The sequence below is a fragment of the Hemiscyllium ocellatum genome, chromosome 14 (genome assembly GCF_020745735.1).
Source record: "Hemiscyllium ocellatum isolate sHemOce1 chromosome 14, sHemOce1.pat.X.cur, whole genome shotgun sequence".
Lineage (NCBI taxonomy): Eukaryota > Metazoa > Chordata > Chondrichthyes > Orectolobiformes > Hemiscylliidae > Hemiscyllium > Hemiscyllium ocellatum.
The window spans coordinates 73,476,103-73,620,281 of record NC_083414.1 but is presented as its reverse complement, the minus strand read 5'-3'; the positions used below and the strand labels follow the sequence as shown (position 1 = coordinate 73,620,281).

The window sequence follows — 144,179 nt, the reverse complement described above, 5'->3', positions numbered from 1 at the left end:
GTGTGGATTGTTGTGTGAGGATAGGGAGTGTACAGTGTAGATTGTTGTGTGAGGATGGGGTGTGTACAGTGTGGATTGTGTGAGGATGGGGAGTGTACAGTGTGGATTGTGTGAGGATGGGGAGTGTGCAGTGTGGATTGTGTGAGGATGGGGTGTGTACAGTGTGGATTATGTGAGGATGGGGAGTGTACAGTGTGGATTGTGTGAGGATGGGGAGTGTACAGTGTGGATTGTGTGAGGATGGGGAGTGTACAGTGTGGATTGTGTGAGGATGGGGAGTGTACAGTGTGGATTGTTGTGTGAGGATAGGGAGTGTACAGTGTGGATTGTGTGAGGATGGGGTGTGTACAGTGTAGATTGTTGTGTGAGGATGGGGAGTGTACAGTGTGGATTGTTGTGTGAGGATGGGGAGTGTACAGTGTGGATTGTGTGAGGATGGGGTGTGTACAGTGTGGATTGTTGTGTGAGGATGGGGTGTGTACAGTGTGGATTGTTGTGTGAGGATGGGGTGTGTACAGTGTGGATTGTTGTGTGAGGATGGGGAGTGTACAGTGTGGATTGTGTGAGGATGGGGAGTGTACAGTGTGGATTGTGTGAGGATGGGGTGTGTACAATGTGGATTGTTGTGTGAGGATGGGGTGTGTACAGTGTGGATTGTGTGAGGATGGGGAGTGTACAGTGTGGATTGTGTGAGGATGGGGTGTGTACAGTGTGGATTGTTGTGTGAGGATGGGGTGTGTACAGTGTGGATTGTTGTGTGAGGATGGGGTGTGTACAGTGTGGATTGTGTGAGGATGGGGAGTGTACAGTGTGGATTGTGTGAGGATGGGGTGTGTACAATGTGGATTGTTGTGTGAGGATGGGGAGTGTACAGTGTGGATTGTGTGAGGATGGGATGTGTACAGTGTGGATTGTTGTGTGAGGATGGGGTGTGTACAGTGTGAATTGTGTGAGGATGGGGAGTGTACAGTGTGGATTGTTGTGTGAGGATGGGGAGTGTACAGTGTGGATTGTGTGAGGATGGGGAGTATACAGTGTGGATTGTGTGAGGATGGGGTGTGTACAGTGTGGATTGTTGTGTGAGGATGGGGTGTATACAGTGTGGATTGTGTGAGGATGGGGAGTGTACAGTGTGTATTGTGTGAGGATGGGGAGTGTACAGTGTGGATTGTGTGAGGATGGGGAGTGTACAGTGTGGATTGTGTGAGGATGGGGTGTGTACAGTGTGGATTGTTGTGTGAGGATGGGGTGTATACAGTGTGGATTGTGTGAGGATGGGGAGTGTACAGTGTGTATTGTGTGAGGATGGGGAGTGTACAGTGTGGATTGTGTGAGGATGGGGAGTGTACAGTGTGGATTGCTGTGTGAGGAGCTTCCTTCAGTGTTAGTGACTGGTTGCGGAGTCAGAGCAGGGGACAATGAGCTGTTAACAATTCTTGGGTAAGCCTGTGTAGCTCTAAACCTGAGCTGAGCATTATCAGTGGATGGAAATCCTGGGCAGGGATATGGGCAAAAGCAGGATATTGGCACTAGATAATGATTGTTCGTTTTAAGAGCCAGAGCAAGCAGTATGGACTACATCGCCTCCTTCAGTGCTGTAACAAATCTATGATTCAATGCAGATGTTGGAAGATTTCAGTCAGTACCCACAACAATGCAGTAGCCCAACAGCACCACACTGGACTGTCACACCCTGTGGGCCTTGGACACACAACCTTTCAAGAGTTTAACACCTAATGTCATTAAAAGAAAGCATGTCCTCTCTTCACCTCCACTCCAGTTCCTATCCAACAAAGTGAGCTACTCCCTGCTGAGAGTGAAGTCAGATTTAGAGGCGGCACGGTGGCACAGTGGTTAGCACTGCTGCCTCACAGCGCCAGGGACCTGGGTTCAATTCCCGCCTCAGGCGACTGACTGTGTGGAGTTTGCACGTTCTCCCCGTGTCTGCGTGGGTTTCCTCCGGGTGCTCCGGTTTCCTCCCACAGTCCAACGATGTGCGGGTCAGGTGAATTGGCCATGCTAAATTGCACCTAGTGTTAGGTAAGGGGTATATGTAGGGGTATGGGTGGGTTGCGCTTCGGCGGGTCGGTGTGGACTTGTTGGGCCGAAGGGCCTGTTTCCACACTGTAAGTAATCTAATCTAAAAAAAAACTGTATGCAAGTGGTGGTATGCTCATGGTGAAGGTTTACTTTTAAGGAAGCAAAGCACAGTGTGGACAGCTGATGGAACGTTTGTGTTCACGTGATAGAGGAACTGGGCAATCACAACCTCAGTGACATCCAAACCGCCGCAAAAAGTACCTGATTGATTTGATGTCTGAAATCCAATATGTCACACAGTCGGAATTCCCACTAATCCATCATGTCAAGGTCATGGAGCTGCTCTCCATCACTTCACAGTGGGATCTGCCTGTGCAGAGGTCACGCATTGGTGGAAGCAGTTTGCCAATCTCTGACTGGTCTCTCTAAGCAGTCTCTCAGCCTCCCACTTCCCTCATTAATCCTCACTCACAGATACTGGCTCCAAACAAGTTCCATCACATCATTCCTGGCTTTAAGGACAACTTTGCAGCCGCACTGTTTAAACCACATGTACTCAGAAAGATTTAAATATTTGTACTGACCTGTTGATCAAACAATGGATGGCAGTGACTCTTTTTTTTCTGCACCGTAGCACACAGTAAGGGGGATAGGACAGTGTTCTCGTGAACACTCAAATTATCCTGGCAGTGGATGCTTTACGCTGAGGACCTGTTACCCCTGCTCCACAATAAAGGCTGGCTTCACTGCTGCTACTGTCAGGCGTGCACTAAACAAAAGGTATCAAAGGGTGCCGTTGGGAATGACTGTCACTGTCTCAACGTGGTTTGGAGGAAACATTTCTCCAGAGATGACACCAGTCATTAACCTGAATGTCCACTCCAGCAGCTCACTAAAACTCAGTGAGATAGGGGGTTGGCGAATGTTCTCTTTGATCACACGGGGTCACGGGTGATTAGAGAATCAGACAGCACGAAAACAGGCCATTCGGCCCACTTTGTCCATGCCGACCAGGTTTCCCAACCTAAACCAGTTCCATTTGCCTGTGTTTGGCCCATGTCCCTGTAAACCCTTCCTATGCATGTACCCATCCAAATATCCTTTGGATGTCGTCATTGTACCCACCTCCTCCACTTCCTCTGGCAGCTTGTTCCATACACACACCACCCTCTGCGTGAAAAAGGTCCCTTTTAAATCTTTCCCTTCTAACCTTAAACCTATGCCCTCTAGTTTTGGATTGCCCTACCTTGGGGAAAAGACCTTGGTTATTTACCTTATCCGTGCCCCTCATGATTTTATAAATCCCGATACGGTCACCCCTTAGCCTCCTACGCTCTATGGAAATAAAAGCCCCAGCATATCCAGCCTCACCTTATAAGACAAACTCTCCAGTCTTGATAATATCCTTGTAAACCTGTTTTGCACCCTTTCCAGTTTAATTACATCCTTTCTGTGCAGAATGACCAGGATTGTACTCAGTATTCCAAATGTGGCTTTACCAATGTGCGATACAGATGGAACATAACATCCCAACTCCTAGACTCAATGCTCTGATCGATGAAAGCAAGCATGCCAAACGCATTCCTCAACACTCTGTCTACCTGTGACCCAGTTTCAAGGAACTATGTACCTGCACCCAAGGTGCCTTTGTTCAACAAAACTCCCTAGTGCCCTACCATTATTTGTAAATCCTGCCTTGGTAATCAACAAAAAGCAGAGTTAAGATAAATGGGCCTTTTTTCTTGTTGGTAAAATGTAACGAGTGGGGCACCATAGGCCTCAGCCCTCAGCTCCCAACAATATGATTTGGAGAGCAGCACTCCAAAAGATAGTGCTTCCAATTAAACCTGGTGGACTATAAAGTTTGTGCGAAGATTTGTAGCTCGGGTGCTCGTCGTTGTGGTTCTGATCGCCGAGCTGGGAATTTGTGTTGCAGACGTTTTGTCCCCTGTCCAGGTGACATCCTCAGTGCTTGGGAGCCTCCTGTGAAGCGCTTCTGTGCCACTATAAACGCCGAAGGAAACATCACAGAAGCGCTTCACAGGAGGCTCCCAAGCACTGAGGATGTCACCTAGACAGGGGACGAAACGTCTGCAACACAAATTCCCAGCTCGGTGAACAGAACCACAACAACTGGTGGACTATAACCTGGCGTTGTGTGATTTTTAACACAACAATATGCAATGTGAGTAATGACTTGGTTGCAGAGATAGAAAGTACTATAGCCAGATATGCACTTGACACTAAAATAGATAAGTTGCAATTGAAGAAACAAGAAATTGATAAATGGATATGTTAGATTAGATTCCCTACTGTATGGAAACAGGCCCTTCAGCCCAACAAGTTCACACTGACCCTCTGAAGAGTAACCCACCCAGACCCACTCCCCCACCCTATATTTATGCCGTACTAATGTACCTATCACTACAGGCAGTTTAGCTTGGCTGACTCACCTGACCTGCACACCTCTGGATTGTGGGAGGAAACCCACGCAGACACGGGGAGAATGTGCAAACTCCACACAGACAGTCACCCAGGAATTGAACCTGGGTCCCTGGTGCTGTGAGGCAGCAGTGCTAACCACTGAGGCACCCTGTCGCCCCCTGAGCCACCATGTTGCCGTTAATAGGGGAATAGCCCAAAATTCAGCGGATGAAGATTAACACAGATAAGTGTGAGGTTATTTATTTTGATCAGAGGAGTAGAGAGGCAATTATTATCCAAATGGAGAGAATCTTCACAGTGCTTCAGTGTAGAAGGATTTGGGTTTACTCATGCATGAATCACAGAAAACTAATATGCAAGAACTGCAGATGATGAGGAGGGCGAATAGAGATTTGGCATTTTTTTTTGCTAAAGGAATGGAGTGTAATAGTAAGGAATTGTTCCTGCAATTGACTGAGGCATTAGTGAGACTGCACTGGAGTACTGTATAGAGTTTTGGTCCCCTTACATGAGGAGGGATGTAATTGTACTGGATGCAGTTTAGAGGAGGTTCACTAGTTGATCCCAGAGATGAGGGGTTTATTTTATGAAGAAAGATTGAGCAGTTTAAGAATGAGAGGAAATATAGTGGGTGGCACAGTGGTTAGCACTGCTGCCTCACAGCGCCAGAGACCCGGGTTCAATTCCCGCCTCTGGCGACTCTCTGTGTGGAGTTTGCACATTCTCCCTGTATCTGCAGGGGTTTCCTCCGGGTGCTCTGGTTTCCTCCCACAGTCCAAAAATGTGCAGGTCAGGCAAACTGACCGTGCTAAATTGCCCGTAGTGTTCGGTGAAGAGTTAAATGTAGGGGAATGGGTCTGGGTGTGGACTTGTTGGGCTGAAGGGCCTGTTTCCACACTAAGCAATCTAATCTTAAGAAAGATGCTAAAGGAGATTTTCAAAGCAGACATAGAGAGAATGCTTTTCCCACGAGTGAGCAGTCATAGTTTTAGAATGAGGGGAAGCAGATTTAAAACAGAGATGAGGAGAAATTACGTCTCTGAAAGGATTGAGATTCAATGGAATTCACGAGGCCAGAGTGCGATGGATGCTGGGACACTGAGTAAATTTATGGAGGAGACAGACAGTTTACTTCGTCATGGGTTGAAGGGTTGTGGAGCGCAGGCAGAAAAGGGGAGTTGAGGCCGAGATGAGATCAGCCTTGATCATATGAAGCAGTGGAGCAGGCTGAATGGCCTTTCCTGTTCCCAGCTCTTATGCTGTGACCTTCAGATCACACTTTGTTTCTGTTTACCCACCACCATCAGCGGGCTGACTCAGGCTCAGTGAAATGGGAGTCATTTTGCAGCCAAGCTTAGCATTGACAGTCTGCTGCAGAGAACGAGTGGTCACCACGGTTTTGAAATTCAAATGAAATTGCAACTGAACAGCCTGTTGAATGCTGCGGCAAATCCCAAAAGCAATTACCTGCAGTAGTCTGGATCATGTCCCCTCATGCTCTTATAACAGCAGAAATTAAATGTTTACATCTCTCTTTATTGCTTACATTCTATGGTCAGTTTTTGATGAACCCTTTCAAGTGCATTAATAGTCAATGTGTAGTATGCTACAGTACTGTACAAAACTGGCTTTTTCCAAAGTATAATCATCATCTGGGGTATATGCTCCTGAAGGCCAACAGCGAAAGCTCCAGCTTAGAAATAGTGTCATCATCATCGAGTCAAATAGCAGGAAAAGAGACTCATCAACCCAGTTTGCCCTTGCAGACCGGGTTTCCCAAACTGAACTAGTCCCATTTACCTGTGTTTCCTCTAAACCTTTCCTATCCATGTACTTATCCAAATGGCTTTTAAATGTTTTAATAGCACCCGCCATTACCACTTCCTTCGGCAGCTCGTTCCATGTATGCACGACCCTTTAAATAGAGAATCCCCACAGTGTGGAAACAGGCCATTCAGCGCAACAAGTCTACACCCACCCTCCGAACAGCATCTCACCCAGACCCATCCCCTTACCCTATCCCTGTAACCCTGCATTTCCCATGGCTAACATACCAATGCATCTCTGGACACTATGAGCAATTTAGTATGACCAATCCACCTCACTTGCACATTCTTGTGTGACAAAGTTGACCCTCAGGTCCCTTTTAAATCTTCCCCGTCTCACCTTAAACTGATGCCCTCTAAGTTTAGGATGCTCCTACCTTAGGGAAAGAAACGGGGCGGCACGGTGGCACAGTGGTTAGCACTGCTGCCTCACAGCGCCAGGGACCTGGGTTCAATTCCCACCTCAGGCGACTGACTGTGTGGAGTTTGCACGTTCTCCCCGTGTCTGCGTGGGTTTCCTCCGGGTGCTCCGGTTTCCTCCCACAGTCCAAAGATGTGCGGGTCAGGTGAATTGGCCATGCTAAATTGCCCATAGTGTTAGGTAAGGGGTATATGTAGGGGTAGGGGTATGGGTGGGTTGCGCTTCGGCGGGTCGGTGTGGACTTGTTGGGCCGAAGGGCCTGTTTCCACACTGTAAGTAATCTAATCTAATCTAAAACCTTGGTTATTCACCTTACCTACGCCCATTATGGGCAATTGTAAGCTTCTATATGTTTACCTCCCAGGCTCCTACGCTACAGGTAAAAACTTCCCAGTATATCCAGCCATTCTTTTTAACTCAAATCTTCCAGTACGGGTAACAAGTTTGTAAATCTGTTTTGCACCCTCTTCCAACTTAATAACATCTTTCTTATAGCAGGGCAACCAGAATTGTGTTGTACTCCAAAGTGGCCTTACCGATGTTTTATACAGCGATAACATGACATCCTAACTCCTGCACTCGATGCTCTGAGCAATGAAGGCAAACGTGCCAAATACCTTCTTCACTACCCTGTCTATCTATGATGCCACTTTCAAGGAACTCTGCACCTGCACCCTTAGGTCTCTCTGTTCAACAACACTCCCCAGGGCCCTACCATTAACTGTCTCAGTCCTGTCCTGGTTTGTCTTGCCAATGTACAATTTGGTCCTGTGTCACAGTGGACCTTTCTGACGTTCGGACTCTCAAAGGGCCTAGATTTTGGTGTCATTGATGCTGCAGTTAAATTAAATGGATTTATGTAATTAGGCATTTTTTTGGGCAGGATTTTGCTTCATTGAGCACTGGCAAATCAAAGCAGCTCAACAATGATTCAAACCGAAGCGACAAAATTAAAACCCTGACCAGCAACCAACGTCCAACCATTTGTGAAAGGGGAGACTGAGTAGGAATTCACAGAATCAGACAGAGTGAAGAGGCCCCTCAGCCTATTGGGACTGCACCACCAATTTCACATTAAATCTACATTAGTCCCACTTTCCCATACTAGCCTTGAATGTCAAGATTAGATTACTTCCAGTGTGGAAACAGGCCCGTCGGCCCAACAAGTCCACACCGACCCGCCGAAGTGCAACCCACCCATACCCTTACATTTACCCCATTACCTAACACTACGGGCAATTTAGCATGGCCAATTCTCCTGACCTGCACATCTTTGGACTGTGGGAGCACCCAGAGGAAACCCACGCAGACACGGGGAGAATGTGCAAACTCCACACAGTTAGTTGCCTGAGTCGGGAATTGATCTCGGGTCTCTGGTGCTGTGAGGCAGCAGTGCTAAGCACTGTGCCACCCTGCCACCCACAAGACACTTAAAGTGCTCATTCAAGTACTTCTTAAGGTTTGTGAGGTTTCCTGCCTCAACTGTCCTCCCAGGCAGTGTATCCCAGAGCCCCAGCATCCTTTGGAGAAAATGCTTTCCTCAAATCCCCTCTAAGCCCCCTGTCTTTCACTTTAAAACTACACCCACTTGTTACTGGCCCTTCAACTAAGGGAAACAGTTTCTTTCCACTCATTCTGTCCATGCCCCTCACAATCTTACACACCTCTAGCAAGGATCTACTCAAAGTAAACAACCTGATTCGTGGACGGCATGGTGGCACAGTGCTGCCTCGCCGTGCCAGAGACCCGGGTTCAATTCCCGCCTCAGGCAACTGACTGTATGGAGCTTGCACATTCTCCCCGTATCTGTGTGGGTTTCCTCTCACAGTCAAAGATGTGCGGGTTGGGTGAATTGGTTGTGTGGACTTGTTGGGCCGAAGGGCCTGTTTCCACACTGTAAGTAATCTAATCTAGTTTCTCTTTACAGCTGAACTGTTCCATCCCAGGCACATCCTGCTGAATTGCAGGAGCTTTGTTGTCACACGTACTCAAATGCTTACAATTCGCCACTTACAGCACCATCTTGTGTACAAGGTACCTTGGTACAAGTTCTTAGAAAATGAAATAGAAAAATAAAGAGATAAAAAGTCCAGCATTAAGGATCGTAGGAATAAATTAGAAAAGAGAGAAACAACAGTCCTTCCAACCTAGTCCATGTAGCAGCTAGCCTCCAGTCCGTGCCAGGCCTTGACTCCAGGCCACGCCAAGATTCACTGAGACTGGGAGATCACTCTGGAATCAGCTTGACCACCATGGGCCGCCAACTGGCCATCATGCTGGGCCAAGAAACCGCCATAGGCAGCCATGCTGGGTGGAGAGACTGCAATCCCATATGCCTTCTTACATGTAAATTACCTATCCAGTCACCTTCAGGGCTCAGTGGTTAGCACTGCTGCCTCACAGAGCCAGGGACCTGGGTTCGATTCCAGCCTCGAATGACTGTCCGTGTGGAGTTTGCACATTCTCCCCCCTGTCTATGTGGGCTTTCTCCGGCTGCTCCACTTTCCTCCCACAATCCAAAGATATGCAGTTTAGGTGAATTGGCCATGCTAAATTACTCATAGTGTCGGTTAGGTGCATTAGTCAGGGATAAATATAGCGTAAGGGAATGGGTCTGGGGAGGTTACTCTTCAGAGGGTCAGTGTGGATTCTATCCTATCCCTCTTATCAGGGAAGCCCATGACTGAGTAGCACAAAATGGCCGACAATTGCTAATGCAGGAGAACACAGATGACAGTAGTTAAGGAGCTTGAGAAAAATATTTGCTTAAAGTGGTCTTCACAAGTAGAACAATAGTAGCTCTGTACTCTCAAGGTTACTGGACTGAGATAAAATATGCAGTTGGAGTTATTTACGCATAAGACATAGCAAAGACATTTCACTAGTGAATCTCTCTTTAATTATTTAATTAATCTGTTACAATACTAATCGTAGGTTTGACTTAAGATTCTTCAGGCAATCATAGATATAGATTCTGAATTAGTTATAGATTCACCAATCACTAAAAGCATTAGAGAAAAATATTCAAATAAAATTGAGAGCTAACTGGTCTCAGACAGTCAAAGCAACCTCCATATCATTCCAAAGAGAAATGTATCCTAGGTACAGAAATTAGCAGACATTGGAATGTGTGGCAAATGAACACATTATAACATACCGAAGGATAAACAGAGAGGTGTCTAGTAAATACGGTAAGACACAACTTGTTAGGTAAAGAATTCTAACATTAGGTGTAACCACATAATGTTATTACAATCATTCGTAAATATCAATTTTATTTTGTATTTCCTGTAATGAGGTTAATAAGGAATTAAAAAGGTCCTGAAATGATAAGAAAGTATGTAAGTAATTGGCAGTTAACATGGTGCAGGTGGCAATGTCTGGGCAGGGCTGTACTTGGAGACAGTGTCCGTTGTGAAAAGCCTCAAGAGGGTAATAAGAGAGACTGGTAAACATCCTGAATGACCAGGGGTGGACCACAAGCAGGTCCATCTTTGTCATTCAGTGATATGATTAGCTTAGTTGGAAATACATTGAAATTACTGAGTGCAGCAGTACTTCCTTCAGGTCAAGGACTAAAAACAGTTAAACTGTGTACACGATAGCAAATAAATTGCTGAGACAAGCTTGAACTGTATAAGATGCTGTACCAGAGCCAATTACACAGGGATAACTTGGCACTGCAGACCAATAGTGAACGAAGGGGGTATCTGTGCTCTAAGTTTAAACTGTATAAGTTAAGACATTTAAAGCTTTTTGGGTGCCTTATTGCTCTGGTGAAATGAAGCTTTGCTGAAAATAAAGTTGCAATAAAGGTTATCTGAAACCACCCTGCGACTCAGACTCTCGTTGGAAAGTATGAGATTGAATCCCTTTGTTCCTCTGAGCTTCCCAGCATCCTGCCATTCATCAAGTGCTCCCTTGTCTTGTTCTTTCTTCCAAAGTGCATCACCTCACGTTTATCAGGTTTAAATTCCATCTGCCACTGAACTGCCCATCGAACCAATCCATTTATATCATCCTGGAACCTAAGACCTTCCTCCTCACTGACAACCCCCGATCAATCATTGTGTCATCCACAAACCTAATTATCATCCCGTCCACATTCTCTTGCCTATCATTTATGAATATCACAAACAGTAAGGGACTCGGCACCGATCGCTGTGGTACGCCATTGCACACTGGCTCCAGCCACACAAACAGCCTTCTATCATGACTCTCTGTCTCGTGTCACTGAGCCAGTTTTGGATATGACACCCCTCATTAACCTAGAGGTACTTGGTCCAGATACATGCACCACTTGTATTGGTCAGGTCAATAGAAAATGAATTCTCTTTGCAAGGTATCTGTGAGGGTGTCTCATGATCCTCATTGTAAATTCCCTCTCTTGCCTTTTTACCCTTTATTTTATTTTTTTGGTCGCCTTCACTTACCAAACTTTGAAAGGTATCTCTACAAAGACCATGGTCTATTTGAGGCGCAGAAATTGGATTGTACAGTTATAGGCAGAGCTAAATGGGTCATTCAAGCACAAATGCGAGGTGCTGCATTTTGGAAAGGTAAATCTTAGCAGGACTTACACACTTAATGGTAAGGTCCTAGGGAGTGTTACTGAACAAAGAGATCTTGGAGTGCAGGTTCATAGCTCCTTGAAAGTAGAGTCGCAGGTAGATAGGATAGTGAAGAAGGCGTTTGGTATGCTTTCCTTTATTGGTCAGAGTATTGCGTACAGGAGTTGGGAGGTCATGTTGCAGCTGTACAGGACATTGGTTAGGCCACTGTTCGAATACTGTGTGCAATTCTGGTCTCTCTCCTCTCAGAAGAATGTTGTCAAACTTGAAAGGATTCAGAAAAGATTTACAAGAATGTTGAGCTATAGGGAGAGGCTGAATAGGTTTCCCTGGAGCATCGGAGGCTGAGGGGTGACCTTATAGAGGTTTATAAGATCATGAGGGGTATGGATATGATAAATAGACAAGGTATTTCCCTGGGGTGGGAGAGTCCAGAACTAGAGGGCACAGGTTTAGGGTGAGAGGGAGAAAATTTAAAAGGGACCTAAAGGGCAAGTTTTTCATGCAGATGGTGGAAATGAGCTGCCAGAGGAAGTCGTAGAGGCTGGTACAATTACAACACTCAAAAGGCATCTGGATGGGTATATGGATAGGAAGGGTTTAGAGGGATATGGGCCAGGTGCTGGCAAATGGGACTAGATTAGGTTGGGATGTCTGGTCGGCATGGATGAGTTGGACCCAAGGGTCTGTTTCCATGCTTTACGTCTCTATGACTCTATGAGATGAGGTTTGCCTGAAACTGGTGCAGGCGCGATTTAGATCCGTTACAGTGATCAGCATGCGCTGTGGATTCAGATACAGAATATGCAGGGAATTTGACAGTCTCTAATTTATGCATTGAAAACTGTTCTGGAGAAACTCAGCAGGTCTGGCAGCAATTTATCAAGGCATGGAGACATACAACACATTGTGCCCAGGCTGGTCAAAACAAAGTTAATATTTCATGTTCAGAACTCTTGTAGAAAGGACTCCTGTCATATAGAGTATGGACACAATGGGTTGAATGGCCTCCTTCAATACAGAAATCAGCTTCTGCTATTCTGATGCAATATTGATGCCACAGTACAGAAAGACCAGCAAGTCCAGCTCATCACTGGCCTCACACACAGTGTACTCCTGATTGCTAATAACCAGCGCATATTTCTGTCTAGTGGGTTGTTAAATCTTCTTGAGGTAAAGTGGTGAGCTCAAGAATCGAGAGTTAATCTCTGAGATACTTGTCCAAGGCAGAGATATTACAGAGCCTTGAAAACCTTTTATTTTCCTTTAATTTGCTCTGTACAGTTTCACTGGTTAGTTGGACAGATTATTGGAGTTGGTGAAAAGGCTCTTTGGCTAGATGGGAGGCCCATTGTGAACCCACCAGGAGATAGACCACCCCCCCAACACCCCGAGCAGCATGGGCAATCGCAGAAAGTAACACAACGCTTTCGTGAACAAATTTGATTGTTCCTGAATACTGAACAAATCTGACTGAACAGTCCAAAACAGAGAGATTCGTCTCCAGAGGGAGCTTATACCCAAGTGACTCTGACAGGCAGTCCTCGCTCATTGTTTGGTACCTTTGCTATCGTGTCCATTCACTGACCCTGACTCTCACTATTTTATCATTGCCGAGTCCACAAACAACATCCGGGGCAGGGTTAACAATTTGTTCCACTCCTTGCTACAGATTGATTAGATTAGATTACTTACAGTGTGGAAACAGGCCCTTCGGCCCAACAAGGCCACACCGACCCGCCGAAGCGCAACCCACCCATACCCCTACATTTACCCCTTACCTACGGGCAATTTAGCATGGCCAATTCACCTGACCCGCACATCTTTGGACTGTGGGAGGAAACCGGAGCACCCGGAGGAAACCCACGCAGACACGGGGAGAACGTGCAAACTCCACACAGTCAGTCGCCTGAGTCGGGAATTGAACCCGGGTCTCTGGTGCTGTGAGACAGCAGTGCTAACCACTGTGCCACCGTGCCGCCCTAAATTGGTTGGAATTCTCACCAATAGACACACAAGAAGAATGGAAGCTCACAGTAAAGATACATTTGACGCTTTTTTAAAATGTTATAAGGCCAGGCATCACTTCACATTAAATCCTGGAAAGATATGACTGTATTCCACTGGGTTTGTAGGAGGAACTAATTGCAGAGTCCTCAATTAAACTGCACACAGTCTGACACAGTCAGACATACTGGGATTGGGGCAGTGCTTGCAAATCTACTAAACTAATACTGCTGTGATTCTGATATGCTTCACAGTGGTCTTTCAGCTTTTTGTGTGAACTTTCCGTCAATTGCGCACTGTTTGAGGTCAAGGCTGAGTTTCGCTTTGGGTAGTTCCCCCACTTCTGGGATTGGAAGAGAGAGCGGGACTTATGGGTTATCTGTAGAGTAGTTCAGGTTCACTTTGCTTACAATCCTGGGGGTCATGGGAAGAGAACAGACTGGTCTGGAGATACTCATCAGCACTGGAGCATCGTGCTAGACACTGTTTGCAAAAGGACTGGCTAGCACCAGGGAATTAAAACAGTTGATGAAGGAAGGACTGCAGCTTTAAATTTAAACTGACATCAATAAATCAGAATGACGCACATTAATTAAGGATTTTTACGATGAAGATATTTAACCAGCACAAAACACCACTCTGCATAAAGTCAAAAATGAGTGTGTGGCACGTTGATTTGACACTCCAGGAGCTTAGGAAAACAATGCAATCTTTCACCCTGACAGAAGCTAAGTGAGGCTTTCTTTCTCGACTCTGATATACTGCACAATTCTGATGGAGTTCTTTTGCCACTTTATGTTGCTTATAATATACAAACAGCAGTGCAGGGATATGCATCAATTTGCATTGATGGCAGAGGGAATGGTAGCAGCAATGAGCAGCTGAGCTAGGTTATGCTGCAGAGAGGACAGAGTCAGCATTAGGAATGGAAAAACTCCAATCCCCACAGGACATTGTGCACAGGCAAGAAAATAAAACATATCAACTTCACGTCACACTGTTTCATTTCAGTTCCTGGATCCAGAGCATCAAACCCCACCTTGGCAATCTGAAAGTTTAATTCGGCGACGGAACCTAATGGCATGGGCAAGTTGGACCATAGGGTCTGTTTCCGTGCTGTATGACTCGATGGCTATCTGGAATGGAACGCTGACTGTTGTTTGACTAGTCTGTGAAACAGAGCTGAAAATGTGTTGCTGGTTAAAGCGCAGCAGGTGAGGCAGCATCCAAGGAACAGGAAATTCAACATTTCGGGCCAAAGCCCTTCATCAGGAATATTCCTGTTCCTTGGATGCTGCCTGACCTGCTGTGCTTTAACCAGCAACACATTTTCAGCTCTGATCTCCAGCATCTGCAGACCTCACTTTTTACTAGTCTGTGAAACAGCCCTCCCAACTTCAGCCTTCCCAGGGGGTTGCCCTGGGAGTCCTCAACATTGAATCCAGAAACCACGAAGTCTAGTGGCATCAGGTTAAACATGGGCAAGGAAATGGTCCGCTGGTACCATCCTCCTTCGGCTGATGAATCAGTCATTCTCCATGTTGGAATTCTCATCAATTTGTTCTGACGATGGAGGGAATGGGAGCACTGAGGGTGGCAAGGCCTCAAGGGCTGGGTGGGGGATTTCAATGTTTTTTTGCTCACTCACTTAACCTGTTTGTTTCCCTGTACAGATTCTGTGTGTCATCCTCGCCATTTTACCTTCCCAACTATCTTTGTGTCATCCGCAAACCTGACCACGGTACACGGTGGCTCTGTGGTTAGCACTGCTGCCTGACAGCACCAGGGACCCGGGTTCGATTCCAGCCTCAGGTGACTGTCTGTGGAGTTTGCACGTTCTCCCCGTGTCTGCGTGGGTTTCCTCCCTCAATCCAAAGGTGTGCAGATTAGGTGAATTGGCCGTGCTAAATTGTCCACAGTGTTCAGGGATGTGTGAGTTAGGTACATTAGTCAAGGGTAAATGTAGGAAAATGGGTCTGAGTGCGTTACTCTTCAGAGGGTCAGTGTAGACTTGTTCGGCCAAATGGCCTGTTTCCACACTATGATTTACTCTGCACTTCCAATTTCTTAATATATATTGTAAATATTTGTAGCACTGATCCGTCTGGCACTCCACTGGTTCCAGGCTGCCATTCTGAAAAAGCTTCCTTATCCCACTTTCTGTTAGTTAACTAATCCTCAATCATTGCTCATATAATATCTCCAACACCATCTTATTAAGTAGCTATGAGAATGTGTATAGGGTATAAACAGGTAGTGAAAGAGTTAAGTTCTGAGTTTTGTGAAACAAGAGGTTCAGCTAAGCATGAGAGTAGTGATACTCCGAGAGTAGTAAGGGTATGGAATGCTTTGCCAGCAATGGTACTAGATTCGCCAAGTTTAAGTGCATTTAAGTCGTCATTGGACAGGCATATGGACGTACATGGACTAGTGTAGGTGGGATGGGCTTCAGATTAGTATGACAGGGCTGAAGGGCCTGTACTGTGCTGTAATGTTCTATGTTCTATGTTCTATGACTCAGATCAGATAAGCATTTACAGTTAATAATGGGGTGCTGGAGGTAAGGGTTAACAAGGTGGAAAAGCATTCATTATGTAAAGCCATTTAACAATAGTGGAAGCATTCAGTATGCAAGGTCAGCTAACAAGGGGAAAAGTACCCATTGTATGAATCCAATTAACAAGGTTAAGAACATTCATTGTATAATAGGAAAGGGCTTGGTCCCTGCTATTGATACTCATTGATTGTAACGGTCACTCATTGATTGGAACGGTTGCCTTATCTGGATGCTCCTCCCTGTACAATGACTACAAAATTCATTCAGAGACAGCTATTCCAGAGAAGACCATGAACTCATGTCTCTGTACACATGGGCGAACATTCTCTCTCCCTCCAGGGCCTGGAATAAAGATGAAGGAGGTAAAACTACACTATGTCTCTGAGCGTATTGCTTCAACTGAGGGGGGGAACGGGACAACAGCTGACTGTGTGACATCCAATCCTGGAAGGATTGGAAGGTTTTCCATTCCTCACCCTGAGTTATCCTCTCCTATCAAATACCTTCAGGAAATCCAAATATATTACACGTAATTTTTCCTCTTTATCTATCCTGCTTATTCCTTCTTTGAAAAAATCTAACAAATTGTTGGGCATGATCTGCCCTTCATGAAGCAATGCTATTCCAACATTCTGTCTTAGGTTCAAAGGTTATTGAAAGAAAGTGACGCAGTGGCTCAGTGATTAGCACTGCTGCCTCATAGCGCCAGGGACTCGGGTTCAATTCCCATCTCGGGCAACTGTCTGTGTAGAGTTTGCACATTCACCCCGTGTCTATATGGGTTTCCTCCGGGTGCTGCGGTTTCCTCCCAAAATCCAAAGATGTGAATTGGCCACGCTAAATTGCCCAGAGTGTTAGGTGAATTAGTCAGGGGTAAATATAGGGTAGGGGAATGGGTCTGGGTGGATTACTCTTCAGAGGGTTGGTGTGGACTTGTTGGGCCGAAGGGCCTGTTTCCATTTTGAACAGGAACTGGGGAATGTGTTGGATGAATTATCATGATCATATTGAACAGTGGAGCAGGCTAGGGCCGAATGGCCTACTCTGTTCCTAAGTAAACTTAGGAAAAAAAACATATGGGCGCACAAAGATGCACAGCAGGTCAGAAAATGGGACAGAATATAAACGATAGTAAATAGTGACTAAAAGATTGATAAAGAGGGGAATATTGCATTATGTGAGAATCTAGGAAAATAGGAACAGGAGTAGGCCATTCAGTCCCTTGAACGTGTTCCACCATTCAGTGAGATTATGGCTGACCTGTGGCCTAACTCCATTTACCTTTGACCCATATTCCTTAATATCTTTGCTGAACAAAAAGTTCTCTCTTTCTGATTTAAAATTAACAACTGATGATGCATCCATTGCCTTTTGTGGAAAAGAGTTCCAAACCTCTCCCATCTGTTGTGTTTCTAAGTGCTTCCTAATACTTCTCCTGAAAGGCTGGGCCTAGTTCTCAGACTATGCCTCCCATAGTTGTAGAGTCCACAACAGTCGAAATAGTTTATCTATACCTACCCCATCCTTTCCTATAACTACATTCAATACATGGCAGGTGATGGCCTATTCGTATGCTCGCTGGATGTTCTGGGGACCCTAGTTCAAACCCCATCACGGCAGATGGTGGAATTTGAATTCAATAAATATCTGGAATTAAGAATCTAATGATGGTCATTAATCCATTGTTGGACAAACCCATCTGGTTCACTAATGTCCTTTAGGGAAGGAAACTCATCCTTACCTGGTCTGGCCTACATGTGACTCCCAATTCACATTAACGTGGTTGACTCTTTACTGCCCCCTGGGCAATTAGGGATGGGCAATAAATGCTGCCTAGCCAGCGACACCCTCAACCCTTGAATGAATAAAGGAAAATGACTTTAATCTGGTCATTAGATTAGATTCCCCACAGTGTGGAAACAGGCCATTGGGCCCCACCAATCCTCCAAACAGTAACTCACCCAGATCCATTTACCCCTGACTAATGCACCTAACATTATGGGCAATTTAGCATGGCCAATTCACCTTACCTGCACATCTTTGTGACTGTGGGAGGAAACCAGAGCACCGGGAGGAAACCCACGCAGACACGGGGAGAATGTGCAAACTCCACACAGACAGTCACCCGAGGCTGGAATTGAACCCCGGTCCCTGGCGCTGTGAGACTGCAATGTACTGCGTCACTGAGCCGCCCCAGAAGGTCACCTTTAACTTTCTAAATTCTGGACAAAACAGGCCTAATTGTGTAATCTCTCCTCATAGCCTAACCCCTGAAATTCAGAGATATTTCTTGTAAACTTAAGTTGTGCGCTCTCTGAGGCCAACATATCCCTCCTAAGTTAAGGTACCCAGATCTGCTCATAGAATGCCAAGTGGAGTCTAACCAGGATTTTGTAAATCAGCATAATTCCTGCATATTTAATATTCCAATCCACAATAAAAGACCAACATTCCATGAACTCTTTTGACTATTTTATGCGCATGATCATGGCATTTTAAAGATCCATGCCTGAACCCCAAGTCTGTTTAGATATCCACTCCATTGACCATCATACCATGGAGTTGAAAAATGTGGTGCTGGAAAAACACAGCAGGCCAGGCAGCATCCGAGGAGCAGGAGAATCGACGTTTCGGGCATAAGCCCTTCTTCTTTCTCCTAGTTCATCATACCAAGGATAAAATAGATAACCTCACATTTGCTTACATTGAAATCCATCTGCCATAGTTTTTTTCCCATTCACTTAGTCTATCAATATCCCTCGATAATTTTACATTGTCATCTTCACTGTGTACAAGGCTGCCTTACTGTGTGTCATCAGCAAATTTGGATTTATGACTTTCTATGCCATTATCCAAATCATTAATAAATTATGTGAATAATTGAGGCCGTAACACAAATCCTCTTGAGACCCCACTCGTCACATCCTGCCAAATTGAGTATCTACCCTTTACCCCCCTCTTTCTGACAACTGTCACTCAACCATTTTCCCAGCCATGTCAGTAATTTGCCCTCAATTCTGTGGGCTCCTACCATAGTTATGTTTCTTACGTGCAACCTGGTCAAATACCTTCCGGAAGTCCATATAAACAACATCCTTAAACATTCCCATGTCCAGTTCCTTGATCACCTCTTCAAAAAATTCAATAAGCTTTGCCAGGCATGACTGACCTGTCATGAATCCCTGTCTCTCCCTGATTAACAACATTTCCAAGGTGTCCAACTCCCCCATCCATGATAATAGATTTCAACAAGCCCTCCCCCACAGATGGTACATTAACTGGCCTGAATTCCCTGGTTTTGCTGTTTCATCCATCTGAAAAAGCAGACTGCTATGTGCAATTTTCCAATCCAGATGAACAACTCCTGTAGCTAGGGATCTTTGAAGCATTATAGTTAGAGCATTTACAATCCGATCCGCAACTTCCTTTAACATCCTCAGATGGCAATGGGTCAGGTTCCAGGGACCTGTTGCTCTTTAATTCCATTCAATTCCTCATCCTTGATGTTGTTCTTATTTTAATTTTATTCAGTCCCTGTTCCCAATCCACTATGAATGGGACTTCTGGCAAACTCTCCTTCTTTCCTGTAAATATTGAGGTGAAGTAATTATTCAACATGCTTGGCATTTCCCCATCATAAAGTCATAGAGTTCTACAGCATAGAGACAGACTCTTTGACCCAAACTGGTCCATGCTGACCAAAATGGCCGCCCACGCTAACCCCATTTCCCTGCACTTGGCCCATATCCTTCTAAACCTTTCCTATTCATTTATTTGTCCAAACGCCTTTTAAATGCTGTTAATGTACCCGCCTCAACCACTTCCGCTGGCAGCTCATTCCATATCCGTACCACCTTTTGGCATAAAAAGGGTGTCCCTCAGGTTCCCTTTTATTCTTTCCCCTCTAACCTTAAACTGATGCCCTCTAGTCCTCAATTCCCCAACTCTGGGAAAAAGACTGAATGCACTCACCCTATCCATGTCTCTCTTGATCTTCTGCACTTCCATAAGGTGTGTGAGTGGCACGATGGCACAGTGGTTAGCACTGCTGCCTCACAGCGCCAGAGACCCGGGTTCAATTCCAACCTCAGGATTGTGTGGAGTTTGCATGTCTGCATGGGTTTCCTCCGGGTGCTCCGGTTTCCCCCCACAGTCCAAAAATGTGCAGGTTAGGTGAATTGGCCAATGCTAAATTGCCCGTAGTGTTAGGCAGGAGTTAATGTAGGGGAATGGGTCTGGGTGGGTTGTGCTTTGGCGGGTCGGTGTGGGCTTGTTGGGCTGAAGGGCCTGTTTCCACACTGTAAGTAATCTAATCTAATCTAGTCCACTCTCAGTCATCTACGCTCTAAAGAAAATGATCCTAGTTTGTCCAACCTCTCCTTATAGCTCAGGCCATTGAGTCCTGGCAACATCCCTGTAAATTTCTTCTGCATTCTTTCTAGTTTAATAACATTCTTCCTATAGTAAGATGACACAATACAGAGGAACCTCGATTAACCAAAGGACACGATTTGGTTAATCGAATTCCGGATAATCGAACGCCAAATAACATAGTTTAGTTGAGCACTGGGACATTGCGATCTTGCCGGATAATCTGATATTCGGATAATCAAATGCTGGATAATCAAAGTTCCTCTGTATATCGAGTGCGGTCTCACCAACACCCTGTATAACTTCCCGACTTCTATACTCAATGCCCTGACTGATGAAGGCCAGTGTGCCAAAACTCATTCTTCACTGCCCTGTCTACCTGTGACTCCACTTTCAGACAACTGTGAACCTGAACTCCAAGGTCCCTCTGTTCCACTGCACTCCTTAAGGATCTGCTATTCACCATGAAACTCCTACATTGATTTGACCTTCCAAAATGCAACACCTCACATTTATCTATATTAAACGCTATTTGCTATTTCTTGGCCCACTTCCCCAACTGATCGAGGTCCTGCTGCAATTTCTGTCCATGATACTGTCTATTTTAATGTCATCTGCAAACTTACTAATCATGACATTCTCATCCAAATCATTAATATAGATAACAAACAGTAATTGACCCAGCACTGACCCCTGAGGCACTCATGATGGCACTTCCTGCTGAAGGTGAAGGGCTCCTGTCCGATACATCGATTTTCCTGCTCCTCGGATGCCTCCTGACCTGCTGTGCTTTTCCAGCACTACTGTAATACTGACCCTGAAGCACTCTACTAGTCACAGGTCTCCAATCTGACAAGCGTCCTTCCACTATTACCCTCTGCTTCCTACCATTAAGCCAATTATGTATCCAATTCGTCAGCTCCCCTGGATTCCATGCAATCTAACCTTCCAGAGCAGCCTACCATGTGGAACCTTATCAAAGGCCTTACTGAAATCCTTGGCGATATGCCCACTTTAAGTCTTTAGAGATCCAGCATTGTTCCTGACCACCCAGTTTTCCTTTATGTAACTATAACATTTCTTCTTAATGATTTTGACGTCCCTTTTGTAAGTTTCCTTTTATAATCCCTTTCATTGTAGCTCTTGTAAGCTACAATGGTGGTCCTTGCATCTTCCTCAATCTGTGCTTTTATTTTGCATTTTCGTAAGCCTGTGCTTTTCAGTTTTCTGCTGTCCCTTCTCTCTTTAGTTGTCCATGGCTGTTTTTTGTTTTCTCACTGTGAAAGATAACTGAAAATCAAAACCCCACCAGGAGTTTCTATAGCTATTTAAAAAAGAAAAGAGCTCACAAGGTGGGTGTTGCTCCTGCAGACCTTCAGACTGGAGGACTAAGAATGTAACTAAGGGAAAGACAGATGGATTGACTTGAACAAATATTTTACGTCAGTCTTCACGGTAAACGATGCAAGTAACATCTCAGAAACAGAATGGCAGGACACGAAGGAGCTCAGAGGTGCAGAGGGATCTTGCGTGCTTGTGAACAGACCCTTGAAGGCAGTAGAACAGGTTGACAAGGTGATGAAAAGGGATATGGGACACTTGCCTCTATCAGCAAAGGTGTAGATTATAAGAGCAGGGATACCTTGTTGGAGCGGAACAGAACTTTTGTAAGGCCACAGCTGGAGTACAGTTCTGGTCACCACAGTAGAAGAAGAGATGTGCTTGCACTGCAGGGTCCACAAGGATATTGCTTGGGATGGAACAGTTCGGCAATGAAGAGAAGGCTTTTTTCTTTGGAGTAAAGAAGGCTAAGGGACAGAGGCATACAAGATTGTGACGAATGTGGGCAGGGTGCATAGAAAGCAGCTGTTCCCCTTAGTTGAAGGGTTAATAATAAGGAGGCGTAATTTTAAACTGAAAGGCAGAAGGTTTGAGGGCATTTGGGAAAATACCTTTTTCAACTAGAGGCTGGTGAGGGACTGGAATGCCCTGTCTGGGAGAGTTGAGGCTGAAGCCCTCACAGATTTTAATAAGTACTTGGATGAGCACTTGAAATAGCATAACATTCACGGCTGTGGACCTAGTGTTGGAAAGTGGGACTAGCATAACTAGCAGCGTATTTTTGGCAGGACAGACTTGATGGGCCAAAGGGTCTCTACTGTACTACGTGATTGTATAAATCAGGAAATGGCAGAGAGGGAATAACTCGGGAAAAGAATGGGTCAGAAATGGGTGGGGAGTGAATTACTGGAACTAGAAAGTGACAAGTGACTCATCCTGGCATCTTAAAGAAATTAGCTAGTGAGATCATCGATACATTAGATAACATTTTCTAAAACTCATAAGATTCAGAGAAGGTTCCTTTAGATTGGAAAATAGCTAACGTATCTCCTTTAGACAAAAAAAGGAGGAATACAGAAAGCAGGAAACTGCAGGCTAGTTGGTTCAACATCTGTCATGGGGGAAATGTTGCTAAAAACATTTTAACAGGCACAGGCATTTTAATAGAGTCAACATGGTTTTGTGAAAGGGAAAGTCATGTTTCTCCAATTTACTGGAGTTCTTTGAGGAAGCAAAGCTACTTTGTGGGAAAGGGGTCAAAGTCACACAACACCAGGTTATAGTCCATAGGTCTATTTGAAATCACAAGCTTTCGGAGCACTGCCCCTTCATCAGGTGAACTGAAGAGAGCACCCAGGACAGACTTTATAATCAGAGAGATCAAAAGACCATATAAATGCTGTGAGTGGAGTGTCGACAGACTGAATAATAGGTCTCTGTAGGTGATCAAGAGTGTCAGACAGTGTGAGTAAAGCATCAACAGCTGAAAAAACAAATGAAAGGATTAATTGAGGCAGAGAGATCATTATAAAATATTAAAACTAAAGTGGTGATGGAGACGAACCAAATGACTGGGATAACACGCGAGGTATAACAGCACCTTGCTGAGGATCCAACCAAAGTAACAAATAATCCAAAACTGTACAAACCAATTAAGGTGGAGAGATCATAACAAGTCATCAAGGTGATGGTGTCAAACCAGGACAGTGAGGAAGATTTTACAGATACAGAACAGTGTGGTGGGGCTACATGTAGTGCAACATGAACCCAAGATCGTGGTTGAGGTGGATACATAACTTGGCTATCAGCTTCTGCTCAGTGATTCTACATTGCTCTGTATCTTGAAGGCTGCCGTGGAGGATACTTACCCAAAGATCAGAGGCTGAATGTCCTTGACGCTGAAGTGTTCCCCAACTGGCGACTCATGGAAACGTGTCACTGAACCAACCACACAACGATATCACCAAGTTTCATCCCATCATCAGACTTACCAATGGACAACACAGCAGAATCAGTCTCATTCTCAGACACATCTCCGTCAGGGACAGACACCTCAGTACGTCACTCTACCACAAGCCCATTGATAACCTCATGATGCTACACTGCTTCAACTTGCACCCTGAACATGTTAAAAAGGTGATTCCCTACAAACAAACTCTGTGCACTCACGGGATCGGCTCAGATGAGGAGGAACGTGATGGATACATCAAGATGCTGAAAGACATCCTCATAAGAACAGGATACGATGCTCCAATCATCATCGATCACCTGATGTGCCACAGAAAAAAAATCACAACAACCCCCTCAGAAGATGAACACAAGACACGACCAATACAGTACCCTTCATCGTCCAGTATGTCCCCTAAGTGGAGAAACTACACCATGTTCTTCACAGCCTTCAACACATTATCGATGATGACGAACATCTCGCCAAGCTCATTCTTACTTCCCACCTCCAAACAACCTCCAAACCTTAAACAGACGATCGTTCACTGCAAACTGCACAGCCTTCAGGACAACATTGACCACAACACCACAAAAGCCTGCCACTGTAACCTCTGCAAAACATGCCAGATCATCAACATGGACACTAACATCGCACAGCAGATGCTCATGTGACTCGGTCAATGGTGTCTACCTCAAACACTGCAGGTTAGGATACGAAACCATGCAGATGCTAAGGCAACAGATGAATGGACGTGGCCCAACAATTGCCAGACAAGAATGTTTTGCCCCCAGTCAGGGAATGCTTCAGTGGTCAAGGACATTCAGCCTCTGATCTTCAGCTAAACATCCTCCAAGGCAGCCTTCGAGATACAGAACAATGCAGAAACTGATAGCCAAGTTGCAAACCTACCTCAACCGTGAACTTGGGTTCATGTTGCACTACATGTAAGCCACCATACTGCTCTATATCTGTACAATCTTCCTCACTGTCCTGTTTTGACACCATCAGCTTGAAGACTTGTTACGATCTCTCTACTTTAATTAGTTTGCACAGTTTTGGATTACTTGTGTTAGGCCTTCGGCAGGGTACTGCTATACCTATCATATTATTCCAGTCATTTGGTTTGTCTCCATCACCACGTTGGTTTTAATTTTTTTAATAATTATCTCTCTACTTCAATTATTTGGATTATAGGCCACCCCGTCATTTGTTTTTCAGCTGTTGTCACTTTACTCACACTGTCTGACACTCTTGATCACCTACAGAGACCTATTATTCAGTCTGTCAACACTCCACTCACAGCATTTATATGATCTTTTGATCTCTCTGATTACAAAGTCTGTCCTGGGTGCTCTCTTCAGTTCACCTGACGAAGGGGCAGTGCTCCGAAAGCTTGTGATTTCAAATAAACCTATGGACAATTACCTGGTGTTGTGTGACTTTTGACTATCCAACACCGGTACCTCTACATCGAGGGTAAAGGGAAACTAGTGGATGAGCCGCATTTACATTTTCAATCAGCATTTGCTCTGGGAGTGTAAGGGGTAACATATTGTTATGGTTGGAAGATTGGCTGGTTAACAGGAATCAGAAGGTAGGTGGAAATGGGTAATTATCCGGTTAGCAAGGTGTGCCACAGGAGTCAGAGCTGAGGCCTCACTTTTTCCAATTCCCATAAAAGATGGATAAACAGACTGAAAGCACAGGAGCTAGATTTGTTGATGACATGAAGATAGGAAAGTGAGTAGTGAAGGGGGCAGAAGCAGCCTACAAAGGGATATAAATAGGTTAAGTCAGTTGGCACAGATCTCACAAATGGAGTATAATAAGGAAAAGTGTGAAATTGTTCATTTTGGTATAACGAATAGTAAAGAAGTTTGCTATCTAAACAATGAGAGGCTGCAGAGCTCTGAGATGCAGACAGACCTGGGTGTCCTAGTGCATGATTCACAGAAGGTTAATATGCAGATACAGCAAGTAATCAGGGAATGTTATGTCTTAATGTGAGGCAAATTGAGTACAAGAGTAGAGAGGTTATGCTGCCGTTATACACGGCATTTGTGAGACGATATCTGGAGTGCTCTGTACACTACTGGTCACTGTATGCACTGAAGAATGTTACTACATTAGAAATGGTTTAGAGAAGGTTTACGAGACTTGTATCTGGATTGGGTGGGCTGTGCTATGGGGAAAGGCTAGAAAGGCTAGGCTTGTATTCTCTGGAGTTTCAAAGAGTCAGGGGCGGTTTGATTGATCCGGAGCAATTTTGACTGGGTGGATGTGGGAAGGATGTTTCCTTTTGTGGGAGAATCTGGAACTAGGGGCCATAGTTTTTAAAATCGGGGGTCACCCATTTAAGACAGAGAAAGGTTTTGCTTTGTCTCAGTGGGTCGGCAGTCTTTAGGTTTCCTTTCCTGAAAAGCTGATGGGACCAGACTCTTTGAATTTTTTTTGATGTGGAGGTGTCAGGGTTGGACTGGGATGGACCAAGTTAAAAACCACACAATTCCTGATGAAGGGCTTTTGCCCGAAACGTCGACTTCCTGCTCCTCAGATGCTGCCTGACCTCACACTCTCGACTCTGATCTCCAGCATTTGCAGTCCTCACTTTCGCCTAAAAAATCACACAACACCAGGCTATAGCCCAACAAGTTTGTTTGGACTATAAAACTGAAAGTTATCCCGGGAATGTGACTGGAAAGAAGTTCTGGGATTTACACATTAATGCATCAAAACCTGCAGCCCCATTGTAAAGAGATTAAATACTTAGCAGCAAGCTGGGTTTGTTCAATACATCACATCAGTTGTATAACACTTTGATCTTTTACTACAAATTCTGTGTCCTACGATCCTGCCCTACTAGCTCTCCTTGAGGCAGAGATGGATTGATTCTTACTGACAGGTTATCACGGGGTAAGTGGGAATGTGAAGTTATCAGATCAGCTCGGATCGTGTTGAATGGAAGTGCAGCTTTGACAGTTGGATAGTCTACCCCCCACAAAATCACTGACGTATTATGGCACCAAAGGAGACGATTTGATCCATAGGGTCCATGCTGGCTTTTTATTGGATAGATTAGATTCCCCTTACCTACAGTGTGGAAACAGGCCCTTCGGCCCAACAAGTCCACACTAACCCTGCGAAGAGTAACCCACCCAGACCCGTTTCCCTCTGACTAATGCAGCTCACACTACGGGCAATTTAGTGAGACCAATTCACCTGACCTGCACATCTTCGGACCGTGGGAGGAAACCGGAGCAAACCCGCGCAGACATGGGAGAATGTGCAAACTCCACAGTCAATTCCCAGGCTGGAATTGAGCCTGGGTCCCTGGTGCTGTGAATCAACAGTGCTAACCACTGAGCCACCGTGCTGCCCCAATTGCCTGCCTTTTCCCTATTCCATTGGTCACCATGTCTATCCAACCCTCCTAATTTACGCCTAGATCTGAATGTTCCTAACTGCAAGGTGCAGTCTGAGTCAAGTGTTCACTCTGGTTCTGATATACTTGCATGCCCTTGGGTTGATTGGGCTGACAGACTTTATAAAGCTCTGGTTAGGCCCCATTTGGAGTATTGTGTCCAGTTTTGGTCCCCACACCTCAGGAAGGACATACTGGCACTGGAGCGTGTCCAGCGGAGATTCACACGGATGATCCCTGGAATGGTTGGTCTAACAATACAAGGAAAGGCTGAGGATCCTAGGATTGTATTCATTGGAGTTTAGAAGATTAAGGGGAGACTTAATAGAAACTTACAAGATAATACATGGCTTGGAAAGGGTGGACGCTAGGAAATTGTTTCCGTTAGGCGAGGAGACTAGGACCCGTGGACACAGCCTTAAAATTAGAGGGGGTCAATTCAGAACAGAAATGCGGAGATATTTCTTCAGCCAGAGGGTGGTGGGCCTGTGGAATTCATTGCCCCAGAGTGCAGTGGAGGCCGGGACGCTAAATGTCTTCAAGGCAGAGATTAACAGATTCTTGATGTCATGAGGAATTAAGGGCTACGGGGAGAATGCTGGTAAGTGGAGTTGAAATGCCCATCAGCCATGATTGAATGGCGGAGTGGACTCGATGGGCCGAATGGCCTTACTTCCACTCCTATGTCTGATGGTCTTATGGTCTTATGACCCCACACATGGATTGGAAGAGGCGGGCACACACACACACGGTATCAGAGACAGTACAGAGCAAAATTAATCTCTCCGAGGGGAACCAATGACCACTGTCACACTCTTGCATCCTCAATTGTAAATAGACAACCTACTTTCCAGCAAAGCTGATCATCAGACGGCAGGTTACAGTACCCTTCCCTTGCCAGAGTCAGGGGAGTCCAGGTCAGGAGGTGGGACAACACCCCTGACATTTCAAGACTCCATTGGGGAGGGGAAAGGAGAGAGCTGAGATAATGCAACACACTGGAAACATCTTTGTAATCTAACTCATGGTTGACTCTCACCTTCCAGCTGATGTCAGCTCGTGTGGCGGATCTGGATCAGAAGCGGCACCCTCCTCCAGCCAATGCTGGGGGTTAGTCTGTGTACAAAGAGGCACAGGCAGAGCCGCAGAGTTATTGCAACGCAGCTCCGAGACACTTTCGCCTGGGGAAGGAGCGCATAATTAGCCAGCTCCTCTTCAGTTTCAGCAGGGGTTCCCGATCGTTTCACCGCGACCGCGGCAGACTGCTGGAAGGCCAGATCCCAGAGGGGAGCTGTTCAAAAGGAAACAGGTTCCTGGGATCCGCCTCTCAGGCCAGCTCCTGTAGCACAAGAGACCAGGCTGCAGTTCAGGGCACCACACACAGGGACGCCCCCCACACACACACACCAGTTTCCCCACACGGCATCTCATCCACCCACCCCACCCCCGAGCCCTCTCTCCAGGCAATATCTCAGCGTGCATTCACTGTCACTGCCGGGGAAACCGTGGGGATTTCAGCTTCCCAGCCGTCAGCTCTCCCTTACCTCTGCACCAGTAATGCAGCAAATTGGCAACGCTATCTCGGCGCAGAACAGATCACAACAAACCCTGACATTGCAAATTCTGCCCGAGAGTTAGGGCAGAGGGATTGTTGCAGCTACCCCTTCTGTCGGCTGAAGGCTGTCTCAATGTAATGACCAGGAGGAGTGCATTCGGCCCGTCATTAACTGTGCTGGCCCTCTAAAGGAGCAGTGCAGTACACTCACAGACAGTACATCCCAGACCCTTACCCCTCGGGTGAACCTGCCTCCCCCACACTCTCAGACAGTACATCCCAGACCCTTACCCCTCGGGTGAACCTGCCTCCCCCACACTCTCAGACAGTACATCCCAGACCCTTACCCCTCGGGTGAACCTGCCTCCCCCACACTCTCAGACAGTACATCCCAGACCCTTACCCCTCGGGTGAACCTGCCTCCCCCACACTCTCAGACAGTACATTCCAGACCCTAACAGTTCCAGTTGAAAATGTGTTGCTGGTTAAAGCACAGCAGGTCAGGCAGCATCCAAGGAATAGGACATTCGACGTTTCATGATTCCTGATGAAGGGCTTATGCCCGAAACGTCGAATTTCCTGTTCCTTGGATGCTGCCTGACCTGCTGTGCTTTAACCAGCAACACATTTTCAACTGCGATCTCCAGCATCTGCAGACCTCACTTTTTACCCTAACAGTTCCACATTACTTTTCACTGAAAAGAATTTCCCTTGTGTTTCCATTGCTTCGTTCCCCAATCCCCTTTAACCTGCACCCTCGGGTTATTGATCCTGCCCCCAATGATAACCCCTCTCAACCTGGATTCATCATGATCCCAAATATCTTTGTCAAATCACTCCTCAACCACCTCTCCTCCAAGGAAATTTTTTTTTTTAGATTAGATTAGACTTACAGTGTGGAAACAGGCCCTTCGGCCCAACAAGTCCACACCGACCCGCCGAAGCGCAACCCACCCATACCCCTACATTTTACCCTTACCTAACACTACGGGCAATTTAGCATGGCCAATTCACCTGACCCGCACATCTTTGGACTGTGGGAGGAAACCGGAGCCCCCGGAGGAAACCCACGCAGACTCGGGGAGAACGTGCAAACTCCACACAGTCAGTCGCCTGAGTCGGGAATTGAACCCGGGTCTACAGGCGCTGTGAGGCAGCAGTGCTAACCACTGTGCCACCGTGCCACCCACAAAACAGTCCTAAATTCTCCAATCAATCCATATAACTGACATACCTTAGAAGCATGTAAGTTAGCTCACTGAGCTGGAAGGTTTGCTTTCAGATGTTTCGTCACCATACTAGGTAACATCATCAGTGAGAATCTCTGGTGAAGCGCTGGTGGTTTATCCCGCCTCTTTATTTATAGGCCTTGGTTTCTTAAGGTGGATGATGTCATCTTCAGTTCTTTTTTCAAGGGAAGTTAGACAGGGATCTAAGTCGATGTTTTTATAGATGGAGTTCTGGTTAGAATGCCTCTAAGGATTCTTGTGTGTGTCTTTGTTTCGCCTGTCCTAGGATGTGTGTGTAGTCCTAGTCAAACTGGTGTCCTTCTTTAGGATTAGATTACTTACAGTGTGGAAACAGGCCCTTCGGCCCACCAAGTCCACACTGGCCCTCCAAAGAGCAACCCACCCACACCTATTCCCCTATATTTAGCCCTTCACCTAACACTATGGGCAATTTAGCATGGCCAATTCACCTAACATGCACATTTTTGGACTGTGGGAGGGAACCCACGCAGACACAGGGTGAATGAGCAAACTCCGCACAGACAGTTGCCTGAGGCGGGAATTGAACCCGGACCTCTGGCACTGTGAGGCAGTAGTGCTAACTACTGTGCCACCGTGCCGCCCATATGGTTACACCTAGTGTTAGAATTCTTTACCTAACAAGTTGTGTCTTACCATATTTACTAGACACCTGTTTGGAAACTAGTGAGAATGGGTCGTATCTTTTGGTGGCCAGTTGGTGTTCATGTATCCTGGTGGCAAGTTACCTGCTAGTTTGTCAGATGTAGTGTTTTTTTTACAGCTCTTGCATTGTATCCTGTAAATGACGTTAGATTTGTTGGTGGTATCTAATGGATTCTTTAGGTTCATTAGTCACTGTTTAAGTGTGTTGATGAGTTTGTGGGCTACCATGATGCCAAGGGGTCTGAGTAGGTTCGAAGTCATTTCTGAGATGTCTATGATGTAAGGTAATGTGGCTATAGTTTTTGGTTGCGTTGTGTCTGCTTGTTTGGGTTTGTTTCTGAGGAATCGGTGGATTTTGCTTATTGGGTGCCTGTTTTTTTCTTGAAAACGTTGTATAGATATTTTTTCTTCTGCTGTTTGTAGTTCTTGGGTGCTGCAGCGTGATGTGACTCATTGAAATAATGTCTTGATGTGGCTCTGTTTGTGGGTGTTGGGATGATTGCTGCCTGGCACCCTCTCCTCATTCCTGATGAAGGGCTTATGCCCGAAACGTCGAATTTCCTATTCCTTGGATGCTGCCTGACCTGCTGTGCTTTAACCAGCAACACATTTTCAACTGATTGCTTCTGAAGTTAAGTATTTGGTCTGTGTTTGTTGCTTTGCTGGAGACGCTGGTTCAGAAAAATCACTGACATCTCTTATCCCTGGAATAGTTCTCATGAATACATTCTGCACCCTCGCCCTCTCTACTGTCTTTCACATGACTGATAAAGTATGAGACTCAGAACTGGTTACAATACTGAAGCTGAAGTCACACCAGTTAAAGCAAAACTAGTTTAACATCACTACCTTTCTCATGTGCTCTGTGTCTCCTGTTTGTAAAGGCTAGAATTCTCTGTGTTGTATTAGCTGAGCTGTCAACCTGTCCTGCAACTTTCACTCATTACTTCACAATACCTGTAGGTCCCACTGCACTCCCCCCACCCTCCACCCCACATCTTCTTCTAAGTTATACATTACACTGTCCCTCCATCTCCTTCCTGTCAAATGCACCACCTTACTCTGTTTCAAGTTATGTTTCAGCAGCTGCCTGGTCCACCTCCCTGTCTGCGTCCTCACAATCATTTCCAAGTTTTGTATCTTTCCCAGTTTTCAGGATTGTGTCCCACACATAATTGTAAATACATTTCAGGAACAGCCCTAACACTGCACCTACTGGATAATGGGGATGCTGTCTCATTAGAGAGAGATGAAGTGATATTGGATTAACCTGAGGGCCACCACTCCCTCAGGCAAGGGGAGAGTCTGAGAAGAAGAGTCCTGCATGAATTAGGGCGGCATGGTGGCTCAGTGGTTAGCACAGGGACCCAGGTTCGATTCCCGCCTCGGGCGACTGTGCGAAGTTTGCACTTTCTCCCCGGGTCTGTGTGGGTTTCCTCCAGGTGCTCCAGTTTCCAATTGGCCATAGTGTTAGGTGCACTAGTTAGGGGTAAAGATAGGATGAGGAATGGGTCTGGGTGGGTTACTCTTCAGAGGGTTGGTGTGGACTTGTTGGGCCGAAGGCCTGTTTCCGTACTGTAGGGAATCTAATCACCTCAGCTTCTGTGGGAATTGAACCCGCGGCTGTTGGCATCGCTGTGCATCACAAACCAACCGTCCAGCCAACTGAGCTAACTGACCTCCCACTCCACTATGAACCATTCCCCAACTCGAAACAAAACAGCTGTAACTCAGATCCTGTGCAGAGAGTATCAGGTCAATCCGATCCAGCAATCCACAAATAACTCCAGTGTGCCAGGGGTCAGTGACACATCCAAATGACAGTGAGTGGATCAAGAGGTGAGCAAATGATCCAAAAGGCATGGGATTGTCAAGATTCATGACATGTCAGGGTGGCACAGTGCCCGGGTTCGATTCTACCCTTGGGCAACTGTCTGTGTGCAGTTTGCACATTCTCCCCGTGTCTATGTGGGTTTCCCTGGGTGCTCTGGCTTCTCCCCATAGTGCAAAGATACGCAGGTCAGATGAATTGGCCATGATAGATTGCCTACAACGTCCAGCGATGTGCAGGCGAGGTGGATAATGGAAAATGCAGGGGTGATAGGCTACAGAACTGGGTCTGAATGGGACGCTTTACGGAGGGTCTGCATGGAATCAGTGGGCTGAATGGCCCGTAAGGATTCTACGACATGAGGGATCAACAATCAATCCATTGGGTTCAGGGATCATCAGCACTGATCAGGAACCGCTCTGCTTTCTCCACTAGCTTCCTAAAGGTAACATGATCAGTGTGCATTTCCGAATGGTGTGGTTGAATAGAAAATAATCTGAATTATTCAATTATTCATGATCACCCTGGTCTGAGCAGGAACTGAACTCTTTCAAACATTAATGGGATACATGAGTTCCCTTTAATGCTGACAACAGATCTACCAGTGTTATAAATCTTTCAAATGGCAAGACATCTGCATCCATCACTGAAGAGAAATCTGATTGATTGTAACGGATGGTGGTCAGATTTTGCGGTGAATGGGAGACACTTGTTGTCTGGAATAAGACAAGATTCTGAAATCCTGTGGATATTACAACTCAGGACAGGCTCAAAGCTTCTGATGTGTGGATGGAAACACAAAGAAGTTGCAGCATCGCAGCATTAAAGTCAGTGAGGTGGTTGTCCTATATTCAAGCAAGGAGAGGAATTCATAGACAAGTGTGACTTTAACCCAGAAATGAAAGGAAACAGATTGTCCAGAGAATTAAACTCCAAGCTACAACCTGGAGTTAGGTTCTTTTGGATATCGTGACAGAAAATAAAAGATGATTTGCTGAAATACTGTATGTGCATATTAACGTTCAAAACTTTGTTTTTACATTTAATATCAGAGAAGTATACATTTCAAGACATTAACACTGGGATGAATGTTATCGGGTGCCTGCTGGGAGTTACTGAGTGGAAGAGTTCCTGGGACATAGGGACAAGGTATCAATGATATCCAAAACAAATCCAACATGATTTCCCACGCCTCAAATTGGTGACCCTCCCTATTACAGCGGGTCTCCTCAAAAATGTCTCTATACTCCATCTCCTCCTCCCTCCATCTCCTCCTCCCCCATCCACTTCCTCCTCCACCCTCCTCCCTATCACCTCCTCCTACCTCCACACTCTCCTCCTTCCTCCACCTTTTTTCTCCCTCCAGTCCTTTCACCTCCTCCAACTCCTCCTCACTCCTCCATCTCCAATCCTCAATCTATTCCTCCCTCCTCTTCCCCTCCACCCACTTCCTCTTCCATCTCCTCCTCCATCCATCCATCCATTTTCTCCTCCACTTCCTCCACCTTCCTCCCCATCCCCTCCTCCTACCTCTACCCTCTCCTCCTCCATCCATCACTTATCCTCCCTCCTCCACCTCCGCCGTCCACTCCTTTCTACTCCTCCAATTCCTCTTCGCTCCTCCATCTCCACTCCTCACTCTATTCTTCCTTCCTCTTCCCCTCCACCACCTCCTCCCCCTCCACCAGCTCATTCCACCTTTCCTCTTCCTCCATCCTCACTCCTTCTCCACTTCCTCCACTCTCCTCCCCACCACCTCCTCCTACCTCCACACTCTCCTCCCTCCAGCCCTTTCTCCTCCTCCACACTCCTCCATCTCCACTCCTCCCTGCATTTTTCCTTCACCACCTCCACCTCATCCTCTTTCCTCCACCACTTCGGCCTCCCTCCATCACTTCCTGCTCCACCTCCTCCTCCCACCTCCACCTTCTCTTCCACCCCCAATTTGAAAGCTCCAGTGATATTTTAGCAAATGTTTGGAAGTTTAAATACTAGAACAGTCTCTCCCTATTTGGATTTTTAAAATTCACTCATGGAAGGTGGGCATTGCTGGCTGGGCCAGCATTTATTGCCCATCCCTAGTTACCATTGAGAAGGTGGCATTGAGCTGCCTTCTTGAACTGCTGCAGTCCATTTGCTGAAGATTGACCCACAATGCCCTTAGGATTCCAAGATTTTGACCCAGTGATACTGAAGGAGCGGTGATATTTTTCCAAGTCAGGATGGGAAATGGCTTGAAGGGAAGTTGCTGTGGGTGGTGTTCCCATGTATCAAACCATTGTCCTTCTAGATGTAAGTGGTCATGGGTTTGGAAGGTGTTATCTGAGGATCTTTGGTGAATGTTTGCAGTGTATCTTGTAGACGGTGCACACTACTGCTACTGAGCATCAGTGGTGGAGGGAATGGGTGCATATGATGTGGTGCCAATCAAGGGGTCTGCTTTGTTCTGGATGGTGTCAAGCTTCTTGAGCAGGTTTGGAGGTACATGTGTTGTACTTTGTAGACAATGGACAATTAGGGGGTGAGTTACTTGCCACAGTGTTCCTGGTCTCTGACCTGCTCTTGTAGTCATCACGTTTATGTGGTGAGTCCAGTTGAGTTTCTGGTCAACGGTAACCCTCAGGCTCTTGAAACTGGGAATTTTAGTAATAGTAATTAGGGGGGGTGGCACTGTGGCACAGTGGTTAGTGATTCCAGAGGGAAGCAGCAGCTGAAGATGGTTGGGCCGAGGATACCAGCCTGAGAGGTCCTGAAGCTGAGATGACCAACCTCCAAAAACCACGCCCATCTTCCCATGTGCCAGGAGTGGCACCAATCAGCAGAGAGTTTGCCCCCGATACCATGTGCCATATACACCCAATCAGGCCTGTCTCCTTGATTTGAAAGACTTTCTCAGTGGGTATTATTTTTAATTAAATTTTCATAATTGTCTTCAAATAAATAGGGAATAGAACATACAACAAAGAACAGTACAGCACACTACAGGCCCTACGGCCCACGATGTTGTGTCATTTATTTTAATCTAAGATCAAGCTAACCTACACATCCCTCGATTTACATCTCCCCTATACCTTCCTCCAATCACCTTAAAATTATGACCTCTCGTAACTGCCATTTCTGCCCTCGGGAAAAGTCTCTGGCTATCTATTCTATCTATGCCTCTCATTACCTTGAACACCTCTATCAAGTCACCTCTCATCCTTCTTTTCCCCAGTGGGAAAAGCCCTAGCTCACTCAACCTCTATTCGTAAGACATGCCCTCCAATCCATGCAACATCCGTGGTAAATCTCCTCTGCACCCTCTGTAAAGCATTTACATCCTTCCTGTAATGAGGTGACCAAAACTGGACACAATATTCCACGTGTGGTCTAATCAGGGTTTTCTAGAGCTGCAACAAAACCTCACGGCTCTTAAACTCACTCCCCCTGTTAATGAAAGCCAAAACACCACATGCTTTCTTAACAACCCTATCAACTTGGGTGGCAACTTAGAGTAATCTATGTATGTGGATCCCAAAATTACACTGTTCCTCCACACTGCCACGAATCCTGTCTTTAACCCTATAATCAGCATTCAAATTCAACCTTCCAAAATGAATCACTTCACATTTATCGAGGTTGAACTCTATCTACCACTTCTCAGCCCAGATCTGCATCGTCAATGTCTTCATGTAGCCTGCAACAGCCCTCGACACTATCAACAACCTTTGTGTCATCGGCAAACTTACTAATGCACCCTTCCACTTCTTCATCCAAGTAACTTATAATACCTATAAGCAGAGACCCAAGAACAGAGCGCTGTGGGACATCACTGGTCACCTACCTCCAGGCAGAATACTTTCCATCCACTACCACTCGCTGTCTTCTATTGGCCAGCCAATTCTGTATCCAGACAGCCACATTTCCCTGTATCCCATACCTTCTTACTTTCTGAATGAGACTACAATGGGGAACCTTATCAAAGGCCTTACTGAAATTCATATCCACCACATCCACTGTTTGTCAACTTGTCACATCCTCAAAGAACTCAATAAGATTTGTGAGACATGACCTGCCCTCACAAAGTCATGCTGACTACCCTTAATTAAATTGTGTTTTCCAAATAGTCATAATTCCTATCTCTCAGAATCCTTTCCAGTGCCTTGCTTACCACAGACATAAGACGGACTGGTCTGTAATTCCCAGGGATTTCCCCATTTCCTTTCTTGAACAGAGGAACAACATTCACCTCCCTCAATCACCCAGTGCTACTGCCCGTGAAGAGTGAGAATGCAAAGATCATCGCCAGAGGCACAGAAATCTCATTCCTCACTTCACATAGTGCGCTTTGATTTATCTGGTCCAACCCTGGGAACTTATCTATCTTGATGCTTCCCAGAATTTCCAGCACCCACTTTCTTAATATCAATCTGTTCAAGCCTATTAACCTGGTCCACGGTGTTTTCACTATCAACACGGCCCCTCTCTCTAATGAATACTGAAGCAAAAAAACTCATTTAGGGACTCCCCTACCTCTTCAGACTCCAGGCACAAGTTCCCTCCAATATCCTTGATCAGCCTTTCTCTCTGATCATTCTCTTATTCCTCATGTCAGTGTTGAATGTTCCAACCATGGCTCAAACACTGTGCTGTTTCCCTAGAGTTATTAGATTAGATTACTTACAATGTGGAAACAGCCCTTCAGCCCAACAAGTCCACACCAACCCACCACCCACCCAGGCCCATTCCCCTACATTTATCCCTTCACCTAACACTACGGGCAACTTTGTATGGCCAATTCACCTAACCTGCACATTTTTGGACTCACGCAGACACGGGGAGAATGTGGAAACTCCACACAGAGAGTCGCCTGAGGCGGGAATTGAACCCGGGTCTCTGGTGCTGTGAGGTAGCAGTGCTAACCACTGTGCCACCGTGCCACCCAGTTATGCAACAGTGTTCTTTTTAAATCAACCAGCACTCATACTAATACTTTCCGAGTATCGATATCTCTGGCATTGTTCGTTCTTTAAGTCCTTATTGAGAAAGAGGGAAAGCGGGCAGAGACAGAAGAGGAGGAGAAGGAAGGGGGGGAGGAAGAAGGGATGCAGAGAAATGAGGAAACAGGGAGAGAGAGAGCAAATGAGAGTGGAGGGGAGAAAGAGAGAAGAGCAGGAGGAAAGACAGACATGGAGAGTGAGGACAATTGGCTTGTGGAGAGAAAGAGGGACATAAACACTCCAAAGATCCTGGAAGGAGGCACTGACACCAAGGTTGTGCTTCACAGGTGAAGGGGAAACCTGCATAAACACCATCACCTCCATCAACATCAGGGAAGCTTCCCCCAATATCACATTCTCAGGATCATGGCAATGCATCCCTACCCCCTGGTAGCAGCAACTATAATTGAATTTTACATTTGTTATGAGAAAGAGGAGATTGGGTCCAATATAAAAAAAAGACAGTTATGAGTACATGAAAGCAGTTCTTGCCATAGTGCATTGGGAGATTAAGTTAAGGCACAATCAATAGCTATGCAGACAAAAGACATTTAAGGAGATATTTCAGAGTACACAGAATAGACATAATCCGATGAGAAATAAAAATCTCAAGGTGGGGGGAAATCCACAATTCCCGGTTAACTAAAAGATTTAAAGGCCATATCAAATTTAAAGAAAATACATACAATTGCACAAAAGTTAGTAGCAGGTCAGAAGTTTGGACAGAAACAGAAAAAAAATAACAAAAATGACTAAAAGGACAAATAAAAAGGAAAAGCTTAATATATGAAAGAATGCTTGATAGAAATAGAAAACTGTTCTAAGAGTTTCCATAGATATTTAAAAGCAAGTCATTAACAATTAATTTTTGTTCTTATATCAAGTGAGTCTGGCAAATTAATAATTGGAAAATAAGGAGGTGGCAGATGAATTGGACAGGTATTTCACATTAAGATTTACCATGCAGGATGTAGTAATGTCCCAGAAATAGCTTTAAATCAGAAAATGGAAGAAAGGCAGGAACTTAAGGGAATTACTGTCACCTCATATAAATTGTCGGAAAGGTGTGCTGTCAAGTCTTTGACCCCAATTGGGCTTTATCAAGGATAAAAAAAGGATTGGAAGTAGCTTAGTTGATGAATTAATTTTAATTTTCCAAAATTCCTTAGTATCATGGAACATACCACCAGATCACAAAATAGCAAATGTAATAAAGAGGAAAATAGACACAAAACAGGCCATTTAGCTCAATATTTGGGTCAGGGAAGATGTTAGAAGCTATTACTGAAGATGTTTTTACAGGACACTTGGACAATTTGAAGGTAATTAAACAGATTCAACATACTTTAGGGAAGGGGAAATCACGTTTAACTGATTTACTTGAGTGTGTTGAGGAGGTGGCATGTAAGGCTACCTCATGGGCATACTGCACTTTGAGTTCTACAAGGTTTTTGATCAGACGGCACATCAAGGTCATTTCTGGAAAATAAAAGTCTGTTGCGCAGGGAATCACATATTGGCATCAATAGGGCATCGGTTAGTGAACAAGAAACAGCATGAATTGATCATTTTCTGGTTGGCAAGATGTAATTAATGGCATGTCACAGGATTCCGTCTGATGCAATCTAACACTTAACTGAATGGTTCTTCAAAAACTGGTACAGATATCAAAAGTTCTTGTTTAATTACACATTGAGGTTTTCCTACTATCTGACATGTTTGACTTGTTTTACAGAACTGCACTATGTTATTATAAAGTCTTGGCCATGTAAAATACTTGTTATTGATACCTGGATTTTCCATATTCCTAAATGCCCTGCCACAGGAAGTTATGCTATTCACAGTGTCTAGTTACAACGATTTGATGAAGAACTGGGTGACAGTGGTTAGCACTGCTGCCATATAGCACCTGAGATCCACGTTTGTTTCCACCCTCAGGCAACTGTGTGGAGTTTTCACATTCCCCCCGTGTCTCCGGTTTCTTCCCACAGTCCAAAGATGTGCAGGTTAGGTGGATTAGCCACGAGGAATGCAGGGTAACAGGGATAGGGTGGATCTGGGTGGGATGGGACTCGACGCCACACTGTAGAGATTTGACAATTAAGAAATGTTTCTGTCCACTGGCGAATGAGAGCTAAATAATTCACAACTTATTTCTGAATTTGACTTCTCTCTGTGTGCTGGACAACCTCCTGTTACCAAAGGCGGTCCCTCTGCTACAAGGGTAAAAATCACACCACACCGGGTTATAGTCCAACAAGTTTAATTGGAAGCACTAGCTTTCGGAGCGCTACTCCTTCATCAGGTGGTTGTGGAGGACACAATTGTAAGGCACAGAATTTCGTGACTTGCAACACATTATCAACGAGGTTGAGCACCTCACCAAGACCTTCCCCACACCTCCACTACTCGCCTTTAAACAACCGCCAAACCTCAAATAGATCATTATTCGGAGCAAGCTGCCTGGCTTCCATACAACCCTGTCATGGTAGGCGCTGCAAGACATGTCAGAGTATGGGCATCGATACCCACCATTACACGTGGGGACATCTCCCCCCAATAATGTGGCAGGTACTCATGTGACTCAGCCAACGTTGTCTATCTTATAGGTTGCAGGCAAGGATGCCCGGGGGCATGATACATTGGGGAAACCGAGCAAAGGCTACGACAATGGATGAATGGGCACCGCACAACAATCAACAGACAGGAGTGGGGGTGGGTGGTTGTGAGTGTCTGTGACAGAGAGTGTAAATGTGTATGCGTGAGTGTAGAGTGGTCTAAGTCTCTGAAAGGATGCATGTGGGAGGGTGTGTGTCTCTAAGGGTGTGTGTGAGTGTAGAGTGTCAGTTGGGGAACACTTCAGTGGTCCAGGACATTCAACCTCAGACCTTCGGGTGACCATTCTCCAAGGCGAACTTCGGGACAGGCAGCAGCGAAATGTGAGCAGAGGCTGATAGCTAAGTTCGGTACCCATAGGGAGGGCCTCAACCAGGACCTTGGGTTCATGTCACACTACAGGTGACCATCATTGCACTATACACACACACAGATACTCCTACACACACCCACATGCACACTCTTACACACACATACACACAGACACGCACACTCCCACACTCATACATTCATCCTCTCACAGACTTAGACCACTCTACACTCACGCACACACATATATATACTCTCTCGCACACTCACAACCCCCCAACCCAGACAGACAGACACACACACACACACACACACACACACACACACACATACATATACGTTTGTGGGGTGAATTTGTACTAGCAGAGTTACATTGTACTGTGCTCAAAAACTGCATGAATTAATATAAGACTCTGTTATCTCACTTTTTAGATTAGAATCAGTCTAAACATTATGGCACAGACCGAGAACACCTTCAACATATTGTCGAGCTAACACCAATTGTTACCTGAGATTGTAACATTTTTTAAAAAGTTTTGTGATTTACACATGAAAGAAGTGAAACTAACATGGTATTCGAACAGATGAAAGACTCAACAGACAATCAGTATTTTTCGATGTATAATTTCAGTTACATCACACTGTAAACGTTTGCCATAAATTCTGTGTCTTACAACTGTGTCCTCCACAACCACCTGATGAAGGAGCAGCGCTCTGAAAGCTAGTGCTTCCAATTAAACCTGTTGGACTATAACCTGGTGTTGTGTGATTTTTAACTTTATCCAACACCAGCGTCTCCAAATCATGACCTCTGCTTTGAGGATGACTGGTGATGTGGGAAATATTCTACCAGGATCAGGAATGGATTAGGTTGGAGGAAATAATACAGTTATCTCCTCCTTAGCCAATCCGTCCGGTTCAAGGATAACTAATTTTCACTCCGGTTTGGTGAGTTATGAGGTGATTGTTCAATTCTATGTGGAGACACTGCCACATGAGATGCATGGTATTTAGAGGGACACTAGGCTACAACAGGCTGATGAGGGGCAGGAAGATGGAGGGAAAGGGAGATGAGGGACAGGCAGATCTTGCATTTGTCCCATCTTTATTTCCAAGGTACTCCTAGAAATATTCCTCTTGGTCCTGATCAAACACCTCATCAGAAGGATTTGTGATGGACTTGATGTTTTGAAAGGAGTCACAGCCCATCTTCTATCCCACCCTTCCTGATCACCCAGAGCACAAGCTCTCCGTCTCATTTACCTCGCTTGTGGATAGATGTTCTCGGATAAGTCCCTGTTTCCCAGTCCCAGTGATATGGCTTGCTGCTGGGACTCATACTTCTGCAGAACACAACCATCACCCAGCTCTTTCCTTATGACCCTTGAGTGGGACATGGGCATCACCAGAAACACCAGCCATTGTTTCCCTACCTTCTTTGCCCTTGCTCATTCAACCATATCAGAGGGAAGTTAGGAGTCAATCACACCGCTTGGGTCTAGAATCAAAAGTAGATCAGACCAGGTAAGGGCAGCAGATTTCCCTAAAGGACATGAGTGAACTAGCCAGGGTTCTGCAACAATTGACAGTAATTGTTACAGTCATTATTTACTGAGCTTACTAGTTTACTCCTTCAGTAACCTCACCATGACACCACAATCTTCCCCTCAATAACAACCCAGATGGTTCATTTCCTTCAGTGTGAGAGATAACATTCATGCAATAAGCTGCAACAATTATAGCCTGAGTGTAAGAACGTCACATTGGAAACTGGGGACTGTGGAAAGTTGTTACAGCCTCGTGTCTAATTATAATCTCAACCTGAATTCATTGGAACGGTGTAGGTTAGACGGGCATCAGATTATTTTCACAGGTCGATGTAACATCGAGGGTCAAAGGGCCTGTACTGCGCTGTAATGTTTAATATGTGTTCTATATTTGTGGGAAATCTCAGGAATTGTTGAACGCATTCAGCCAAAACTAGCTGTAACCACGTGGCAATCCGATTTTCCTTTGTGTGCTCATGAAGATCCAAAGCACGTAAACCCACTCGTTAAAGGTTCCTGAGAAAATTTTTGCCTAAACGATTGTTCATTATTGTGTATATCACGTTAGTTGCTGTTATTGAGGTGTTGAGCAGACTTACAGTCTAAAGTTCATGAAGCATGGATTCTTTATTCCACTGGCATCAGGCTATTACAAACAAGCAGGGAAATTAAGGATACACAAGGACTAAATGCACTTTGCACATTGAATGCCTATGTGGGTGACAGTGGACTGAGGAATTCTTATTCTGTCTCCTTCCCTTCCCACCAACCCCCTCTCCAACCAACACCCTCTTCGGTTCTCAATGCCTGAAGACCAACCCCATAAGAACAGATTACGATGCTAAATTCATTGATCACCAGTTCCGACATGCCACAGCAAGAAACCGTAATGACCTCCTCAGGAGACAGACACGGGATGCAACCGATAGGATACCTTTCGTTGTCCAGTACTTCCCGGGAATGGTGAAACTACGCCATGTTCTTCGCATCCTGCAACACATTGTCAATGAAGATGAGCACCTCACCAAGACCTTCCCTATACCTCCATTTCTCACCTTTAAGACCATAAGACATAGGAGTGGAAGTAAGGCCATTCGGCCCATCGAGTCCACTCCGCCATTCAATCATGGCTGATGGACATTTCAACACCACTTACCCACACTCTCCCCATAGACCTTAATTCCTTGCGAGATTAAGAATTCATCAATCACTGCATGGAAGCATTTAATGTTCCGGCCTCCACTGTGCTCCTTGACAATGAATTTCACAGGCCCACCACTATCTGGCTGAAGAAGTGTCTCTCATTTCCGTTTTAAATTGACCCCCTCTAAATCTAAGGCTGTGCCCACAAGTCCTAGTATCCCTGCCTGACAGAAACAATCTCCCAGCAACCACCTTCAGTAAGGTGTTCGACAAGGTTCCCCATGGGAGACTGATTAGCAAGGTTAGATCTCATGGAATACAGGGAGAACTAGCCATTTGGATACAGAACTGGCTCAAAGGTAGAAGACAGAGGGTGGTGGTGGAGGGTTGTTTTTCAGACTGGAGGCCTGTGACCAGTGGAGTGCCACAAGGATCAATAATGGGTCCTCCACTTTTTGTCATTTACATAAACGATTTGGATGCGAGCATAAGAGGTACAGTTAGTAAGTTTGCAGTTGACACCAAAATTGGAGGTGTAGTGGACAGCGAAGAGGATTACCTCAGATTACAACAGGATCTGGACCAGATGGGCCAATGGACTGAGAAATGGCAGATGGAGTTTTAATTCAGATAACTGTGAGGTGCTGCATTTTGGAAAGGCAAATCAGAGCAGGGCTTATACAATTAATGGTAAGGTCCTAGGGAGTGTTGCTGAACAAAGAGACCTTGGAGTGCAGGTTCATAGCTCCTTGAAAGTGGAGTCGCAGGTAGATAGGGTAGTGAAGAACGCGTTTGGTATGCTTTCCTTTATTGGTCAGAGTATTGAGTACAGGGGTTGGGAGGTCATGTTGCGGCTGTACAGGACATTGGTTAGGCCACTGTTGGAATATTGCGTGCAATTCTGGTCTCCTTCCTATCGGAAAGATGTTGTGAAACTTGAAAGGGCTCAGAAAAACTTTACAAGGATGTTGCCAGAGTTGGAGGATTTGAGCTATAGGGATAGGCTGAACAGGCTGAGGCTGTTTTCCCCGAAGTGTCGGAGGCTGAGGGGTGACCTTATAGAGGTTTACAAAATTATGAGGGGCATGGATAGGGTAAATAGGCAAAGTCTTTTCCCTGGGATCGGGGAGTCCAGATCTAGAGGGCATAGGTTTAGGGTGAGAGGGGAAAGATATAAAAGAGACCTAAGGGGCAACATTTTCATGCAGAGGGTGGTATGTGTATAGAATGAGCTGCCAGAGGAAGTCATGGAGGCTGGTACAATTGCAACATTTAAGAGGCATTTGGATGGGTACATGAATAGGAAGGGTTTGGAGGGATATGGGCCGGGTGCTGGCAGGTGGGACTAGATTGGGTTGGGATATCCGGTCAGCATGGATGGGTTGGACCGAAGGGTCTGTTTCCATGCTGTACATCTCTATGACTCTATATTTACATGGATACCACCATTACACATGGGGACCCCACCCACCTGTACTTGGCAGGTACTCATGTGACTCGGCCAACGTTGTCTGTCTCATACGCTGCAGGTTGAGATGCCCCAAGGTTTGATACATTGGCAAGACCAAGCAGACTCCATAACAGATCAATGGACACCGCATAACAGTCACCAGACAAGAAAGACCCTCCCGGTCAGAAAACACTTCAGTGGTTAGGGACATTCAGCCTTGGATGTTCAGGTGAATGTCCACCAAGGCACTTGGGCATACACAACAACACAAGCAGAGGCTGATAGCCAAGTATGGTACCCATGAGGATCGCCTCAACTGGGACCTTGGGTTCATGTCACATTACAGATGACCCTATTACACTACACACTCACACTCACACACATACAAACACACTCATACAAACTCACACAGACTCTCTCTCTCAGACACTTACCCACGCGCACACCCTCTGACAGGCATATACTCCATTACACACACACACACTCTCTGTCTCACTCCCTCACAGGATCATACACATACCATATATAAGTCTATGGGGTGAATTTGCATTTGCAGAATTGTATTTGCAGATACATTGTATTTTGCTGAAAAAGCACACAATCTGTAGGCAGTCAATCGATGTGACATTTTATAAATTCTTATTTTGAAATTAGAACCAGTCTGAGTGAAGATTGGAATCCAGACAGACTCTAATCTCACACCTTTAATGCATTATCTGAGCCGAGATGTCACTTTCTTAATTAAAACTTTAATTTATCTCAGGAATGTGACTTGAAAGAAATTCTGGGATTTACATATTAATGAATCGAAACCTGTAACCTATTCTAAAAGATGGAAGGCTTAATAACAATCTAGGTTTGTTCAATATATCGCATCAGTTGTATGACACTATGATCTTTTGCTATAAATACTATGTCCTATGATCCTGCTCCACTAGCTACCTGATGAGGGAGTAGCGCTCCAAAAGCCAGTACTTCCACACTAACCTGATGGACTATAACCTGGTGTTGTGTGATTTTAACTTCAACTATTATAGTCACTGGATATTAGTTTATCTTTGCAACCATGACACTCTAGAGGCAGTAAATTGTTAAACATCCAATAATAATCCCAAAGCTTCTTTGCTTAATGTGGAGTTATCCTTTAGATATCAATCAAGCATGTTGGGCTCTTTTTGCACATGAAACATTTTCCCTGCAGTTTAATTTTAATCGTCATTGCCAAAAAGTCTACAATATGAGACATGCCCCTCAATGATACTCGAATATTTCAGACAGAACGATGTGTAAATGAGTTTGAAGTTGGCGAGGTCCCTAAGATTAAGAAAACCGTGCTTCTGGGTTATATAAGAACAGATGCACGCCCGCACTGATATAGCCTCCCTGATTTGGAGATGTACTGCAGACATTTCCTGAGTTGTTTACCCGAAAGTTACTGTTAGAAAACCATGAGGGATGTAAAATATTGAGGTCAGTATTTTGGGAGACTTGGAGCAGAATGGTCAAGGAGACAGAATATTTGGTCTGTGAATTAAGGAACATAGGAAATATGAGAAAGAATAGACCATTCAGCGCCTCAAATTCATCTAGATCACAGTCATTCATCTATGTCAACACCATCTCTCCAATGTCCCTTGATGTCAGAGAATCCCTAGTGTGGAAAAGGCCACCAAGTCCACACTGATCCTCTGAAGTTTAACCCACCTAAACCATTCCCTGACCCTATTACTCTACATTTACTCTAATGCACCAAACCTACACATCCCTGAACACTATGGGCAATCTAGCACAACCAATTCACCGAACCTGCACATCTTTGGATTGTGGGAGGAAACCGGAGCACCCAGAGGAAACACAAGCAGACACGGGGAGAATGTGCAAACTCCACACAGACAGTCACCTGAGGCTGGAACTGAACCTGGGCCCCTGGCACTGGGATGCAGCAGTGCTAACCACTGAGCCATGCTGGCATTAGTAACTACAAATCTCTCACTTGAATGTACTCAATGACCAAGCTCCCAATGCCCTTCAGGATGGACAATTCCAAAGATTCACCACCTCTGGGTGAAGAAATTCCTCATCTCAGTCCAAAATAGCTTCCCTTTTATTATGAAATGGTTTCCCTTGGTTCTATATCCCACAGCCACCGGCTGAAATATCCTTTCTCCACCCACTCGGTGTCTCTCTCTCTCTCTCTCTCTCTCTCTCTCTCTCTCCTTTTAAGGGTTCTGCAATTCTCTGAGATCTCCTGTGGATGTGTGAGGGTTCAGACTAGTACATTTTGGGAAATGCTGGAGTGGAAATGCTGGGAGCACAGAGAGAGGAGCACAAGGCAAAATGTGAATAGAATTACAAAAGGGAAAAGGCTGGAAGTACAAAACTCGAACATTCTAGGTTGCTTTGTTGAAAAACATGCACCAGACAGATAAATGCAGAGGCTGCACGCAAGGTTTTTCAGGGGAATGAAACTGTGCTCACAAATTGGCGGGGAGGTACCATTGTCAGGGTAAAGGTAGGAAGAGTGAATGGGGGAGTTGAAAGAGCAGTGTTTCCATGAGAGTAAAAATGGTACCTGTCCATCCAAGAAAAAAAATCTGAGGATTTCTGTAGCAGGAGAAGGGAGCTTGCTGTGTGCACTGGCTGTTGCGTATACAGCAGTTACTACATTCCAGAATGTCCATCACTGGCTGTGTTAGGTCCTGAGAAGTGCTAAGACAATGCAGATCTGTCTTTAGCAGACTCCCTCAATGTGGGTCAGCTGCTCTGAAGAAATATGCTGGCCACTGTTTCCCTTAGTCTCCAAGAAGGTAATGCTGCAGACATTAGTGCCTGAGGGACAGGTCCATTGAGATATCCAATCAGGGAGTGCAGTCAAATAGTCCAGCCCTACACCAAGGAGCACTGAGCTCGAACACCGCATTGTGCAAACTGTAAGGATGTAGGGGCTTGAGGAAACAGAGGGAATCTCCCATTCTCTGCTCCTGGGAACATTGCACAAGGAGGTCAATGCGGTCAGGAGTGCCAGGGAAGGTGTGGGAATCCAGTACATTCTTTTCCCTGTGAAAAGTCCACGTGTTTCTGTATTACCCAGCCTGCACAGGGAGTCTGAAATTACTCTTCAAATGAGCATCATTCCACACTGCCAATCTCTGGTCTTTGTCCCCTATCCCTGCATATCATTTCCACCCAAAAAAACAACCTATTGAATGCCTCAACTGAACCTGCCTCCTCTACATTTCGAACTAATGCATTTCATTCCCTCACTATTCGCTGCGTGAAGAATGTTTTTTTATTCATATCAATATTCTATGGGTGTTTATTCTTTTCAGCTTGTGTTTGCAGTGCAGCTCTAGCTGAGAGAAGTGAAGGTGGTTGGGGTGGTTAGATGCCTATTTATGGGCAGTTCGGGATGGGTAGTTGCCCCCTCTGGGCAGGGGGTGAGTTCCCCTACTCAGCGCTGTTGGCGCTTTATATGTTGGACTGTTTTTTTGTTTTTTCATTTTTAATAATTTTGTAGGTTTGTTAAATATAGAGGTTTTAGTTTATGTAGTTTTTATATTTGGTGGATCATACGACACTAAGGCTCAGCAGTTTGTGATTCGGGATCCTTCCCTCTGGAATTTAAATGTAATTGCAGAAAATTATGGTCAATGATTTGATTAAATAGTGTACCTGGAATATCAAGGGAAGTCACTCACCAATTAAGAGGAAGAAGGTACTCTTGAGTCTTAGAAATAAGGTGGATATTGCTTTGTTAAAGAAGACACAGTTGGATGACAATGAGCATCTGAAATTACAGCAGAATAGCTTTGACCGAGCTTATTTTTCATCATTTAATACCAGAAGTAGGGGAGTGGCCATATTGGTTAGGAAAAATCCCCCATTTAAATTTCTGGAATGTGTTAAAGACACATCCAGGCAGTTTGTAATTCTTAAAGCCTTGATAAATGGGGAAGAATACGGTGCTTTAAATGCTTATTGTCCCCCAGGCTCATCCCCTTAAATATTTGGTAGATGCTTTTTCTAAATTGATAAGTCCAAAGTCATAGCACACTATAGGGGAGATTTTAACTGTCTCATGGATCCCACAGTAGACAGGTTGCCTAAAGGTCCCTCAATACCCTCTGCACAAACTAAACAGTTATTGGGTCTGTGTGGGGAATTAGGGTTGGTGGACGTCTGGAGGTGTCTCCACCCTACAGGTAGGGATTTCACGTTTTTCTCCAATCCGCATAGATGTCACACAAGGATTGATTTTTTTCTGACCTCTGCAGTAACCCTGGATCTGGTGGCATCCTTTACAATTGGTAATATTGCCATCTCTGATCATGCTCCAGTGTACCTCATGGTTAAAATTAAGGCTGTTACAGTGGATTCAAGGTGGCGAATGGACCCCTTTATTCTCATGGACAGCAAGTTTGTGGAGTATTTCTCTAGTGAATTTCAGGCATTCCTAGACATCAACATAGACTCTGTTGATAGCTCATCTGTTCTCTGAGAAACTGCCAAAGCTTATGCCAGAGGGTTAGTTATTTCATATTCCACAAGTAGGAAGCAGCAGAAGGGTGAGCAGCAATGTCTCCTTGAAGCACAGTTGAAGGCAGCCGAGAAGGCCTATTTTGACAGACCCTCATTGGTCAAACTACAGAGGATTACGGCACTGCAGTCTACACTAAATTCTGTGCTCACGCAGACGGCAAAGAAGGAGCTGGCTTTTGCAAAGCAAAGGCTATACGAGCATGGTGACAAGCCAGGCAAATACTTAGCATACCTTGCCAGAAAGTGAAGTGCCCCACAAACCATTACAGCAATTCCGGAAGGGTCTGGGAACCTAACATGTGATTCTAAAAAGATTAATGTGGCGTTCCAGAGATTCTACACTAAGTTATATCAGTCTGAGAATTGTGAGGAGGGGCAGGCCAAAATGGAATCCTTTTTTAGAGATCTGAAGAGCTCGGGTGTGACTCCTGGACAACAGTCCTTTCTCAATGCCCCATTATCAGAGCAGGAAGTGCAGGAAGCTGTGAGGCAGCTTCAGAGTAGAAAGGCGCCCGGTCCAGATGGACTTCCCAGTGAATTCTATAAGGAATTTATAAGTATACTGTCTGGCCCGATGCTGAATATGTTTAATGATTCATACAGTCATCTTTGTCTCCCACCACCTCTGAGAGAGGCCAATATTTCACTTATCCTTAAAAGAGGGAAGGATCCGGAAGACTGTGCTTCATACAGGCCCATCTCGCTCTTAAATGTGGATTTTAAAATCCTCTCTAAGGCTCTTGCGTTAAGGCTGGAGTCTGTGTTACCTTCTATTATTAAAGAGGATCAGACGGGCTTCATAAAGAGTCGCAGATCCTCCAATAACATTAGGAGGCTGCTTAACGTAATTCAAGCAATCCAACAGCAGTCAATACGGGGATTGGTGATTACTTTAGATGCAGAGAAGGCATTTGACCAAGTTGAGTGGCCTTTTCTGTGCTTTAGAGCGGTTTGGTTTGGGCGAAGTCTTCATAAGATGGGTAAAGGTTCTCTATGGTGTACCTCTCGAGGCGGTCATCACCAATGGGGTGCGATCCAGCAATTTTAACACTTTTAGGGGCAGCCGGCAGGGCTGTCCCCTTTCACCATTACCTTTTACATTGGTGATTGAACCATTGGCAGAGGTCATTCGTAGGGATCCCAACATTATCAGCTCCACGTGGGGTCAAAATTACATAAGATTTTGTTGTATGCAGATGGTGTCCTAATTTTTTTTGACAAATCCAGCTGTTTCAGTGCCTTGCCTGATACAATACATTCACACGTTTGACACTTTTTCAGGATACAAGATTAATTTTGCTAAATCAGATGCTATGCTTATGGGCTGTCTCATAAAGGAGTTGGCTCTGGAGAGTGACTAGATTCCCATTTAGGTGGTCACGGGGGGAGGGGGTTTGTGTATTTAGGCATATTCATTACTCCAGTTCTGGATTGGCTGTTCAAAGCCAATTTTACTCAATTATTTGGAAAAATTAAACAAGATCTCCAAAGATGGGAGGCACTTCCAGTCTCATGGTTGGGTCGGATAGCGCGTATTAAGATGAATATTCTCCCTCATGTGCAATACCCTATACGGATGCTCCCCCGACTTTCATTAAGCAAACTTTCAGGAGACTGAACGGTTGGTTCAGCTCCTTCATTTGACATCATAAGCAGCCCCTCATTAAATTAGCCAAACTGCAGTTGCCTCACAGACTGGGGGAAGTAGACCTTCCAGCTATTAAAAATTGCCAATTAAGCTCACTTTTGACCTACATGAGTTTGTGGGGACCTTCTTTCAATATGGCTAGATATCGAAGTCTCCCAGGCAAGGTGCCCCCTTACCAGTTTGCTGTTTTTGGACAAGGTGAGGACAGTTAGGGAATATTGCCATAACCCAATAGTCACCAATACTGTTAAAGCATGGAGGGCAATATTGGCAAAACACCTTTGTTTACACCTTTAGTGATTATGCTGGGTTTTCAACTGGGTATGATAGATTCAGGATTTAAATGTTGGGCAGCTAGGGGTTTGTACAATTTATTTGAGGGAGACAATGACGTCCTTTGATCAGTTAGTACAGAAGTACAAGTTATTTAACAGAGACCTCTTTCATTTTTTTTTCTTCAAGTTAGGGATTTTATTCAAAAAAAAACCACACTTTTGAATGATTCCTACAAACCGGACATAGGGAGAGGGGTGCTAAGGGCTAAGAGTACACTCTCTGTCAGGACTTTAGATCATCAATTCGGGGGGGCACCAACTCAGTTGAGTCTGATCCACTCTGCAAGATGTGGGAAAGAGAGCTGGGTGTTGAAGTCTCCGAGAATGCAAGAAAGATATCAATTTACAATAGACCTATGCTTTACAGTTGAAGATTCTCCACAAGATTCACTTGGCTCCAGACCGTTTGTCAAAATTTAAACAAGAGGCAGAGGCAATCTTCAGCATTTCCCCAAGTGCAAGGTCTGCACGGGCACTTTCACCCATTGTCTTTGGTCTTGTGATGGGCTTCAAACATTTTGGAGAGCTGTGGCAGGTGCAACGAAGAGGATTTTGGAAGGAAGGGTAGAGAAGGACCCTATCTCTCCCCTTTTGGACCTATATTCCAGTAGATGTGCATAAGAAAAAAAAACTTTTCAATATTCTCACGTTCTGTGCAAGAAAGAATATCTTGCTAGGTTTGATAGCCAAAAACCCCCAGGCCTGTTGGGTTGGCAGAAGATTGTTATGGAGCATAGTCCCATGGATTTTCTCAAATATGGTACACCACAAAACTGATTAATTTTACTAGATATGCAATACGACACATTTATCTGCCACACTAACAAGGGCTTTTATATTGCTGTAACGATCGTGTTTCACAAGTCCAATATCCAGGAAGGAGGAACTGTGAATGTATGAGTGTTTTGTTTGGCTGGGCTGAGTTATTACTATTTATTTGTTTGTTGTCGGTTATTTATTTATTTAGTTAAATAGCTAGTTCAGGGTTTTTAAAAATTTTATATTTTTCTACACATGTTTACACATTTGTACAGGAGGGTGGATTGGGGATTTAAAAAAAATTTGGGGCTTATTTTTGTACTGTTTTGAATTGCATTGTTTTGTACTTGTAATATTTAAAGTCTATTTTTTTTCAATATAATTACATTATGAAAAAAATGAACACTGCTCAAGGCTTTATAGTGCATGTACCACTTGTATAATCACTGGTAATGCAACGAAAGCTTTTACCTGAGTGGGGACTGTTTACTGAAACACTTTTGAAGGAACAGTTCAGAAGGTTTTGGCATTTTAAAATTTTATTAAAGAGATGAAGCTCTGTTAAGACACACTATTCATTCTCTTCACTGCGTAACCTGGCGTTGGGATTGGTGACCTTGATTGCAAGCTGGGCGGCCCTCTCCACAATCGTTTTGCGGTTTTTCGAGGAGACATTGTGAGCAATCTCAGCACAGTAAGTCCTAGGAGAAAGAACAAACATGTTTGGAGTTGTACACAAACCTGCACTGGTTAAGCAGCAAGTCGCTCAATGGCTGGCCCTCAAATCAGTTACCCAGTACTTACCTGACCAAGAAGGGGCACAGACAGGATACAGACAACACACCCAAACTCTTCTGCCTGCAGTCAGTGAAGCTGAATCACCACAAACTGAAAGACTGATCCCCTCAACTTCAAGAAAGCAGCTCATGAACACCAGCTTTAGGATGATACCAATGTTGAATGAAGCTCAAGCACAGACTTGGCTGAAGCTCTGGGCAGAATTCACCAGTGCGTCATAGGGCTGAGGGTTTGAAAGCATGCTTTCATTGAAGGGAAATAGGGCTGCTTACTTTGATTAGATTAGATTAGATTACTTAGCGTGGAAACAGACCCTTCGGCCCAACAAGTCCACACCGAACCGCCGAAGCGCAACCCACCCATACCCCTACATATTACCCCTCACCTAACACTACGGGCAAGTTAGCGTGGCCAATTCACCTGACCCGCACATCTTTGGACTGTGGGTGGAAACTGGAGCACCCGGAGGAAACCCACGCAGACACGGGGAGAACGTGCAAACTCCACACAGGCAGTCACCTGAGGCAGGAATTGAACCCGGGTCTCTGGCGCTGTGAAGCAGCAGTGCTAACCACTGTGCCACCCACCGTGGCGGGATACGTTTCAGAGGTGCCTCTAGTTGCTTGAACTAGAGTTTGCTGAGTTAGAGAAACAGTGGACAGAATTCAGAGTTTGAATTAGGAGGGGGTTTGAAGACTTGAGAGACGTTGTTGGCAGTGACCACAGAACCAGAGAAAACAATTTCACAACTAGTGGAAAGCCAGAGGGCTTACTTCACAACAGGTTGTAACGATCTGGAAGGCCCTACCTTGAGGGTTGTTGGTCTTTCCATGTAAGCTGAGGGAACACAATCAATTAGAAGTGCAAGAACAAACATTAAAGGGCCAAATGGCCATATGCAAATCAGAAGTGCGGAGGAACAGATTAGTTTTCCTACAGCAATGTGGGGCAGGGATCATTGCAAGAATGGACTGGGGAACGGTTGGATAGCCCTATATCAATCCCCAAAAGATCGTTTATATAAATGATTTGGATGTGAATTTAGGAGGAATGTTTAGTAAGTTTACGAAGAACAATAACATGTGTGCTGTAGTGGAGGTTCTCTCAATACAAGGGGACCTTGATCAGATGGGATGAGGAACGAGAGATGCTTACACACTTCATGGTTGCGTCCAGGCCAAACAAACAGACCTTGGGTGCAGGTTATAATTCCTCAAGATGGTGCCACAGATAAGACAGGTTAGTGAAGGCAGCATTTGGTACACGTTCCCTTTCCTGGTCAGTGAGTATAGGAATTGGGATGTCATTTTGCAGCTGTACAGGACATTGGTTAGGCTACTTCTGGAATACTGCATTCAACTCTGGTAAAAATTCATAAAGGACTTACAAGGATGTTGCCAGGGTTAGAGTGATAGTGGTGAAGGGAGAGGCTGAATAGACCGGGACATTTTCTTCCTGAAGTGCAAGAGGCTGAGGGGTGACCTTACAGAAGTTTACAAAGTCATGTGGGACAGGATGAATAGCCAAGGTCTCTTTCCAAGGAAGGGACAGCATTGGTTTAAACTGAGGGGAAAGGTAATTCATGGGAACCTAAGGGCCAATTTTTCAATGCAGAGGATTGTGCATGTACGGAATGAACTGCCAGAGGAAGTAGTGGAGACTGACACAAACATAACATTTAAAAGGCACCCGAATGAGTACATGAATAGGAAGGGTTTAAGAGGGATATGGGTCAAGTGCTGACAAATGGTACCAGACTGAATTTCGGATATCTGGTTAGCATGGACAAGTTGGACCGAAAGATTGCTTCCATGCTGTACAACTGACTCTAAAAACTAATCCCACTGCCCTGTATCAATCCCCAAACTAATCTGACTGCCTCACTTTTCTCTCCCCATGGCCCTCAATCATGTGTTTTGCCAGTGCCACAATTTTGTTTTTTATTATAGTACAATAGGGAAAAAAGAAGATTCCTCCAAACCATTCAAACCAGTGCCCCCATGTATCTGTTGCCCATTTGAGATGGAATTGGTGATAGGCATGGAGGTGCATTCTAAGGAGCTTTGGTGAATTTCTGCAGTGCGGCTTGCACACGGTGTACTACTGATCACTTCGCTCTGTCTGTTACTCATTGTGCATGCCAGCAGCATGCACATAGCCTGGTTTTGTAACTTAACCAGGTTGACACGTTACTACTAAGCTATATATGTTAGGTGCAATTCCTGACAATACCTCCTGTACTGTGTCCAGTGTTTCTCCTATGCCCCAAAAGGACAAAGACAGAGCCTGCACTTAGATTGCTGCCTTTACACCTGCCCGCTGTCAGGTACAGCAAATGATGCTGTTCTGAAAAGGTTGCTACTGCTATAATGTAGGAGCCTTAACTGCAGACTCTTTCATTTTGTTAGCGAACACATACCAATGAGAATGACCAGAGGATGTGATGGTTCAACCTTTTCCATCCACGATATTCCCAACCTAGCACTGAGGGCAAACTTCCCTGTGCTACTTTGTAATGTTACCCCTTAGCAGCAGTGAAACGCAGAATATTAATTTACAAGCATAGCAAAATTAACACTTTGAATGACATTGTCCAAAATGGTGAAGAATAATATTCAGTTGTTCACTTTCAAAAGATTTAAATCCAACTGGCTCAGGGAAGAGGTGCAGCCCTGAAAGGAAAGGGACTAACCTAGTGGCACAGATACAGAGTAAGCTGGGGTGGTCTTTTGAGTACAATACACATACAGGCAGTTCCTGGTTGTGAATAGGTTCTGCTCTAGAGTCTATTTGAAAGCTGATTTGGACACAGGCTGGAAAGCAAAGAAACTCAACATAAAGCAACTGTTTGTAAATGCAGAAAATGTTTGTATATGAGGGCTTTAACATTAACCCCATATATGGGATTGTGTTTGTAAGTAGAAGGTTTCTAAATCAGGGACAGCCTGTACCAAGGAATGTGAGGGAAATGATTAAAATAAATAAACAAACTGCATGCTAGCCATTGTCAGCTCTTTTCCTCTGGCCCAATGCACATGACCCAGGACTCCCCACTGCAGTTCTCAAAATGGAGAAAGGTGACCAGTGGTGTTCCACAGGGGTCAGTATTGGGGCCACTGTTGCTTGTAGTATACATAAAATGATCTAGAAGAGGGCACTGTTGGTATGATCAGCATGTTTACAGATGACACAAAGATTGGTGGAGTGGCAGAAAGCATAAGGGACTGTCAGAGAATACAGGAGGATATACATAGACAGGAAAGTTGGGCAGAAAAGTGGCAAATGGGTTTCAATCCAGACAAATGAGAGGTGATGCATTTAGGCAAGTCTAATTCTACAGCGAATTATACAATGAATGGAAGAGCCTTGAGAAAAGTTGATGAGCAGAGAGATCTAGGAGTGCAGGTCCATTGTACCCTGAAGATTGCTGCACAGGTGGATAGAGTGGTCAAAAGGGCACATGGTATGCTTGCCTTCATTGGATGGGTATTGAGTATGAGCGCTGGCAGGTCATGTTAAAGTTGTACAAGACGTTGGTTCAGCCGCATTGAGAATATGATGTACAGTTCTGGGCGCCACATTACCAAAAGGATGTGGACGCTGTGGAGAGGGCGCAGAGAAGGTTTACCAGGATTTTGCCTAGTATGGAAGATGCTAGCTATGAAGAGTGGTTGAGTAGGTAAGGATTGTTTTCATTAGAAAAAAGGAGATTGAGGAGTGACCTGATTAGGTTTACAAAATCATAAAGGGTATAGACAGGTGGATAGAGACAAGCTTTTTCCCAGGGTGAAGGATTCAATAACGAGAGGTCACGCTTACAAGGTGAGAGGTGGAAAGTTTAAGAGTGAAACACGCAGCAAGTACTTCACACAGAGGGTGGAGGGTGTATGGAACACGTTGCCAGCACAGGTAGTAGAGACAGGCATGGTAGATACATTTAAGATGCGTCTGGACAGATGCACAAGTAGGGGAGCAGATCCTTATGAATTGACCGACAGGTTTAGACAGTGGAGTTGGATCAGCTCAGGCTTGGAGGGCCGAAGGTTCTGTTCCTGGGCTGTAAATTTTCTTTGTTCTTTGTACAACTGCCCGAGAGGACAGCAATCAGACCATGACACCGTGGCACTCAGTCCCAAATAATCTCATAGTTCCACAAGGAATCCTTACTTGTTGCTCATCATCAAGACCTCCAGCTCCTTGACGTTGTGCACCAGAAATTTCTTGAAACCAGAGGGCAGCATGTGTTTGGTTTTCTTGTTGCTGCCGTATCCAATGTTGGGCATGAGGATTTGACCCTTAAATCTCCTGCGCACCCTGTTGTCAATTCCTCTGGGTTTACGCCAGTTACGCTGTAAAAGGAAGGAATAGATTTTAAACAGAAAATAATACCACACATCCATTTACACTGGGCCAGTATCAAAGGCCGAGACAATACTCCAGGTCAAACAACAACTCACTTGGTCGCCCTTCTACAGGATGGATGTTATTAAACTGCAAAGGATGCGGTAAAGTTTTACAAGGACGTTGCAGAGACTGTAGGGTTTGAGTTTATAGAAAGGCTGAGAAGTTTTTCACTGAAGCGGAGGGGCCTGAGGGGCTGTTTTACAGAGGTTACGAAAATCATGAGAAGCATGGCTAGGGTGAATAGCCATAGTCTTTTTCCTAGGATTGATGAGGCTAAAATTCGAGGACAAAGGTTTCAAGCGAGAGGGGAAAAAGGATCTGAGGGGTCACGTTTTCATACAGAGGGCAGTGTGCATATGGAATGAGCTGCCAGAGAAGGTGGAAGAGGCTGGTATAATTACAATATTTAAAATGCATCTGTTTGGGTATATGAATAGGAAAGCTTTGGAGGGAACTGGGCCAAGTGCTGGCAAATGAGACTAGATCAGATTGTGATGTCTGGTCAGTGTGGAAAATTTGGATAGAAGGGTCTGTTTCCATGCTGTATGTATGAGCTCTCTCAGCATGAAACAGGCTTCCAGTCAATCTATTTAAGAAAGCAAAGGTCCAAGCTGGTGTCATAAATGTGCAAGAACTATCAGGTTTACAAACAATAGTTCAAATGACAAAGGAGTGAAAATCTTACCGCAATCTTCACATAGCGATCAGACTGGTGACGAATGAACTTCTTTCTGCGTTTTTTCACAATTTTAGGCCTGGTCAGTGGTCTTAGGGCTGGCATGCTTCCTGCTGAGACAAACCATTCTGGTTACAGTCACACTCACCAGCTCCACATCAACAGCAGCTGACTGACTGACTAGGATTCAGCTCCCAGAATCTACAGTTGGTGCTGATAGTTTGATGACAGACTTCCTGGAAGTCCTGCAAATAAAATTTGTTATTCAACTGTGGAGGGCATCACAGTCAGGTACAATGTTCACCCACCAATGATCTAATTCTGTGAACTGGAGTACTAGTACACAAATTGGCACACAAGCCTGCTCCATCATGGATTAAAGATCCAACTGGAAGCTCTCATCCACACTCTTGCTCATTTGTCCAATTATGTCTTAAAAATATTCAAACACTCCGACTTCCCTGCCTTTTCAAGAAGAGTGTTCTGACCCTCAAAAGGAAAGAGATTCTCGCGTGCCTTGAATGGATAACCTGCCTCAAAATAGTCACCTTTCGCTTTAGTTTTCCCTCTCGGCTTCCTCCAGGTTGGCTGATATTGTTCATGTCTGCATCTTCCAGTTACAGTCCACCTCCATTCTCACTTTTCCTCAACCAAATCAAAACAGCTAACCAGTCATCTCCCTGTCCCAGCAAATGATCGTGCTGCTCCAACCCACCCGTACCACTCTGAATACTGATGCAGTAATCCTCTAAAGATAAGTGTCCATCTTGCCTGCAACTCTTTGTTCGATCCAGCCAAATCAGGTCGGTCAGCTGCGAAACAGCAGAAAGTCACAAATGTTCCCTGTCCCCTCCTTGTTCCTCTTAATCCACCTTTACCCAGAAACAGCTCCTTCTTCACGACTGTCCAACCTCATTATCAACATCAATGATAGATAATTGTTATTCTTCACACATTTCTCATCTCCACACCTACAGTGAAGACTGCAGATGGAGAGAGTCAGAGTTGAAACGTGTGGCATTGGAAAAGCACAGCACGTCAGGTAGCATCTGAGGAGCAAGAGATGCATCAGGAATGGTGAAGGGTTTATTCCTCCTGCTCCTCTGATGCTAACCGATATGCTGTGCTTTTCCAGCACCACACTTTTCAACCCATCTACAGGCCAGTCTTCATTCAGAAAGGAAGAGGTCAGACTCCAAAGACATAGCAGCTAAAAGGTAACTCTTTTACACCCAATGCCAGTACTGTAACCTGGCCCTGCAATCCTTTAAAAGAGAAGAGAAGCCTTGTGGAGGGGGTGTCTCTGAGGATGCCCTGGTTCCATGAATGATCATTCCTCTTTGCTTTAATAATATAGTTGCATTGTCTCTCTATAACTAACTGCCAGTTCAGGTCAGAACCAGTAACTTTCCAACTGAATGTCCCCAGGTGTTGCCTACTCTGGGGTGGTGCCTGTCCACCTCAGGGTTAACACTCAGCAATGCTCTTGTCTGGTGTTCCATGACAGCTACCATTGATTAAAGTTTAACACTGACACTGTACATGACCTGTGTGGCTTCATCACTTCGTTTTTCTGCTCGAGTGAACTGCTTTGCTTTGGATACTGAACAGACGTGTGACGCCAACTACTTTTTTTTCCCTAAGCATTTAGCAGATCGTTCTTCCAGCCTCTAATTACGGAGGTGAATTAGAACCGGAATGGGTTTCATCTCTGCTGCTGCTGCTCTGCCCTCCCAGCCGGACCTGGAAAAGCCACAGGAAACTCACCAGGGAAGTGCCTGGCAGCGAGGGTGCACCGTTCAAGCAAACAACAGTCAACACGCGTGCCGCCGTATGGAGCCCAGAACCACCACTGGCACCATCTCAACGGAAACCCCTCATCTCTCCTGGTCGATGCAACGGAGGGTTTAAAACTGGTTTGGGGATTCCAGTGTCGGGACAGAGTTGAAAATTTGCAACAGGTTTAATTGGAAGCTCAAAGTTTGTGCGAAGATTTGTAGCTCGGGTGCTCGTTGTTGTGGCTCTGTTCGCCGAGCTGGGAGTTTTTGTTGCAACAAAAACTTCCAGCTCGGCGAGCAGAACCACATTAATTGGAAGCACTAGCTTTCGGAGCGCCGCTCCTTCAGGAGAGGTTAAAGTGGCAATCGCTGCTGATGGTATGGGCTCAGACAGAGCAGGAGTAATGAATATAAGAGTATCCCAGCAGGTCAGGAAGGAGAGCACTGCCCTGTATATGGAGCTGGACAGGCACCATCCCAGCAGGTCAGGATGGAGAGCCCTGCCCTGTATTAACGCCCTGTATATGGAGCTGGACAGGCACCATCCCAGCAGGTCAGGATGGAGAGCACTGCCCTGTATTAACGCCCTGTATATGGAGCTGGACAGGCACCATCCCAGCAGGTCAGGATGGAGAGCCCTGCCCTGTATATGGAGCTGGACAGGCACCATCCCAGCAGGTCAGGATGGAGAGCCCTGCCCTGTATTAACGCCCTGTATATGGAGCTGGACAGGCACCATCCCAGCAGGTCAGGATGGAGAGCCCTGCCCTGTATATGGAGCTGGACAGGCACCATCCCAGCAGGTCAGGATGGAGAGCACTGCCCTGTATATGGAGCTGGACAGGCACCATCCCAGCAGGTCAGGAAGGAGAGCACTGCCCTGTATATGGAGCTGGACAGGCACCATCCCAGCAGGTCAGGATGGAGAGCACTGCCCTGTATATGGAGCTGGACAGGCACCATCCCAGCAGGTCAGGATGGAGAGCACTGCCCTGTATTAACGCCCTGTATATGGAGCTGGACAGGCACCATCCCAGCAGGTCAGGAAGGAGAGCACTGCCCTGTATATGGAGCTGGACAGGCACCATCCCAGCAGGTCAGGATGGAGAGCACTGCCCTGTATATGGAGCTGGACAGGCACCATCCCAGCAGGTCAGGATGGAGAGCACTGCCCTGTATTAACGCCCTGTATATGGAGCTGGACAGGCACCATCCCAGCAGGTCAGGAAGGAGAGCACTGCCCTGTATATGGAGCTGGACAGGCACCATCCCAGCAGGTCAGGATGGAGAGCACTGCCCTGTATATGGAGCTGGACAGGCACCATCCCAGCAGGTCAGGATGGAGAGCCCTGCCTTGTATTAACGCCCTGTATATGGAGCTGGACAGGCACCATCCCAGCAGGTCAGGATGGAGAGCCCTGCCCTGTATTAACGCCCTGTATATGGAGCTGGACAGGCACCATCCCAGCGTGGGCAGGCCACAGGAAACCCTGGGGATGATCCACCAGGCGCCTGCACATGGAGTGGTGCAATCAGTTACAGGGGGGCAATGTAACAGTATTACTGCGGGGTGGGGGAGGTAATTCACGGAGCCAGGCCGCCCTCACAGACCTCCCCCCTTCAGTGTCCCTCTTTAGCCTGCACCGAGCCCTCCCACTGCCGACAGCCCCCCCATCCGCGCTTCAATAACGCGGAGATTACCATCCTCCAGCCTGGGGCACGCACCGGGGACCCTTCCTGCAGGCAGCCCGCGGTACCCCCGAGGCGGATGGAGCCGGATGCCGGCGCAGGCCTCACCTGAGAGAGCGCGACTCCACTTCGGAGCGGGCACCGGAAAAGAAGGGCCGCTCGCGGGGGAGGGCCTGCCGGGAAATATAGGTCTGGCGGAAGTGACGTCCACGCCCCGTCATCCGCTGGCGTTACACCCGGCAATGGGTTCCCGGATGTAGGTCTGAGAGAGGCTCCGCCCACTGGGCAACAGAAGCATCTCCAGCATGCTCTGTGCAAATGTTTACTCTCCATGGACCCACATTACCAGGGAGCCTGTCTCTCCCTTGTGTTCCCATTGAACATATGCCTTGCTATTCACCTGTAAATGAGAGATACACCTTCCAACCTGCTCTGCATAAATAATATTGAGCTCCTCTATGCTTCCTGCCAAAGTGCAATATATTCCACCTGCCAAGTTTTTGTCCACTCACTTAACTCTGCAGTCTCTTCACCACTTGCCTTCCCACCTATTTTTATTTTTTTTCTCTCACAAGGGAGTACAATTATTGTATGTTTATAACATAATTTGAGACTGGACAGTTTTTCTGTTCAGCCTTTCCAGATTCCCACAGCAGTGCCTCCAGCAATTTGGGATCCTGCCCCTTTGCTCCTCCACCCAACTTCGTTTCTGAGGTCAGATTTTAGTCCTCAATGCAGTCTGTGCATGGGTAGTTGGGCATTTTCAGGGACGACTCACTCCCACTAATCTACGAAGAAAACTCAACGATTAAAATTCCAGCCACTTAAGAGCTTTGCAGAGAATCATGAGCCCCAATACTGAAATCTCATTCTGCAAGATACTGCAGAGATTGTTGTTGGACAATCAGGATTTAAGCCATTAAATGGAAAGAAGCTAAGTGTTTTTTGCAGGATGAAGGCTACAAGGAGAGGAGGGTGAGGCCAAAGGTGAGGACAGGAGTGTGGCATTCAGTGGCCATCCCTTTGCCCCAATCCTGCCTTAAATTGGTCCAGTTTAGGGCAGGTGATCAGGCCTATGGTGAATTGAGGCTCTGAATTGACAGTTAATTGACTACACGTGGGATTTAACTGAAAGCAGGTTGAAAAAAATCTCCATTGGATATTCCCATCCAGAACCCATGGTGAAATGGCAAAAACAGGGTGACTTTCTCTGCAGTGCCAATTCACCTCAGTGTCGTTGATTCCACAGAGGGGAAAAAATCATGCCCTTAGCACCAGGGTCCCTGGTTCGATTCCAGCCTCGGCTGACTGTCTGTGTGGAGTTTGCACATTCTCCCCGTGTCTGCGTGGGTTTCCTCCCACAGTCCAAAGATGTGCATTTCAGTTGAATTGACCACGTTAAATTGCCCATACTGTTAGGCACATTAGTCAGAGAGAAATGGGTCTGAGTGTGTTATTCTTTGGAGGGTCGGTATGGAGTTGTTGCGCTGAAGGGCCTGTTTCCACACTGTAGGGAATCTAACTAATGTCTTCCAACCAAAGTGTAACATGGCACTTTTACCTCCATTGAAGATCATTTGCCAATTTCATGTCCATTTTGCATGTAGTCGTACAGCATTGAAACAGTCAAACTAGTCCACGTTAACCATATTTCCAAACCACATTTGGCCCTTCAAACCTTTCCGATTCATGTACTTATATAAATGTCTTTTAAATGTTGTAATTGTACCTGCTTCTACCACTTCCTCTGGCAGTTCATTCCACATACAAACCACCCTGCGTGAAAAAAAAGCCCATGTCCTTTCACCTTAAAAATACAGGCCCTAGGTTTGAACTTCACCATTCTAACAAGAGAAAAAAACCCTTGTTATTCACATAATCTATCCCCCTCATTATTCTATAAATCTCATAAGCTCATCCCTCAATCTCCTATGCTCCAGTAAAATGTACCTTGTAAATATCCTTCTCCATTCATTCCAACATTTGATTTTATTGTCATTAGAAATTTTAAGAAAGCGCTTCTGATCCCAAAGTCCAATTGGTTTTTGGAAGTCGTGAATCAGAGTGGTCCCAGTTCTAATCTCTGTTTGAACAAGTTCTGAGAGGAGGAGAATTTTGTTAACTCGGAGTTCTGAATACATGGCTTGAAAAGGCAGTAGGAACAGGTTCTGCAGTACCCCCTCTAATCACAGCACAAATTGAGGCCATTTGGCCAATTGTGACCCATGTAAGCTCTCAGGCCCATTCACCTTCCACAAAATGCAGCAATTTCTTTCAGATCCTTATCCAAATCTCTCTTGGATGTCTCAGTTGTGTTTGTTTTCACAGACACTGAAGTATTTCCAGCATTTATTCCAATTGCCAGCATCTGGCAGTACTGTGTTCAAATATTGTTGTAGTGCTGTCACTGTTATAATGTGGGAAAAATGGTCATCAGTTGGTCTCACAACTGTAAGCTGATCATGACTATACTATCTCTTTTTGTGAATGTTGATTGAGTGGCAATTATTAGCCCAGACACTGGGGAAGAACTCCCTACTCATCTTTCAATAACACCACCTTGGGTGTGCCTCAGGAGACCTGGGCAGAATTTCATATTAATATTCAGTCTGAAAGAGGGAGCACTGCCTCGTCACAAAATCTGACCTCAATGTGTCTCAGTGTTAGCCTCTGTCCGATAACCCTCCTACGAAGGAGCTATTGAGGTATAAGGTCATACAGATCTAGGAAACAAAAGGGTGATTGCTTGGCGAGACTTGATGCATAACAGGCAGTTCCACAGAGTGTTGGGGATGGGGGGGGGGGGGGTGCAGATATAAGGCCTCAGGTGGCAGCTGCAGTGACAGGAAGAAAGGACAGTGCGCCATTTTCTCAGCACAAACAAATTTACTTTGGTCAGCTCTACATTACAGCTGTCACAAAAATGCAGGGGACAAAATTTAAAGACTGCCACTGATAGATATTTGTTGGGAACATCCATTGAGGAATCTGGAAGAATAGTGGGCAAACGAGATTGAGATTCAGATCAAGCACCCGATCTAATTGAAGAATGAATCCAACTCAAGGGAATAGCTTAATTATGTGTTTAAAAAAAAGACACTGATTTTTCTTTAAGCAATAATGTTTTTTTTAAAAATTCAAAACAGTCAAATAATTAGCTGGCTTGAAATTAATTTTTGTTCAACAACCAGAAATAGCATGAGACAAGCCCGTTTCTCGACTTAAAACATTTTCTGAAACTTATCAACACTTCATTTTGAAACCAGAGAGAACGGAGAAAATTCAATAGGCCAAAAACCAGCTCAGTGTCAAAGCTCTGAGTCAAAACATCAGGCCCAAGGGCTTTCAACGACAAGCCTTTGGCTTTTCCTCAGTGAAATGTTAAAATATGACAGGCACATGTTGTGAAATCTGTACTCATTCTGAAATGTGTTTCAATTCTTCCTTGAAATACTGGAATTTTGTTAAAGAGAAGTAGGTAAATGGTAGATTAAAATCAGTTCAAGTAGGAGTGCGCAGTTTCTGGGTTCAAAGAACACATGACTGCCCCTCAATGGTCTAAACGTGTAACAGCAGACATCAGCATCACAGACGCTCAGTGAAAAGGTGAAGACAGCTAGTGAATTTTAAGAATACTTGCATGGCCTAATTTCTTTGATCAGGTTATAAAATAAATTCCCCTACGAGACAGAATTAATATTTTAGAAAGCAGTTGGAAAAAAGGAATAGTGGAGGAAGTTGGACCTACATTTGGCATTTTTACTGTGTTCCAGTCTAAACTCAGCTCAGCAAACAGAAGCTAAGGCCAAAGCCTTAGTCCTGTCTGTTTTGTGAGGTTTAGTCCTACAATGAAAGAGTTCAGCCTCTTCAGCTTTGGCCAGGGAGCAAACCCGAAATTTCCCAGGTCTATATGGGGACATTTACCCAATCGGCCCGAAACTGGACTAAATCTTTATCTCTTCGAAACTGTGTTTTCCAATCTGTGAATTTTTCACGTTTTAACTAATATATACTGAGGAAGTTGTTTTGAAATAAATCTGAAATAGTTAGTTTTAGTTCCTCCTGTTGCAGAGTCTGACTCTGAGAAATTAATAACAATTGTTGATGAAGCTAGTTTGGAGCTGGTCTTAATTGTTTTAAACGGACAGTTCCCAGTGCACAGTGACATCAGTGGTATAAACACTCAAAGCTAAAATCTAGTTAGAAAGTCCAATAAAGTAGTATGGAACAAGTGTGGTTCATCAAGGTAACAGGCGTGACGAGCTGTTGGGATCTTGAAGACAGAGTGATGGGGAAGATACTTTAAGTTTTTCAGGGACTGCACACCCAGATTAGTGTCCAATTCTCCAAAAACAATCAGGGTCGGGGTCTGCAAAGAGAAGCATAGATTTAGTTCCCTATGTGAAATAGTACCACCTCTGCCAGCGCAACCCAACTGAGGCACACAAACAAAAAAAACCCATTGTTCACAACATCAGCACATCCCAAAGCACTTTACAATGAATGAAACATTTTAGAGGTGCAGTTCCTGATGTAAAGTAGGTATCATGGCAGTCAATTAGCATATGGCAAGATCCCATAAATGGCACACACAGTGACCAAGTAATCGGATATAGGTTCTGTTCGCCGAGCTGGAAGTTTTTGCTGCAAACGTTTTGTTCCCTGGCTAGGGAACATCATCAGTGCTATTGGAGCCTCCTGTGAAGCGCTGCTTTGGTGTTTCTTCCGGTATTTATAGTGGTTTGTTCTTGCCGCTTCCGGGTGTCAGTTTCAGCTGTAGTGGTTTGTATATGGGGTCCAGGTCCATGTGTCTGTTAATGGAGTTTGTGGATGAATGCCATGCCTCTAGGAATTCCCTGGCTGTTCTCTGTCTGGCTTGTCCTATGATGGTAGTGTTTTCCCAGTCAAATTCATGTTCCTGGTTGTCTGAGTGTATGGCTACTAGGGATAGCTAACGACACGACCAGCTATCCCTAGTAGCCATACACTCAGACAACCAGGAACATGAATTTGACTGGGAAAACACTACCATCATAGGACAAGCCAGACAGAGAACAGCCAGGGAATTCCTAGAGGCATGGCATTCATCCACAAACTCCATTAACAGACACATGGACCTGGACCCCATATACAAACCACTACAGCTGAAACTGACACCCGGAAGCGGCAAGAACATCCATCAACAGACACATCGACCTGGACCCCACATACAAACTACTACAGCTGAAACTGACACCCGGAAGCGGCAAGAACAAACCACTATAAATACTGGAAGAAACATCAAAGCAGCGCTTCACAGGAGGCTCCAATAGCACTGATGATGTTCCCTAGCCAGGGAACAAAACGTTTGCAGCAAAAACTTCCAGCTCGGCGAACAGAACCACAACAACGGACACCCGAGCTACAAATCTTCAACCAGACTTTAATCAGATATAAATTGACTTCCTGGTGACAGAGATGTGGTCCATGGGAGGTCAACATCGATCTGCAATCTCCACTGCAGAGGTCCATTTTGGAATGGGCATTTCTGATTAAGCACAACAGCCTTAAAGGGTATTCTACTGAACAGGTGTGAACATTGTAACCCTGAATTAGAACCCTGTTGCAACTTTTGATATTATGGAGATGTACCTCACTCGGTATAAACAGAACAATGCGGGCAGGGTTGGAACTTAAGCCAGACCAGAAGGATCACTCTGGAAGACACACAAGGGAGAAGACTCTCTGGAAGGAATGCAGAGCGTATTGTTATGAAGGTGAAGGTGTATACAGTACCTTTAAAAGAGAGAGAATGCTGTTCTGAACTAAGAGCATACAAGCATCTGTGTATATGACTAGATGGCAATCCCAGAGGTACTGGAAAATTGAAAATATGTAACATTTGGCTATGAAATGGATACCTGAGTTTAGGTTGCTATTTTGACAACAATTCAGAGAGTCATAGTCATAGAGATGTACAACATGGAAACAGACCGTTCAGTCTAACTTGTCCACGCTGTCCAGATATCCCAATCCAATCTAATCCCACCTGCCAGCACCCAGCCCATATCCCTCCAACCCTTCCAGATGTCTTTTAAATGATGCAATTGTATTAGCATCCCCCACTTCCTCTAGCAGTTCATTCTATACACGTACCACCCTCTGTGTGAAAATATTTCCCCTTAGGTCTCTTTTATATCTTTCCCCTCTCACCCTAAACCTACGCCCTCTAGTTCGGGACTCCCTCACCCCAGGGAAGAGAGCTTGTCTATTTATCCTATTCATGCCCCTCATGATTTTATAAACCTATATAAGGTCACCCCTCAGCCTTAGAAATTAAGTTGATGTAATTTTAATAAGTGTCTAATTGGAACAGAATATTAAAACATAGAACATAGAACAATACAGCACAGAACAGGCCCTTCGGCCCACGAGGTTGTGCCGAACATTTGTCCGAGCTTAAGCACCTATCCATGTACCGATCCAATTGCCGCTTAAAGGTCACCAATGATTCTGACTCTACCACTCCCACAGGCAGCGCATTCCATGCCCCTACCACACTCTGGGTAAAGAACCTACCCCTGACATCCCCCCTATACCTTCCACCCTTCACCTTAAATTTATGTCCCCTTGTAACACTCTGTTGTACCGGGGAAAAAGTCTCTGACTGTCTACTCTATCTATTCCTCTGATCATCTTATAAACCTCTATCAAGTCACCCCTCATCCTTCACCATTCCAATGAGAAAAGGCCTAGCACTCTCAACCTATCCTCGTATGACCTATTCTCCATTCCAGGCAACAGCCTGGTAAATCTCCTCTGCACCCACTCCAAATCTTTCCTAAAGTGAGGCGACCCGAACTGCACACAGTACTCCAAATGTGGCCTTACCAAGGTCCTGTACAGCTGCAACATCACCTCACGACTCTTGAATTCAATCCCTCTGCTAATGAACGCTAATACACCAGAGGCCTTCTTACAAGCTCTATCCACCTGAGTGGCAACTTTCAAAGATCTATGTACATAGACCCCAAGATCCCTCTGTTCCTCCACCTGACTAAGAACCCTACCGTTAACCCAGTATTCCGCATTCTTATTTGTTCTTCCAAAATGGACAACCTCACACTTGACAGGGTTGAATTCCATCTGCCACTCCTCAGCCCAGCTCTGCATCATATCTCAGTCCCTTCGCAGCCGACAACAGCCCTCCTCACTATCCACAACTCCACCTATTTTCGTATCATCTGCAAATTTACTGACCCACCCTTCGTCTCCCTCTTCCAAGTCATTAATAAAAATTACAAACAGCAGAGGACCCAGAACTGATCCCTGCGGAACTCCACTTGTAACTGGGCTCCAGGCTGAATATTTACCATCTACCACCATTCTCTGACTTCGACCAGTTAGCCAGTTCTCTATCTAACTGGCCAAATTTCTCACTATCCCATGCCTCCTGACTTTCCGCATAAGCCTACCATGGGGAACCTTATCAAACGCCTTACTAAAATCCATGTACACAACATCCACTGCTCTACCCTCATCCACATGCTTGGTCACCTCCTCAAAGAATTCAATAAGACATGTAAGGTAAGACCTACCCCTCACAAATCCGTGCTGGCTGTCCCTAATCATGCAGTGTCTTTCCAAATACTCATAAATCCTATCTCTCAGTACCCTTTCCATTACTTTGCCTACCACAGAAGTAAGACTAACTGGCCTGTAATTCCCGGGGTTATCCCTATTCCCTTTTTTGAACAGGGGCACAACATTCGCCACTCTCTAGTCCCCTGGAACCACCCCCGTTGACAGTGAAGACGAAAAGGTCATTGCCAACGGCTCTGCAATTTCCTCTCTTGCTTCCCACATAATCCCACATGTATCCCGTCAGGCCCGGGGGACTTGTCTATCCTCAAGTTTTTCAAAATGCCCAACACATCTTCAGATTATTGTTATAGTGTTGGAGACAGATAGTAAGCAGTTAAGGCAAAGGGAGTCTCAGAGTGGTGAATAATTATTGTTTAATGTTCACTTTTAAAATTAAATAAATTGATGTTATTTTCTTTAAGTAGCGGAATTTGGGAATTCTCCATTAGTCATACTTTAACAGATTACAAGACGAGGTGAGCCTTTCTGGGTGGTTGGTTTAATTAACAGAGGGGTTCACCTCTGTGTTGTAACAATATCAACACAAATATACAATAAGACCTTCCCTCATCTAACTAAGTTAGAGCCCAGTATTCTATGTTGACCATGAAGATCTGTATTTTGTATTAACGTATAATAAATAGTTTCAACCCGAAACTCAGTGTGACATCAACCCGCACAATAAAAGGGTTGAAACACCTCTTCTACCATCTTACCCATTAACAGATTTACTGTGGACAGACTCTGTCTCAAGCCATTGAAGTCAACTGTACTGAAATCTCAAATCTTTGCAGTTGTTTTGCATTTCTCTTTTTCAAACACCATGTGGATCACAATGATACTATAAGCACTATTAGATAAATGATCATGCACCATGTGGCAGTTAATCAAATCTGGTTTACTACATGACAAAATCTATTCCGGCCTTCCATGTTGGTGCACGGACAATAGTGTTCCGGAGAATTACTTTGAACACAGCCAAGGAATTCATGACCTTCCTGATGTGCTAGCCTGTGTATCCCAATCTGTATGAAAAATAATGGTCCCCTCATGGTTTTAGTTACTACTGTCAGAATATAGTGAAGCGAAACACTGAAAACAAAAAGAGAGAATGTTAGGACAGCTGTCACGTTCGCATTCCCTTTGTCAGCTATGGAGTCATAGAGATGTACAGCATGGAAACAGACCCTTCGGTCCAACCTGTCCATGCCGACCAGATAACCTTTCCTAATTATCTAACCATCCAGATGCCTCATAAATGTTGCAATTGTTCCAGCCTCCACCACTTCCTCTGGTTTAGGGTGAAAGGGAAAGATATGAGAGAGACCTATGGGGTAACTTTTGCACGCAGAGGATGGCATGCGTGTAGGATGAGCTGCCAGTGGATGTGGTGGAGGCTAGCACAGTTGCAACATTTAAAAGGCATTTGGATGGGTATATGAACAGGAAGCGTTTGGAGGGAAATAGGCCGGGTGCTGGCAGGTGGGACTAGATTAGGTTAGGATATCTGGTTGGCATGGATGAGTTGGACCGAAGGGTCTCATTCTGTGCTGTACATCTCTATGACCTATATAAACAATTTGGATGAGAATATAGAACGCGTGGTTAGTACGTTTGTGGATGACACCAGAATTGGTGGTATAGTGGACAGCGAAGAAGGTTATCTAAGAGCACAATGGGATCTTGATCAGCTGGGTCAACGGGCCTAGGAGTTTCATTTAGATAAATGTAAGGTGTTGCATTTTGGAAAGGCAAACCAGGATAGGACTCATACAGTTAATGGGCCTTGGGGAGTGTTGTCAAACAGAGACACCCAAGGGTTCAGGTGGATAGTTCCTTGAAAGTGACGTCACAGGTAGACAGGCTGGTGAAGGCGGCGTTTGACACACTTGCATTCGTTGGTCAGTGCATTGAGCATAGGAGTTAGAATGTTATGTTGCCGCTGTTCAGGACATTGGCGAGGCCCATTTTGGAGTATTGTGTACACTTCTGATTGTCCTTCTATAGGAAGGGTATTATTAAATTAGGTGCAGAAAAGATATACAAGGACGTTAACAAGACTGGAGGGTTCACATTATAAGCAGAGGATGAACAGGTAGGGACTTCTTTCCTGAATGTAGGAAGTTGAGGGGTGACCATATGGAGGGTTTATAAAATCACGAGGGGCATAGATAAGGTGAATTGCCAAGGTCTTTTTCCCAGGAAAGGGAGGTTCAAAGCTAGAGGGCATAGGTGGAAATGAGAGAAGAAAGATATAAAATGGACCTGAGGGGCACCTTTTTCACATTGGGGGGTGGTGTGTGTGGAACGAGCTGCCAGAGGAAGTGGTAGAGGCAAGTGCAATTACAACATTTAAAAGACATTTGGACAAGTACATGGATCAGAAAGGTTTAAGAGGGATATGGGCCAAACATAGGCAAATGGAACCAGCTTAGTTTAGAAAATGCGATCGGCATGGACAAGTTGGACCAAAGAGTCTGTTTCCATGCTATACGACTCTGAGTGAGCAACTTTGGCTGCACCTGATAGTGCTTCACATTGCCTGGTTGGATCTGGCAGTAAATACATTAAAACAGTTATCCACAATAAACCTTGAAGCGTTTTTATTTTATTCGCCCATTGGAGAGGGCAGTTTAAGAGTCAACTGTGGATCTGGAGTCACATGTTGCCCAGATCACACGAGGATGTCAGCTTCCTTTCCTAAAGGTCATGAGTGAAACAGATAGGCTTTTCTGACAATCGACAACAGCTTCATGGTCATCATTCGACTCTTAATTCCAGATTTTTAAAAAAAATTATAGAATGCAAATTCCACCATCTGCCATGACAGGATTTAAGCCTAGAAACATTAGCTGGGTCTCTGGATCAATTGTCTAATGATAATAGCATGACGCCATCACCTCCTCCGATCATGCATAGACTTAAAAGGAGTGGAAACAGGAAGCGAGCCAGGTCAGACCGAGACACAGTAGTTTCAATGAAGATATTGCCAATTTTTTTTATTTATAAGAGTACAAGTTAGTAGATCAGCAGCAGGGTGAATGCAAAGCTGGAGCTGGGGATTTATACATGCAGTTTTAGGGAAAGTCCCCTCCAGGCCAGACAGAAGGAAGTGGGTTTGGGAGGACACCGAGTGATGTGAGTGGACAGCGATTGGCTGAAAGTGATCAGAAATTGATTGATGTGATAGGAATAGGGGACTGTAAGATAGCACAGTTGAAGCTGTGCTCCTGAGTCAGTGATTGATGAAGAGAGGATTTATATTCTGTGAACTCAGAGACTGTAATGAGCTGCGCTGCAGGTTTAAACTCACGGCAAAGTGAGATGTTACTCAGTACGGAGACAGGGAAGGGAAAGTAGTGAAAATGTCACGAGTTAGTGTGGTATTTGGATGTACTGGGAAAGGAGGTGGAGGGTGAAAGAAGATGAGATTCCAGGCGAGTAGGAGGTCATAAGGACGTCTCACTCATCCACCAGGTTCCTGTTAAAGCCATGATACTAACGCAATCACCCACAACGAGCTAATGGATGAAAGAGAACCTTGTTCACGAGTGAAAAGATATTGCCATTATTCAGAAGGCAGCCGGGATGAGTTTGGTTTGGACAGCTGGCTTTCATAACTCGGGTGGGATATAGCCTCCTGGCCACAAAGTACAACTGCTCACCTCAATGACCAGGATAAGAAGGAAAATGAAGCTTAGAATGACAGAGGATTGAATGACAGCAGCTTACCTGGATCTTCTCATACTGGTCAGCATTGTAGAGATTCGTCCCAGCAGGTGCAATGGGGACAAAGCCCTTCAGTCGCTGGGCGTAAAACATCAGAAATGGAATGGAGAAGTGACCGCTCATTGAGGGACTGACGACGACTGGTGCCTGGAGTCCCACAGCGTTCAGAAAGGCCAGCAGGAAGTCAGCTCTGTCCTTGTCTACTTTGTCAATATCCAACAGTGGGGTATTCCCATACCCTATTGAACAAAACGTTAAGTAGGCACAGTCAAATGGCACGGAAACAGACCTTTCAGTCCAACACATCCATGCCAACCAGACATCCCAACTTGACCTAGTCCCATTTGTCTACATTTGGCCTATATCCCTCTAAATCAGTCCTATTCATGCACCCACCCATTTGCCTTTTAAATGCCAATTGTACTTGCTGCCAATGTTTCCCCTGGCAGCTCACTCCAAACATGCACCACCTTCTGCATGAAAAACCCACAGGTCCTTTTTAAGTTTTCCCTCTCTCAGCTAAAACATCTGCCCTCTAGTTTTGCACCCCACCCTGGGAAAAAGATCTTGGCTATTTATCCTCTCCATGCCCTTCATGATTTTATAAACGACATTCCTCAATCTCCGACACTCCAGGGAAAAATTCCCAGCCTATTCAAACTCTCCCTGTAACTCAAACCCCCAGTTTCTGGCAAAATCCTCGTAAATCTTTTCTGTACCCTTTCCAGTTAAATACCATCCTTACTATAGAAAGGGGACTAGAATTATATGCAGTACTCTATAAATAGCCTCATCAGCATCTTGTAGATGCATCTGACATCCTAACTCAATGCTCTGACCAGTGATGGCAAGTGCGCCAAATGCCTTCTACCTGCAACTATACTTTCAAAGAACAATACTCCTGCACACTGAAGCCTCTCTGCTCAACAACACTCCCCGGTGCCCTACCATTAACTGTATAATTCCATCAGCCACAAGTAAACATTAACTCTGACAGAATCAGTGCCATCAAACAAAAAGAGGCGAGCCATGCTTCACTGGCCCTAGTAACAAGACAAGAAAAGCTAGGGCAATGGGGTGTATGGGTGGTGAAAGCGGTTATGTCTGTATGTATTTGTCTGTGTGTGTGGATGTGCACAGGCATGCACGGGGAAGCTGAATGTAGTGGAGCTGATTATAGGACATGCAAATGGGGTGGGAATCTACAGAAAGGGGGGGTGTCTGTCCACGTGTACACATCTGGGGAGGGTTTTACTTTGTCACTAGGGGATATGGAGACCTTGGCTAAAACATCCAAGAAAGACAAAATCACAGCGTTTTAACAAGCACTTGAACACATTTTCGTATGTGTTATATGTTGATTTATCATCGTTAAAGTTTATAACTGAAAGTTGCTTGCCATTTCATTGCCGTTTCATTTTCTCCCCATGTCACTATCACTATCCTTTCCAAGTATTAAGGTGGAAGTAACATTAGAAAGTAGTTTGGCAAGTGCTTGTTTACAGGGAATGTAGAAACAGGAGGAGCCATTCAGGTCCCTGTCCTCTTGTAAGATCACAGCTGATGTGTGTATTTCAACTCCATTTTTATGCCTTTCCTTCACATCTTATGATACTCTTGTCCAAAAAAAAAACACACTGCACAGAATGGAATCAGTCTGAAGGTTCAATTCACTGTCAGCAGTGTATTTGGGAGCTGGGGAGCTGACACAGGTACACTACTTATGGGAGAGCATGTCGCTAACAGCCCTGAATAGCCTCATTCGAATTTAAAAAGGTTTCCCTGTTCCAGACTGAGCTGAACAGGAAATAGTTTCTCTCTATCTAAACTCTCATTTCCTACATGGAAACAAAGGATGGCAGATTTCCCTCCCGAAAGGACATTAATGCACTAGATGGGTTTTTAGGACTATTGATGACAGCTCCTATTCATCATCACTTTCAATTCCAGAGTTTATTAATCTCCCTCTTATAAGGTCAGTGACAAAAAAATTAAATTCGAGTTTCTGACTTGACTATTGGTAAACCAGATGAGTTTTTACAAGAATTCAGTACTTTCATGGTCACCACCATCTTTCTATTACAAATTCACTTTTAAATTCCCCAGGTGATGCAGTACAGTTTGAGTTCAATCTGCCTGGTTCCTGGAACTATTCTCATATTCCTCTTCTGAACACACTTCAAATGTGTTAATATTCTTCTGATAGTGTGGTACCCGCAGAACTGCGTGCAATATTCCAGCTGAGACCTAACCATTGTTTTTTAGTAATTCATCACTCCTTTACTATTCCTATACTCTCTGATCTTATGAATGTAGCCTCGAACATTGTATGCTTTGTTAATGTATACAAGTGTGAGTTTATCCATTTCAGTTGGGAAAGCAGAGGGGCAGACTATTATTCAAACAGTGACAGACTGTTTGAAGGTGCAGCAAGCAGTCAGGATGGCAAAGGGTATATTTGGCCTACATTGCAAGAGGGTTTGAGTACAGGACCAAGAAAGTTGTATTGCAGCTATATAGGGCCCTGCTAAGACCATTGCTGGAGAATCGTGTGGGATTTTTAATTTTGTTTTCCTTACCCAAGGAAAGATGTTTCACCCTGTCCTGCCCACTGTATGCACATACATCTCCAGCTCTTGCTCCTGCACTATTTTTGAATAGTACCCTGCATTTTCTACTGACTCTCCATGTTCTTCATACCAAAATATATCACCTCACACTAGTCTGCCTTGAACTTCATCTGCCAGCTACATGCCCACTCCCTGAAGGTCTCTCAGGTAAGAATATTATTTTCTCATGTAATTGAAGACTCTCACTGGATATTGTGCAGATTAAAAACAATGATGATGGCGATTTACCTGTTGTATTTAGGCTGCATTGTTTCTGAATGCCCCATGCATTGATATTGTTATGTCCTGAATAAGGACCTGGTACTTGAAGGGACAGGAGTGAGCACCAGGACAGAAGCCAGATAAAGGCCCTAAAAACACAGCGTCTAAGGCCAGCATTTCTGGTCTGTCCATTGGGTACACAGCAGTGAAGAAGTCACACAGACCCTCCTTGTTTGAAGACCCATTCAGTGTTCAGCTATTGTTTGCCTCTCTGTAACCAGTGACCCTAACCAGGTAAAAAAAAATTCAAAAGGTTTCAACTCGTTGGCCCTTTATTTCTCCAATTTGTCAAAACAAAAATAAAAAGTCCTTTTGATTGAATGTTAGAGCTCAAAATTCTGCTTCTCGTTCTGCATCAAAACCAAATTCCCCTCCTTGGTAGAATGCAGTATGTCCAACTCTGTTCTTCAGTTGATGTCCACACACATGGAGATTTCAGTATGACTCACAATGACAAACAGCGCTTCTGTTCCTAATCCAGTCTGACTGGGTCAGGACAGGCCACGTACGCTGACTTGAAGGAGGGAGTTACAATTTTGTTCCTGCTTCCCAGTCTAAAACTAGGGCTACATTTTCGTCAGTGATGACCACAAGCATCTTTCATCAGTATTCATTGTCTAAATCTCAAAGAAATGATAATTAGATTACATTAGACTCCTACAGTGTGGAAACAGGCCCTTCGGCCCAACAAGTCCATACCGACCCTCCAAAGAGTAACCCACCCAATCCCATTTCCCTCTGACTAATGCAGTTAAGACTATGGGCAATTTAGCACGGCCAATTCAGCTGACCTGCACATCTTTGGACTGTGGGAGGAAACCCGCAGACACGGGGAGAATGAGCAAACTCCACACAGACAGTCACCCAAGGCTGGGATCAAACCTGGGACACTGGTGCTGTGAGGCAGCAGTGCTAACCACTGAGCCAGTGATGGGCTCAATTCATCAGAGTCTTGGCAGATTTTACAGATTCACATGTCAGAGAGTAGGCACACTAAAGTTCTTCGTTTGCAGAAGTTAGATATCAATGCAAGGTTCAACATTCAGTCAGCAAACCTGGAGAGGGAGTGGCTAATATAAAACAGGAAATCAGCACATTGAATGCCAGGAACGTTTCACATAAAATCCAATAAAATACCTTACTGAAGCATGGAAACATAGAAAATAAAAGTAGACCATTCAACCCATCAAGCCCATCACCACGTTCCTGCTCTCTCTCCTTTCATCCTGAAGCCTTTCATGTCTAGAGTCTACTTTATATTTTGAATATATTCATTGATTCAGCATCCAAAGCCTGCTGTGGAGGAGAACTCTGCAGGCTGACTACCCTGTGAAGAAATTTCTCCCTATCTCAGTCCATAAAAGTCGACCACATTTCCTGAGAGGATGACCTCTTCGTCCAGATCTCCAGGTCGGGGAAATGTGCATCCAGTGTATACAGCCCCGTCAGAACCTTCAACAAGAGCACCTCTTATTTCTCCTAAGCTTCAACAAACACAGGTCCAGTCAACCGTCTTGTTCCTCATATGACAGACCTACCACCTCAGGAATCAGGCTGGCCTGCCTACCTATGTGTTTTCCAAAGTAATTCTCCAGAGATGATCTCAACAAGGACCTATACAGCTGCAGTCAGGCGTTTCTGCTCCTCTCTGCCTGCATTGCAAAGAGGTTTTTAATCATGATACACCAATTGCCGTCCTAACTGAGTAGTATACAAAGATAGCCAGGTCCCTTTGCGCATCAACATTTCTCAACCTATCACCATTTAAATAATACTCGACCATTCTGATTTCCCAAGTGAGGTGGATAACTTCCCACTCATCCACGCAACTGGCCACACACAGTAACAACCAGACATTCAGGTTTAAAAACAATGTTTGAAATGTCTTACCGGGTAGGTCCATTGCCACAGCTCTGTATCCTTTCTCAGCAAGCAGACTCAGTGTTCCTAGCCCCTCCCAGGTCTTTGAGTCGAAGGCCTGTCCGTGTAGCAGCAGTACCTCCAAGCTAAGTAACAGAAATGATAGCGGGCACCACTGAAATATAACATCAGAGGAGAAAGGATATGGTGCTCAACTGTTCAAAGTTTAAGTCACTTGGAAGAGCTACTGTTCAACCAGGAGCTCTGAACTGGATGAGGTGGCTGGAAGGAGGGATCTATTAAATGTTACGAGTGTTTATGTCTTGTTGTCTGAACCTATTGAGGTTGATCAATTACAGAACTTCACGATGACTGTGACTGTTCTCAGTTTAACTGTGGAGCAGGAGGAGAATGAAGGTTAGCAGCTGAAATATATACTGTGGAGAGAGCGAGAGGTGGCCAGCACAGATGAAGGTGGGGGGGTTGGGGGTTGGGGTGTGGTTGTGGCAGGTTTGTACATGGGATTCACAATCATGGGCACAGTTTCCTTGGCCTGTCTGAGGAGCCGTAATCCAAAAGCCTAGGTTTTCACACAAGGCACCAGCAAACAGGGGGGCAATCTGCTGTCTGCTGAACCTGGTGGCTATGCAGAAGCAATAGCTGGACAGGATAGGACTCCTCTCCCTTTCTTTACTTCTGCTTCCTGGAAACAGTAGCAAGGAACCTAAAGTCAACTGCGCAAACACCAATTTTGGAACAGATTATGCACCAGAGTTATGAAATGTCAACAGAATAACAAATAGCTTCCTTCCACAGCAGAATTTACAATGTTTCAGTTATGACAGTGAAAGTCGAATTCTCCCACTGATTACAATCATCACCCTGTTTCAGGATGTTTAGCCAGAGATTAGATTAGATTAGACTTACAGTGTGGAAACAGGCCCTTCGGCCCAACAAGTCCACACCGACCCGCCGAAGCGCAACCCACCCATACCCCTACATTTACCCCTTTACCTAACAAAGATGTGGTGGAGAGAGAAAGATTATTTTTCTGTGAAATTTTAGCTGTGCTGTTGAGACACCAAGGTAAGGAGTGGTTGTGAAGACACCACATACCACACAGAGAGGGTCCTGCAAGGCAGCCGGAGGTACTGACAGCTGCATTGGCCATTGGTCTAGGAATTAAACAACGTTTAGAGAAAACGTTGTGGCCAGAGATTAGAAAGAGGGTCTATACTTGGAAATGTAGCCTCAGACAACAAACACACACATCCCAGCGCACGCCGGTGCGGTGCAAATCATGTTAGAATTTCTTCCTGAATTTCGTAGCACCCCCCAGGATGGTACATCCACAAAGATTTCACCTCTTGTCAGCTTCAGCTGTGGAGGAGGAAAAGGTACAAATTTCTCAGCGTTTAATGCCGTACTGTGGGTTAGCTTCAAGGTCCTGTTGTCTGAAAGCAAGTCTAAGGTTGACTGAAGAGAAAAACCCTTCTGATTCACCAATGTCCTTTAGGAAAAGAAATCTGCCGTCCTTGTCTGGTCTGGCCGGCACATGACTCCAGACCCACAGCAAAACAGACGACTCCCAACTGCTCTCTGAAATGACCTAAAGTCAATCAGGTCAAGGGCAATTTGGAATGGGTAATAAGTGCCAGCCTTAACAACAACAACACGCACATCACACACAAGAATAATAAAACAAAAACAATCCCTAAATTGTTCTGACTCTAGGAACCAAACCTGCAAGTACCTTTCCAAGCCACTCACCATCCTGACTTCGAATTATCTCTCTATTTCTTCACCGTCACTGGGACAAAGACCTGGAATTTCCTCCCTAATGTGGGTGTATCCTCACCCAATAGGCTGCAGCGAAAGAAAGCACCTCCTCAAGGGCAACTAGTGATGGGCAATAAAATGCTGGCCCAGCCAATGGCACCCACGTCCCAAAAACGTTAAAAGTAATGAGGGCAAGTTAAGAGCAAGATGGGGCCATTCATCCCCTCAAAGATCACGGCAGAAGAGCCTGTAACCTCTTAGTAAAGAATAGAACAGAGAAATCTCAAGGAGATATGGGATAAGACCTAAAAATCAAAGATAGAATCAAAGCTTGAGGATGAGGTCGATGAGCTCTAAATCAAAAGTAGGAAGTTTAGTAAGAGAGAACCTTTAGTCACATACAAAGCCAAGATGCAAACAGCCTTGTTTCTACAAACTAAGGTAAGTGTGCTGTCAATGAGTGCAACGGAGCAGGAACATAGGAACAGAAGGAGGCCATTCAGCCCCTTGAGCCTGAGCCACTGTTCAATGAGATCATGGCTGATGTGGCCGAACTCCATATATCCACCTTTGGCCCATATTCCTGAATATCTTTGCTTAACAAAGACGTATCTATCTCAGAATTAAAATGAACAACTGATCCGACATCCGCTGCCATTTGTGGAAAAACCCCTACCAGCCTTTGTGTGGAGAAGGGTTCCCTTTTATCTCTCCTGAACAGTCTGGCCCTGGTCTTACAATCCCCAGTTCCTTCATAAGTAGTATCATGTGGTGCACTCATTTTCTTGATCTAATTTACCTTGGCTGCTGGCTTTCTCTGCTTTCCTGCAGAGGTAGAGTTTCCCGGTAGAAAACCTGGATTTGATTTGAAGATTTTTCCACAGTGACATTGACAGTGACGATGAGCTTGTTAGTGGTGGTCATATCGTATGCCCGAAGTGGCCCCACTGACTTAGTGCTGTCCGGCAGGGTGTTGGGAAGCAAGTAATAGATGACAAGTGTGACACCAACTACGAGCAGGAAGGCCAGCAGTCTCGATCGATTGAAGGTGCAAGAGTGCATATTTCTCCTCAACACAGGAAAATCTGTTAATGACAAAGAAACATCAAATAACCCAATGAGACAGAGATTCGAAATGCTGCCATCAATAAAGCATTTTCTGTAAATTAACTATATTTCATCCTTTCGCCCTTCACTCTATCAGATTATAGCCCCGGCTTTACTCAACATTTGGACTATAGTATCTCAGCGTGCTCTGTAGAAAGGACCTGTCATCTCACATGCGATTGTGGTACAGCACTCTCTGTTATCAAGAACTGGAAATTATTAATGTTAAAGCAACATGATAAACCTCCAGGAACACATGGTTTGCACCAAGGGTCTTAAAGGAAGAGGTGAGGAAATTGGAGATGTTTTAACCCTCTTTTGATTTAAGAATAGTCCCTTTGTATTGGAAACATGTAGTTGTATCAGTTAATAAAGATGAAAGATAGAAACCAGGATATTGTTGACCTGTTAATCTGATGTAATTTATAATGAATGACAGTGACTGTGCAATTAGAAACGTTTGAGAGCCAACCGAGAATTATGAAGGATAGGTCATGGAATACATACATATCCGTGAGGGACCAGGAACAACCCATTCAGTTCCTTGAACCTGCTCCACCAATCGATCTGATAGTGGCGCTCCAGTTTACTATCTACCCTTCGCAATGTCGGACTCCCTTGTTAATCAAGACTTCAGCCAATTAAGTCCTTACAAAACAAAGTTTTGTTTCTAATTATCACTCTTCCCTTCTTCACATGGTCCATTGCTTACATTTCCCTTGCTGCATTTTTAAGGAGACTAATATTCATTGTAACCTTACAGTCTCTCTCGCGCCCAGTCCCTCCGCCCTCTGCCCTCACTTGAGCCCAGACCCTCCAGCCCCCCGCCCTCACTCGAGCCCAGGCCCTCCGCTCCCCCGCCCTCACTCGGGCCCAGGCCCTCCAGCCCCCCCGCCCTCACTCGGGCCCAGGCCCTCCAGCCCCCCCGCCCTCACTCGGGCCCAGGCCCTCCAGCCCCCCCGCCCTCACTCGAGCCCAGGCCCTCCAGCCCCCCCGCCCTCACTCGGGCCCAGGCCCTCCAGCCCCCCCGCCCTCACTCGGGCCCAGGCCCTCCAGCCCCCCCGCCCTAACTCGAGCCCAGGCCCTCCAGCCCCCACCCTCAGTCGAGCCCAGGCCCTCCGCTCCCCCGCCCTCACTCGAGCCCAGGCCCTCCACCCTCTGCCCTCACTTGAGCCCAGTCCCTCCACCCTCTGCCTTCTCTCAAGCCCAGTCTCTACCCCCCCCACCCACACTCGAGCCCAGTCCCTACCCCCCCACCCACACTCGAGCCCAGTCCCTACACGCCCCCGCCCACGCATTCCCTCTACTTCCATCAATTCCCCTGTCACATTTTCTCCCTGTTCACGTGTATTCCTCTCTTACTCACACATTCTCTCTCTCTCTCCCCCAATCGGTTCTGCTCCATCTACATCTCACTCCCGCACTCCGCCCCCCATCTACATCTCACTCCCACACTCCGCCCCCCCATCTACATCTCACTCCCGCACTCCGCCCCCACCATCTACATCTCACTCCCGCACTCCGCCCCCCCATCTACATCTCACTCCCGCACTCCGCCCCCACCATCTACATCTCACTCCCGCACTCCGCCCCCACCATCTACATCTCACTCCCGCACTCCGCCCCCCCATCTACATCTCACTCCCGCACTCCGCCCCCCCATCTACATCTCACTCCCGCACTCCGCCCCCCCATCTACATCTCACACCCGCACTCCGCCCCCCCATCTACATCTCACTCCCGCACTCCGCCCCCCCATCTACATCTCACTCCCGCACTCCGCCCCCCCATCTACATCTCACTCCCGCACTCCGCCCCCCCATCTACATCTCACTCCCGCACTCCGCCCCCCCATCTACATCTCACTCCCGCACTCCGCCCCCCCATCTACATCTCACTCCCGCACTCCGCCCCCCCATCTACATCTCACTCCCGCACTCCGCCCCCCCATCTACATCTCACTCCCGCACTCCGCCCCCCCCATCTACATCTCACTCCCGCACTCCGCCCCCCCATCTACATCTCACTCCCGCACTCCGCCCTCCCCATCTACATCTCACTCCCGCACTCCGCCCCCCCATCTACATCTCACTCCCACCTTTCTCCATCTATGTCTCTCTCAAACACACCCTCCCCCCCATCTACGTCTCTCTCACATTCCCCTCTCCATCCACGTCCCTCTCACACACTCCCCCTCCCTCTCCCTCCATCTATTCACCTCCCTCTCTCCCACACTCCCCTCCATCTCTCTCTCTCTCTCTGTCTATTCCTATCTATTTCTCTGTTCCTCCTCCACACTCCCTCTCCATTTCTCACTCACCCTCTCTATACCCATCTATCATCACACTGACTGTACACAAACACCTCCCTCACTCTGTCTGTCTGTCTGTGTGTGAGAGTGAGTGCACACTCACTCTACTGTTACCTTCATACTCTTACCCCTCCCCCCGGTCGCCCCGGTGACGAGCCCTGAGCCCCGCCCCCGCTGATGACGGTAGGACGCAGATGACGCACCTCAGTAGCGGGCGGTGATTGGCTGGCGGCGGTGCGTGTTGACGCCATGCCGCGGTGTTGACGCTCCCGTCCCCCGGTGCCGGGCCCCGGTGCCTGAGCGAGTGTCTCCCGGAGACCGCGCTTCACTGCTCCAGCTGCGTGCGGCCCGCACTCCCGGGCTATGCCAAGCTCATTCCCCGTGCTCTCTCCCGGCGCTACCCTGCCCGGGCTGCGGTAGGTAGCAGCTCAGCTTCACACACCCCCTCGGGCTTGACTGCTCCCTCACAGAGTCATCCAGCTTCGGACAATGGCACCGAGCCCTTTGGCCAGTAACATCGGACCTGCTCTTGACCATTGAAAGATGACCCCTATTGATCAGTGACATCTGACCTCCTTGATCCATGACCTATGACCTTCCCTTGGTCACTGACTGTTGACCCTTCCTTCCACTTTGACCAGTGATGATCTCCCCATGACCCACTGATGGTGACCTCTAACCTGCCCGTGACCCCGATTGGTGACCTCTGACCCCCCTTGACCTATGATCCCTGACCTCTTCCTTCACATTGATTGATGGCTTCTCATCGCCCTTACCCAGTGACCAATGGCACCACCTTGATTGGCAACTCTGATCTTCCAGTGACTCCTCACAAACATGGCCATTGATCTCCTCCCCTAGTCCTTATCCAGTCACTGCTGATTCCCTTGACATCTTTACTGCTAATGCCCACCCTAACTTATCGAGTGACCTTTGACCCCTCCCTCATAAGCACTCCCTGACCAAATCACTTAACCCCCACCTTGATCAGTCACTGCTGACCCCCCCACCCCACCTTTGACTTCTCAGACCTAATGTAGTGACTCTGTGAGTGTCAGGCAAGTCTGAGTTTGGGCTTCATCTTATGCTTCCACTGGCCTTGTCAATGTTACTCAGGTGCGACACCTTCAGCTGCTGTCAGTCTGTCATGGCCACAGTAAGAACTCGTACTGTATCAGGACTCTGCTTAATCACAACTTGCATCTATCCAGCAGCAGAATGTTCCTGAATGCTTCAGATTTGTGGTGATCACATCAGCCTGGATGCTGGAAAAGGTGGTTGAAAAGGCAGATTAGGGGACCAGGTTGCTAAAGGCTCTATTCCCAGTGTGAAGTAGTGCTAGAGGAACCACTGTAGGCTGAGCTTGTAAGCTGTATAACCTCACGTGGAAGTTGATGGTGTTGCTATTGAACCGGTTCTGGAAATCAGAACTCTATTTGGGCATATGTAAGAATAAAAAGACCAGAATGTTTTTTACAAGTTGAGAAAAGTTAATATTCAAAGGAACTTACAAGGAAGGCAACATTCATATTCAGCTATTGTAAACAATGAAGAAGGTAAATGGTATGTTGGACCTTCTTGCATGGAGATTGAAATAAAGAAGTCTCACTTTGTTTTACAGAGTGTTTATGTGACCACATCTGGAATAGTGTGCGCAGTCTTGCTTTCATCCGCCCCTCAAATTGAGTTAATATTCTGTGGAGTTTAGAAGAAGGGGAGGTGGGAAGAGGTTTGACAGGGTAGACGATGAGAAGTTGTTTCCCCTGGCAGCAATGACGGGTATGCAATCTCAGGACATGGGACTGATCCTTTAGGGTTGGGATGAAGAGAAATTATTCTTTCAAAAGGCTCTAAACCTTTGGAATTCTGTGCCCCAGCAAAGGGTTGCGGAATCTCTGTTGTTTGAGGCTGAGGTAGACAGTGTCCCAAGGAATCATCTATCTCAAGATATGGGGATTGGACAGGAAAATGAGGTTGAAGCCCTAGGTTAGCTATGATGGTACTGAATGATGGAGCAGATTTGAGGGGCTGAATGGTCTACTCCTATTTCTTGGAAAACCACTGAGCTGTGAGGTGAGCAGGTGAGATCAGGTTAAGGTGTGACATTTGTTGAAGGAGTTTTGGTCTTGCTAGTGCTCCAGCTGAGGAACCCTCTGGCTTACCATTGTAGGTAGTTCGGGGATCAAGGACAGTGACCACTGCATGCTTGTGCCACACCGAACAGGATAATTTACACCACAACTCAGAAGCAGCATGTAGTGATCGTCTTGTTCCCACCACTGTCTCTGCAATACATCACCCTGCTATTGCACAGCACAAAACATTCTCTGTCCGTGGAGTTTACCTTGCAGTTTAACTGGATGGGAGCTATTCTTACCTAAAATTCTGGGAGACTGTACTGATCACCTTTGCTGTTGTGTGAAGTGTGCTGCAGAAGTTGTTGCTGCTTTTCCCAGCTCTAGTTCTGTTTGTTTCAGACCCGCCATTCTTTGTTCTATTTTAGTGTTAATGCAACTTGCTATTAAAAATGCAGCTGACTTTGAGACTTGTTTTCCCGCTTGTAAACGTGAATTCGAATGGCTGCGAGATTTATTATGAATACGTGACTGCTAGTTTCATTGCTGCTGTTGCCACTGCTCTAACTGTTTTTAGTCATTGCATCAGATCTAAGTTTGGGGGCTCAGTGGCAAGGTAAAAGATTTCTGATCTTTCAGCATTGACTTCATCTCTTTGATCTGTCAGTGCCTGAGTCTCGTTTCACTTTGAGTGCAGATCACCATAATCTGAGCACAAATGCTTTCCGTACATTTGCCACAAGGTAAATCGATAAATATGTTCTCCCCACGAGATTTAAAGATCCCGTTTGTCTTCCTACTGATCATCTACAAGCAAACCATGCTGAGAAAGCAGAATGTGTAAATGTTGGGCAAAGCCCAGATAATAAATATCGTAAAAACATCCAGCATGATCTGAGATGGATTCTGGAAGGTCAATCCGATGAATAAATGAGAACTTAGGTAAAAGGCTGCAGCTACAAGGATTGTCAAGCTGCAGGAGTACTTATCACAGTACTGTACTTTGAACGACAGCAGTGCACAGAGATCAGAAATGTTGAACCTCGCACCAGTTTATAATTTTATGAAATATGCATGACATGTAATGTTTGCATTTTTTTTTTCCTTTTCTGTCAGACGAGCATGGTGTGACACTGGCAGGTGTATGCATGCTGAAACCTAAACCTGACTGCACAGCTATGTAGAAGCTAGATCACCAAGAGACCACTTATTTGCAGAGGCCTGGGCCATATATCTGTCAGTAAATACATATCACTTAAAAAAAAGAATTAGAGATCAAACCAGAGCTTCATGGAGCAAACTAACAATGAGCCTTCACTTAATGATCTAGACAACGGTACCAGGCCCACCGAGACTGAGTGCAAGAAGCCCAGTGATTCCGAGCATTCCTTGTCTAAGATAACGCAGAATGCTTTGGAGAATTTTGGCTCCCTGAGCCAGGGATTAAAGCAGCTCTTTCAACCCCAGCGGCGCCGATCTTCTGTCTCCCCCCAGGATGGCCTCCATGCTCCGGCTGACCAGGAGTCCCCAAGCCCAGAGACTTCCAGCCCAGCCACGGAGCTGGTCGTGTCTACCGTGTCCCACCACTCCCCCAGCCAGGCTACCACGCTCAACAGGGTCCTGCAGCAGATCCGGGTGACGCCCATGATGAAACGGGGTTCGAGCCTGCAGAGCCGAAGAAGCAAGTTGGATCCTCTCCGAGGCAGCCCGCAAATATCCCGCAAGTCGGCCTCGGAAGGTATGAGCTATCTCCTGTTGCACTCCAGTAGACCCCGATCTGCTTCGACCACCGATGCACCAACATCCTCGTTGTTTGCGGAGCCATTGGCCTTCAGTCCTCATGCGGGAAATGAGCTGGATCGGGTAATTGCTTTCTCTTTATCATGGTGCAAGTCCCTGTGCTGTTGGGAGACTCTGAGCAGTTGCTGAGTGTTAAAGCCCTTTGTAAAGCAAGCATCATAAATTTGCTGCACTTTGAGTAGCTGAGGTGTTGTGTTGATGGGTTTGTAACAGATCACCCAATCTCTGCACCAACAGTAACACTGCTCCTTTGACAAATGCCTTTGTGTTCATATAAGGAGGTGCTGTTCATGAATAGTGATGTGGTCACTGTGTTCCTCAGGGCTGTTAGGAATCAGTGTTTGCTGATTACATTGAGATGCTAACTTAGAGGGCTTACTGAACCTGCTGAAGGAACTGAAAGGGCCAGAGTGACTGTTAATCAATGCTTGGTGAGATATAATGTGGAAATGCAATGACCAGGAAATATTTTGAAAATTGGGTCTGTTATTGTTGGAGATTGTGACATATATTGTGTTTGATATTGCAAAGAGACTGGTAGGACAGAGTCAACATGAACTCTGTTTCCTGTGTCTGAGGGGCTTGAGTCAGAGACTATATCTACAAAATCAAATGAGAAGTTATGATTCCATTGAAATCATTCTTTAAAAATATGGATTTTCTTCAGCTGGTGGTTTGCTTTATCTGGGTGCTACATCATATTGCGGTCACATAGGAGTCAAAATAGGCCATTTGGCCTATTGAGTTTGTTCTACCATTCAGTGAGATCAATGCTGATCTGATAATCCTCAACTCCACTTGCCCATTTCAACCCCAAAGTCATGATTACCTCACTGAATAAAAATCTGTCTGACTTTAATGACCCAGCCTCGACAGCTCTCTGCGATAAAGATTCACTACCCTCTGAGAAAGAAAATTCATTCTCATTTCTGTCTACAATTTTGCAACTCCTTATTCTGAGATTATGCCCTCAGATCCAAGATTTTACAAGCGTAAGCTACCTCTCCACATCCACCCTGTTAAGCAAGACTTTTGAGGGGCATATTTCAATAAGGTCTCCTCTCATTCTTCTCCAATGGCCCAAACTACTCAACCTCTCCTCATAAGGAAATCCCTCCATTCCCAAGATAATAACAGGGAACTTTCTCTGGACTGACTCCAGTGCCAGTTTATCTTTCCTCAGATAAGGGGACCAAAGCTCTCAGAATTCCAGCTATGCTCTGACGAATGCCTTGTAGAGTTTTTGCAAAACTTCCTTTTTTTCTCCATTTGAAATAAAGGCCAGGAATACAGTTGTCCTTCCTATTATCCAGTAAACCCGGATACTATCTTTTGTGATCCATGAATGAGGACCTCCCCTTGTCCATCCTCCCGCCAACCACCCAAATCTCTCTGTGCTGCAACTTTCTGCTGTCTTTCTCCATTTAAATAATATCCAGCCCTTCTATTTTTCCTGCCAAGTGCATCACATCATCTTTTCCATAATGTCTTTCTATCCGCCAGGTTTTTCCCTCCTCACTGTTATATATCCTTCTGTAGACTCTTTATGTCGTCCACATTGCTTGTCTTCCCACCTACTCCAAACTTGTCATTTGAGGCATTAATGTATTATGTGAATATATGTCACCCAGCACTGTTACAGGTTGACCTCCTCTCTCTCTGTATTCTATTGATGAGTCAAACCTCCATCCATGCTCATATGTTGGCCCCCAATACCATTGGCAGTTATCTAATTAAGTAGTCTGGTGTGGTACTTTATTGAATGCTTTTGGGAATTCATAAACATTATAGGTTCCCCTTTATTTATCCTGCTTGTTACTTCCTTTGAAGAACTGAGATAAATTTGTCAAGCATGATTTCCTCTTCATGAGGCCCTGCTGACTCTGCTTGACCATATTATATATTTCTGAATGCTCTGCTATTACATCATTATAATGACAGATGTAACGCTAACTTGTTATAGCTACTTTGTTTTTCGTCTCTGTCTCTTTTGATTTAGGCTGTTGGCAGTTGTCCAGCCCTTTGGGACTTTTCCAGAAGCTAAAGGGTTCCTGGAAGAGTCTAACCAGTGCATTCATTACCTCTGTAGCTACTTCCTTTTATCCTTGACAATGCATTCATCAGGTCCTAGGGACTTATCGGTCTTTAGCCCCATTTATTTTCCAGGTACTTTTCCTCTAATGATAGTTGTTACGTTTATTCCCCACCCCCCATTATCTTAGTATTGTTGAAACGCTGTTAATGTCATCTACCTGGGATTTTAGCAAACCCTCCTTCATGTGGGACATATTTTGTGTAAATGTGCATTTCAGAAAGCTCTGTAGTAAACCAGGGTGGTGAAAAGATAGTTGAATGCATGACTGAGAGCTCTTGGCACATTCCCCACTGACTGCTTATCTCTGACTGCTTCGTGCGAGCTGCCATTGTTTAAGAAAGGCCAGCCCCTCATGGGAACATAGAAATTAGGAGCAGGAACAGGCCACTCAGCCCATCAAAATCATTCCACCATTCAATACAAAAGTGGCTGATCCTCTTAGTTAACAGAGCACTCTTCTGAAACGTTTAACTTATAGAAATCGTTCCTGAATATACTCAGTGACTTCCACAGCCTACTATGTAGAGAATTCAATAGGTTTACCAGCCTGAGTGAAGAAATTTCTCCTCATCTCAGTCTGAAATGGCCTACCACATTACTTGAAATGATGACCCCTTGTTCTGAACTCCTCCCTCGCCAGCGTGGGGGAAATATCCACGGAGCACCCAGTCTGACCTACTGTGTCGGAATTTAATATGTTTCAGAGCACTTCCTGAGTGTTCTGTCCATGAATAATGCATAATCCTATTGTGTGAACCTGGGATCTGTCTTTGTCCAACTTCCAACCTTGCAGTGTCCTGCTCCCTTGATGTGGCAATCTATGAAACACCGAAGAACTTTTCCAGATGTCCAGGTTTATTCTGCCTTTTAGGCTAATACATCTTTCCTGTACTCTGCCTTTTTTCCACTCATGTAGGACCAATCTTTTTTGTCAGTTTAACTTCAATGGTGTGAAAGATTCTAGCAATAATTACTCAGGATTGAATGATTAATCACAAGGAAAAATGTGGGTTGATTAAGAAGTATCAGTGTGGTTCTGAGGGAAAATCAAGTTGAACTGATTTGCTGGATTTGTTTTTGAAAAGATAACTGAGAATGTTGAGGGTGATGCTGTTGATGTCATATTCATGGACTTACAGAAGATGTACGATGCAGTGTGGATGCAACATTGACTGAATACTAGGAAACAGAGTGGCAGTCAATGGGTATTTTTCAGACTGAAGGAAGATTTGTATTGGAATTCCCCAGGGGTTGGTATTGGGCCTTCTATATATATTAAAGGTCTATATCTTACTTTGTAGGGGGAAATTTCAGAGTAGAATAAATTTAGATTTAGATCTATTGTTATGTATTTTAAAAATACAGTGTAAAGTGCATTTTGATATGTTATAGTAAAGTGTCGACATGTTGGTGGCACCATCTTGAAACATTAAAAATAATGTAAAATTTTACTGCGATAGAGTTGCTCTTTCTCTCTTCTTGTTCCTCCGTTGCTGCTCCTCCAGTCACTGCTTGACATTGACTGGAGTCTCCAAAGTAGTGCTTTGTAACAGGCGCTGGGGTCTCAGTGAGGCCTTCCCTGCTGCCACGTCCAAGCCGGAGCCATGCGTCTGGGATGTACAGGTTCCATACCTCCTGTTTCCCATTCAACACTCTTCCAGGTGCTGCCACCGGTCATCGGGCTCCTCTTTCACTGATGCTTCTGCTCTTTCGGGGGCCCGGGCCTAGCCATAGAGTCTCAGCTCAGCCTGTGAACCCAGGCCTCGGGAGTCTGCCTAGGACCTGGAGTATGCATTTGATACAAAACTTGGAGCATTTTAAACAGTGAAGTGGACAGTGGAGAACCTCAAAAGGACACTGACAAGTTGACGGAGTAGCCGAATAAGTGGCAGGTGAAGTTCAATGCAGAGAAGAGTGAGGTAATACCTTTTAATATAAACAACATAGACAGGCACTATGAAATAGGGGGTACTAGACTAAAAGATGTATGTAAGCTATTAAAGGTGATGAGACAGGTAATGTAGAAACTTAGAACATAGGAGCAGGAATAGGCCATTCAGCCCTTTGAGCCACCTCTGCTGTTCAATATGATCATGGCTCATCTTGTATCTCAATGCCATATTCTAACATTCTCTTCATGTCCTGTGATGCCTTTTAAAATTTAAACATTTATCTATTTTGATCGTGAAAATATTCAATGACCCAGCCTCCGTGTGGGAGCGAATTTCACAGGTTCTGTGTCCTTTTGAGTGAAGAAATATTTCCTGACCTCAGTCCTAACCTGGTCTACCCTGTATCTCCTGAGACTGTGTCACCTACTTCTAGAATCCCCAGCCGAGGGGAGCATTCTTTTTCTGTCGAGTATGTCCATCCCTGGTATAGTTTAATATGTTTCAATCAGATTCCTCTCATTCTTCTAAACTCTACAGAATACAGGCCCAATCAAATCAACCTCTCCTCACACTATATCTCTGGTATCAGTCTAGTGAATCTCTGGTGTCACCCCTCTATGGCAAGTATATCCTTTCTTAGGTAGGGAGACCAAAATTGCACTAAGTGTGGTATCGTCATAACCCTGCAGAGACCTGTTAAGAAAGCTTTCAGTATTCTAGGCTTCATTAAAGTGAGCTGAAAATGTGTTGCTGGAAAAGCGCAGCAGGTCAGGCAGCATCCAAGGAACAGGAGATTCGACATTTCGGGCATTCCTGAAGAAGGGCTTATGCCCGAAACGTCAAATCTCCTGTTCCTTGGATGCTGCCTGACCTGCTGCGCTTTTCCAGCAACTCATTTTCAGCTCTGTTCTCCAGCATCTGCAGACCTCACTTTGTCCCCTTCATTAAAAGTGGCACAGAATACAGGGGCAGGGAAGTTATACTTATCTTAAAACTGGTTAGACCTTAGCTGGTGTTTTGCTTATGTTTCTTCAGATTTTAGGAAGGTTGTGAACCCATTGCAGAGTGCAGAACAGGTTTATGAGAATAGTTGTAGGAATGAGACACACAGGTTTAAAATTATTCACAAAAGAAGTAAATGCAGAAACGAATAAACTTGTTCATACAGAGTGGTTTAGGTTTGGAATGCCCTGCCAGGAAGTATAGTGGAGTATCTAGTCTAACAACCCCAAAACCCCTTCCTTCCCTGACCATTACAACCCCCAACAGCACTCCCACCTCGCTCTTCTGGTTGTTGGGCCAAGTCCCAGAGGATGTTCACAACATTTACATCTGTTCCCTTTCCCCATAGCCAAGCCTTTTCACATTTTGAGGATCGATATTGGTGAGTTTTGGTATGAATAGACGGGAGCCAAGGTGGACAAGCTGAATGGAAATCCCAGTTAGCAATGATCTAACACGATAGTAGCCAAGGCTCGAGAGGCTAGATGACCAGATCCCGTTTTGGTTCTGTTGAAGCACTGTGAAATTTGCCAGAACAGACAAGTTCAGTGTTTCATACCTGGTCTCCCTGGTCTTCTACTGTTTTTTTCAGATTTTCAACATCTGAGGTATTTTGATTGCTGATCTATTGCAGAGGTCATTGATTAATTTAGAGAGAGAGAGTGCATTTCATCAAGCTGCTGCTTTATATCGAACTATGTGCCTCCCATATTGCTGATTGCCAGCCCTCAGTGGTTGCCTTTGACTTGCATAGACTTAATGGGCTGAAAGGCCTTTTTGACCTCTCTAACTATGACAGTTGGTGAGGAACCTCTGCTTCGTATTTAAATTCTTTGCTGCACATTGCAACTATCTACTGGTGGACCTGTTGTTATATGCGGCCTCACTAATTCAGCCCTCCAGGATTTTGATGTATTATCCCAATCCTGATTCGCTACTCATTTGATTTTGTTTAGATCTGAAGAGTTTGACTCCCAGCCCTGTGTGGCTGTAGTCTGTCTTGCTGTTCCGAAATTAGCTGCAATTTTAACCTGTTATACTTTCTCCCCTCCCCTTGTCGCCTATTGTCCTCCAACCTGTTCCAACCAACTCTGGTATAAGCTAAAGCAAACTCTCCTCATTCTCTTGCTAAGTTTTTCTAAATTTCAGATTTGGTTTCTTTTTCAAAAAACATGGTTGCTCTGTCTGAGGTGCTCGTATTGAAGGGAACACGTTAATCCTGCAAGGCTGCATTCAGTATTCTTTTGTCTGATTAAGACTGTGTTGAAAATCAGCAAGTCAGTACGAGAGTGTGCAGCCTGTCTGAAGAAAGATAGACATGCAGTCACATTTGAACAGATGGAAGGGTGAGAAAAAGAACAGAGAGATCTGATAGGGTGAAGAGCAGGGGAGAACAAATAGCAAAAGAGTTTGTAAGATAAGGCCAAAGGAAATGATATTGGGACAAAGTGAATAAATCACAGATGTGGGTGGAGGAGGTGATAATGGCAGCATCCTGATTTTGTTTTAGAATTCATTCGTGGCAAGCACTTATTGCCCATCCCTAATTGCTCAGAAGGCAGTTGAGTCAACCACATTGTTATGGGTCGGGAGTCACATGGAGTCATACAGTCAGAGCTGTACAGCCTGGAAGCAGACCCTACAGTCTAACTTGTCTGTGCCAACCAGCTATCCTAAATAAATCTAGTCACACTTGTCACCTTCTGGCCCGTATCTCTCTAAGCCCTTCCGATTCATGTCCCCATCCAGAGGCCTTTTAAATCTTGTAATTGTACCAGCCTCCACCACTTCCTCTGGCAGTTAATTCCACTCTCACACCACTTTCTTTGCGAAAATGTTGCCCCTTGGGTCACTTTTGAATCTTGCCTCTCTCACCATAAACATATGCCCTGTAGTTTTGAACTCCCAACCCAGGGAAAAGACCTTGTCTATTCATCTTATCCATGCCCCTTATGATTCTATAAACCTCTATAAAGGCACCCGTCAGTATCTCGCACTCAAAGGAAAATAAACCCAGTCTATTCAGCCTCTCCCTATAGCTCAAACCCTCCAACCCTGGCATTAGCCTTGTAAACCTGATTTGCACCCTTTCAAGTTTCACAACATCCTTCCTTCAGCAGGGAGACCAGAATTGCGCACAATATTCCAGAAGTGGCCTAACCAATGTCATGTACAGCTGCAACATGACCTCCTAACTCCTATATCTCAATGTACTGACCAATAAAGGCAAGCATACCAAATGCCTCTTCACTATCCTGTCTACCTGGGACACCACTTTCAAGGAGCTATGAACCGGCGCTCAGATCTCTTTGTTCAGCAACATTCCTCGGGGACATAGAATCCCTACAATGTGGAAGCAGCCGTTTGGCCCTTTACACCAACCCTCTGAACAACATCCCTCTGGACATTCCCTAACCCCCCCCCCCATCGTATCTCTGTAATCCTGCACTTCTCACGGCTAGTCTACCTAACCTGCTCATCCCTGGACACAATGGGCAATTTACCATGGACAACCCATCTAACCTGCACAACTTTGGACTATGGGAGGAAACTGGAGCACCCGGAGGAAACCTGTGCAGACACGGGGAGAATGTGCAAACTCCACACAGACAGTCACCCGAGACCAGAATCGAACCTGGTCCGTGGCGCTGTGAGGCAGCCTTACTAATCACTGAGCTGCCCTTCTAGGTCAGACCAAGTAAGGATGGCAGATTTCCTTTCCTAAAGGGCATTAGTGAACCAGATAGATTTTTTTCTGACAGTCAGCAACAGTTTTATGGTCATCATTAGACTATTGATCCCAGATTCATATTTTTTATTGAACCCGAGTCCCCAAAATATTAGTGGGTCTCTGGATTAATAGCCTAGCAATAATACCTTGAGGTTGTCACATCCTTTATATCAAGGCTGTCCAAAAGCCAACAGAGAAAGAAAGAAGCAATTTTTTTTAAAACATGAAGAAATTGGAGCAGCGGTTCGAATAGCAGGCAGTGTAAGGCTTTGTATTCCTGTTGTAAAGCGGCTAGCAACACAAAAATTCAAGGATTAGATGAGCAAACCAGTTGGGTAAATCAGGCTTATGCAAGTTGTCGCATGACCAGCAGCAAAAACTGTACATGTGAGCGGAAAGGGCAGCGTGACATGAAGCAGATTGTGTGAGTGATTCTAATAGTGAAGCTGAACACCAGCTGCAAGCTGCAGGCACTGCTGTGGAGTGTTTCGTGACCCAGCTGTGGAGATTACTCACTGTCCCATGCCAGGTAGTTGTGTCTGACTGTCCTGCTTGGCATTGTGCATGGATCGTGTGTTACCAAGAGGTGATGCCCTGGGAGGGTCCCCCACAATTCTTGCTACCTGCTGTTTTAGGCCAGATGTAGACTCATACCAAGAGAGAAATTCATTTCCGTTTTACTTCTAGGACTGTCAGGGAACAACGTGGCTTGGCTTGACTTCAGCGTTCAAATCTAATCTCAAAGTTCACATGATATCAAACAGCACAAAATGACAATCTAGCACTTTCTCAATGACTGCATGGATTAGTTTGCAGTTTTCCAATCTCTCTAGTCTCGACTGAATTGTGTAGGTACCAGTTCCAATGGAGGTATGATTTACAGAGGCTATTTGCTGAGGTATCTCACTTCGAGTGCTGCCTTTAACTTTGCTCAGCAGCAGGATGGGTACTGACCCTTGCCCCAAGAGGGGAAGTGGGACTGTCAATGGACTAGTAATCCAGACTAATGTTTTGGGATATGGCTTCGAATCCAACTATGGGTGACAGTAACGTTTGAATTCAATCAGATAGGGAATAAAGAAAACTAGTCTACCGGTGGCCATGTAACTCTTAACTGTCCACTGGACAGTTAGGATGGGTAATAAATGCTGGCCTAGCAGAATGCACCCACATACCAGAAATGCATTAAAAAAATCCACAGCATCTGGCCCAACAGGAGATCACTGCAGCGAGTCTTGTGTCAACTTCAGGGCACAAGTTGTGACCCAAGAGACATGAGGTGTCACTGTGTTGTTTTAGATTTTAATGGCCAACTTCTCCTCCCCTCAGCCCTGAGGAAACAGATGTGTGCTGGAGTTCAGCCCTGTCTGCAGTTATTACAGCCCCTTGCTCACTTCTCAGGACTGAACTGAGACCCTCCATTTAATCTGCCAGAAACTTGACTCTGCCTCTAGCTGACATCCATCCATACCCAGCATGCTCACTGTCAGAGAAGCTGCTGGACCAAGACCCCACCAAAAGTCTCTGGGTGGATGTGTACAATCCAAGGAACAATTTGAACTAGGGCTATGGATCCCAATCTCCGGGATGACATTTATCTCTCAACTGACACCAGTGAAATGATTTAGCCCATTATTGCTGCCTGAGACTTTGTGTATAAACTGGATGTCACATTTCCCACATTACAGGAGCTCCTCTGTTTCAGGAGTACCCTCATTGTGCTTTAAGGTGGAGACATACAAAACAAGTGCAGGTTTTGATGATATTTATATGTATCCATTCGGTCTCTCTGCTTCTTCAGTGAGGGGCCATTGAGAGCAGTCAGGTGTTAACCTCCAGATCCTCCTACCAGCCCATGAATACTGAAGATAGTTACTACCAACATAGCTGAGCTGGGTTACATTGGGGACCCTCCAGGTGTCTGTACTGTCACTGAACTATCAGGAAGTCATGTGTTAACTCCCGCACACAATCACCAACGGCAACAGGTTTCATTTACAGGGGAACGTTGATTTGCCGAAGGACATGAGCAGGGGGAGTATTTTGTTGAATGCCGGATAATTGATACTGGATAACGTAGTTAGCCACGCATCGGGACCTTGCAATCTTGTTCAGATAATCCAAAATTTGGTTAATCAAATGCTGGATGATCGCGGTTGCTCTGTATATATCATGTACAGTTTAGTAAAATAGGTCACACAAGTGCAAGGTGGTGACCAGCTCCACAAAGAAAATCTAACCATCTCCTCTTGACGATTGGCAGCATTACCATCATTGATTACCCCAGTATCAACATCCTGGGGGCGTTACCATTGGCCAGAAGCTCATCTAGAATCACCATATAAATACACTTATTTACAAGAGCAGGTCAGAGGCTAGGAATCCTACAGGGAGTAACTTACCTTCTCGCACCCCAAAGCCTGTCCACCATCTACAAGGCACAAGTCAGGTGTCGATGGAATACGCCGGGATGGGTACAGCTCCAACAACCAAAGGACTAGCCACACTACCATACATCAAGAACATTTCTGAACTGACAGCCAGACTACTGCGATCCCTAGGACTCATAACAGCACACAAACCAACAGCCACTCTCAGACGACAACTCACCAGGACGAAGGACCCGATACCCAGCATGAGCAAAACCAATGTAGTGTACAAAATCCCATGCAAGGACTGCACAAAACACTACATAGGACAAACAGGAAGACAGCTAACAATCCGCATCCATGAACACCAACTAGCCACGAAACAACACAACCAGCTATCCTTAGTAGCCACACACGCAGATGACAAGCAACATGAGTTTGACTGGGGCAACACTACTATTATAGGACAAGCCCCAAACAGAGAACAGCCAGGGAATTCCTAGAGGCATGGCACTCATCCACAGATTCAATCACTAAGCACATCGACCTGGACCTGATATACCGACCACTGCAGCAGACACCTGGAACTGACAACCGGAAGCGGCAGATTCAAACCACTACAAATGCTGGAGGAAAGATCTCGGAAGCGCTTCACAGGAGGCTCCCAAACACTGAGGATGTCACCTAGACAGGGGACGAAACGTCTGCAATACATATTCCCAGCTCGGCGAACAGAACCACAACAACGAACACCCGAGCTACAAATCTTCACACAAACTTTGAACAGCTCCAACAGCACTCGAGAAGCTTGACACCATCCATGGCAAAGCAGCCCTGTTGCTGAGATGCAAGATTCACTGGTGAACCTATCAGAAGCAGATGTCAGAGAGAAACAGTGTGGAATTGAAGGATCTGGTCCTTGCAAGATCTGTTACTTACGCATATGAGAGCAGTATTCCTTTGGTGATCAGTAAATTTGATCACATGGGATTTAGAGAGAGCTTGCCATTTAGATACAAAATTGGCTTGACGGTAGGAGACAGAACATGATGATGGGAGGTTATTTTTCATCTGGAGGCTTATGACCAGCAGTGTTCTGCAAAGATCAATACTGGGTCTGCTGCTGTTTGACATTTGTGTAAGTGATTTGGCCGCAATTTGGGAGGCATGGTTAGTAAGTTTGCAGGTGACACCAAAATTGCTCGTACAGTTAACAGTGAAGAAGGTTATCTAAGAGTACATAGGGATTTTGATCAATTGGGCCAATGGATTGAGGATTGACAGATGGAGTTTAATTTGGATAAATGCATTTTGATACAGAATTAATGGTAGTGTCCTGGGTAGTGTTGTTCAACAGAAAGATCGAGGGGTTCAGGTCCATAGTTTTTTGAAATCTGTGTCACATGTAGATGGGTAGTTAAGCAGGTGTTTACAATGCTTGCCTTCAATGCTCAGACCATTGAGTATAGGAGCTGGGACACCATGTTGAAGTTGTACAGTACATTGATGAGGCCACTTTTGGAGAACGGTGTACAGTTCTGGTTGTCCTGCTACAGGAAGGACATTATTAAAATGGAGAGGTTGCAGAAAATATATATAAGGATGTTGCTGAGACTGGAGGGTTTGATTTATAAAGAGAGGCTAGATAGGCTGGGACATTTTTCACTGGAGTGTAGGAGGTTAAGAGGTGACCTTATAGAGGTTTATAAAGTCATGAGGGGCATAGATAAGGTAAATAGCAAAGATCTTTAGCCTAGGGTAGGAAAGTTCAAAACTAAAAGGCAGAATTTTAAGGAGAGAGGAGAAAGATTTAAAGGGATTGAGAGACAACTTTTTCACAAAGAGCATGGTTAATATGTGGAATGAACTGCCAAATGAAGTGGTAGATGCAAGTACAGTTACTATATTTAAAAGATGTTTGGACAGACACGTGAATAGGAAAGTTTCAGAAGAATATGAGCCAAGCGCAGGCAAAGGTTTTGGAACCTTGGTTGGCATGGACAGGTTGGACTGAGGGGTCTGTTTCTGTGCTGTATGATTCTCCCCTCTGTGGTTGAATTTTCTGGAGTGTTTTTAGGTGTGAATTCAGTAGCCGCTGCCTGATATAAATTGCACTTTGGCCTTTGTGAAGGAGTGGGGTGTGTGATTTGAAACCTTTCTGTGGGTCAGATATGACACTGAGTTTATAAAGAGCCTCAGATTGGGGTGTGGGAAAAGGATAATCAATGGGCTGCAAACAGAAGTTTCCAAAGGATCCAAAACAATTGGCTTCTGAATATTTGGAGGGAATCTTTGCTGATTTATGATTTGGAGATGCCGGTGTTGGACTGGGGTGGACAAAGTTAAAAATCACACAACACCAGGTTATAGTCCAACAGGTTTAATTGGAAGCACTAGCTTTCGGAGCGATGCTCCTCCACAATCACCTGATGAAGGAGTGTCGCTCCGAAAGCGAGTGTGCTTCCAATTAAACCTGTTGGACTATAACCTGGTGTTGTGTGATTTTTTAACTCTGCTGATTTAGTACTGGGTGGACGGACAAAGCAATCTCTTAATTTGGCAAATTTGGGGCATTGATAGAGGTGGGAATGACGAAGAGCTGGGTACAATCAGAGTACATGTGAAAACTGGCACTAGCCACAGGGCATGATTGGACCAGAGGCAGCAGAAACACAGGGATTTATATTAACTAGCCATATTCTGGAGAGGGGTGATGGCTGCAATCCATCAGGGTGAGGCTTTGCTTCAGAAAGGTGTTTGACTTCCAACAGGGCTCACATTTATGAACTATTCCACTCTAAAAAGGAGAGAATAAAATCCCCTGAGAGGGAGATTGGTTGAAAAGAAACAATGAGAAGGGATTGGGGGAAGTGGAAGGTAAAGAATTTTGTGAAATATCTCAAAACCAGTTCTAATTTTGCATTCAAGAAAATACTTTGGACAAAATGTCATGGTTAGTAAAACAACTGACTGGACTGGAAAAGGACATAAAAGCAAGAGGAAGAGGTGATGCTTGAAATAGATTTGTCACTTACGTACCTCCTCAGTGGGTGGCTGGGGGGAGGGGTGGGCTTGTGTTCATGTGTGTGTCATTTGTCTGTCTGGATGCATAGGATAGTGGTTGCTCAATGCCAGATCTGGCTGCACCTCGGATGGTTCAGGTGACATAGTATCCTCTGAAGGGCCTGTTGGAATACTAGTCAGTGCCTCCTTCAGACCAGTATATCCAACTGCCCCATTCCTGCCCCCCTCACCAAATCCCTGTTCACCATGCCATTTCTGCAGCTGCCATTCAGCTCATTCACATCATCCGCACTCCTGATGCCCCATTTCTCAGTAAAGCCCTGACTCATTCCTCCAGCCAGTCCCTCTACAATGGATCACAATGTTTACAGCAGGCAGAGAGAGGTTGTTCAGCTCCACAATTAGGGTGAGGAGCTCAGAGACCTCTTTGTCAGTGAGATTATGATCCTCCACTCAGCTGCGACTATCAGTTTCCAAAAGCCATTTGGTACACCAAGCCAAACTGCCCCCAGGGCTTCTGCCAACCTTGAGTTCATCCTTTGTCTACTTTCGGATTGTCTCTCATGTTGTCTTATGGTCATCCTGTCGATCAGGACTCTTTCTCGCTCCTTTGTGCTTATTCCCGTTGAATCTGCAGACTATTTCCTATCAGTTGGTGGCTCAGTGGTTAGCACCACTACCTCACAGTAACAGGGACCCGGGTTCGATTCCAGCCTTGGGTGACTGTCTGTGTCGGAGTTTGCACATTCTCCCTGTGTCTGCATGGGTTTCTGCTGAGTGCTGCAGTTTCCTCCCATAGTCCAAAGATGTGCAGTTTAGGTGGATTGGCCATGCTAAATGCATCTGTAATTTGGGCGGCACGGTGGCACAGTGGTTAGCACTGCTGCCTCACAGCGCCTGAGACCCGGGTTCAATTTCCGACTCAGGCGACTGACTGTGTGGAGTTTGCACGTTCTCCCCGTGTCTGCGTGGGTTTCCTCCGGGTGCTCCGGTTTCCTCCCACAGTCCAAAGATGTTCGGGTTAGGTGAATTGGCCATGCTAAATTGCCCGTAGTGTTAGGTAAGGGGTAAATGTAGGGGTATGGGTGGGTTGCACTTCGGCGGGTCGGTGTGGACTTGTTGGGCCGAAGGGCCTGTTTCCACACTGTAAGTAATCTAATCTAATCTAAAAAAAATGACCCCCTCACACTGGTGACTGGCAACTCTTCCTCACCGCCATGTGACCTCTGCATTACCTCTAAGTCGTCATGCTGCTGGGTTTCAGCTTCCAGTATTGACTCAGTAGACACTTCAGTTCTGTATTGGAAAGGCTAAAGCCTTTGTCTGTCTGTCTCTGAACCGAACTCATGCTGTCTGCTGCTGCTCTCTGACCCATCTGCAGCCTCACCTCCGTTTGTCTATTGCTGGAACTTGCACTCTCTCCAGACAAGACTACTACGCAACTGTCCTGGCCAACAAGCCTCCTTGCAGCCTCTGTGAAGCTCAGTCAGTTCCATATTCTACTGCTGATATACATTGGCTTCAGTCTGACACTGCTGCGACAGTGGTTCTGTTCGCCGAGCTGGAAGTTTTTGTTGCAAACGTTTCGTCCCCTGGCTAGGAGACATCATCAGTGCTGTGGAGCCTCCTGCGAAGCGCTTCTTTGATGTTTCTTCCGGCATTTATAGTGGTCTGTCCTTGCTGCTTCCGGGTGTCAGTTTCAGCTGTCCGCTGTAGTGATTGATATATTGGGTATACCAGCGGCAAGGACAGACCACTATAAATGCCGGAAGAAACATCAAAGAAGCGCTTCGCAGGAGGCTCCACAGCACTGATGATGTCTCCTAGCCAGGGGATGAAACGTTTGCAACAAAAACTTCCAGCTCGGCGAACAGAACCACTACAACAAGCACCCGAGCTACAAATCTTCGCACAAACTTTGAACTGCTGCGACAATTAGAACAATTGTTTCTTTCTGTGCCAAATCCTCTGTGACCTCTAACCTCCCTGCCTGTGTATCATTTTCCAGCCTTAAAAACCTCCATATATCAGAATCCCCTCAGTTCGAACCTCTTGCGCAGTCCCTGTTTTAAGCACTCTACCACTGGAGATATGGCTTCTCAGTTGTTGAGGCTGGAAACTCTTGAATTCCCACCTCTTTGACTCTCTACCTCTCTCCTGTTCCAACACACTTTGTAAAACCAGCTTTGTAATTCAACATGAATTAATGGATAGCAGTTTTAGCATCTTCCACTGTTGGTCAATATGAATTTGATCTAAAGAGGGTCCTGTGAAATACATTGGAATGATGTACTCGTAAAGGTGCTTGATGTTACAAGTCATTGTTTCATTGTAAACGGCGTGAGTCCTGATCACCCATTGTCTGCAGTGTACACAGAGTGAGCCTAGGTCACTGTGTGTGTGTCCAGTATAAGCAGACTCATTCTACATCACTCTGTGTGTCTGCAGTAAATGAAGTGATTCCAGATCACTGACAGTGTAAACGGAGTGAGGTTGGAGCACCGTTGGCGTAGATGGAGTGAGGCTGAAGCACCGTCGATGTAGATGAAGTGAGCCCGGAGCACTGACAGTGTAGACGGAGTGATCCCGGAGCGCAGCCGGTGTAAACGGAGTGAGCCTGGAGCGCCGTCGGTGTAAACGGAGTGAGCCCAGAGCGCCGTCGGTGTAAACGGAGTGAGCCCAGAGCGCCGTCAGTGTAAACGGAGTGAGCCCGGAGGGCCGCCGGTGTAAACGGAGTGATCCCGGAGCACCGTCGGTGTAAACGGAGTGAGCCCAGAGCGCCGTCGGTGTAAACGGAGTGAGCCCAGAGCGCCGTCAGTGTAAACGGAGTGAGCCCGGAGCGCCGCCGGTGTAAACGGAGTGATCCCGGAGCACCGTCGGTGTAAACGGAGTGAGGCTGAAGTGCAGCCGGTGTAAATGGAGTGTTCCCGGAGTGCCATCGGTGTAAACGGAGTGATCCTGGAGCAGCGTCGGTGTAAACGGAGTGAGGCTGGAGCGCAGTTGGTGTAAACGGAGTGATCCCGGAGTACTGTCGGTGTAAACGGAGTGATCCCGGAGCGCAGTCAGTGTAAACGGAGTGATCCCGGAGCACTGTCGGTGTAAACGGAGTGACCCCGGAGCGCCGTCGGTGTAAACGGAGTGACCCCGGAGCGCCGTCGGTGTAAACGGAGTGACCCCGGAGCGCCATCGGTGTAAACGGAGTGATCCCGGAGCACTGTCGGTGTATACGGAGTGATCCCGGAGCGCTGTCGGTGTATACGGAGTGATCCCGGAGCACTGTCGGTGTATACGGAGTGAGGCTGGAGCGCAGCCGGTGTAAATGGAGTGATCCCGGAGCGCCGTCGGTGTAAACGGAGTGAGGCCGGAGCGCAGCCGGTGTAAATGGAGTGATCCCGGAGCGCCGTCGGTGTAAATGGAGTGAGGCCGGAGCGCAGTCAGTGTAAACAGAGTGATCCCGGAGCGCCGTCGGTGTAAACGGAGTGATCCCGGAGCGCCGTCGGTGTAAACGGAGTGATCCCAGAGCACCGTCAGTGTAAACGGAGTGAGGCTGGAGCGCAGTCAGTGTAAACGGAGTGATCCCGGAGCGCCGTCGGTGTAAACGGAGTGAGGCTGGAGCGCAGTCAGTGTAAACAGAGTGATCCCGGAGCGCCGTCGGTGTAAACGGAGTGATCCCGGAGCACTGTCGGTGTATACGGAGTGAGGCCGGAGCGCAGCCGGTGTAAATGGAGTGATCCCGGAGCGCCGTCGGTGTAAACGGAGTGATCCCGGAGCACTGTCGGTGTATACGGAGTGAGGCTGGAGCGCAGCCGGTGTAAATGGAGTGATCCCGGAGCGCCGTCGGTGTAAACGGAGTGAGGCCGGAGCGCAGCCGGTGTAAATGGAGTGATCCCGGAGCGCCGTCGGTGTAAATGGAGTGAGGCCGGAGCGCAGTCAGTGTAAACAGAGTGATCCCGGAGCGCCGTCGGTGTAAACGGAGTGATCCCAGAGCACCGTCAGTGTAAACGGAGTGAGGCTGGAGCGCAGTCAGTGTAAACGGAGTGATCCCGGAGCGCCGTCGGTGTAAACGGAGTGATCCCAGAGCACCGTCAGTGTAAACGGAGTGAGGCTGGAGCGCAGTCAGTGTAAACAGAGTGATCCCGGAGCGCCGTCGGTGTAAACGGAGTGATCCCAGAGCACCGTCAGTGTAAACGGAGTGAGGCTGGAGCGCAGTCAGTGTAAACGGAGTGATCCCGGAGCGCCGTCGTTGTTAACGGAGTGAATCCAGATCACACTCAGTGTTTGCAGTGTAAACGGAGCGAGTCCCGGCCACTTGTAGTAGCTGGGGTCAGTGCACTGTAATTGCAGCATGCTGCTGAGCAGGCTCTGCACTGTCACTCAGCTATTGTGTTGCTGTTTCCGTGGAGGATGGTTAGTTTCTGTGTGGAAGGGTTGTTCCTGTGCAGCTATCACTGTCCCGTCGGTGCCGCTGAGTTGCAAACTGCTGGCTCAGGATTGAGGCATGTGGACCGCAACCTTGGGGATTGAATTGGCAGTAGCTATGTTTTCGAATGCAGTTGGATAGATTTACTGAGCTAATGCATCAGCTTCCAGCAGCATTGATTAAAGGGCAGCACTTTATAAATATCAGCTGGTGCTGAAGGGAAGGAGGAGGTGGGGGCAGGGCAGATTCTGCAGAGCCTTTGCTGTGAGACGGAAGAGAACAGACCGCACCCTACCTGTCTTGCTGGACTCTGGAGTCCAGCCCTGCTAATCTCACCGACCCGTGTAACCAGCTTGGTGTAGGATGCTGTAAGCAGCTCTGGGGGTTTTTTTGGTCAAGTGCAGAAGAGCTTGATAGAGACCTGGTGCCTGTAGGTGTTCGTAGCTGGAAAGTTGTGCGCATTGGTCTGTTACAAGTCCACTGGTGGCGTTGTATTGCTCACATTGGACTGACTGTCCAGCTTTGTTCCTGCAGACTCACAATGGTACAGCGCCTTAATTTGAGGCGTCAGTTCTCGAAGGTGAGTTTGCGAATTTTCTGTTACCTCGTTCAACCCTGGCCTGTAACCTTTGATCATTTAATTCAAACAGTACTTCTGCTCTCTGAGGTTTGATGAGTATTTGACTCCTACCTCGTTCAGTAGAAATGAGAAGGGGGAACTTTGCAGTGAGTTCGAAAACTGCAGAAACAGCTCCAATTCCCAGGGTTTGTGTTTTTACGTATTGGTGGACTAAGTTCCCTCCATTTCATGCAGTCAGCAGGTTTGTCTTAAATTACATAGTGACCTTTTTGCTATTTGAAACTGATCTGTCGCGAGCTGAACTCAAGGAACAGGGCTGTACTCCGTCCCTCCTTCCTTCTCCCACATTCCCCCCCCCCCCCCCCCCCCCGCACCCAAGTGTATCTCCCCTCCTCCCCTTCGACATGCATGTGTGTCAGTCACCTGGCATGTTCAGATGATGGGAATTGTTCAAGATGCATGTGCGGAGGGACCCAGCTCTGCTAATCTTGTCCCCGCCCTTGGTCATTCAGTGCTGTTGTTCCTTCACGATCTAGATGTAGATGCATAGCAGAAAAAGGACATTTGGCCCATCAGGTTTGTGATGCCCCTTTTGAAGGGGGATCTCGGTGTCCTCGCTCCCCTGCCCTTTTCCCAACGTTCCTGCAAGTATTTGTCTGTGCAGTATTTCTTGAATGTGCTGTGATGGAATGTCACCAACCCCACGGACCCAACAAGCCCCCCCCCCCCCACCCCCCATTGCAACACCTAACCACTCACTGGGAACAATGAGTTTATTCTCATGTTGCTGCTTTTGGTAATCTCCTTCAATCTCTGTCCTTGGGTTATCGATTGTCCGGGCTGTCCATGTAACTGTACCTTAGAACCATTCTACTGAATCTCTGAAAATTTCTAATCTAGCCCCACCATGGGTCTCTCTCTCTCCTTTCAGAGTAGTGCCTGGCATTGGGTTTGCTTCTCTATGTGTGAATGCTGTGGGCCACTATGCTGCTGGCTATTGTTCACTTCACAGTGCACTGCACTGCTCTAGCTACTTGAAGGATTGAGTTCCAATCACTTCCCCTCCCCCCCCCATACACATGCTGCGCTGTTCACCCATTATCCCTGTCCTTGAAGGCATACACTGGTTCCTGCAAAAAAAATCCTTATTTCAAGATTTTTATGTTGGCGTTCAAATAATCTTGCCCCTCCCTGTCTCTTTTGTCCTCCTCTACAGCTATTGTAACAGGAGGTTGGAGGAGTTAGACTGTGGAGCAAGGAGCTGGCTACAGTTGCAGATTCCTTCAGTGATTGCAGCATAGTCTGCCTGGTGTATTATTAACTGAGCTCGGCAGTAAGTACATTTTGGGTACTTCCTTGTCCAGGAATACAATAGAGGTATTCTGCTCCAGAGTCACCCGCTCCCTGACTGCACAGTTGCTTCACTCTGGCTCCATTGGCAGTGTGTGCTGTGCAGAGCCAGAGGCAGGCACGGGATGTCTCCAAGAAAGGTAGCTCACCCTGTTTCAGGCTCTCTGTACACACTGTTGCTTTGCTAGATTCCAGACGGTAACAGTATCACAACTGTTGTGTGGTAAACCCATTATCTGAGGGGCTCTGTTCAGAGCTTTTTGTGTTTGAGGCTGTGTATATTGTGTTCTCTGTCTCCCTCTGATGACCTGAGGCTTAGCTACCAATTGCCCTTCTCTTTAACCTGCAGCTATTTAAAAAAAGAGTTCATGGGACGTGGGCACCGCTGGCTGGACTGGCATTCCTTGCTGTTGGTGATAAGGCTGCCACAGATTAGCCATGGGAAATGCAAGTTTATAGGTTAGGGGATGAATCTGGGTGGAGGTGGGCAGCACGGTGTCACAGTGGTTAGCACTGCTGCCTCACAGTGCCAGAGACCCGGGTTCAATTCCCCTTTCGGGCAACTGTCTGTGTGGATTTTGCGCATTCTCCCCGTGTCTGCGTGGGTTTCCTCCGGGTGCTCCGGTTTCCTCCCACAGTCCAAAGATGTGCAAGTTAGGTGAATTGGCCATGCTAAATTACCCATAGTGTTAGGGGTAAATGTAGGGGAATGTGTCTGGGTGTGTTGCTCTTCGGAGGGTCGGTGTGGACTTGTCGGGCCGAAGGGCCTGTTTCCACACTGTAGGGAATCTAATCTAATCAAAATTTAATCTAAGCTGCCTTCTCGAACTGCTGCAGTTCATGTGCTGTAGGCTGATCTACGAGGGAACTTAGGGAGGGAATTCCAGGATTTTGAACCAGCAACAGTGAAGGAATGGCTATATTTTTTCCTAGTCCGGATGCTGAGTGGCTTGAAGAACTTGTGGATGTTCCCATATATCTCCTGCTCTTATCCTTTGTGGGCGGCATGGTGGCACAGTGGTTAGCACTGCTGCTTCACAGTGCCAGAGACCCGAGTTCAATTCCCGTCTCAGGCGACTGACTGTGTGGAGTTTGCACATTCTCCCTGTGTCTGCGTGGGTTTGCTCCGGTTTCCTCCCAAAGTCCAAAAATGTGCAGGTTAGGTGAATTGGCCAGGATAAACTGCTCGTAGTGTTAGGTGTAGGGGAATGGGTCTGGGTGGGTGCGCTTCGGTGGGTCGGTGTGGACTTGTTGGGCTGAAGGGCCTGTTTCCACACTGTAGGTAATCTAATCTAATCTTTTTGTTGTGGTTGTCAGTTGGAAGATGCTGTCTGAGAGTCTTTGGTCAGTTGTTGCATTGCATCTTGTAACTAAGTGTACACTTCTGCTACTGAGCATCAGTGGTGAAGGGACTGGATGTTTGAGGAAGTGGTGCCAATCAAGCACCACTTTGTGCTGGCTGGCTGTGTTGTCCAGCACACCCCTGACTGTGCCTTATAGATGGCGGAAAGGCTTTGGGGAGTAAGTAGGTGGGTTACTTGCTGCTGTATTCATAACCTTTGACCTGCTCTTGTAGCCACTGTATTTTCATGGCGGGTTTAGTTCAATGTCTGGTCAATGGCAAACCCCAGGACGTTGACAGTGATAGCAACACCATGGAATGTCAAAAGGCAGTGGTTAGAATCTCCCTTGTGTGGTGCAAATGTTACTTGCCACTTTTCAGCCCAGACCTGGATATTGTTACCAATGGTGCTGAACAGCTGAAGATAGAGTCAAAGAGATATACAGCATGGAAACAGACCCTTCGGTCCAACCTGTCCATGCCGACCAGATATCCCAACTCAATCTCGACCCACCTGCCAGTACCCGGCCCATATCCCTCCAAACCTGTCCTATTTATATACCCATCCAATTGCCTCTTAAATGTTGCAATTGTAACAGCCGCCACCATTTCTTCTGTCAGCTCATTCCACATGTACCACCCTCTGTGTGGAAACGTAGTCCCGTAGGTCTCTTTTATATCTTTCCCCTCTCACCCTAAACCTATGCCCTCTAGTTCTGGACTCCCCGACCCCAGGGAAAAGACTTTGCCTATTTACCCTACCTATGCCCCTCATAATTTTGTAAACCTCTATAAGGTCACCTCTCAGCCTCTGATGCTCCAGGGTAAACAGCCCCAGCCTGTTCAGACTCTCCCTGTAGCTCAAATCCTCCAACCCTGGCAACATCCTTGTAAATCTTTTCTGAATCCTTTCAAGTTTCATAATATCTTTCTGATAAGAAGGAGACCAGAATTGCACGCAATATTCCATCAGTGGCCTAACCAATGTCCTGTACAGCTGCAACATGACCTCCCAACTGCTGTACTCAATACTCTGACCAATAAAGGAAAGCATACCAAACACCGTTTCACTATCCTATCTACCTGCGCCTCCACTTTTAAGGAGCTATGAACCTGCACTCCAAGGTCTCTTTGTTGAGCAACACTCCCTAGGACCTTACCATTAAGTGTACAAGTCCTGCTAAGATTTGCTTTCCTAAAACGCAGCACCTCGCATTTATCTGAATTAAACTCCATCTGACACTTCTTAGCCCATTGGCCCATCTGGTCCAGATCCTGTTGTAATCTGAAGTAACCCTCTTCGCTGTCCATGACACCTCCAATTTTGGTGTCATCTGCAAACTTACTAACTGTACCTCTTATGCTCGCATCCAAATCATTTATATAAATGACAAAAAGTAGAGGACCTAGTACCAATCCTTGTGGCACTCCACTGGTCACAGCCTCCAGTCTGAAAAACAACCCTCCACTACCACCCTCTGTCTTCTACCTTTGAGCCAGTTCTGTATCCAAATGGCCAGTTCTCCCTGTATTCTTTGAGATCTAACTAGGACACTACCTCCTGCAGAGATGTTCTGGAGCTGAGATGACTGACCTCCAACAGCCACAACCACCTTCCTATGGGACAGGTATGATTTCAACCACTACAGAGTTTACCCCATGATTCTCATTGATGTCAGTTTTGCTATGGTTCCTTGACGCTACACTCCCATCAAATGCAGCCTTGATGTCAAGGGCTGTCACTCTGACCTCACCTCGGGAATTCAGCTCTTTTGTCCACTTGATGAACAAAGACTGTATTGAGATCAGAATCAGAGTGGCCCTGGCTGAACCCAAGTTGGGCAGCACTGAACTGTTACTGCTGAGCAGGCACTGCTTCATAGCACTGTTGATGACACATTCCATCACTTTGCTGGTGATCATGTCAGCTGAAGGGGCTGTAATTGGCTGGGTTGGGCGTTTCCCATTCTTTGTGGACAGGACATACCTGGGCAATTTTCCACATTAGGTAGATACCTCTATTGTGACTATACTTCAGCGTCATCTCTCCACTGATGTGCTGGGCTTCCCCATCATTCAGGATGGGGATACTTATGAATCCTTCTACTCCAATGCGTTGTTTAAATGTCTAACACCATTCATGATTGGTTGAAGAGCTTAGTGAGTCTGTGACTATTATAGGGGCTTGTTTGCATTGCCTGTGAGCATGTGTGAAATATGTGGTTAGACAGATGGTAACGACTTCCTGCTGTAAAAGCATGTTTTTTTTGGTTCTTGTGTAGAGATATTCATTTAACGTAGAACATTATAGCACAGTTCAGGCCCTTTGGCCTTTGATTTTGTGCCCACCTTTTATCCTACTCTAAGAGCAACCTAACCAACATCCCCTTCATTGTACTATCTTCCATGTGCCTATCCAAGAGTCGCTTCAATGCCCCTAATATATCTGACTCTTCTGCCACTCCTGGCAGTGCATTCCATGCACCCACCACTCTGTGTGTAAAACACCTACCTCTGACATCTCCCCTAAACCTTCCTCCATTATGTCCCCTCTTGTGATAGCAGCTTCCACTCTGGTTATCTACTCTACCTATGCCTCTCATCATCTTGTACACCTCTATCAAGCCACCTCTCATCCTTCTTTTTTCCAATAAGAAAGACCCTAACTCCCTCAACTTTTCTTCATGAGACAGGATTCTGGGTAATCTAAGTTGGGGGACAGTAAACATTGTGGCTGTAAGAGCAGCTCCTTTTTGTTTTGGAGGTATTTCAGCTGTTGGAGGTGATTTCCTTGAATTCCAGGAGCAGTCATTTCTGTTTTATATACCGTTGCATTGTTTTGGAACTTTGGGGGAAAAAGATCAAAACAATGGCATTTTAAAAAGCAGGAAGACAGACAATGGCAGCGACCACATGGTCAGAGAAACAAACCTATGCTGCTCTCTGACACAGCAGGGAATCTGCACAGTTACTGCCTTTGCTGTTTGAGTTCAAGTATCTCTGGACATCCGAGTGTGTCCAGGAAAAATGAACTAACAGCGAAATTTAGCTGATCTTGGTGGAACCTGTGTGGGAGAGCTCACAGCACAGGAACAGATAAGTGCATAGTGTTTAAGTGTAACCTTGCTGTAAGTCTATAATAGTGAGTGGAGTGGGTTCTTTTTTGATTATATTTTTCATTGAGATCTGTCTTAGAGTCAAATGCCTTTTAAATGTTGCAAGTGTACCAGCCTCCACCACTGTTGATGAAATTTTAAATATATAAGCCCTAAGTATTAAGTTAGCCTGGAGCAGTGATTTATTTTAGAGCAATAAGGCAGTGTTATTTTCTGGGTCTGTAGATTGTGAACGTGCAAAGATGACCTTTAGTAGAGTGATATGCTCTTCCTGTTGAATGTGTTTGGGGAGAGTTTCCATGTTACTGATGATTATATCTGCAGGAAGTGCCTTTGGTTGCTAATCCTATCAGATCGCATCGATTAGTTGGAGCAGCAGTTAGAGGCAATAAGAAATCTACCGGAGCTAGGGAGTGCAATGGATGGCAGTTATAGGAAGGGGGAAAAGTCGCAGATACAGTCAGGTAAATGGGTTAACACTCCAGGCAAGGTAGGAGCGGGTAGAGGCAAGTACTGCAGCAATCTTCTGTGGCTATCCCCATCTGAAACAAGTATGCTTGATGGACTCTCAGGGAACACAGCGCAAACAGCAACGTTTCTGGTATTGAGAATAACTCTAATGCAATGAGGGGTATGCCAGGTTCCAAGAGATTGATAGTGTTAGAGGACTGTCTAGTCCGAGGCACAGACAGATGTTTCTGCAGCCAGCAGCGGAAACATCAGAATAGTGTATTGCCTCCCTGGTACCAGGATCAAGGATATCTTGGAGAGGGTGCAGAATGTTCTCAAAGGGGAGAGGGGCCAGCAGGAGGTCTTCATACACGTTGGAACTAATGACACATGAAGGGAAAAGGATGCGATTCTGAAGGGAGAATATAGAAGGTTAGGCAGGAAGTTATAAAGGAGGTTCTCAAGGATTGTAATATCTGGATTACTCCCAGTGCTGCGAACTAGTGAGAGTAGGAATAGGTGGGTAGAGCAGGTGAATGAGTGGCTGAGAAGCTGGTGTATGGGAGAAGGATTCACATTTTTGGATAATTGGAATCTCTGCTGGGGTAGAAATGACCTGTACAAGAAGGACGGATTGCACCTAAAAGATTTGCTGGAACTGCTCAGAATGATTTAAACTTGTAAGGTGGGGTGGGACCGAGGGAGATAGTGAGGAATGAGATCAATCTGAGGCTGATACAGGTGGGGAAAGGAGCGAGTTAAACAATCAGGGCAGGCAGGGACAAAGCAGAGAACAAGGTAGGACTGATAAATTAAACTGCATTTACTTCAATGCAAGAGGCCTAACAGGGAAGGAGGAGGAACTCAGGGCATGGTTAGGAACATGGGACTGGGGTATCATAGCAATTACAGAAACATGGCTCAGGGATGGGCAGGACGGGCAGCTTAATATTCCAGGATGAAAATGCTATAGGGAGGATAGAAAGGGGGGCAAGAGAGGAGGAGCAGTAGCATTTTTGGTAAGAGATAGCATTACAGCTGTACTTAGGGAGGATATGCCTGGGAATACATTCAGGGAAGTTATTTGGGTGGACTGAAAAGTAGGAAAGGGATGATCACCTTATTGTGATTATATTATAGACCTCCAATAGTCAGGGGGAAATTGAGAAACAAATTTGTAAGGAGATCTCAGCTATCTCTAAGAATAATAGGGTGGTTATGGTAGGGGATTTTAACTTTCAATATAGACTGGGACTACCATACTGTCAAGAGTTTAAATGGAGAAGAATTTGTTAAATGTGTACAAGAAACGTTTCTGATTCAGTATATGGACATACCTACTAGAAAAGGTGTAAAACTTAACCTACTCTTGGGAAATAAGGCAGGGCAGGTGACTGAGGTGTCAGTGGGGGAGCACATTGATGCAGTGACCATAATTCCATTAGATTTAAAATAGTGATGGAAAAGGAGAGACCTGATCTACAAGTTAAAGTTCTAAACTGGAGGAAGGCATTAGGCAAGAACTTTCAAAAGCTGATTGGGGGCAGATGCTCGCAGGTGAAGGGACGGCTAGAAAATGGGAAACCTTCAAAAATGAGATAACATGAGTCCAGGGACAGTATGCTCATGCCAGGGTGAAAGGGAAGGCTGGTAGGTGTAGTGAATGCTGGATGACTAGAGAAATTGAGGAATTGGTTAAGAAAAAAAAGGAAGCATATGTCAGGTGCAGACAGGATAGATCAAATGAATCTTTAGAAGAGTATAAAGGCAGTAAGAGTATACTTAAGAGGGAAATCAGGAGGGCAAAAAGGGGACATGAGGTAGCTTTGGCAAATAGGATTAAGGCGAATCCAAAGAGATTTTATCAATATATTAACGACAATAGAGTAACTAGGGAGAGAATAAGGCCTCTCAATGACCAACAAGGCAGCCTTTGTGTGGAACCATAGGAGGGGGGAGATACTAAATGAGTATTTTGCATCAGTGTTTACTGTTGAGAAGGATATGGGAGATATAGAATGTGAGGAAATAGATGGTGACATCTTGAAAACTGTCCATATTACAGAGAGGTGGTGCTGGATGTCTTAAAATGCATAGAAATGGATAAATCCCCAGGACCTAATCAGGTGTACCCTAGAAGTGATTGCTGGGCCCCTTGCTGAGATATTTATATCATTGGTAGTCACAGGTGAGGTGTCGGAAGACTGGTGGTTGGTTAATGTAGTACCACTATTTAAGAAATGTGGAAAGGACAAGCCAGGAACTATAGACCAGCAAGCCTGACGTTGGTGATGGGCAAGTTGTTGGAGGAAATCCTGAGGGACAGGATTTAATGGCACAGTGGTTAGCACTGCTGCCTCACAGCGCCTGTAGACCCGGGTTCAATTCCCGACTCAGGCGACTGACTGTGTGGAGTTTGCACGTTCTCCCCGTGTCTGCGTGGGTTTCCTCCGGGTGCTCCGGTTTCCTCCCACAGTCCAAAGATGTGCGGGTCAGGTGAATTGGCCAAGCTAAATTGCCCGTAGTGTTAGGTAAGGGGTAAATGTAGGGGTATGGGTGGGTTGCGCTTCGGCGGGTCGGTGTGGACTTGTTGGGCCGAAGGGCCTGTTTCCACACTGTAAGTCAAATCTAAAAAAAAATGCATTTTGAAAGGCAAGGACTGATTAGGGATAGTCAACATGGCTTAGTTTGTCGGAAAACATGCCTCGTGAAATTGATTGAGTTTTTTGAAGAAGTAACAAAGAAGATTGATGAGGGCAGAGCAGTGGATGTGATCTGTATGAACCTCAGTAAGGCTTTCGACAAGATTTCCCATGGGAGACTGATTAGCAAGGTTAGATCTAGCATAAAAGGAGAACTAGCCATTTGGATACAGAACTGGCTCAAAGGTAAAAGACAGAGGGTGATGGTGGATGGTTGCTTTTCAGACTGGAGCCTGAGGTCAGTGGAACACCACAAAGGTTGTTGCTGCATCCATTGCTTTTTGTCTTTTATATAAATGATTTGGATGAAAACGTAGGAGGTATAGTTAGTAGGTTTGCAGATGACACCAAAATTGGAGGTGTAGCGGACAGCGAAAAAGGTTACCACAGAGTGCAATGAGATTTTGACCAGATGGGTCAATGGGCCAAGGAGTGGCAGATGGAGTTTAATTCAGATAAATGCAAGGTGCTACATTTTGAGAAAGCAGATCTTAGCAGGACCGATACACCTAATGGTAAGGTCCGAGGGAGTCTTGCTGAACAAAGAGACCTTGGAGTGCAGGTTCATAGCTCCTTGAAAGTGGAGTTGCAGGTAGATAGGATAGTGAAGAAGGTGTTTGGTATGCTTTCCTTTATTGGTCAGAGTATTGAATACTGGAGTTAGGAGGTCATGTTGCGGCTGTACAGGACATTGTTTTGGCCACTGTTGGAATATTTCATGCAATTCTGCACTCCCTCCTATCGGAAAGATGTTGTGAAACTTGAAAGAGTTCAGAAAAGACAAGGATGTTGCCAGGGTTGGAGGACTTGAGTTACAGGGAGAGGCTGAACAGGTTGGGGCTGTTTTCCCTGGAATGTCAGAGGCTAAAGGGGGAAGGGGTGACCTTACAGAGGTTTATAAAATCATGAGTGCATTGATAGGATAAATAGGCAAAGTCGTTTCCCTGGGGTGGGGGAGGCCAGAACTAGAGGGGATAAGTTTAGGGTGAGAGGGGAAAAATTTAAAAGGGACCTAAGGGGCAAATATTTCACGCTGAGGGTGGTTTGTGCATGGAATGAGCTGCCAGAGGAAATGGTAGAGGCTGGTACAATTACAACATTTACCGGGCATCTGGATGGGTATATGAATAGAAAGGGTTTAGAAGGATGTGGGCCAGGTGCTGGCAAATGGGACTAGATTAGGTTAGGATATCTGGTTGGCATGGATGAGTTGGATCGAAGGGTCTGTTTCCATGCTGTACATCTCTATGACCAGGCAGCATCCTGGTAAATCTCCTCTGCACCCTCTGTAAAGCTTCCACACCCTTCCAGTCATGAGGTGATCAATCAAATCCGAACACAATATTTGAGTGTGGTCTAACCAGGACTTTATTGAGCTGCAGCATAACCTCGCAACTCTTAAACTCCATTCCCCTGCTAATGAAAGCCAACACACCATATGCCTTCTTAACAATCTACTAACTTGGGTGGCAACTTTGAGGGATTTATAGACCTGGACCCCAAGATCCCTCTGTTCCTCCACACTGCCAAGAATCCTGCCTTTAACACTGTAATCTGCATTCAAATTCAACCTTCCAAAATGAATCACTTCACACTTTTCCAGGTTGAACTCCATTTGCCACTTCTCAGTCCAGCTCTGCATCCTATCAGTGTCCCATTGCAACCTACAACAGCCCTCCACACTATCCACAACTCAACCAACCTTTGTATCGTCAACAAATTTACTCACCCACCCTTCCACTTCCTCATCCAAGTCAGTTATAAAATCACAAAGAGCAAAGGTCCCAGAACAGTTCCCTGCGGAACACCACTGGTCACCGAGCTCCAGACTGAATACTCTCTATCAAGTACCACCCTCTGTCTTCTATGGGGCAGCTAATTCTGTATCCAGACAGTCAAATTTCCCCATATGCAATGGCCTCTTGCTTTCTGAATGAGCCTACCATGGGGAACTTTATCAAACACCTTGCTAAAATCCATATACATCACATCCTCTGCTCTTTCTTCATCAATGTGTTTTGTCACATTCTCAAATAATTCAATAAGGCTTGTGAGGCATGACCATGCTGACTATCTCTAAGCAAACTATGCTTTTTCAAATTATCACAAATCCTGACTCTCAGCAATCTGTCCAATAATTTGCCCACTACTGGCATGAGACTGACTGGTCTGTAATTCCCAGGGTTATCCCTATTCGCTTTCTTGAACAATGGAATAACATTTGCCACCCTCCAATCACCTTATACTACTCCAGTGGACAGTGAGGATGCAAAGATCATCACCAAAGACACAGCAATCTCTTCCCTCGCTTCCCGTAGGAACTTTGGTCATATTCTACCTGGCCCAGGGGACTTACCTATCCCTCATGTTTTTCAAAATCTCTGGCACATCCTCCTTAACATCAGCCTGTTCAAGTGTGTCAGCATCCTCACAAACAACAAGGTCCCTTTTCACTATTGAATACTGAAGCAAAGTATTTAAGGACCTCTCCAACTCCAGACACAAGTTTCCCCCACAATCCCTGATCGGCCCTACCATCACTCTGTATATTTGCTTGTTCCTCACATAAGTGTAAAACACCTTGGGGTTTTCCTTAATCCTACCTGCCAATGCATTTTCATACCCCTTTTAGCTCTCTTAAGTCCATTCTTCACTTCCTTTCTGGCTACCTTGTAACACTCTTTGACTCCGTCTTGATCCTTGCTTCCTCAGCCTTAAGTAAGCTTGCATCTTCCTCTTGACTAGATGTTCCACATCTCTTGCCATCCAAGGTTCCTTCAACTCTCCCATCCCTTCCTTGCCTCAGTGGGACAGACCTATCCAGCACTTGCAGCAAGTGCTCCTTAAACAACCTTCCACATTTCTGTCATGCATTTCCCTCAGAATATCTGTTCCCAATTTATGTTCCACAGTTTCTGCCTAATAGCATTGTAATCCCCCCTCCCCCAATTAAATATTTTCCCATACCACTTGCTCCTATTCCTCTCCAAGACTGTAGTAAATGTCAGGGAGTTGTGATCACTATCACTATCCCACTGAGAGATCTTACACCTGAACTGGTTCGTTACCAAGCACCAAATCCAACATGGCTTCCCCTCTAGGTGGCCTATCTACATATTGAGTCAGGAATTCTTCCTGGAGACACCAGACAAAATCAGTCCATCCAAACTACTTGCACTAAGGGGATTCCAATTAGTATTAGGGAAGTTGAAGTCACCCGTGACAACAACCCTGTCTCCTGCACCTTTCCAAAATCTGCCTCCCAATCTGCCCCTCTGTGTCTCTGTTGCTATTAGGAGGCCTGTAACAAACTCCCATAAAGTGACTGCTCCTTTCCTGTTTCTGACTTCCACCCATACTGACTCAGTAGACAAACCCTCCTTGACAGCATCCCTTTCTGCAGCTGTGATACTATTCCTGATTAGCAATGACACACCCTCCACCTCTTTTACCTCCCTCTAGTTTTGAGTGCACTTCATGTAAAACTCTGAAGCTACCCTAACTTGCATTGAGGCTTGTTCACCCATTGCCACTATACTGTCTGACCCACTTGATTCCTGACATGGCCATGCCTCAATCTTGTATTTCTCTCCCATCTTTGGAAATCCCTCCATGACCTCAACTCTCCCCATCTTTTACTTCTTGCAATTCTATCTAATTCATTGTGAGTCTAACTCTGATCTAACTCCTGTCCCTGAGCATCCTGATCCAATGTTGGCCTCAGCTACCCATGTTCTAAGCTCTGGAATTCCCTCACAAAACTTCTCCCTTCGGAAGCCCTGTGAAATGTTTTGAGCTGTTTTGTTATAAATAACAATTGCATAACGCCCACTCGTCTTAAGAGTCCAACACAATGAGCTTGACTCCTATTACCCCGTGCAGTGTACAGGTCATTCTAAGTCTTGTTTCATTACAATTACCCTCCTGTTCTATGCCTTCTTTGTTATGTCAAAGACGGTGAGTGTAAGGATTTGAGTTTCACTGAATCCTGAACTGCAGTCCTGAACTCTATCCAGCTGAGCTCTGACTCCACCTCCGTACACTGGGAATGTTGTGGAGGTTCGAGATGATATATTCTTCACCCTGTTGCTTTATGAATCAAATCAAAATATCAAGATCCTTTCAGCATCGGTAAATAAAGAAAGATCAGATGAACGTGGACATTGTTTTGTCCAGACCAGATCTAGTGTGCACCATAGCCCAGTCCCACCCCGCTTCGCAAGTGCACTGTGTAGACAGAAAGCTTGTCCGCCCTACGGTAGTTTGGAAACAGCTTAGATTTTGCATGAGGCTGTTAATTGAAACCACAGATTGCCAACTTGCTTCACGTCACACTGTGCCAACCGGACCCTCCCTTACCTATTGTCCACATTCCTTCCCATTCACAATCCTCAATCCTACAGCAAGTACACAATCATCATGAGTGCAGAAATCTTATTTTTGTTTACAAAGTTTGCCAAGAAGCTTTTGTAAAAAAAAATCAGATTATATATGAAAGCGAGGTGAGCCTGAAAGAGATGTTTAAGATGTTAAATAGGGTAGATCCAAAGAAATTACGTGTGTGTGTGTGTGTGTGTGTGTGTGTGTGGCGGGGGGAGGGGGAGTGACTGTTGGGGAGGAACGAGGGTGTGGTCAAAAGCTAGAGCTCTCCTATTTGGGCCAAATGTTGGAAGCCACTCCTTCATACAAAACATGGCAGAAATCTGCAGCTGTTATATATGGAGTCAGATATTACGAGGGGGCATAGCTTTAAATTAAGGGGTGGTAGGTATAGGACAGATGTTAGGGGTAGATTCTTTACTAGTGAGTCGTGAGTTCATGGAATGCCCTGCCAGTAGCAGTGGTGGACTCTCCCTCTTTATGGGCATTTAAACGGGCATTGGATAGACATATGGAGGATAGTGGGCTAGTGTAGGTTAGGTGGGCTTGGATCGGCGCAACATCGAGGGCCGAAGGGCCTGTACTGCGCTGTATTTTTCTATGTTCTATGTTCTATTATACCAGAAGGCTGGTCTTGGAGAGGTACTTGAACCTGGAGCTTCCGGCTCAGAGACAGGGACACTACCCACTGTTCCACAAGATCTTTAATGAAGATGCAAGTAATAAAATATTAGAACTTTCAAGCTTGTGATTGACAGATGTTTATTCGATAAGAGTTTCAAGGGATATGGGACAGTATAAAGACCATCGTTCCCAAGGTGAGACTTTTAAATTAAATTAGATGCCAGTCTGTAACTGATTCTCAGGTACCTGTTTTTTTTCAGATTAGATTAGATTACTTACAGTGTGAAAACAGGCCCTTCATCCCAAAAAGTCCACACCGACCCGCCAAAGAGTAACCCACCCAGATCCATTCTCCTACATTTACCTCTTCATCTAACACTACGGGCAATTTAGCACGGCCAATTCACCTAACCTGCACACATTTGTAGACTGTGGGAGGAAACCGGAGTGTTAATAATGTATAAACCCTCCCAACCCCTCAATTAGATTCCAGTCTATAACTCAGACCCAGATGCCTGTCATATATAAACCCCCACCACCCCATCTGAACCCTTCGATAGATTCCAGTCTGTAACTCACTCCCAGGTACCTGTTATTCTATTTATAAACCCTCCCAACCCCTCGATTAGATTCCAATCTGAAATTCATATGCAGATATGTCATTTTGTGTATATAAACCCCTCATCCCACCTCCGAGACCTTTGTTTTGATTCTAGTCTGTAACTCACTCCTGGGTATCTGCCCACAGAGTTTGGCTGCATAGAGATGACATGGCAATGGCTTTTACTGGTTAGGAAGGGCTGCCTTGTTAGTGCTAGTGCTGAGGCTGCACTTTCTGTGGAATGTACTGTTTCACTGTCATTTTGTGCAGTGTTATTGAACTGTTGGAGAGCAGTTGATGTGAATCAGCAGCTGGTCTTTTCGGACCGGTTTCTGGCGCGCGCGCGCACACACACACACACACACACACTGCAGATGTCCAGCTGTTCGGTTCATACAACTTCAAACCCAGCACCAAGTGACTCGTAACTGGAGACGGTTGGACTCCAGGAGCCAGACAGTTTCCCGCTGAATGCCCCTGTTGGTACTGGTAAGGTATCAGGAATGCTCCTACTCGGCTCCAGAGCAGCCCTGTGCCATTGTTGGGACAAAGTCAATCTAATTCTGATTTAGTGTGCCTATTACAGTGTTAATCTTACTCCCCAGGTCCCCTTCCTCAGACACCCACTTTCTCCTTAAACAACATTACAGGAGCAAGTAATGTTGCACACTGCAGAACAGCACCGGGATCATTGGATTTGAGTGGATCAAGTCGATCTGTGAGGGAGAAGGATGTAGAGGGAAATGGGTAGTGTGGGGCAAGTTACTTGGGGTGTCAGGAGATGTGTAGATTGGAAACAACACTGTCAGTGGGCTGTTTGTTGGCAGTACTTCACTGAGATTGACCAGTTCTGGCTTTATCTAGCCATCAGGAGATTGTTATCCCTCCTGAGGCTAGCTACCACATCTCAGAGCGAGAATGAGCTGGGACATCCAGCTTTGGATTCAGTCAGGCCTTGCAGGAACTGTGGAGGATGCTGTTGATTGATCAACTATCAGAATGTAGCAGGCAGCTTGACAATGGTGTTTATACTGTCTATGGGTTCACTTTCTGTCTCCATTTCAAAAAAGTAGGAATGAGCTCAGTGCAAGTGTGATGAGTGCAGGTTTTAAAATAGGGCAATGTTTCTGTAATGGTCATCGGCAGTGTCAGGACCATCCTGTGCTGGCGATGGGAAGATTTTAAACTGCCCCGTCCCAGGGATGGGGTGTCCCCTCCCTCACTGCACAGACCCCTCTGTCACTGCACAGTTCCTTCCCTCAGTGCAGACCACTCCCTCACAGCAGAGACCCCTCCCTTACCACCCGAACCAACCAGGTTGCAACGTGAGACAGACTTGTGTTTGATCTGGAGATGTGTTTCTGACTCCCATGACTATGGTGTCACCCCCAAGCCCACTCCCACCTTCTTGAGTAACATCACCGTTACTAACTGTTGTCACAGTCCCTGCTTCAGCTTCTCTGCTCCTACTCCATCATCCGTGTGTCTGTTCTCTCCACTCCTGGTCAGCTTCCTTTCCTCCGTTTTCCGTTTACATGAGGGTCATCTATAGCTCTGTTACCCATGTCATGCCAGTGACCAGAGTTCACCTATCAGTCATAGAGATGTACAGCATGGAAACAGACCCTTCGGTCCAACTCATCCATGCCGACCAGATATCCTAAACTAATCTAGTCCATTTGCCAGCACTTGTCCCATATCCCTTTCTATTCACATATCCATCCAGAAGCCTTTTAAATGCTGTAACTGTACCAGTCCCCACCACTTCCTCTGGCAGCACATTCCACACACGCATCACCCTCTGCGTGAAAAATTCCCCCTTAGGTCTCTTTTATTTCTTTCCCCTCTCACCCTAAACCTATGCCCTCTAGTTGTGCACTCCCCCACCCCAGGGAAAAGACTTTATCTGTTTATCTTATCTACGCCCCTCATGATTTTAGAAACCTCCATAAGGTCACGTCACCCTCAGCCTCCAACACTCCAGGGAAAACAGCCCCAGCCTATCCAACTAAGTCCTGTGCTTTTTGACCTACACGTACTCCCAATAAAGCACAACCTCAATTTAAGTATTCCTTTCCTTGTTTTCAAATTTCTCTACACCTCTCCCAATTCCCTGTAGTCCCATATCTCTCTGAGAACACTGCATTCTTCGAATTCTAATCCCGTCTGATTTTCATTGTATTACCATTGGCCAATGTGCCTTAAGTTGCCTGGGCCCCAGTTCTGGAAGTCCTTCCCGAAGCCTCTGTTTTTGTTCAGGATGTTGACTCAACGTGATGATTTACACTCATGGTCCGTCTGCAAGTTACACAGCAATGACTTCAGGAATTGCTGGTAATGGAGTGGTGTTTCATTGCTTCTCTTCCTCGATCATCCCAAGGCCATTCCGTTGGTCAGGGTTAAAAAATGCAAAATGCAGATTTGTTCTTCCCTCAAGCGGTGTGACTAAATAAGTTAGCTCACAGTGTGAGTGATGCTGGCAGAGAGATGCTCTTACAGCAAGGGCAGGCTCTCCCCACCGAGCACTGGGGAAGGTTGTAACCGCTCCTGCCATGTTTGTACAGGGGTAGATCCAGTGTTGACGAAACCGGACTATTGGGTAAAGTGTGCAACAGTGTCTACAGAATGCTGTCACAGTGGCCGCAGGGTCTGGTGAGTCTACAGAACACTGTCACATTAGCCCAAGGGTTTGGTGTGTCTACAGAACACTGTCTCAGTGACCCCAGGGTCTGGTGTGTCTACAGAACACTGTCTCAGTGACCCCAGGGTCTGGTGTGTGTACAGAACACTGTCACAGTGACCCCAGGGTCTGGTGTGTTGGCAGAACACTGTCACAGTGACCCCAGGGTCTGGTCTGTCAACAGAACACTGTCCCAGAGTCCCCAGGGTCTGGTGTGTCGGCAGAACACTGTCTCAGTGGCCTCACGGTCTGGTGTGTCGGCAGAACACTGTCTCAGTGACCCCAGGGTCTGGTGTGTCTACAGAACACTGTCCCAGAGTCCCCAGGGTCTGGTGTGTCTACAGGACACTGCCACAGTGTTCCCAGGGTCTGGTGTGTCTACAAAACACTGTCACAGTGTCCCCAGGGTCTGGTGTGTCTACAGGACACTGTCCCAGAGTCCCCAGGGTCTGGTGTGTCTACAGGACACTGCCCCAGTGTCCCCAGGGTCTGGTGTGTCTACAGAACACTGTCCCAGTGTCCCCAGGGTCTGGTGTGTCTACAGGACACTGTCCCAGAGTCCCCAGGGTCTGGTGTGTCTACAGGACACTGTCCCAGAGTCCCCAGGGTCTGGTGTGTCTACAGAACACTGTCCCAGAGTCCCCAGGGTCTGGTGTGTCTACAGAACACTGTCCCAGAGTCCCCAGGGTCTGGTGTGTCTACAGAACACTGTCACAGTGACCCCAGGGTCTGGTGTGTCTACAGAACACTGTCCCAGAGTCCCCAGGGTCTGGTGTGTCTACAGGACACTGCCACAGTGTCCCCAGGGTCTGGTATGTCTACAAAACACTGTCACAGTGTCCCCAGGGTCTGGTGTGTCTACAGGACACTGTCCCAGAGTCCCCAGGGTCTGGTGTGTCTACAGGACACTGTCCCAGTGTCCCCAGGGTCTGGTGTGTCTACAGGACACTGTCCCAGAGTCCCCAGGGTCTGGTGTGTCTACAGGACACTGTCCCAGTGTCCCCAGGGTCTGGTGTGTCTACAGAACACTGTCCCAGTGTCCCCAGGGTCTGGTGTGTCTACAGAACACTGTCCCAGAGTCCCCAGGATCAGGTGTGTCTACAGAACACTGTCACAGTGACCCCAGGGTCTGGTGTGTCTACGGAACACTGTCCCAGTGCCCCCAGGGTCTGGTGTGTCTACAGAACACTGTCCCAGAGTCCCCAGGGTCTGGTGTGTCTACAGAACACTGTCCCAGTGTCCCCAGGGTCTGGTGTGTCTACAGGACACTGTCACAGTGTCCCCAGGGTCTGGGGTGTCTAAAGGGCACTTGCGGTTTCCTCAGGGTCTGGTTCAGCTTTAGTAAAATGTCGCTGTGACCCCAGAGTCTTGTGCGTCTACAGGACACTGTCACAGTCACAGAAAATCATAAAAATAAGTGGCGAGGGAGGCCATTCAGCCCTTTGAGGCCGTTCTACCATTCAGTATGATCATGGCTGATTGCCTGTCTCAATACCATATTCCTGCTTTCCCCCCATACTCTCTGAAAACTTTAATATCAAAAATGTATAGATGTCTCTCTTGAATGTACTCAGTGACTTGGCCTCCACAACTTTCTATCGGGGAAAATTCTACAGGTTCCTGACCCTTTATCTTTCAACCAGAATCCCTGTCCACCTCTTAAACCGACCTTTAGATAGGGAGACCAAATCTGCACACAATATTCCAGGTGGAGACGCACCAAGGCCCTGTTTAACTACAGTACGACATCCCTACTTCTGAACTCAAATCATCTTTCAATGAAGGCCAATATACCCTTTACCTTCATAATTACTTGCTGCCAGTCTGCTTTCATTGACTGGTGTGTGAGGACACCCAGATCCCTTTGTATATCCACTGTTCCAAATCTATCACCATTTAAATAATACTCTGCCCCTCTGGTTTTCACACCAAAGTGTAAAACCCCATATTTGATCACATTTTGCTGAGTCTGCCACGTGTTTATCCACTCATTCAATTTCTCTAAATGCTCTTGAAGCCTCCTTGCATTCTGCTCACAATTCATAATCCCACTCTAATTCTGTGTGACCGGCAAATTTGGAAAAGTTGTATTTGGTTTCCCCCATGCTGGTTATTTATGTATATCATAAACAGCTGGGGTCCACGCGCTGATCATTGCCATAGCCCACTAGTCAGGGTTTGCTGCTGAGAGAAATACCTGTTTACTCCCACCCTCTGTTTCTTGTTTATCAAACAGTTTTCAATCCATGCCCATCCAACGTGGTTTACATTTTCCCACTAACTTCATGTAGAGGAAACTTACCAAAGTCTTTTTGAACCCCAAAAGTACCAATCCCAGACTCCTGTGTGTGTGTGTGTGCTGGATGACCTTTGGGCTGAGATGGCGTTATGCTGCGATCTCAAACACCGTTTTTAATCAGAAAACTTCTTTTATTTCTGAGCTGTCTCATTTTTGCGTCCAGCAGTGAGTGTACTGATAAGAAACTGCGTGTCGTCCCAGTTTTGGTGCGTGCCTTGGTTTAGTTTGCCAGTGTGTTCCCTGTCACTGTGTTGTTTTGTACCTCATCCCTCCCCCTGTGCAGACAATCCAGCCAGTTCTCAGGTGAGCCTGAGCTGACAGTGTTTACCTGGCTCACGCTCTGGGTGACATCATTTAGCTGCAGGCTGCTTGTAGGGTGTTTCATAGTTTCAGGTGAGCGTGTGGCTCACACGATTTTGTTTTGCAGCAGTTGTGTGGATATGTGAGTGAACAGTACAGTTTAGGGTTGTGTTCGGTAAGAAGAACAAGGGCGTCCTTCTTGGGGTGACAATGTACTGGAAGAAACAGGAACGGAGGTATCACAAAGTGAGGGTGAAGCAGAACAGCTGCACAAAGCCTGCTTTCTCACTGGTGAGTTTGCTCACATTCGCGGTCTGTTTGTACTTTCTGAATGATCCGTTTGTGTTTGTGAAAGCAATATCTCATGGCCCTTATCTCCCACCCAGGTACATTTACTGCCAGCCTCCTTGGATCCAGAATGTTGAAACATTTGTTCTCCCCTATTCTCTGTTTGGAGGGAGATTTGGACAGTGGGCAAAGGTCAGGAGCAGGGAATCTCACTGATTTCTGCTTTCTGTCAGTAGTCCAGGGATCACTGGACAGTGATCAGGAGCAGGATCCATGGCTGATTTGCGTACTCTCTCCCTCTGTCTGTCTCTCTGTCTCTGTCTAACCCAGGGATCACTGGACATTGATCAAGAGCAAGAATATTGGCTCACTCACTTGGTCTAAAGCTTCTAGCCCTGTGGGCGCTGAGATCTGGTGACTGGACCCTGCTCCAGCTACACCTGGCATAGCCGGCAATGTGTGCAGTGACTATTAGTGTTCAAACCCTTCATCAGCCACAAGGCTGTATGCCCGGAAATATTGACCCCTCACCCACAAATATTGACCCCTCACCCACAAATATTTACTGACCCTGTCCTACCTTTCACACTCTCTAGATTTAATTGGACTAACGCACTCCTTTATGAGAAGTGAAACTGAGCTGCTCCCTGCTCTAACTCCGTCAACCCCCAGGGTTAAACTACTCTTTGCTTTGTGCCTGTTATCTCTGCCAGATCAGTATTTTGTGATCACTTGGTTTCTATTAGCAGCAGCCCATTAGCTGCTCTCTGAGTGCAGCAGACTGACTGCAGGTGAGGTGATCGAAACTAATCCAGGAAGTGTCGTTTTTTTAACAGCAATTCTCATTCCTTTCATATGATTAATATATGTAATCAGACCGGGAGGAGGAACACTAACAGTAGTTAGTGGGGGTGTGTACACTGTCTGGAAGTCTATTACTGTATACAGCTCCAACAATTCACTCAATACGATCTTTGGTGATTGTGATTTACTCTGTTCCTCTCTCCCTTTAGTCACTGATTTGCAGCTATTTCTGGGATGTTACTTTCCTCCTCTATAGTGAAAATAGCTGTTCAATTCTTTGGCACCTCATTTTCTATCATTAATTCTCAAGTCTCACTTTTTACAGGACTTTTATCAATTCTGCTTTCCAATTATTTATAGAAATGCTTATTACCTGTGTTTATATTTCTGGCTCATTTTCTCTGGTATTCTAATTGTTCCATCCCTTTTAACTTTCTGATTTTGCTTCTTACTCTTGTCCAATCTTTTGACCCACCACCTGTCTTTGTCACAGTTAAATGCTTTCTATTTAAATTTGATGCTATTTTAACTTTTCCAGTTAACCACACACGCTGGGTCTGTCCCTTGGAATTCCATTTTCTTGTTGGAGTTCATCTGTCATTTGTAATCTAGTTTAATGTCTGCCACTGCATCCTTGAGCCTAGTTTGCAAATTCACATTATCTCGCTGTATTCCCAAGCCCTCGTAATCATCTCTATTTAAGTTAAAAAGTAAAAGCTCATGTTGTGCTGTCTTTTTGCTGTTCGACTATTTCTGATTGTTAGTCAGAGCTGAGGCCACTTGAACTGTATGATGGCCTGTACGTTTCCCAGAATGTACCCACCCCAAATTGCCCTGAGCTGGTGGCACTCCCAGCTAGTTATATCCAACTGAGTGCCTAGCTTGACCAGTTCAGGGAGTGATTAAGAGTCAAGCACCTTAGGGTGGGCTGGAGTCCCAAAGAGCCCCCCCACACTGGTTCAGGACATCAGCTTTACATCCTTACAGGATAGGAGTCAACCTCATTAGTCATGCAGTTCCCAGCTTTTGATTTTCGGATTCTGTGTACGCAGTTCAGACTCTTAGACAGGTGGGATTTGTACCCCTGTGCAGCCTCTGGACAAGCCCAGTTACCCACACACGCTTGTTCAGACGTGACAGCAAGTCATCACTGGAGCTGACTGTTGATAGCTGCCCAGACACTCAAAGCAGCTTGGGCTGGGGCCTGCCAGAGGGCAGAGGGTCAGTGGAACTCTCACTGAGTATATCCAAAGCTTTGAGATGGACAGAATTTTAAACAGTAAAGGAATCAAGGCAGGAAAGTGGCGTTGAGGATGATCAGCTCAATCTCACTGAATGATGCAGCAAACCTGATGGGTTTGTTAAATGAGCGTTATTACCTTGTGCCAATCTCCCGCTTTTTCCCCATACCGTTGTATGTTAATTTTATCCAAATATTCATCCAATAACCTCTCGAATCCCTCAATGGAACCTGCTTCTATCATGTTTCCAGGTAGAGCATTCCGCATCCTCAATGACTCACTTTGTGAAAAACAGTACTTCCTTATTTCACCCTTGCTCCTTGTTCCTTTCACAAGCGGGAATAGTTTCTCCCTGTCTGCTGTATCCAGTCACCTCATGATGTTGTAAACCTCTATCATATCTCCTCTTTGCCACCTTCTCACCTAGGGGAAAGTCCGAAATTTTTCAATTTATCCTCATCACTGAAGTTCCTCATACCCCCAACCGTTCTACTGAACCTCTTCTTCAGTCCTTCCAATGTACTTACATCTTTCCTATAAAGTAGCAGCCGGAACTGTACACAATACTGTTGGGAATAGGAAATTCGACGTTTCAGGCATAAGCCCTTCATCAGGAATGAGGAGAGGGTGGCAGGCAGGTTACGCCCGAAACGTCGAATTCCCTATTCCTGAGATGCTGCCTGGCCTGCTGTGCTTTAACCAGCAACACATTTTCAACTGTGATCTCCAGCATCTGCAGACCTCATTTTTTACACAATACTGTTGGGGTCTAGCAAGTGTCTTATACATGATGAAATACACTTAAATATCAGCTAACGATCAATGGATCAAAGAATTTGTTGATGGTGAGAATGATGTCAAATTGAATCAGACAGCCGTGATATATTTAAGGAGAGGTTAGTGCATGCATGAGAGAGAAGGTAGATGGGACAGAATAGAAAAATGTAATGAGGAGGCATGAATGGAATATAAATAGATGGACTGGTAAATACAAAATGGCCTGTTTTGCTGCTTTAGGTTCCATGTGATTCACATATTAAGTCAGAAAATTTACTAAAGAATGACTTACATTTATATTTACATTGTCCATCAGACCATAGGACATAGGAGTGGAAGTAAGGCCATTCGGCCCATCGAGTCCACTCCGCCATTGAATCATGGCTGATGGGCATTTCAACTCCACTTACCCGCATTCTCCCCGTAGCCCTTAATTCCTCGTGACATCAAGAATCTATCAATCTCTGCCTTGAAGACATTTAGCGTCCCGGCCTCCGCTGCACTCTGCGGTATTGAATTCCACAGGCCCACCACTCTCTGGCTGAAGAAATGTCTCCGCATTTCTGTTCTGAATTGACCCCCTCTAATTCTAAGGCTGTGCCCACGGGTCCTAGTCTCCTCGCCTAACGGAAACAATTTCCTAGCGTCTACCCTTTCGAAGCCATGTATTATCTTGTAAGTTTCTATTAAGTCTCCCCTTAATCTTCTAAACTCCAATGAATACAATCCCAGGATCCTCAGCCGTTCCTCGTATGTTAGGCCAACCATTCCAGGGATCATTGACACCTCAAAGTACTCTACAGCCAATAAAGCACTAGTGAAGTGTAATCACTGTTGTACAAAACAGCACAGATACTGGCCAGTGCAACCTGGCTTTACTTAGCTGAGGTTTGAGAGAAACTTGGAAGTTGACTGTGAGGAGGTGGTGGTGTAATGGTAAGAGGTAGGTAATGTTCCTGGATGAGCAATCCATTGGTAAAGGCTGAAACTCAGCAGCTGGTGAAGTTTACATTCAGTGAATCAACTTGGAATTGAATCATGCTGTTTGTAATGTGGATCATGAAAGCGAGGTGGCTTGTTGTAAAAACCCATCCGGTTCATGAATGCCCTGTAGGGAACCAACAATGATGGCATCGGCTCTGGGAGTATATAATTATATGGGAATTATAAGCGGGAGTGGACAATTCAGCCCTTTGAGCATATTGCACTGATCATGGCTGATCTTATCCCAGTCTCAATCCACTTTCCTGCCTGCTTCCACCAGCCCTTATATCCCACTTTTCATCAGAAGCATATCTGTTTCTTTCTTGGGTCTGTTGATTGATTCTGCCTCCGTTGCTTTGTGGAGCAATGAGTTCCACAGGTTCACAACCGTTTGAGGTAAGTAGTTTCTTCCTGTCTCGGTTTTGAATCGACCTCCTCTCACTCTGCCTCTTGTTTGAGACTGTCCAACATATACCCTCTCCGTCCTCTTTAGCATTTGCTACAACTTAATCAGACCCCCAACCCCAATTCTTCTGAACTCCAGTGAGTATAAGCCCAAACTATTCAGCTCCTCGTACAGCCCTTTCATCTCTGGGATCAACCTGATGGACCTCCCCTGAACTGCCTCCAGTGCCACCACATTCTTCCTCACATAGGGAGACCAGAACTGTGTATAGTACTGCAGATATGGTCTCACCAACCCCTTATATCACTGTAACGACACAACTTTTATAATGCAGTCCTTTAGCCATAATGCAGTACAGTGACTCGGTGGCTAGCCCTGCTGCCTCTCAGCACCAGGGAGCCAGGTTCAATTCGCGTCTCGGGTGCAGGTTTTGCACACGTGGAGTTTATATGTGGCTGGGTTTCCTCCGAGTGCTCCGTTTTCCCTTTTCAGTCCAAAGTTGCGCAGGTTAAGTGGATTGGCCATGCTGAATTGCTCATACTGTCCAGGGATGTGTAGACTAGGTGGGTTAGCCGTGGGAAATGTCGGGTTACAGGGATAGGGTAGTGGGGTGGGATCTGGGTGGGATGCACTTCAGAAGTGCAGAGTGGACTTGATAGGCCGAATGGCCTGCTTCCACACTGTAGGCATTCTACAACTGTATCAGTGCCAGGAGTCCATTTGTTTGAATTAGGTGAACAAAATACTTAAAGAGACTTCAAAACCCTGAAACATAGAACAGCGCAGCACAGAAACGGGCCCTGCGTCCCACAATATTGTGCTGAACTTGACGCACAAAATTAAACTAATCCCTTCTGCCTAACCCTGGTTCATACTTCTACATTCCCTGCATATGCATTACCTAAAAACCCCTTAAACGCCCCTATCGTATCTACCTCCTCCACCACCCCTGACAGCATGTTCCAGACACCTACTACTCTGTGTAAAAATAACTCGCCCCCTCCCCTCAACATCTCCTTTCAACTTGCCTCTAGAATGCGTTCTGCCTAGTATTAGGTATCTCAGGTCTGGGTGGGGAAAGAGGATTCTGATGTCAACCCTATCTACACCTCTCATAGTTTGAAGACTTCCATTGAGTCTCCCTTTAGCCTCTGCCAGGCCAGAGCAAACAGCCCGAGTTTTTCTAGCCTGTTGACATTGTGAGTGTTCGTTCCACAGGAGTGCTCTTTCAGCCCGGTACTGAGGGCTCGCTGACTCGTGTGCCGTTTAGAAGGTGTGGCACTGACCCCGGGATTGTGTCTTGCAGATCGAGCGGCTGGAGCTAAACAGCCTGGCACCGTCGGGTGGGGTGGCGTCAGGCTCGGATGGCGGGGTCAGTGCGGAGGGCGCGGACAGCGGCCTGGACCCACAGAGGACCCGTGCGGCCATTGCCCAGCTCCAGCAGAAGGTGCTGCGGCTGACGGAGCAGCTGAAGGTGGAGCAGACGGCGCGCGACGACAACGTGGCCGAGTACCTGAAGCTCGCGGGCAGCGCCGACCGGCAGCAGGGCAGCCGCATCAAGCAGGTCTTCGAGAAAAAGAACCAGAAGTCGGCCCAGGCCATCCTGCACCTGCAGCGCAAGCTGGAGCACTACCACCACAAGCTGCGGGAGATCGAGCACAACGGCGCCCCCCGGCAGCCCAAGGACGTGCTGCGGGACGTGCAGCAGGGCCTGAGGGGCGTGGGCGCCAAGGTGACCGGCTTCAGCGAAGGCGTGGTGGGCAGCATGCGGGGCGGCCTCTCCAGCTTCTCCCAGGCCACCCACACGGCCGCGGGCGCCGTGGCCGCCAAGCCGCGGGAGTTTGCGTCGCTGCTACGCAACCGGTTTGGCAGCGCGGACAACATCCCAGCCCTGAAGGAGCCGCTGGACGACGGCCGGGCGGAGGAGTGCCTCGAGGCCCTGGGCATCTGCGGCCAGCTGCAGTTCAGCCCGCGGTACGGCAGCGAGGAGGAGTGCTCCAGCGGCACCTCGGGGTCAGGGGCCAACAGCATGTCCGGGGCCCCCCTCGAGCCGGCCGCCTCCAAACCCGACCCCCTGGAGCTGTCTGGCTGTGGCTTCGAGGGGATCTTGCAGGAGCTGCAGCAAGTGAAGGAGACCCAAGCTCGACTGGAGGAGTCGTTTGACAGGCTGAAGTCTCACTACCAAAGGGATTATACTCTCATGTTGCAAACACTACAGGAAGAGCGATACAGGTACAGTCAGATGCTGCAAGCACTCCAGCAACTCACCTCCACTTTGGTTAGTTTAATTACTCTGCATGTGATTGGCATCACATTGCCTGTCTGCTGTGTGTGTGTGGCAATGTCTGGCCAGTTAGCCTGACATCAACTAGTCATAGAGACCTACAGTACAGAAAAAGGTCCTTCAGCCCATCACAACCAAGCTGGTCAAACCCTATCCACTTTCCATAAAGACCATTCCCTCCATGAGTCTATTGTCAGGTCCACGTACCCCCAACAACCCACCCTTCCCCCTGCCACCACAGGAATTGCAAAACCTGTGCCCACACCTCCCCTCTCCCCTCACCAAAGCCCCAAACGAGCCTTCCACATCCATCAAAGTTTCACATGCACTTCCACACATGTCATTTACTGTGTCCTTTGCTCCCGACGCAGTGTCCTCTACACTGGGGAGACTGGACGACTACTCGCTTCAGCGAACATCTGCGGGACACCCGCACCAACCAACCCCGCCGCCCCGTGGCTGAACACTTCAACTCCCCCTCCCACTCTGCCGAGGGGATGCGGGTCCTGGGCCTCCTCCATCACCACTTTGTAACCACCTAACGCCTGGAGGAAGAACGCCTCATCCTCTGTCTCAGGACCCTCCAACTCCAGGGCATCAATGTGGACTATGCCAGTTTCCTCATTTCCCCTCCCCCCGCCCTCAAATTATCCCAGATCCAACACCTCCTCTCCGACCTATCGCCTTTACCCCCACCCCCACCCACCTATCACATTCTCATCTACCTCCATCACCACACCCCCACCCCCCAACCTCGCCCAATTTATCTCTCCAACCTCTTGGCTCACAAGCCTCATTCCTGATGATGGGCTCTTGCCCGAAACGTCGATTCTCCTGCTCCTCGGATGTTGCCTGACCTGCTGTGCTTTTCCAGCACCCCACTTTCGACTCTGATCTCCAGCATTTGCAGTCCTCACTTTCTCCTAAAAACAACCACTTACCTGTTCTAATCCCATTTTCCAGAACTCGGCTCAAGGTCTTGTAGGAGAAAGTGAGGACTGCAGATGCTGGAGATCATAGCTGAAAATGTGTTGCTGGAAAAGTGCAGCAGGTCAGGCAGCATCCAAGGAGCAGGAGAATCGACAGTTCAGGCAAGAGCCCTTCTTCTGAAGAAGGGCTTATGCCCAAAACGTCGATTCTCCTGCTCCTTGGATGCTGCCTAACTTGCTGCGCTTTTCCAGCAACACATTTTCAGGTCACAGTCTTGCAGGCTTTGGCATCCAGATACTTGTTCAATGGTATGAATGTTTCTGCCAGCACCACTCTCACAGATCATGAGTTCCAGATTCTCACCACCCTCTGAGTGAAAACATTTTTCCTCACATCTCCTTATAAACTCCTGCCCCTTACCTTAAAACTCCATCCCCTGGTCATTGATCCCTCCATCAAGGGGAAAGGTTACTTCCTGTCTCCCCATCAGTTTATACATCTCTGACATGTTCCTTCTCTATCTCCCTTTTTGGAAAACAAGCTCAGTCTGTCTGATCTCTGTTCAGAACTGAAGTTCTCCAGCCTGGGCAACATCCTGATAAATGTCTGCCACCCTCTGCAGTGCCCCCTGACTGAGGGAGAGAGAGATTGTACACCGCAGACTCAGAGAGGCAGAGACACTGTATCTCCAGTCTGAGGGAGAGAGACTGTATCCCCAGACTGAGTGAGAGAGAGAGAGAGGGGCTGTACTCCCAGAGAGAAAGAGAGACTATCCCCATACTGAGATTTTGAGGTTTTCAATTCTTCAGAGACAAGTGGCAGACAAAACGTATTTTGAGGAGGTTGATAACTTGACTGTCCTTTCTCACAATATATCTGACTCTCTCTTCCTCGTCCTGTGTCCAACTGTCTGTCCTCCTCCTGGTCATAACCTTATATCTGACTGTCTCTCCTCCTCCTCTCCTGTGACCAACTGTCTTCCACCCCCCTCCTTGTGTCTGACTCTCTACCTCCCGTTCTAAAGTGAAGGACAATAGCTTTGTGTGCGTGGTACTGTTTTGAAGTGGGATGTATCTCACTTTGATCGCTGACATTTGATGTGTGATACAGGTGCGAGCGACTGGAAGATCAGCTGAACGATCTGACTGAGCTTCACCAGAATGAGATTCATAACCTCAAGCAGGAGCTGGCGAGTATGGAGGAGAAAATCGCTTACCAGTCTTACGAGCGAGCCCAGGACATCCAGGTCAGTGCGCAATCTGTCATTGTATACAGTCAGATCAGCAATTACTGCTGAATTCCTGTTGTCAGACAGCAACTGTCTTCACACAGCACCCTGACAGTACAGTGGGACACAGTATCTCCTGCAAGGGTGTTCCCAGGAAATCTTTTGTCAGCTGAAAATGGCAGAAAGCGAAGATATATGATTGATCTGGGAAAAATGTCACTGTTTTTCGGAAAAGCGAAAATCATCTTCAGATTTGCAAAATGTGGTCTGAGTGTAGCGTCGTTCATAAAAGCGAAGTGATGTAAAGCGAACGTTCGAAAAGTAGGGATATCAACCCTCGATCAGCGACTGCTCCCAGCCCAGAACATGAGTGCCTGATTCACTAATAACCTTCCTAACCCGAACCCTAACCTCTTTCCCCTTGCCCTCCATGTCCCACTCCTCTTCAGAGATGTAACTCCAAACACCTGTGGGGGAGCTGGTCCCTCCCTCTGGGGTAACTGGACCTGTGGGGCAACAGGTACTCCATGGGGGGGGTCGTCGTTTCTCCCTGAGGGGTACAGGGTTCTTCTTGCAGGGCCAATGGGTGCCCGCTGTAGGGTAATGAGTGCTTGCTTCCAGCGGGGTAATGGATCTCCCCCCCCCACGGGGTAACGGGGCCCCTGCCCCACGGGGTAACGAGTTCCCCCCCCACGGGGTAATGGGTTCCCCCCCCCCCCAGTGGAGTAATGGGCTCCCCCCCCGTGGAGTAATGGGTTCCCCCCCCCCAGTGGAGTAATGGGTTCCCCCCCCCCTCAGTGGAGTAATGGGTTCCCCCCCCGTGGAGTAATGGGCTCCCCCCCCAGTGGAGTAATGGGCTCCCCCCTGCGGGGTGTTGGGTTTCCACCTGCTGCCGAACGGTGTTTTCCCTGCGGGGTAACGTGTTTGTTGTTGTGACCCTCCTCAGGAAGCCCTGGAGGCCTGTCAGACCCGAATCTCCAAGATGGAGCTGCAGCAGCAGCAGCAGCAGGTGGTGCAGCTGGAGGGGCTGGAGAATGGGACAGCGCGCACCCTCCTGGGGAAGCTCATCAACGTGTTGCTGGCGGTCATGGCTGTCCTCCTGGTGTTCGTGTCCACCCTGGTGCCGCTGATGAAGACGCGAAGCAGGACGTGTAGCACTTTGTTCTTCCTGGTTTTCCTGGGCCTTGCCTGGAGGAACTGGCAAGCCATCAGTGGCTCCCTGGGACAACTCACTCCCCTTCTGACATGACACCCACCCCCAGGGCATGGGCCTCAATGAATGGAGTACATGTGGAATCTGAGTGGATTTGTTTACAGATAGGAAAGTCACCTTCTTTATCCCTGACTGGAAGTTGCCGACAGTGTTTGAAGGTCAAAGTGAACTGGTTGGCATTTGAGTCATAATTGTGGGAACTCTCCTCCAGCACAGGTACTGGCTAAATGAAGATAGATGGACAAAGGGACTATGAGCTTGATTGTTTAATAATAATATCCCCCACTCCATCTCCAAATCTCTCTCAGGGGAGGGTGGAAGTATGGAATCGATAACAGAATTGCCTAAAATTTAGTGCACGGTGTACTTTTTTTTTAAAAAACAAAAGTCATCTTTTGTATTTACTTTGACTGTGCCCTGACCTGTGTTATTGAAAAGTAGCTCACTGTGAAATAAGAGCACATTCCGCCGTCAACAAATGGATCCAAGATTGTTATTTCAGTCTCTCTACCGTCACCCGTGTTGGAAGACTCCAGACTGGGATGAGCTTGAAGTAATTGTTGCAAGTCACGGCCTTGTCCCGGGACTATCCAAATGATCGTATTGTGGACTGATGATGCCACAGTTATTCGGGGGTCGCCATTCGGGCCCCTCCTTGCTGCCTTCAAAATCCCTGAACTCCTCCCTTGACACACACACACACACTCCCTCCCACCTCCTTCCTGAACATATACCCCATTCTGTACCAACTAACAGACTTGAAGAGTGTAACACTCAAAGCACCTCAGTGGCTTCCTCATTGCTGTTTTTTTTAGCAGACATTTTGTTTTTAACATTCAAGCAGCAAAGTAGAGTTTGAGTAATTCAAATGAAGTGACAAATTGTATCATTGAGCCCAGTGCCCACTGCCCAAGTCCTGGTTGACCGAGTGAAGGCCTTCAGAACACTGGAGAGGCAAATAGGGTACACAGAAAACCAGCCCCTCCTGCCTTTTGTAACGAGGTTTTAAGAGACCCTACAGAAGAAGAAGACATGCCCATTTGGAATGAGATTTTTATTTAAGTCAGCAGAAACGCAAAATAAAGAGTTAGATTCTTCCTGTCAGCACAGAGTGTGAAACTGTGAATGTACACTGCCCCAGCCATCAACAGGAGCAGGGACACCCTCAGCTGCGAACAGGGCTGGGAGACATTGGAATTCCTTCAGTGACAACTAGGCTAGCTTCTTGCTGCTCCATCCCATCAATGACCCTCGCAGCTTGTTGATTATCTCAGATTGTCAGCAGCAGTCCATGTACCGTACTTAAATAAAGACCATCGCTGTTCATCACTGTCCCTTTCTTGTGGAACTGGGGAGAGGGTATCGCTGCATGTTTTAAATCCAGGTTCAACGTCTGACTCCTGGATCGTCTCTAGTGCATTACCCACTGTTACATTTACAAGAAGTACCAGTGCAATGACAGATTTGTTTTAGATTAGAGGAATAGAAAGATTATCTAAATGGACAGAAAATTCAAAGTGCTTTGGTGCAGATGGATCTGGGTGTCTTTTGCATGAATCACAGAAAATTAGTGTGCAGGTTCACAGATAATAAGGAAAGCAAATGAGTTTCAGCATGCCCCTTTCTTCCACCTTTGAATATTTCTCTCAACAGGCATTTAGTTTTGAGAAGAATAGCTGGTAGGTTGTTCAATCCCCAACTCGTTCCCCACTAAAATGGCATCCAAATGGCAAAATGGCTGACATCAGCTACCAGTTTGAATGGTTCTTCATAATTTAGTTCTGCTAAAGTGTAGCAATTGGTCCAGTTCTCAAATTGTCAGAGGCACTCTGACATGGTGTTTTTTACTCTTCACGTTTCTTGAATTCCTTCCTACAAATTTGTAAAGGCAACCTAGAGTTCGGCAGGTTAGAGATAAAGTCCACTCATAATGGAGAATTTTACGTTTTTTCTTCAGCGTGGGAAAATCCAAACTACTCTAGTTTTACTTGTCTAGGTATGACCTGGCCTTACCCCATTGTGCAGCTGTGGTTGTTTCCTCTCTGGCAAATTCACTTTCAATCAACTGATGACCAAATTGACTCAAATTGTTGGTTCAAATGGTGTAAATGTTCTTCCAGGGTATGGCTGAAAATAGCCAAGTTTTCGGGGTAGGTAACGCAATTACTCTGTTGTGAAGAAGGGTCACTGGATCTGAAACATTAGCTCTGCTTTCTCTCCACTGATCCTGCCAGATCTGCTGAGTTTTCCCAGCAAGCTCTATGTTTGTTTCTGATTTTCAGCATCCACGGTTCTTTTTTTTTAAACAGTTACTTAATTCTCTAGACACTTTGTTGGTTAATCATTGGAAAGTTGTCGGTGTGTTTTCCATTCCAAACGAGGCTTTTACATGGCTAAAGTCCATCTGGTGTTACAAAAGCTGTGTTTTTTTCCCCCCCAGAATAGAATTACTGATATCTCTTTTGAAGAACATACAGGTCAGGAGTACAACATTCAGCTTATCAGATCTGCTCCACTATTCAATGACACCATGGCTGATCTGATTTTAACCTCAACTCTGCATTCCTGCTTATCCCCGATACACTCTTATCCCTGATCTTTCACAACCATAAATATACTTTCTCCTGTGTTCTGACTGATTGGAGAAATATGCTGGTAATTGAGCCCCACAGCTTCATCATCGGTGTATATGTGTTGGTTCAGTCAGGGGAAAGGCCGATTCCTTCTCATTTCTATTCCAATCCAGAATAAGATACTTTCATCGGGCTCCTTTAATGGGCTCAAGTGACCTATTTATTGTAAAACACTCTAGATATAATCCAGAATAAGACCTATGTTGCCTTAATACCAAACAAACATGCAACATAAACAGCACCAGAGTCTAGAATGTGTATTTTAAACAAAAGAAAAACAATATTGTTGATCATGGGCGGCACGGTGGCACAGTGGTTAGCACTGCTGCCTCACAGCGCCAGAGACCTGGGTTCAATTCCCACCTCAGGTGACTGACTGTGTGGAGTTTGCACATTCTCCCCGTGTCTGCGTGGGGTTCTTCCGGGTGCTCCGGTTTCCTCCCACAGTCCAAAGATGTGCGAGTCAGGTGAATTGGCCATGCTAAATTGCCCGTAGTGTTAGGTAAAGGGGTAAATGTAGGGGTATGGGTGGGTTGTGCTTCGGTGGGTCGGTGTGGACTTGTTGGGCTGAAGGGCCTGTTTCCACGCTGTAAGTAATCTAAAAATGGGTCTATTCATGAAGCTGAAAATGTGTTGCTGGAAAAGCGCAGCCAGTCAGGCAGCATCCAAGGAACAGGAGAGTCGATGTTGCTCATGCCCGAAACATCAACTCTCCTGTTCCTTGGATGCTGCCTGACTGGCTGCGCTTTTCCAGCAACACATTTTCAGCTCTGATCTCCAGCGTCTGCAGTCCTCACTTTCTCCTAGAAGATTCTATTCATGAAGCATCAAGCACGATGGTACGCTGGGTTTCCTGTTGATGAAATTGAATTTCTGACAGCCATAGACCGAAGATCAGAGGTTCAGATTGAAATCAAGCTGGTTCGGAGTCTTTGGAAAGTGGCCACGGGCTTTAGAAGGTAGTCATAGACACTGAGACTTTATCTGGTTCCTCAGGCCTTCTATGGAGAGTGGGAGAGAAAGAGAACTTGCAGCTTCTGTGGTTTCCTTTAATGACCACCTACATCTGTGAAAGCAGAGACCTGGTGCAGAGAGGGTGGCAGGTGTGCACTCATACAGATGTTGCGTCTGACCTGGATGTATTGGGTGAGACCAATTTAGTTTATCGTTGATGTGGGGGGGTTGCGGATTCCATGAGTCATTACGGGGTAGTAAAGTCAAACCTGATGTTGAGCATGTTATTGGGAAAACGGTCTGAGAAACAATATAAACCATCACTTAGAAAGGCACAGGTTAATCAAAAACAGTCATCGTATATTTATTCAAAGAATGACTAATTTGATTGAATTCCTATAGGAGTTAACAAAGAGGGTTGAGGGTCAGATGTTAGATGGATATTAGCAAGGCTTTTGACAAGTTCTAGTGTGGCAGACCATCAGTAAATTAAAGCTCACTGTCTGTGACAGATACCAATGACTGAGACTTAATTGCGGGGAATGTGTTTAAGAAATTTGCAGAATATACAAAAAAAATGGCCCATTTAATCAACTGGAAAGAGGGAAGACTGTAAACTTCCTGTTTGTAGGCTGCAGGATGGAATGAGTGTTCTGCAGATGGGCAGCTAAATGAGTTCGTGTAATTCAATCTGGAGAAGAGTGAGCTGTTAAAGGTATCCACCATAAATAGGAGGAAAATGGAGAGGATCAGAGGGATGTGAGTGAAAGTACAGATCCCTTAAGGTACCAGAACGGTTGGTAAGATGGTGAAAAAGACATATAGAATCATACAGCAGAAAAACAGACCCATCGGTCAATACTGAACATAATTCCAAAAGTAAACCAGTCCCAGCTGCCTGCTCCTGGCCCATATCCCTCTAAATCTTTTATATTCATCTATCTACCCAAATGTGTTTTAAACATTGTAATTGTACCCACATCCACCACTTCCTTAGGAAATTTATTTCACACGCAAACCTCCCTCTGTGTAAAACATTTGCATAGTTCCATTTCTTGGATGCAGTCTAGAAGTGTAGGAAGGATGTTTGCTGAAACTATCTAAAACACTGGTTGGGTCACTGTGTATAAGAGAACTGTGTACAGTTATGGTGACTACATTACAGGGAGGATGTGATCACATGAGAGAAGGAACACAGGTCTCTACTAAGATGTTGCCAAGACTGGAGAATAATAGCCAAGAGGAAAGAATGAATAACCAGAAGTTGTAGACTAGTGGATACTAGAAGGATTAGAGAACACTTGATGAGTTTTTATTTCTCTTCCAGAGGGTGGTGGGGATTTGGAACTCTCTTGCCCGAAAGAGTGATAAAGAGACAAACTCTCTTCACATTTATGAAAACGTGCATTTGAAATATGCAGTGACAGATCAAAAACTTGGAACGTACCTACAGGCAGACGAATTTGGAACAGGAGTGTTCCAGGTGGCCCTTCCTGAAATTGCTTCGCCCTTCAATAACCTCTGCTGTAAAATTATTCAAGGAGTCTCCTTCCATTGCTTTCTCAGGACCGAAATTCCAAAGATTCACGAACCCTCAGCAGTAAACCATCTCTCCTTATCTCTGTTTTAAATAGGTGGTCCCTTATTTTTACACAGTGACCCTCGTTCTACAAGCAGATGTTCAAATTGGGAGTTAAAGTTGAACAACTTGTTTGGCCAGTACAGTGAAGATAGGCTGAATGGTCTCCAGTGATTTAAAAAAAAATTAGAACTTCTGTGTCAGAGACATCAAGAATAGAACTAAAAGAAGAAGAGACTTATTACAATTATTGACAGCAATAGTAAGAAGTCCGAGGATAGGAAGAGACTTTAAAAAATAGCCAAGGTGACCGAGAGAAAGTAGGAAATGGGGATAAATATGAAGAACTCTTCTTTTAAAAAGATTTTAAGGTTTACAAGTATGTTAAAATGAAGCTAAAGTAAACACGGGTCTCTTAGAGGCAGAGAAATAGGAAATCATAATGAGGAATGTTGTATTAGCCAAGATATCACTTATCTGGATCTTCACAGTAAATGGAGTGCTGAATGTTGTGGAGGAAATCGGGAACAAAGACAGTGTGTGACCACGGCATTACCATGATGGAAAGGTCTCAAAGAGATTCTAGATTAAAGACTGACAAATCCACTGGGCCCGATCGCCTGCTACCCAAGGTTCAAGAAGGCTGTGAGCATGATTAGGCACTGTGATTTTCCAGACTTCCCTAGATTTTAAAATGGATATATTAGCTTGGAAAGCAGCAACATGTAACTTTGCTATTCAAGAAAGGAGCACAAGACAAAAGCTGGAATGGCAGGCCAGTTAGCCTGACATCAGTCATGGGGAAAGTGCAAGTACAGGCAGCTCTCTAACCCCACAAAACAGCTTGCCAACCCATCAAGGCCTTGTTCATTGACATTGTGTAGAATAGGGGGTCTTCCCATCCTACTATTACTGCTGTGTCAGCCAATCAGCATCAAACAGTGGAGAGAAGCAGTATATGATTGGAGAAGCAATGGGGAAGGGTATTCCAGTCATTGTACTGAAGACTGGTGTTCCAGAATTTGCCACTCCCCTTGCCAAGCTTTTCCAGGATGGTTAAAACACTGGCATCTATCAGACTATGTGGAAAGCTGCCCAGCTATGTATTATATTCAAAAGCAGAACCAATCTAACCCAGCCAATCAATGCTCCATCAGTCTACTGAAAATGTGTTGCTGGAAAAGCACAGCAGGTCAGGCAGCATCCAAAGAGCAGGAGAATCGACGTTTCGGGCATGAGCCCTTCTTCAGGAATCAGCCTCATTCCTGAAGAAGGGCTCATGCCCGAAACGTCGATTCTCCTGCTCCTTGGATGCTGCCTGACCTGCTGCACTTTTCCAGCAACACATTTTCAGCTCTGATCTCCAGCATCTGCAGTCCTCACTTTCTCCCATCAGTCTACTCTCAATCATTAACAGTGCTGCCAAGTAACTCAGCGGGGCCCAGCTTGGGTTCTGCCAGGGCCACTCAGCTCCTGACCTCATTATAGCCTAGGTTCAAACATGGGCAAAAGGGATCATTTCCAATGGTGAGGTGTAAGTGACAGCCTGAGTTATCAAGGCTGTATTCGACCAAGTGTGGCATCGAGGAGCCCCAGCAAAACTGGAATCAATGGAATTTGGGGTAAATTCTCCCCAATGGTTGGCACATAGATGGCTGTCATTGTTGGAGATCTGTTATCTCAGCCCCAGCCCATCTCTGTAGGAGCTCCTCAGGGTGCTAGGTGCAACCACCTTCAGCTGCTTCATCGATGACCTTCCCTCCATCATAAGGTCAGAAGTGGGGATGTTTGCCGATGATTACACAATGTTCAGCATCATTTGTGCCTCCTCAAATACTGAAGCATTCAAGGGTTTATATGCAACAAGATCTGGACAATATCCAGGCTTGGCTGACAGGTGGCAAGTCATATTCATGCCACACAAATGCCATCTCTAGCAAAAGAGAATTTAACCACCACCCCCTTGACACTCAACAGTGTTACCATCACTGAATCCTTTTAATATCAACATTCTGAGGGTTATCTTTGGCCAGAAACTAAATTGGACTTGCCACATAAATAGTGGCCATAAGAGCAGGCAGAGGCTATAAACGCTGTGGTGGGTAACTCACCTGTTGACTCCCCAAAGCCTGTCCACCATCTAGAAGGCACAAGTCAGGAGTGTGACGGAATACTTGCCTCTTGCCTCTTGCCAGTTGTTGCTGCAACAACGCTCAAGAAGCTTGAACCATCCAGGACAAAGCAGCCTGCTCAATTGGCACCAAGTCCACAATCACCCAGTCCCTCCACCACCGACGCTTAACAGCAGCCGTGTGTACTATCAACAAGATGCCCTGCATACATTTCACGAAAGACCCTCAAACAGCATTTCCCAAACCCCCAACCACTTCCACCTAGAGGGACAAGGACAGCAGATACATGGGAACACCACCACCTGCAAGTTCCCCTCGGAGCCCCTCTCCATCCTGACTTGGAAATATTTTGCCATCACTCTTTTCCTGGGTCAAAATCCTGAAGTACCTCCCAAAGGACGTTGTGGGTCAACTCACAGCACATGGACTGCAGCGGTTCAAGAAGGCAGCTCACCACCACCTTCTCAAGGACAGGCAATAAAAGCTGGACAAACTGTGAATGAATAAACACAAACCTCTCACTTTTAAACCAGGGTACAATATTGGCAGCTCACTAGTCAGCCTGGAATCAGAGGGGATTGAAAAATGATGATCAGAGCTTCTATAAAGTGCCCTGGAACAGGTCCAGGCAGTGGGCCATGGAGGGGGTCGTTAGGGCCGACTGCCTGCCCCTCTTCCGCGGTTACGTTAGGGCCCGGGTGTCCTTGGAGAAGGAGCACGCGGTGTCCACCAACACCCTGGAGTTGTTCAGGGAGAGGTGGGCACCGCAGGGAATGGAGTGCATTATTTCCCCCTCCAACTCTATTTTGATTTAGTCCCTGCCCTGCCCTTCACTGTTTGATCACACAGCATTGTTGTTTGATGTGAAGGACACTGCTTGTCACTGGCCACTCAGGTGTTTCCTATCTTCCTGGCGGTGGAAACTGAATAAAGATTCGTGCACCTTGTGTCTCTCACTGTGTCTCACACCTGCACACACACAACATGGGTGCTGGGGAAAAAAATAAGCACTACCGCAGTTAGGCGGGAGTGTGGGGGTTAGCTGTAAAACAAAAAGGCTTCCTGGCTTGTCTTTGTGGCATGGGAGAGACTTCCTCTTGGGTGATTTATCCTCTTAGGTTAATGTACGTTCCATGCAGTAATTCACAGTCCTCCATGGCTACAAAGTCCACTTCATTTTCCTCTTTTGTGAAAACAGACAAAATATTCATTAAAAGCTCGAAGTGCATGTTCTGCCTCCACACTCTTGCTGTCTCTAATGGGTTCTCCTCTTTCCTATTGATGCTGATGTATTTTGAAAACCTCTTTGGGCTTTCTTTGACTTTTGCCTGTCAATATTTTATACTGACTTGCCTTTGCCTTTCAAATTGCCTTCTTAATTTCCAGACGCTTCTTGGGTCTATGTGGTGTCTGGAAAAGTAAAGCTTCCAATTAAAGCTTTTATTCCACCCTGCTTTTAACTCCATTTTCCTAAATGCTCAAAACCAAAGTGAGACACGGTCTGTACATAATGAAAAGTTCTCCAGTTAAAACCCAGCTTCATTCATGAAAATTATGACCAGAATGGATTTCTCAAAAGATATGTATCATTTCTAAAATTTGTCTGGGTGTATATAGTTTGCAGTATATAATACAGGGGAACCTGGATTACCCAAAGGACACAGGCAGGGAATATTTTGTTCGGATAACCGAATTCTGGATAACGGAATGCCGGATAACATAGTTTTGCCAAACTCTGGCCCTTGTGATCTGGCCGGGTAATCCGATATTTGGATTATCAAATGCTGGAAAATCAAGGTTCCTCTGTATTCAAATTTAATAATATGTAAACTGTTACATATCCAGACTTGCCATTACAGATCATATTTGTCAAACATTTCCCAACGGCACACAGCCCAAGGCTGTAGTGTCCAGCTCCTTCATTATACCACAGCGAGATACCCCTCTGCCACTCTTCAGCAGCTGCCCCAAGCTTCAGAAGTGCCCCGCAGCATGTAATCTTGGCCTCTGGAATATGCCAGTCTGCAACAATCACTCATGGGCAACTCCCTGCACTGGAGTCATCGAATCATAGTGTGGAAGCAGACCATTCGGCCCATCGAGTCTCCACCAATCGTCCAAACAGCATCTCTCCCAGACCCACCTCCTAACCTGTTCCTCTAACTCTACATGACTAATCCACCTAGTCTGCACATCCCTGGACACTGTGGATGGTTTTAGTATGGCCAGTCCACCTGACTCAGCACATCTTTGGACTGTGGGAGGAAACCGGAGCACCCGGAGAAAACCCATGCAGACACGGGGAGATCACGTAAACTCCACACAGACCTCCTGCCAGAACCCAGAACTCTGTGGGAAGCTAGGGAAGTGATTGCGGGGGCTCTTACTTGTATCTTTGTATCTGTGAGATATTTGTATCATGAATAGTCACAGGTGAGGTGCCGGAAGACTGGAGGATGGCTAACATGGTGCCACTGTTTAAAAGGGTGGTATGGACAAGCCAGGGAACTATAGATTAGTGAGCCTGACGTCAGTGATGGGTAAATTGTTGGAGGGAATCCTGAGGGACAAGATGTACATGTATTTGGAAAGGCAAGGACTGATTAGGGATAGTCAACATGGCTTTGTGCGTGGGAAATCATGTCTCACAAACTTGATTGAATTTTTTGAAGAAGTA

General features: G+C 46.0%; 4 protein-coding genes across 14 annotated transcripts in view; 1 reads left to right on the top strand and 3 right to left on the bottom strand.

Moving 5' to 3' along the window:
- LOC132822185 (cyclin-dependent kinase 17-like) overlaps positions 1–28,219 on the bottom strand; it is a 638,730-nt gene extending 610,511 nt beyond the window's left edge. For both annotated transcript variants that reach the window (XM_060835260.1, XM_060835263.1), the window contains exon 1: positions 27,988–28,219. The gene's annotated coding sequence lies outside the window, so the exon portion shown is untranslated. The remainder of the gene's footprint in view (positions 1–27,987) is intronic.
- Positions 28,220–52,093: 23,874 nt separating this feature from the next.
- On the bottom strand, positions 52,094–61,128 carry rpl32 (ribosomal protein L32). 2 transcript variants are annotated; one of them, XM_060835258.1, is made up of 4 exons: positions 61,026–61,128; positions 57,460–57,560; positions 56,538–56,719; positions 52,094–52,273 (listed from the first exon to the last, which is right to left on the bottom strand). In XM_060835258.1, exons 2-4 carry the CDS (start codon positions 57,553–57,555, stop codon positions 52,144–52,146), a joined length of 408 nt encoding a protein of 135 aa, XP_060691241.1. In that variant the 5' UTR covers positions 57,556–57,560; positions 61,026–61,128; the 3' UTR covers positions 52,094–52,143. The 2 variants fall into 2 exon arrangements, with proteins under 2 accessions (XP_060691241.1, XP_060691242.1); XM_060835259.1 differs by having other exon boundaries at positions 57,460–57,563; positions 61,026–61,120.
- A 2,942-nt stretch (positions 61,129–64,070) lies between these two features.
- abhd14a (abhydrolase domain containing 14A) lies at positions 64,071–82,356 on the bottom strand. 2 transcript variants are annotated; one of them, XM_060835256.1, is made up of 6 exons: positions 82,332–82,356; positions 80,414–80,554; positions 79,599–79,884; positions 77,051–77,166; positions 72,273–72,508; positions 64,071–65,286 (listed from the first exon to the last, which is right to left on the bottom strand). In XM_060835256.1, the coding sequence occupies exons 3-6, from the start codon at positions 79,859–79,861 to the stop codon at positions 65,107–65,109; spliced, it is 795 nt and encodes a 264-aa protein (XP_060691239.1). In that variant the 5' UTR covers positions 79,862–79,884; positions 80,414–80,554; positions 82,332–82,356; the 3' UTR covers positions 64,071–65,106. The 2 variants fall into 2 exon arrangements, with proteins under 2 accessions (XP_060691239.1, XP_060691240.1); XM_060835257.1 differs by lacking the exon at positions 82,332–82,356 and adding an exon at positions 82,227–82,248.
- A 128-nt stretch (positions 82,357–82,484) lies between these two features.
- Positions 82,485–135,530, top strand: LOC132822425 (transmembrane and coiled-coil domains protein 1-like). 8 transcript variants are annotated; one of them, XM_060835800.1, is made up of 5 exons: positions 82,485–82,633; positions 85,623–86,155; positions 129,856–130,781; positions 132,874–133,009; positions 133,938–135,530. In XM_060835800.1, exons 2-5 carry the CDS (start codon positions 85,937–85,939, stop codon positions 134,238–134,240), a joined length of 1,584 nt encoding a protein of 527 aa, XP_060691783.1. In that variant the 5' UTR covers positions 82,485–82,633; positions 85,623–85,936; the 3' UTR covers positions 134,241–135,530. The 8 variants fall into 8 exon arrangements, with proteins under 8 accessions (XP_060691783.1, XP_060691781.1, XP_060691782.1 ...); XM_060835798.1 differs by having other exon boundaries at positions 82,544–82,633; positions 85,409–86,155; XM_060835799.1 differs by having other exon boundaries at positions 82,559–83,333; positions 85,409–86,155.
- The last annotated feature ends 8,649 nt before the right edge of the window (positions 135,531–144,179 follow it).

Bases quoted from the DNA above. Each gene is read 5' to 3' on its own strand.
- rpl32 (XM_060835258.1), bottom strand. From the start codon at position 57,555: ATGCCAGCCCTAAGACCACTGACCAGGCCTAAAATTGTGAAAAAACGC. The intron at 56,720-57,459 runs GTAAGATTTTCA...TTCCTTTTACAG, and splicing joins ATCGCTATGTGAAGATTGCG to CGTAACTGGCGTAAACCCAG. The intron at 52,274-56,537 runs GTAAGGATTCCT...TCTTTCTCCTAG, and splicing joins GTCTTGATGATGAGCAACAA to GACTTACTGTGCTGAGATTG.
- abhd14a (XM_060835256.1), bottom strand. From the start codon at position 79,861: ATGCACTCTTGCACCTTCAATCGATCGAGACTGCTGGCCTTCCTGCTC. The intron at 77,167-79,598 runs GTAAATTAGATC...TCTGTTACTTAG, and splicing joins AGAGAAAGCCAGCAGCCAAG to CTTGGAGGTACTGCTGCTAC. The intron at 72,509-77,050 runs GTAAGACATTTC...TTTGTTCAATAG, and splicing joins TGTGGCAATGGACCTACCCG to GGTATGGGAATACCCCACTG.
- LOC132822425 (XM_060835798.1), top strand. From the start codon at position 85,583: ATGGAGCAAACTAACAATGAGCCTTCACTTAATGATCTAGACAACGGT. The intron at 86,156-129,855 runs GTAATTGCTTTC...TGTGTCTTGCAG, and splicing joins CGGGAAATGAGCTGGATCGG to ATCGAGCGGCTGGAGCTAAA. The intron at 130,782-132,873 runs GTACAGTCAGAT...TGTGTGATACAG, and splicing joins CTACAGGAAGAGCGATACAG to GTGCGAGCGACTGGAAGATC.